Source organism: Colossoma macropomum, unplaced genomic scaffold, assembly GCF_904425465.1.
Source record: "Colossoma macropomum unplaced genomic scaffold, Colossoma_macropomum, whole genome shotgun sequence".
Lineage (NCBI taxonomy): Eukaryota > Metazoa > Chordata > Actinopteri > Characiformes > Serrasalmidae > Colossoma > Colossoma macropomum.
In genome coordinates this window covers 5,581,353-5,725,531 of record NW_023494793.1, presented here as the reverse complement: position 1 = coordinate 5,725,531, position 144,179 = coordinate 5,581,353, and the positions used below count along the sequence as shown (strand labels likewise).

Sequence of the window (144,179 nt, the reverse complement as noted above, 5' to 3'; positions counted from 1 at the left end):
TAGACTGCTAAACGAGGACAAGAACTTTTAGGCGCCCATCATTGTATATGGCAGTCATTTCACAAGCTTTTTCATTTTTTGACATATAATAAAGAGTGTTTTGTGATCGAGTGTATTTTTATTTTGGTTTTATATAACATAAAACTGTTTCAAAGCATAAACATTTTTCCATGCTGGATTTAATACTACTGAAAGCAGGTTTACCAAAATCTGAGACATTTGAAGCATATAAGACATTCAAGTAGCATGTTCTTTACCTTATTTTGCAGTTTCACAGCGAATCATTCAATATTCAGTTCTTCAGTTCAGGCCTAACACTGAATATTAATGGAGGCGCAGTTTAGCCTGATAGCTATCTTCTAGCCTAGTTGTGAAGAAAATAAGTTGTCAGACCCTCAGTTTAAACAAAACCAGGTTCTTACGTCATATATCATTACATTTGGTGGTCCATGTCGTAGCACAATAGTGTTTAGTAACTTGCCACATCAAATTCAGTTGTGTGGCGGTAGTTGTGTTATTTATTGAGTATTCTACAGTGGCTTCAAACAGTCAGATTTTAGGACTGGATCTATTTGCTTTCTAAAAATGTAGAAATTGGCAAAAAAGTAGTTCAGCCACAAGTGATATAGGTACAGTTTTGCATTCTTATAATAAAATAACAAATGCCACTAGTGAATAAGCTAACACAGCTAGTAACAGGTATGTATCGATGTATAGCAAACCAAACAGTGTCATCTAGTCTAATACATTTGTCTGTCTGTTTTTGTATTTGTTTTTGTATGGTTCACAGTTAGCAGCTCAGAATAAAGCTATCGTTGTTGTTATTTAGCTACTGGCGGTCAGCAGAACTACACAAGTGTGGTGAAAAACTTGCTGTTATCAGTTACTATGTGGTTTATGGCTGAATTATTGTATAACTCTGCACTGTTCTCCCTTTCTGAGGCAGAATAAGTGTGTGTGGAGGTAACCAATGTTTCCCTCCCTCAGGTGAGAGCGGCCTTCAAGCACAAGACCAAAGTCTGGTCTCTGACCAGCAGCTCAATCCGCAACATCAACGTCAAGCCTTTCAACTCAGACATTGTGAGTACTCACTGAGAAAAGCAATCATACCTTAGATATCTTTATACCCTTAATATGTAGTTTCTAGTTTCTACTGCTATAGAGGATTATCTTGACTAAGCATGTTAACATGGCTAACAGTGAATGGAGGCAATTAGTTTGTGTGAATCTGTTTGCTTAGTGCTAATTGGTGGCTATTCACTTTCATTCATTTTTATCAAGGTTGGCAAGAAGAACTAAGTAACGTGAGATATTTGCATAATGCTAATTAGTGGCAGTTCACTGTTAGCAAAATTTGCTGTTTTGGCTCAACTATACTTAAAAAATGTCAAGGTCAATGAAAAATCCAATATATAATAAATATGCCAGCTTGCTCATCGTCTTTTTTGGTTTTCTGTCTGACAGATGAACGGTAACAAAGGGGGCGTGAGCCCGACGAAGATGCACACATGGGACAAAAGCACCAACTCGGCCAATCGCATCGACCTGTCAGCAGTCTAAGAGGCGCGCGGTGAGCAGCCAACGGCTACTGATCAAAGGACCATAAACGGACACTAAAAGTAGAACTTCTGCTCAAACACACTGGCTGTTTCAGCCACAGTTTTTTCCACAGTGACTCAAAACCTTTATGAAGTTCTCGCAGGACTGGAGAAAGAGTGAGTGAAGAAAAGAAAAGACTGCAGGCTTTCACAGCTGCTAGCAGACTTACGCTCAGTGCTCTGATGTCACTCTCTCCCCCTTCACTCCATGAAGATAAACAGAGTTTTAGACAGTAATAAGTTGCAGATGAAAACACAAGACTCATTGTGTTGGATGAATGTGCTCTGTTCAGTGTTATAAACTATAAACGTTCTCCTTGTAATTCTAGTAACTGCTGGATTCCACTGCTGTCTGTTACTTGACACTAAACTGTGACACAAGATGCTGGGGAAGGAGGAGTATTCCGTTTGCTGCCACATACTCATGGGACCTGCTATTACTCTGAGTAGAAGGACTGAAAAATCTGGCCTGGCTTACGTGTGGACCGTGTACTAGTTTCCCTCTCAAAGGCACATGAACATGTAGCTGGCAGGACTTTAGTGGCTGCAGCAAGAGACATTCCTGAGGAAGCACACGGTTCCAGTATGTAGCATCCTGCATCAAACATACATTGTGTGTCAGTTCCTTCGTAAAGGGAAAGCCAATGACTTCATTTTTCCGCACTGTTATGAAGCTGTATTCTAACCTGTGTTGAGACGTGTTTTGTGCTACAGAATTGCCTTCATGTTGGTGTTACAAGAGTTTCATCAGATGTCCAGACTTAAATATTGTATGTTGTGATAGCTGTAAGGAGACAAGCATGTTTTTGGGGGGGTTAAAAACATTAGATCCGGATACTAAGCGACATACAAAGCGCAAAGTTTAGATATTTGTGGCCACTTATATTCAAAACGTCTCAAATATTTATGTTAAGTTAAATTTTTAAAGGCAAAGTTTAAAAAGTGTATTGCATTACACTTCTTAACTGCTTGTCTCGCTTAAAGCTAAAACAGTGCAATATTTGCAACTGTCAAACACTTAAGTTACAAAACTTAGTTTGAAGTGATTCTACACAGCCCTTACTTTAAATATATAACAGCAAAATTTACTAAGTTAAAGGCTGTACTTAAGTGCATTGCATTAACTGCTTCTCTCACTTCGAGCTAATACTTAAGTGTTTCATAGCACACGTTTTTTTGCCACAGTCACTTAAGTGATGAAACTTAGACTGACGTGATTTTATGCAGCTTGTTTAAAATAAGGGTTGTATAAGTGAAAATGTGGGGTTGATAATCAGTTAAGATGTTTTATGCAAGCAGCCACTGATGGTCATATCTTAATGAAAGCTTTATGATAAAAGTTTTATTCATTCTTCCAAAACTTCACAACCTGATTTTGAAATTGTGTCTTTTAATAGGACTATACAAAATCAGAACACCTGTATATCTTTCAAATGGCTGCCTGGGCTCGACCGTGATACCATCATGAAAATATTTATCTACTACAAATCAGACTTAGAATCATTTCATATATTTAGTCTGTATTATAGACAAATCAAGAAGCTAAAATGTACCGATCCCCAAAGTGGACTTTAGTTTCTCCAGAGTAGCAGTGAGCAGTTAAGTTTATATACAGTGTATAGTTTGAATACTGTGGGTAAGGAGTGAGCCCCTGTTATTAAACATGAATTCCACAGATTTCAAAAGTTCTGTATAATTAAATCGTTGAGATGTGAGTCATTCAGAGTGGTTTGGTGTGAAATATTCCTTTCTAGAGAAACTTACAGAGTCAGAACTGTTTACAGTGGTGGTGATAGGAACCAGACGTCTAAAGAGTTTATTAACAATGTCTCTAAAAGCTCTCACTCTCGCTGCCCAAGACATTGTTTTACAGTAGTTCAGAAATAAGACTTTGGATTCGAATGTATTTTCTTTTATAATATCATGGTGGAGAGGTACATGCTGTGTGTTGTAAGACACAGTAGTACCCAAAGATTACCATTTTCAATATTACATTTAAACTCAGAAAACTAGTGTACATTCGGTGGTGGTTTTGGATTGTAAATGAAATGGCTGTATTTGTGTTGTAGACATTGTGACCCCTGGTTCCCATCAGCACCACTGTAAAGAAATCTGAGTCTGCACGTTTCTCTGCAGTGAACCATTTCACACCAGACCACTCTGAATGACTTTTTTACATCTCAACCACTGTGCTATCTATGTTAAATTGCAAGGCTACTTTTACCAGGCTGACTAGCCAGGCCCAGGCAGTGTAGTCAAGATTAGTTAACCAAAGAAATAGCATGAATGTTTTCTTTTACAGTCCCTTAAAATTCTAGATATTAACCAGGTAAGTGTGAGGGTTCAAACTCCAAAGTATCAGATGATTATTTTGGGTCATAGGATGAGAGACAGTGCAGCTAAATTACACTGAAATGCCCAACACATTCTTGGTATTTAAGTTTAAGGTACAAATTCTAAAATACTGAGAAGAAGAACCAGGTAGTTATATAGTGTAAAAAGAGTGTACATGCAAGTACAGTCGGTATCTGGGCTTTAAAGAGAGCAGTGATCCTTACCCTGGTTTTACTGAGTCCTTGTCATTTACTTTAGAAAACTACCTGGGTCATTTTTGCGCCGTATAACTACCCACTACTTGGAGGTGTTTCTGATTCACTTTCCTGCTTAAACGTGTTACTTTACAGTGAAATTTAGTCTGAGAATGTTTACTGACCACCTTTATATTTTATATACACCTTTGTAGATTTTTTTTTCCAGTGTTTTTTTTATCAGTTTAATAGCTAGAGCCATTTCATTAGTCATTTCAGAGTCATTTAGACTGTCTTGGTACTTATCATCATTTTACTTAAAACAATTACTCAGCACTTTGGAGATACCCCACACATACTCAGGAAATGTCGAGAACCTTTATGTCATTTCAGTGTAAAATAGTTAAATTGTCTCAGAACTTACAATCATGCCACTCAAAATGATTATCTATGACTTTGTTGTTTGTACCACACACTTAATCAGTTAATATCTAGAACATAACTATAATATAGTTAAACAGTCTCGGAATTGAGCATCATCACACAAAACAATTATCTAGTACTTTGTTGTTTGTACCACACACTTAATCAGTTAATATCTAGAACATAACTATAATACAGTTAAACAGTCTCGGAATTTAGCATCATCACACAAAACAGTTATCTAGTACTTTGTTGTTTGTACCACACACTTAATCAGTTAATATCTAGAACATAACTATAGTATAGTTAAACAATCTCAGAATTTGGCATCAACACACAAAACAATTATCTAGTACTTTGGTGTTTGTACCACACACTTAATCAGTTAATGTCTAGAACGTTTTATAATATAGTTAAACAGTCTCGGAATTTAGCATCATCACACAAAACACTTATCTAGTACTTTGGTTTTTGTACCACACACTTAATCAGTTAATATCTAGAACATTTTATAATATAGTTAAACAGTCTCGGAATTTAGCGTCATCACACAAAACAGTTATCTAGTACTTTGTTGTTTGTACCACACACTTGATCAGTTAATATCTGGAACGTGTTTTGTAATATAGGTTTTGGAACTTACCATCATGTCACCCAAAATAATTACCTAATACGTTGGTGTTTATAACACACACTTACTAAGTTAATATCTAGAACATGTTTCAGTGTAATAAAGTTAAACGGTCATGGAATTTTCTGTCATCACACAAAACAATTGTCGAGTATTTTGGTGTTCATACCGCACAATTAGTTCATATCTAGAGCATGTTTGGCATTTCAGTGTAATTTAGTTGAACTGTCTTGGAACTTACAGTCATGTTACCTAAAATAATGATCTAGAACCTTGGAGTTTGTATCTCACACTTAACTCATTATTACCTAGAACTTAGTGAACTGTACAAGAAAGCGTTACTAGACTAGCCATTAAAATGACAGTGTTACAGTGGACATGGAAGCTACTCTGAAACATTCATGGTTTTCACAGCTTTAAAATCAGATCTGTGTGAATTTGGGCAAAACTGTACTGCAGACTTTCAGCTGCACAGCTTCAGCTTCTGTGCCAAATGTATCTTAAACAGGGGAGGATTACATGGAGGTCAGGGTTTCCCTTCTACATTAAAATATAATATTCCAGTAGTTGCCTTGTACCATAGTTATTTAATGTGTTAAATTATGTAATGTTGTGTTTTGCTGTCCTTTTTTAATTCCTGAAATCTTTCTTAAAAGGCACATTCACTCTTTTAGGTCCATCCACAGCTATGTGTAAGTGTGGAGTTTCTCAGCTGTAACAGAAACTGCTCAGAAACTCTTAAGCATTGTTATAGATCAAGATCATGTGATTAGGTTCTGTATAAATACAGCTGGTTTGAATGGTGTCGTAAGGGAACAATACAATAGCAGAGTAACAATGCTTTGGCTGAATTACAAGGGATTTAAAGGATAATACGTAGCTAGACTTCGGACTTGCATTCATTTAAAGCAAGAAGTGACGCCAAGGCGCACAAAGGCTTAAAGTATATTATGATGATGATGATGTCAACGTAAAGTGATGTACGGAGTGTGAAGACGATCATTGTGTTCGAGGCTTGTCTATGTAAAAACACCTGAGCTTTTCATAAGACTAATAATGTGAGTCAGATGCACTCTGTGAAGTGTTTCCTTTGTTCTTCTTTCTTACCACCAGTGCTGTTATTCTTCCATTTCCAACATTCTCTTCTGTCTTTGGTTTATTCTCTATGAAGAAAGTGATTCTCAGCTGTTCAGTGAAGGTCCACAAAAATAAAACCTATCTACTACGCTACTGTGAGATGATTGTCTGCGTATCGAAAAGGTCCATGTTTAACTCTTCTATGCCCATCGTTGCTGGTGTCCTCATTAGCAAATCAGCAGAATGCAAAAACTCTTATTTAGTGTTTGCATTGATATTTATTGGTATTATAAACAACATTTTATAAAACAGTGAAGAATCCTAACCTCACAAATGGCAAGTGACTCAGGTTCTATCCCAAAAATTCTATCGTAACAACTGTTGCCAGGTTAGACAAGCTTTACAAAACATTGGCAATATCCCATTAATCTTAATGAAAAACTGTAGCACACCTCAAAAGATGTTAAAATGTGTTCAAATGATATTTTTAGATGTGAAACGCCTCATGGACCCGGTTTGTAACTCACTCAGGTTTAGCAGGCTGAAGACTCTCCACAAGGGGGAGCCATTAGTACTCATAGATTTTAGCGCTTTGCATTAATGACACTGTGTCCTAGTTTATTCATGTGAAAGATCATTTGATTAAATGAGAGATCAGCTGTACTTTTTTCTGTTCCTGTAGTTCATTTGTTGTGAGCTTACGTTAGTACCAGCAGCAAATCTGCCAGAAATTCAATAAGCTTCAACAACAAAGTCCAGCTGGGTAGGCTAACACTTTACACTGGAAATTCATTGTGTTTTGAATCCAAATCCCATCCAAATGCATTAGGGTGAACGGGATTTTGTGTCATTGTTCTGTAAAGCTTTCATCCTAGCAATAGTAGCTATGAATATGTTTGTGAGTGGGGCTTGGATTGGTCAGTTACAATCCTAGACAATAAGGTGTATGGCGTCAAATCCAGCTCAAAATTTGTGAGGAAAACACACTCATGTGTGCGCATGCACAAAGACAACTATTTACGTGAGGAAAATTAGCCGGACACTCAACTGTTCCTGACGTATGATTGGTTACTACTGATTTCTGTAAAGCTGCTTTGAGACAATAGTAGTTGTGAAAAGCGCTATACAAATAAATGTTGTTATTTCTGGAACTGTGTTGTGATTGGCTGGCTGTCAGTGGTCATCAGAGCTTTTATTGCATATAAAAAACTGGGAACAGGACTTTCACTCTAGAAGACGACCTTCACAGTCCACCAGTAGAGCAGCGTTAGCCGAAACGCTGCCTGTAACTACTGAATTCTATCTTTGTGAATGTTCAGTAATCTCATGAATGCACGCGAGGGCGGTTTTCCTCACACGAGTAGTTCTCTTTGCGTGCATGAGGGGTTTTCTTCGCACGCAAGAGTAGATTTCCTCACGCGATAGCGGTTTTGCTCACTTTGAGCGGTTTTGCTCGCTTGCGAATTTTTTTTCAAATGACACGTTTTGTTGATTTTCTAAGTGAACATTAGTTACTCATCATCTACAGGGAACACACTTCTGCACATTTTAATACACAATCACTGTTTATTTGCTGAAATTAACATACTGGCGGGAAATAGGACATAAAATGTGGCCGGTGCAAAAGTTATGGAACTTTTTATATTTGGTGTTTAAGTCTTAAAACTCAGCAAATAAAAATAATTGTGCAGGAAAAGTTTGTTGCCTGTGGAGGATGTGCTAACCTATTTATTCAATTTTTAACAGCCTGGTTCAGTGGTGATGCATTGTTATGGTTCTCTGACAGCGATGATGTCGCTGCATCACTCTGTAAACTGCTCAATTAATCTAATTCGATGATCCACAAGGGTTCCCCAGGACTTGTCCAGGCAGGTTTTGGACTTGCCACACTGTTCGTCTTTTTCCAAATCCCACTTTAACTTCTGCTTGAGTCATTTCTGCTGACACATTTGCTTTCTGACTAGCCTGAGCTGCAGCTTCTGTCCCACATGCCTTGGCCTTGTTTCCCTGAGAGTGGAGCTGTAGGCTTGGTCCAGAGTGCCTTACTGGACTCTTCTGCGCAAATGACTGATGAATGAACATAGATACTAATCGAAAAGCAGAGGAGTCGGTGTTTGTGTTGGAAAAGAACGTCCTGTTCATAGATCCTGGCTGTGGGTTTGGACTTCGGAGACTGACGCCTGTCCTCCCAGCGGTAGCTGATGTCAGAGCAGGGGAGCTGGTCATATCTGCTCTTGCACGCTTCGGCTCGTACTCACACCATCTATTTTCCATCTTTTGGACACGACGCGCCTATGATTTGGGTGGAGGACGGTGTTGATCCTCGTCATGGGGCTTCCTCTTGGATTATCAAATTAGATTAATTGACTTAGAATTGGGCTGGTTTACAGAGTATGACATGTTGATGTCATCCTCAGACTTGGCAGTGTTTGTGTGTGTGTGTGTGTGTGTGTGTGTGTGTGTGTGTGTGTGTGTATCTGCAGCTGTAATGAACCCAAACAGACCTCGCTTCTATAGTCACAATCGCTCCATTGTGGATTACTGCATTACCATACATTAATGCGAAATTCTACCACTCAAGCATTTTAAAAGACACAGGTGAAACAAATGATAACGGGGCGGAGCTAAAGAGGAGACAAGTGACTAAGATGATCTCCCAGGCTGTTTGAAAGGCACACTGCGGTACTGCATACTGCATTAGTATATACTGTATAATGCGTGCTACTTGTCATAGCAGTACACAGTACAGTCTCCAGTACGGGACGCAAACCGTGTATTCGAGACTGAAGCTGCGTTTCAAAGTCTAGGCTGCATTTCTCGGCCGCTACGTCATAGCAGGCCGTTCCAAAGTGAAGGACCCTTCGTATACAGCCTAGAAAAGCAGCCTACTTTCTGAGTGATTTCAGGGACGTATCAGATGTATCATTGCAGGCCTTCGGTTATGCATAATTCTCTGCGAACGACGCGAAGGAAAATAAAACAGTACTATGAAAATGGTGGAAAACAAAGCCGTTGGGGCAGAGTTTGTTTTAAAATGTAAATTGTTCACATCCTGAAATTCATCTTCGTTACCTTATAAAGTGTAAAGTGGTTGATTAATTTAAGCATTCATCCATATATCATATTTTAATCAGAAGTATTTGCATGCACGTGGTTTATCGTACTACACAGGAACATCTCCGTTTACGTGAAGAAATGAAAAAGCATACAACTTAATCGGGCTCCATTTTCTCTCACCAGTTCCCTCACGAGTTTCGCGCCGCTCTGGTGACGTCACCACGCAGCCTCGTTATGATTTGGTCGATCATCAGAGCCATGATGTTATTCGCGATAACCGACCTCGAGTGTTCTATCGCTTTTATACATCAGTTAAATAAATAAAGTAATAAATTAATAAACTGGGCCGTGAACGCGGCCTTTAATATGTTTTAATGTTTGCAGTTCCTTCACTAAATTATAGTTCCTTAACAAGCAGCTCGTTGCTACGTCAGAGTAACGAGCTCCGCCCACTCGCTGCACAGCCGGCAGTTCGTTCTCCAGCTCCACACAGACCAACTGACAGTTTGGGAATTTAGTGTCGTCTCATCTTCAGAGTCTGACCAAATCGGCTGTCGGTCAAATGTGATCTTAAAAGTGTCCGTTTTCTGTTTGTGGCAAAGTAAGAAGTAAAAACGTTCAAATGGCTTGAGCGTCTCCTACAGCTGTCAAAGTCGTTGCTTAGCAACAGCGTCTCAGCGGAGTGATACAGGGCTTGTGAAAAAACGCTTCTTAACCAATCAGCTTGGGTGGCCGGAACTAACTGCTTAAGCAACAGAACACGAGAGAGAGTGTGGTATCGCGAAATAACATCACGGCTGTGATTTGGTCGCCGTAGATCATCACAGCCGTGATGTTATTCGTGATAACCGACCTGGAGTGTTCTATTGCTTTTATACAACAGTTAAATAAATAAAGTAAGAAATTAATAAACTGGGCCGTGAACGTGACATTAATGTTAGCAGTTCCTTCCGCTAAATTATAGTTCCTTAACAAGCAGCTTGTTGCTACGTCAGAGTAATGAACTCCGCTCACTGCTGCACAGCCGGCAGTTCGTTCTCCAGCTCCTTACACTAAACTCCCAAACTGTCACCACTGAGCAGCTTTTCAGTCGGCAGCTGTGACAGAAGAACAGCTAAACAACCTGGAATCAGCCAGAAATGAACCCAATACCATTCGCCAAACTAAACGGGCTGTAAGATGCTTTACAGACTGGCTGGAACAAGACAACATTAATATTGATCTGGAAAAAAGACAAAACTGAGCTAAACTTGATATTGCAGCTGTTTTATGGCTCGGTCTGATTTGGTCAGATTCTGAAGATCAGACTACACGTTTGGTGAATGGTACTGGGTTCATTTCTGGCAAATTTCCGGTAAATTTGGCCGGTGTGGTGCCCAATCTCACATCCCCGTCCTGATCTTGCTTCCCCTGGTTTCCGATGGCGGTTTTTGCAGTTTTTTTGTCTTTTTTTCTCCCCTTTATCTTTTTTCTTTTTTCCTTTTCTTTTTTAGTTATATTTGTAGACGTACAGTAGAACAAATACAACAATGTCAGTTAACAAACTGCATGAATATTAAATATAATAATGTAAATTGTTTCTGACCCTGGTTTGTCCTCACTGTGAGCGGCACAGTGACAGAGCACCGCACACCACACATTAAACAGATCTGAATCCATCAACATTACAGAGACCTTCATCTGACCACACGAGGGCGCTGCTGGCATAGTTAACACTCCATCATAACCATCATCAGAAGTTCAGTTTATAGTAAAAATGCTTTTGTCAGCTTTTCCTAACAGAAATGATATTTGAGTGTGTGATATTTCACTTCTTACTAGTAAAAACTAAAGGCCTTTTTTTGCTAATATAAATTAAATGTTTTAATAATTACATATTTTATACAATTAAATGCACAAAGTTTGGGCACCCCTGGTCACATTCTGCACATTTTAATGCACAACTGATTTTTTGCCATAAAATAAAACTATGTGAAAGTTATGTCACTTATATTTTCATTTTATTTTATATGTTATGTCAATATTTTGTGTTTTAGTGTGTTAAACCCAGAAAATAAACAGACATAGTGAACTAAAATGAGCAGTTCTCTGTTCTCTGTAGAGGATGTGTTCACTTACTTTCACTTAGAAAATCAACACAACATGCACTTTGACCAGAGGTGTTGAAAATTTGCATACAACTATATATGAGTATGTATAACCACAACAATGAGACGTGATCAGGCTGACCCAGGTGGGGGAGGGGGACAGTCTTGTATGCATCTGCAATATTTGTGTAGACATGATCTAAATGATGATTCGGCCTACGGGGAGGAGATCCAGCACCTGGCTGCCTGGTGTACCACCAACAACCTCTCCCTCAACACAGACAAAACCAAGGAGCTCATTGTGGACTACCGGAAAAACAAGCTGCACACTCTCTCCTGTCCGAATCAACAGTTCTGAGGTAGAGCGTGTCTCCAGCTTCAAGACTAGGAAGTACACATCTCCAAAGATCTTTCATGGACACTCAACACCTCACAACACCTTAAGAAGGCACAGCAGCGCCTCAACTTCCTGAGGAGAAGGAACATCTGTCTCCTCAGATTCTCACAAACGTCCACTGCTGCACCATCTAAAGCGTACTGACCAACTGTGTGACAGTGTGGCACAGCAGCTCCACTGTGGCCGACAGGAAGGTCCTCCAAAAAGTGGTGAGGACCGCTGAGCGCATCACTGCCACGCAGCTCCCTGCCATCAGAGACGTTCACCACCAGCGTCATCAAGGACTCCTCCCACCCCAGCCACACACTGTTTAACATCCTCCCATCCAGGAGGAGACACAGAAGCATTCGGACCAGAACCAGCCAGCTCAGGTCCAGCTTCTTTCCCTCCACGATCACCCTGCTGAACTCCTCACCACTCCACTAATACTCATACTTCTATGTTTATTATTATTATTTATTATCCCTTACATTTACATAAAACAGACTGTTCACTGTATATAGAGCACAACTGCTTACTCTAACAGTACGTAACATACCATATATATTGTACTTATAGTATTATGTGTATATATACATGTATAAATCATACATACATACATCATCTAAACCGCTTATCCTTCCGGGTCGCGGTGGGGTGCTGGAGCCTATCCCAGCTGTCATTGGGCAGAAGGCAGGATAAACCCTGGACAGGTCGCCAGTCCATCGCAGGGCAGACAGACAGACATACACATTCACACTCACACCTAGGGGCAATTTTAGCATGTCCAGTCGTCCTGACGGCATGTCTTTGGACTGTGGGAGGAAACCGGAGTACCTGGAGGAAACCCACGCAGACGCAGGGAGAACAGGCAAACTCCACACAGAAATGACCCTAGTCGCCCAGCCGGGAATCGAACCCAGGCCATTCTTGATGTGAGGCAACAGTGCTACCCACTGCACCACCGTGCTGCCCATGTATAAATCATTCATAGATATATTTATAATTGTGTATATATTGTTCAAATAGTTATATATTTCATAGACATGTCATATTTATTGCTTTATTGCACATTTGCACTGTCTGTTTTGCACAACAGTTTGTACAACTATTTGCACTTCTGGTAGATGCTAACTGCATTTCGTTGCCTTGTACTGAGCAATGACAATAAAGTTGAATCTATCTATCTATCTATCTATCTATCTATCTATCTATATGCAATTTATTATTGGAACATGTGAAAATGTCCACATGTTAAAAAAAAAATAATAATAATAATAATAGTAAAAAAAAAACATGAATTCATATTAGTGAGATCTGAAATTTAACATGAAACAGATTGTTTTATGTTTTTTATGTTAAATTTCATGTTTTTGTTGGTATTAATTATATTTTTATGCAATTGTTATTGAATGTTCATATTTTGCAGCTCTTAGTTCTCTCAGAGCACACAAGGAGGGCAAAAACATTTCAGTTCTGAGAGACTAACCCTGCCCTCATAGTGGAGCAGTGAAGTGGAATGTAAACAGACTTCACTCTCATTTTTATTTTCCATTCCGTGTGGCAGCCTGTTGAGTCCAGCTCCAATCACACACCCCTCCTCACGTCCCTTACACCCTTCATCAGGACAAATCCTTCACGCAGGCCGATAAACTTCTGCTTTTCTGAATTCTGAATCGTACTGTGCTCAGTGATCAGAGTCACGGCTAAGAAATTAGACCTGCTTAACTGTAAATTAAAGCAGTGATCTGAAACTAGAAGGAGCTGCATTGTTTAGGAAGGAAAGCTGTGCACTCCTTTACAGCGCTCTAGTCTGAATGGAGGTGTCTAATGGAATTCATTCTGTTTCTCTTTTTTTAGGGCCTTATCTCTTATCAGCCACACCGAGGCCTTTACAATCAGCTCTACAGTTTTTACTTTTGGCTCATGAAGTTCTCACAAAGTCTCACTGAAGTTCTCACTTCTGGTTTATACTGCATCACTGCAGCCCGAAAACTTCCTAAATACAGAATCACCTCCGGATGCATCATGTGAGAACTATATTTGTGCACTATTTACGTTGCAAATTGCAGAATAGTATAGATAAATTTTACTCTCCTTTAATAAAAATGAACCAAAACTGATGTATCAGAAAAAATAAAACAGTGTTTATAATCACATAAAGACTTTCCTATGGAGCATAAACATACTTCATTCCCTGTTTAGCCATAGAAAACAATTATAAGAGTCATTCTCATGGCACTAACACTGGGATTCTGAAAACAGAGTACTAAAACTCTTTTTTCTCTCTTTTTTATTTATGTAAACTATGATGCCTGGTTAAATAAGTAAAACTAAACCTGAAGGATTTCACACATTTTAACTCAGATGTGTAACATTTTCCAAATTAAGTGACCAAATTCTTATTTATTTAGTAATTCGAAGTTTTTTTTCTCATTAAAAAAGCTAAATTTCAGCATTTGATCCGTGTTTGATATTATACAGCGAGTGAATGCAGGTTTGTACTAGTCTGTAATGTTATGCAGATTGTATTATTCTGATTTGTTTGACACCTGCTGTTTATGAATAGCTTATAAGTATTTTATAAGTGAACTTATTATGAATAAATAATTAGAAATAATTTCTGAATGATAATAACAATAGATGAATTACTGTTTATATATTTATTTAGATTTATGCACTTATTTATACATCTTTGTATATACACAATATAAAATATTTGTCAAAAATATCCTAATAATAATTCATAAATAATGTAGTAAAAATAATAAATTAAATTAAATAAACAGATACAAAAATGTAATAATAATAAATGCGTTCATAGTTATTTATAGATGATTTATTAATAATTATTTATAAATAATTGAGCAATAATTTGTTAAACAAATCGATATTAATAGATAATACTAAACGTGTTAATCCTGATGCCGTGTGGAGAGGAGGAGCGATGTTGCCATGGTGATTAAACACGGCATGTGCGCATGCGCGGAGCAGGAGCAGCCGAGTGGGATCTTTGTTTAGAGTTTGGAGACGAAGCAAAACAGCGCGGCGCCTGTTCAGAGTCACTGACGTTACCTTCTTTAAACCTTTACGGACAGCGCTGAGGACTTTAAACGGCGATATATATAACAAAACCGCGGCAGTCTGGACCCAATACCCTTTTATACGTACTTTGAAACTTTAGCTTTGTGTTTTTATTGCACTTTGAGTCGAGGTGGGTGGTAAACACCAACGTTAGCCAGTTCCCTGCTGTTTTTACTCCTACTCGAGATAGCTGAAGCTTTATCAGTGAAGACGAGACTCCTCACTCGCTTCTCGTTCAGCTCCTAATTCTCTCGTTTGTGTAAGTTGGTTCAGCTGCTGGACTACTTTGCTGTCGTTCACTCCTCTCACTCTGGAGCTTTAGCATTTTGTTTTAGACCAAAGAAAACAGCCTGAGCAACCTGAAGTTGGCCCCGTTTGCTTTAGAGTTTAAGAAGCTTTCCTTCAGGATGGTTTGAGGCTGCTCTGCCCAGCTCCGCGTATGATGACTGAGGTGGTTTTCCTAGCAAGCCTTTTGGCTCGGTGATGATGAGTACAGCGGCTTGCTGTTGGGGTGAAAGGCAGCCCAGGCAGAGCCACAGAAGAGGAGGGCTTTACGACGAGACCTCAACGTCTTAGGATCTAACTTGGAGATTTTTAAACGTTTTCTGCTGATGGAGACCGTCGGAAAGTTTGAGTTTAACCGGAAAGACTTGATAGGACACGGTGCCTTCGCGGTGGTGTTCAAAGGAAGACACAAAGAGGTACAGAGTTGAATGTGGGGTACTTTATTTTTGCTATTTTTGCCAGCTTCTCGTTCGAATTGTCCCGTTCCACCTTAAATAGCGCAGCGGTTGCATTGTAACTGCTGCACTATTTAAGGTGGAACGGGGAAATTCGGGCAAGAAACTGACGAATACTAAGCTAAACGACCGTGGATGATCTAAGGTACCAGGTTGTTTCATCAGAATAATGTGTTGCAGTCGCTGAGAGACTGACATCACCCTTTCTCTTTCTTAATATGACATGAGGAAGCTAATTTTGTTTCCTGCTCGACAGAAACCTGATCTCGAGGTCGCGGTGAAGTGCATAAATAAGAAGAATTTGGCCAAGTCACAGTCGCTCTTGGGGAAAGAGATCAGAATATTAAAGGTAGGTCAGCTGTATTGCTGTGTTTGCGTGCTGACTGTCTTTAATGCTCAACAACATCCTTATGGTGCCCCTTTTTGTCATTACGCCAGGAGCTGAAACATGAGAACATCGTGGGTTTACTGGACTTTCAGGTACGTCCGCTTTAGCTCAGATGAGCATTATGCGAAATATTTCTCAGTCAAACCAGATGTGAGCCCGAGTTCAGCGCTATCACGCTGGATGGGAGTTTTGATAGTTCAAGAAACGTTGATCTGCCGAAGCCCTGCGCTCACATGGCGCATTGTTGATGTTTGGCTCGAATCGGCGCCTCTGATTGGCTCAATATTAGCCCCGCCCGATGACGTAGCAGCCCAGCTTCGGCAGAACTTGGGGACGTGGAGGTTTCTGCACATCCAGAAATCTGACATACCCCCTTAAAAGAGATGGTTCTTCAAGGGCTCTTTAGCAAAGACAGTGGTTCTACATAGAGCGGTGACATCTCTAAGAACCATTTACTACATCAAATGGTTGTCTGCATGGTGAAATGGTTCTTCTGATTGATGGAGAATGTGTTCTAGAACCTTTTTGAAAATGGTTCTGAATAGCACCAAAAAGTGTTCTTCTGTTGTACACAAGCTTCACATCGAAACACCAGCGGAATGCTTTTTGGTGCCGCAGAGAGCCAGTTTCAGAAAGGTCCCGTGTAGAACCACATTCTCCATCAAGAACCATTTCACCATGCAAAGAAACAAGTGTGCAGATGGTTCTCTCAGTGTTCCTGGTTCTATATGGAACCAGTGTCTTTACTAAACAACTTTTGACAAACCGTCTTTTCTAAGAGTATGTTTTTAAAATAGGAATATTTAGAAATGCGTCTTTGTTGCTTCCATATTCTTCCTAATGAAGTGAAAAGTTAATATAAAACGCAGTAAAATCATTACAACGTGGAATAAATAAAAATACTGTTCACTGAAACATTTAAATAATTTAATATTTCAAAGTAAACAGGTAATATAGTAACAAATATAACTGATATAACCGATATTTTGCATATTTGTGTGTTCACTCACCTATCAGACATATATATGTATGCTCCAGATATTAAGCACATATGTCCAATATTTGATACTTACATATATGCACACAACATATATGGACATGTATTTTGAAATATATGACCGGCCCTTTATGATATGCATGTATAGAGGTATATCAGATTTCTGTATGGGTGATTAGTGACCACTGTCTTAACCTTTTAAATGGCCAGGAACTGCAGCCAGGTTGCCAAGGCCCTGTAGTTACTGAATAATAAGCCTTAGTATGTCATAAGCCTGGGATTTTTAGGGGTTAGGTTAAATGAGTAATGGGTATATTTAAAGCTGTAAGTTTAAATTTAAAAGTTTCAGCTTAAATGTCTAAAATCTAGTCTAAAGGTCTAAAAATCGAGTTTAAAAATCAGATGTAAAAATGCATCTCACTCAAAATAAAGAGAAAACCTAAGACATAAGATGTTCACGCTGGTGACCACAGCTCAGGGTTATTAGTCATGTCTCAACATGCTGTATACTTCAGGATTTGCCTGTTGTTATATCAGCAGTAACTGCATCACAAGCAAGTACTTTCACTCTGACTATTTCAGTAGTTTTGGATTAGTCTGTCTGCTAGATCTGGTGTTAATAATTTGCACATTGCTGATTTCAGTGGTTGTTGTCCTGCGTCTTTGGTTACAACGAGCCATTGTAAGAGACCTTGATAGCTTGCCAGATGGGTAAGGTCTCACACCTGTGGCCTATTTGTGATTCATTTCCCCCACAGGCAGAAAACAGTTCTCAACTGACCGACTCTTATCATTTGCATGCAGGGCTTTGATGTTAACTAAGCTGGTGTGAATAGGGAACAGGAGGCACAGGCAAGCCGTTAATTTCGTGACAGATGGCAGACAGTGATACGTCTCAGGTGGCGTATCAAGTCCAACGGTTTAGCCCATAGAAGTATTACATTTTGCTATGCATTCAGTTAAGATCACATTATTATTGATGTGTAATTTTCTAATGACATAGTTACAACAATAAATTACCCTTACACTGATTTACATTCTGTATCGACACTATCGAGCCTGTGCTTGAAACTTTTTCAACTTTTCAATATCACAAAATGACAAAAACATGGCAAAGGCTTTAAGGATGTTTCCACAAGACCGACTACACATTAATAACTTTTCCTTCAAATCATGATAAAATACCTTCCCTTCCACTTACAAACACGATTGCACATTTAGAATCCACATTTTCAGCAGGATTTCTTCTTGTTTGTTTCAATGGGCTATAAGTGAGACATAAGGGGGAATTTTTCAAATTTTCTGCATAATTAAATGGATAAGAAGTAAACAAAGACATTCAGGTTGTTTTAAAGTGAAATGTGTCATTTTAGAGAAACTTGCTGACTCAGAAGTGTCTGCAGTAGTAGTAATGGGAAACAGACGTCCACCTCTAAAAGCTCCCTCACAGAATTTTATAACCTGAAATGGTTGTGAATACGCTGCCTGATGCCTGAGACATTGTTTTATGAAAGTTCTGAGACTGTTTTGGCCTAAAACATATAGTTTAAAAGCTTTTCATGGCAGAGAGGTACATGCAGGGCATTGTGAGGCAAAATAGTACCCAAAGGAAACATATGTTTTTCAGATTTACCACAATTTTGCCATCATCAACATTACATATAAAACTCAGCGTTTTGTGTAGGTGGTCTTGGACACCAAACCATGTGTGGAATTCCTATATAAAGTTAATTTACATCATACTTTTGCTATATCCAGTGGTAACCGGAATCTCTAAGGGTTAAGTGTTCACTTGCATCTGGCTGTTATCTACAGATCTAAGAGGGTGGCTAGATTCGCTTTGAGAGTGCTGGCTGCATCAGAGCCAAATTACATAACAAAGGGATAACTGGTTATAACCTTATTCATTGTCCTCAGAGTAAACTCACACAAATCACTGAGAGCGCTCCTTTCCCACTCCTGGCAAAGACTTTGGCCTTCCCCGAAATGCCTGAACATAATACGAGGTTTACGCCACTCTACCAGCAGGAACATGCTTTCTCAAATCGCCCTACATAATGCAGCCATTTCCAGTGGCATATACACACAAGACAGGTAGTTATTACTGTATTGGCTGTGGTAGTTATTACTGTGTTGGCTGTGTGCGGTGGTGTCTGGGCTGGTCAGAGGGAGTAAATTGATTCTCTCAGCAGACAGACGCCAAGCTGGACCTGCCTGACCGCAATGTTATACACACCAGGTGGCTGCTTGCAGGCTTGGACCACGCAGAACAAAAGCTAAAGTAAACCAAACAAGGCCTTAGTCAGCAGACACTGTTCCCTGCTGCCATCCATGCAAACCAAACTGTTTCTGGTTCCACTGGGAGACTTGGGTTGAGTCATTTATTGTACAGTCTGGTTTATTGAATAGCCTTTTACTTTATGGGCAAACTTGCATGAGTAGACACACTGGAAGGCACGCCTGTGCTTGCAGGTTAATGCCTTATTTGTTATGGTAGCTGTTCTCAGGGGTGATTTGAGTGTCATCTGTGCGAGTAGTGAAGTGTTCAGTGAAGTTATTTTTGCTGTGAGTGGTCTGAAGCCCCAGTAAGGGGATCTGCTTCCAAACAACAGTAACATCCCCTACTAAAATGTGCTATATGTACGTGCACCATGCTCTCTATTCATTATTAGAGCGAATACAAAGCTAATCCTAGCTGAAGCCAGCTGTTACAACTACCTTAGAGCTAACTGTTAGAGCTAGGCTTTGCTAGAGCCTACTGTTAGAACCATCACAGAGCTCATTCTAGGTGGAGGTAGCTGTTAGACTAACTCAGAGCTAATCTTAGCCACAGCTAACTGTTAGAACTAACATGTAATCCTAGTTAGAGGTACCAAGTCTGAGCTAATCATAGCTAGAGCGAAATGTTAGTGCTAACTTAGAGTTTATCCGGCTAGAACTGACTGTTAGGACTAACTCTGACTCAATCCTGGCTGTAACTAATTTTTAGAGCTAATATTTAATCCTAGCAAGAAGTAACTGTTATAACTAACTGTTATAACTAATCTGCCAACACTAATTTTTAGGGGTAACTCAGAGCTAGTCTTAGCTAGCACTGACTGTTAGAGCTAGCCCAGAGCTAATCCTAGCTGGTAGAACCAGAGCCGGTTTATGAGAAGGCCTGGCCACTTCCTATTTCCTCCATTATATCAAAAACAGGACTGCTAAACAGCAGAGGGCGCCCACGAGTGAGTCCTCAATGAATGGGAGTAAATGGCGCTCAACGGCTAAAACGAAAAGTTAAGAGTTTCTAATCACTCACCCAGAACGTTTCTTTAATTTTAAAAGTAGAAGGATGTATTTCACTAAACAAACAAAGAAATCTTACCTATATGTCCCTTTTGTCTACAGTAAACGGGTTTGGGCAGCAGAAGGCGGGCATTAGTGCTAGAGCGTGATGATTGATTGGCGAGCGGAGCAGCTCATTGACTGTTCGCGCTCACAGACGTCATGAACGTACATGAGGCGCCGTTTTAAACTCCTATAACTCGAGTTTAAAAGCTCTTAAAAATGTAACAGCAGTGTTAAAATGATTTGTGCTGTTCTGTGTTCACCCGTGTCTGCGTGGGTTTCCTCCGGGTACTCCGGTTTCTCCCACAGTCCAAAGACATGCAGTGTGTGTGTGTGTGTGTGTGTGTGTGTGTGTGTGTGTTCTGTGTTCAGCAAATGATTGCATTCTTTTACACTAAAAATGTTTAAGCATTTATAAACTATGATTTTGCTCAAATCAACCTGTTCATTTTGGACTCGCTCGGGAGCGCCCTCTAGCGTTTGAGAAAACCGGAAGACATTGCGGAGTGGTAATTCACCTCTCTACAAGTTCTCTGGTAGAACTAACTAATCTAACTAACTTCATCCTAGCCAGAGCAAAGTTTTAGGACAATGAACACTTAATCCAAGCTAGAACTAACAGTTAAAGCAAACTCAGACCTAGTCCTAGCTACAGCTAACTGAGTCCGAGCTAATCCTGGTCAGAGACGACTGGTAGAGCTAACTCCGAGCTAAACCTAATCAAAGACGACTGTAAAGTCAGTGTTGCTTTAGACGTTCTCGGTAATAATAATAACTGTAATATTTTTATTTATAGAGAACTTTTCATACCGGTGGCAGCTCAAAGTGTGCACACAGGTGATGAAGTACTTGAGGAAACTATTAGTAATAATTTAAAATTATATAAGGCAAAATAAGAAACACTGGTTAAAGTGAGCTCTGAGCTTGTCTGTGTAATAAAAGGAGGGGTTGAGTTCCACAGTTTAGCAGCATAATTGCTGCAAGAGGCCTCCCCACATTTCCTGTGTTTTACGGAAGGCATTTGCCAGTATCTGCATAGCAGGAAGGACATTTTCTACATGGCAGGAACATAATAGTCTAAATTACCTTAACATCATGATGCTTTTGGAAAGTCGGTCCTGGTTTGATAAAATATTCATTTATTTTCAACATCCAAAAATAACTCATATATCTACCCACTGTTTTGACTGGCCATGTTGTTAAATCTAACTGCCTCTACGCCCATGCAGAAGTGTGTCGTCTACCGTCAGCTGGGCAGTTTGGCGTGTCCTGTTCCTGCCGTGTCAGTGGAAACCAGCCTGGCCTGGCTGGACTTTTGCCAATGGCAGCAGCACAGCCCTGCTAAGCCCTGGCCTCTGTGACTCCTGTTGCATAATAACTGGGCCAAACCGCTGTGGTGGATTCACACAGTCGTCTTAACACTGAGACAGTGTTGGAAAATTGTCTGAAAAATAAGGCACTTCTAGGGGTGTAATCTCAAAGTCTAACAGCAGTTTGATTCAATTAGAAAACAGTTTTAACTTGTTGAATAGTACGGTGTGGTGTTGTCTATTATGTACATAATACTATTCATAGAAAGATCAGGTTTTAAAGCCAGTGCCAGTGCTTTGTGTTCACAGCCAGTGTTTGAGTGTCTGCTGAGTCACTGGCTGGGACTAAAGCTCCCTCTCTTGTGCCAAATATTGTACTATGAAAGCTACATGGCAAGAATAAGGATGTAAATTGTTTTTCTGCAGACATTATGTGCTAACACTGTGCTTCTCCATTTGTGTGGAGAGCGTAGAGGACATTGTTAACATCCTGTAATATTCTCGGTCTCTGCTTTCGTAAACAGGAAATTTCGGGATGTGTCTACCTCGTCATGGAAGTAAGTATTTTAAAACACAACATATTTCAGTGCTTTTAAACAAATCGCTCGACATTTAAACCAGTATACAAATAATGTTTCTTAAAGATAATCCTTCAGGCATCTCTGTAGAATATGCCTGAAGCCGTGTTCGGTCCACATCTAGCCCCAAATATATTCAGCACTCAAGTAACTGAAACCCTGCCGTCTCTTAGTGCTGTGGTGTTAAACTCATTCATCATGCCTGTGAGGTGAGCTGCCTCTCCATGTCATGTTTGTTTTTCTTCCTTTCACAGTACTGCAATGGTGGAGATCTAGCGGAGTACCTGCACTGTAAGTGAACCGGCCTCTATTAAATTACTGACCACAGCAGCTTCGGTCACTGTTTACTGCTGGCGCTTTGCATGAATAAACTGATGCTCTAACAAGGTGCCATTCACAAAAACCTATGAAGTGGACTGTGGGTGGTCATAAAGGGTTAAAATACTGATGTCACAGCCATGTTGAATTCAAAACAGGGTTTGTTTTGTAGCTTAGTTTTCATATATATGAACAATATATCGCTGTGGGTGGAAGAAAACCTCATATCTCCAAAATGGTAACTTTACTTTTTTTTGGTTGGTGGACTATTCTCAGTCCAGCAGTGACACTGAGGTGTTTAAAAACTCCAGCAGCACTGCTGTGTCTGATCCACTCAGACCAGCGCAACACACACTAACACACCACCGCCACGTCAGTGTTACTGCAGTGCTGAGAATGATCCACCACCCAGATAATACCTGCTCTGTGGTGGTCAAGAACAGGGTGAAAGAGGACTAAAAAAGTATCCAGAGAAACAGATGAACTACAGTCTGTAACTGTAGAACTACAAAGTGCTCCTAGATGATTAGGGGAGCTGATAAAACGAAGCAAGGTGTACTTACTGAAGTGGCAGGGTGGTGTAGATGTAAAGAATAATAGGAAGCAACAAAAAAAAAATAAATCAGTAGAGCTATAGACTGCATGAAGTTAATAATACATTTTATATCCATACTGCCTTGTATTTCAAGTGACAGTTAGGAAAATTCCTGTATTTCCTTATTTGATAATTACAGTATATTATTTATACCTCGCTAGCTTCTTGTTGTTGTGAAAAACCTTAAGTGTAGAATGTGAAAGCATTATTTCTTGTCTAACTTAAAGCATTTCAGATCCATTGTGCTGGAGTGCAGAAGCAAAACAGCAAAAACTTGTCATGTACATTTACTTGCAAACTGCGTTGCATGTTTACTGCCAATTTGGGGCTTTGTAACAGCATTGCAAACCAAAAGTACTGCTTCCAGTGATGCCTGGATCTGTCAAGGTCTAAGTTTATATTCTCAGTCATGAACTTGTTTATGTTTATCACTTTGGTCCCAACTGACCCTTCTGCAATAAAGCCCCATAGCTGACTGCAGTGACGCATAAAAGAAATACAATAAAGGCCGTTCAGCAAGTGACCTAAATGCATTGTTTATGTGGTTTAGGGCCAAAGTCTTAAACCTCTCCTCTCTGCAAACAGAAACCTGTTTGAACTCTTTGTGAACTTTCGTAAAACTTTCCTCATAAACGTGACATGAGTGCAATCACCCAACAAACAGCTCTCTCTCTCTCTCTCTCCCTCTCTCTCTCTCTCTCTCTCTCTTTCTCTCAGAAAACAAACCCAGGCCCTCTGAGAATAACCCCCCACTCACAAATGCCTTTCCAAAAATAGAGCTTCATAGAAAATGGTCTCATCTACACCTACATGCGTGTGCAAACATAAACACATATCTACACCAGGCTGATTATATTCACCGTATTAGCATTACCTCATTTATTTTAGGCCCCCCAGTCTCCCTCCCCCAGCCCTGACCTGCTTCAGCAGTCTTTAATAGAGTCTTCCAGAGAACTGTTTTTGCCCTTTGCTGCCCCCCCCCCTCTCTAGCCCCCCACCCTCTTGCTCTGTGGGCTGAGGTGGCCATGTGCCAGCCGGGCAAAGCACACCCTGACCTCATCCACCTGTCAATCTCTCCTTTCCTGTGGTGGAAAAAAACAGGGCTAAAAATATACCTTCATCACACCACCGGCTTTGGGAAGGGTGGAATTTGGGGAGGAAAGAGGACTAATAACGGCGTGTAGTTGTAGTGGTCTTCTCAAACAGACTCCATAGGGGCCTAAAAGTAGCACTTACTGCTTGTTTTTTTAAATTAAAAATATATGTGTTAACCTTTTGAAACTAATTTCCAAAGTATTTAAAAAAAAGTGGCCACACTTGGCATTGGTGACCTTTGGCTCACGTGCAGCTGCTTCGGAGCGTCCCGTTCTATTGGTCAGTGCTTTTCTAATCAAACGACTTAACATTTCTTGGTAATCTGGAGGAATACCCAGGTTTAAATGACTTTTAGTTTAATCTGAATTACACAGGAAACACTGTTCCACTAAACCATTATAGGGCCACTTTTAAAGTAAAGTCAGAGGCTTTTTTTGTCTATTCTGGGCTTTTTTCAGTCCTTTCTTAGTGATCAGCTATTCTATAGAGATTTACTGGAAGCTAAAGGCTTTTCTATACATTAGCCCAAATCTACTTAAATCACAACTCCCAAAGCTCAACTAGTAAAGATTTTCTACCTTTCCTTTGCCTAGAGGTCAAATATAATGACAAAGTGCCCATCATGTTACATCAGGGGTGTCCAGCTCTGGTCTTGAAAAGGCTGTTGTCCATCTCGGTGTGGTGATTTTCCTGCTCAAACACACCTGATTTAACTCAGCAGTTAGTTACAGGTTTTCTAAATTTGGTGGGGCAGAGAAATCAACAGACTATGCTGGACTCCAGCCCTCCAGGACCAAAGCTGAAACTCAAGATTAGAACTGGAAGCTAATGATTTACATTAATCATTCAATTAAATGGAAATTCCACAAATTCCCTCAAAATGTAAGTATAATTCAATTGCCAAGATGTAAGCGTAGTCATTCAGAGTGGTTTGATGTGAAATGGCAGTTTCACCAGCAAATACAAGATCCAGAACTGGATTTGGATTTGAGGTCCAGGTGTGAATCCTTAAGTATTAATCCAATGAGTCTTTACTGTATCTTATAGCGTCGTCTCATCGTAAGAGTGCGATGACAGGAAGCCATGAGGGTTTAGCCCATGCAGTACTGTGGTGCTGATTCGCTGCGTGTTTGTGAGTCTCTCACTGAAATTCTTCCTCTGCTGTGTCCACCCAGCTAAAGGCTCTCTGAGTGAGGACACTATCCGGAGCTTCCTGCAGCAGATAGCGGCAGCTATGAGTGTACTGAGGAGTAAAGGCATCGTCCACAGAGACCTGAAGCCCCAGAACATCCTCCTGGCCTACAGCGCGGGACGCAAGGCCAACCCCAACAACATCTGCGTCAAACTGGGTGAGAAATCTGATCGATTACATATGAAAAGTTCTATCATTCCGATATCGCCATCTTCTTTTTTGCGCTGATTAAATAAGAACTACATTGCGCTTGTATTAGGATAGCATTAGGGCAGCAGTACCGCAGATGGCCTGTTGGACTGTTTGTTTAAATGTTTATATAGTCCGTTACTGTGTGTTGTGCATGTGGAAATGGTTAAGTATGATAACAAAAAATGCCACATAACGTGTCCTGATTGGTCTAAACCGATAGACATTTTGTAAAGTTTTAGTTAACACTTCCTATTTGATTTTTTATTGCATGTATTTTTTATACTTTAGTACTTTAATACTGAATTTGATATAAGTGATAAATTCTCACGTTTTATCCAGATGATTTGATCAGCTTCACAAGTTCTTCAGATTTATTCCAAGGCAAACAAGGGGGATTTAAGGGGCCAAGCGGAATTTAAAGGGCCAGGGTCTTAAATTTTTCTTACAGTATCTTACATTTATTTTTCTCCCCATTGTCTGTGTGTGACATTTCTATGCATTTATGTACCAAAAACCACCATAAACATTTTCCATGACCATTTTTCAACCTCTCTTTATCCCTAAGTATTATATATATATATGTACATAGGCTGTATGGACAGAGACAGTTAATGCTAAGTTTTACAGTGATGCTTATGTTTTACACAACTATTTCTACTTTAAAAAAGTGAGGAAAATTCAGTTTTCTACAATTTGGGCTCTTTAACATATATGGACATGGGCTATGTTTTATATATGGACATGGGCTGTGTTTATTTTATTGAACTGCATTAAATTCAATTGCTTGTGCACTGTAGTTTGCATGCTTCGTGGTTTTTGTGCATGTTTCCTTCTAACCGCAGATGTGACGTAACTGTTGTGACTGCTGTAGATCCTGTTTGTTCTGCAAGTCCCCACTGTTGTATTAAGAACCTCAGTGTTGCATTCATCGTTCCAGCGTTCATTTGCGTCCTGCTGAGCTTGTATAAATGAGTTCATTCAGCCTTGGAGACTGTACCTTGTGTTCTGTGCGACTAACTGTCCGCCACTCTGCACTGTTTGTTCAGTGAGGGAAATGTCGGCCCTAAGAGCAGCTCACAGCTGTTCAGGACCCAACAGCTGAAGAGCACTCAGCTAATACACCACTTTCCTTCTCTCACTGTCTGACTCACTGTGTCAATACACAGAGATGGAAACAAAAAACAAGCTGCCAGAGTGGGTAGGCAGGATCAAGATGGTCCTGCCAATCTACTGATTCCTGGAACTTGTTTTGCTTGGTTTATTCAATTCAGTTTGATTCAGTTATGTTGCTGTCACACCTACCTTATTTGAAGTGGGCCTATTTGAAGCGGAAACTTTTTTAGTTTTAGATTTTTAGGTTTTTTTCTTAGTTTTTAGATGCAAAGCACCTCATGAACCTGGCTTGTAACTCACTCACTCACTCACTCACTCACTCACATTTAGCATGCTGAAATTCACCACAAGGGTCAGCATTAGAAATCATACAGTTTGGTAACAGTTTACTTGAACCTGGCTGCATAATGTTGACATAACAACGCCATAAACATGTCATGACAGATGCCCTGTGCTGTTATTAGTTGTCATGACAGATTGTGTCCATTACTGTAACAGTGTCATGTTACCTTTACTTTGTAATTGACAGGTATTACAATGTTTGATGTCTTGCCTTTAAATTAACACGTTGTATGCAAAAGTTTGAACACCCCCATTGAACAAGTCCTCTGCAGGGAACACACTAAGCCCCTTAAATCCCAGACTTATTATATACTAAAGCTTATTATTCATGCAAACTGACTAAGCTGCTCTTAGGTTATAGAAGTGTGTAATAGAACACACTGGGCTCTTGTCATTTAAGGGATTAAATATGACATTTTTCTCCATTATTAGTGTATAGTTTCAATTTATTTGCTTAGTAAAATGTCGTGTTATGTTCATTTTCTGCAATATGTTAAATTCAGTAAATGGAACAGTAAAGATGCATTGAAATGTGCAGAAGTTTGTTCTCTGAAGAGATTAACTTATTTTAAAAATGACTCAAACAATGTAATTTGGCCCGAGGCACCTAAAGTTTTACACATGACACCAAACGTTGCAGTATCTGTCATAAACATCACAGATAATGGTAACATAACCATTGGTGGCTATAGGCAAGGCGTCAGTCTCGTAACATGATGAGGTTACGTTACTGAACAAAATCTGTAATGACAGCTCATAGCAGCTTATGGCGTTTGTTATTATGTGTTTATGGTGTGGTTATGTCAATGTTATGTAGCAGGACTTGAGTGAAGTATTTCCAGTAGTGCTGCTGCAGTGCTTTGGAGCAATGCCACTGTGTCCTTGTTAAAGGTTTATTTACATTATTTGTTTACTCATGAAAGTAAATCAGACAACGAATTAATAAATGATTAGAATAATGTATGAAATAATAATGTCTCTCTATTTCTGTTCGTCCCTCTGTGTCTGTGTAGCTGATTTTGGCTTTGCGCGGTACCTGCAGGGTAACACCATGGCCGCCACGCTCTGTGGCTCCCCAATGTACATGGTGAGTCATCTCCAGTTTCCTGTGAGCTTATTTCCAAAACCTGCTGCTCTGACACACATTTCCGGCCTGACGCTCCCTTCTCGTTTGTGTGGAGTGAAGCCTGGTTAGGGTGCTAACAGTAACAGTTCCTCTTGTTGTTGGCAGGCTCCTGAAGTGATCATGTCACAGAACTACGATGCCAAAGCTGACCTGTGGAGCGTGGGCACCATCATTTTCCAGTGCTTGACCGGCAAAGCTCCATTTCAGGTAACACTGACCCAGAAAAACACATCAAGGTGTGACTAATGTGAAGCATTTGTCACCAATACCAGTTTTAAAAGAGTACTCCAGCATTTTTCAGCCTTTCTATCTGCCCCATCTGTATACTATCAATTAGCATGGACAGTAAATTCAGCTTGTTTCCCTGCTCTTAGAAAAGAACTGAAAATCCATTACACTAAAATGAATGGTGCTTTGAATTGACGTGATTAAAATGTGTCAAGTGGTTGCAAGCAAATAAAATATGTTACGTGAACAGATTCGTCAAAACAAGCAAACTTACAGAAAGCAGTTGTGTTGATGTAACATGTTTTCTAGGTGTCAAACGACTTGAAACAACAAAATAAATCAGTCACTTCAAATGAATCACAGTTATTGTCTGTGCTAATCAACAGTACAGTACAATGTGGCAGATAAAGGATAGACCGAGCTAACACTTCTGATGAATGATAATATTTGGATGATGTTTCAAATGGTCAAAAATGAAAACTCTAATCGTGTTTTACTGACTGTTATGATGCATTTTCATAAAATATGATAAACAGCAAATAAAGTCTTATTAAAGATATAAAACAAGCCAATTATAAATAGCCATATACTATAACTGAGGATGCATCGATATTGTAACGGTGGGCTGATGCTGTTATCTGATATTTTCCATGTACATCTCTGCCGATACACATTCATAAACATTTATAAAATGTAGAAACTGGCACTAGATCCACATGGAATAGTGTTACAGAGAAACATGTATTTCCATAGGGTTGCAAATATAGTAATATGAATAAAATGCAGACATTTTAGCTCAGTAGCCTGGCATCACCTAAACATTCGGCCCTTCCAGAGTACAATAAATACTCGACTATCATCAAATATCAGTTTTGAAATATGTCAAATCTAAACATCTGTCTGATGCTGACATTTTTTGAGCATGCATCTGCCGATACAGATATAATTCCGATATCATTGTGCATCCCTAACCGTAACCTTAAAGCCTAACCTTAAAAAAGGACATTAAGGCCCGTCTCATTTCTGGAAAAGGACGATAATACATTGAAACAACATTAAAGATAATACAACGGTTATCCTAATTTTTAGCATCTTGTTTTTTGTTTTTACTCACAACACGGTGTTCAGAGAAGTGATCCTCTGAAAAACCTCTGTTTGGAGGGCCATGTAGCCATAACACTTCGCCCCACCCCTCTATCTTAACAACTATCGGGACACCCTACCCCTAGGCGTAACCATGCAAAATGGAGGGGATAGGGCTCAGTGGTAGAGGCGAGGGGTGAAATGGGATTGGGCCAAACTCTTGAATGGTAAAACTGGTTGTTCAAATGAACAGCATTACATTCACTCTGTTTAAATGTTCACAGAGTAACTGGTGGTACAAGCCAAAAGTTAATAACTGACGTGTTGTATATTCTTAGTCTCATTTGACACAGAATTTAGTGGAGGAATTTATTTGTTTCTGAAGCTAGTGTAGATCAAAGGTTCACTAAATACATCGCTAAAGAACATTCTTGCCAAGATTTGTGGGTTTAAGTCAGGAGTAATCTTTGACCCGCTACACTGGAAAAAAGCCGTTTCTAAATTGTAATGTTGTTACGTAAGGGACCAGAGGAAGGTTTCCCACAGAAGGAAGAAAGTGGCTTTGGCCTGTGGACACAGGTCAGTCTGGAACACTGTCATTGCGAAACAGCAACAGCAGATCTGGCATACGGAGTTATTTACACAGCAGCGCCAGAGTGTGAAATGTGATTGTGACACTATTTCATAATCGTCTGATAAACACAGCCACATGTCGGTAGAATCACACACGCATATACAGTCTCCTGTGTCATGCAGACTGCTGCGCCCCCTCCCTTTCGGCACTCTGGGTATGGGGAATGGGGTGTAGGCCACAGTAAACTCTTACTCTATTTTCAGTCGGCCTGTATACGCTTCTATAAGTTCAGTGTTGTGGCGTCAGAGTTGAAGGGGAACAGTCATGTTTGGCTATTTTGTAGGGTCAGAAGATGCTGCATCAGGCCAGAGGTTTGAGAGGTTTTGCCGTCAAAGCCGCCTTAAATATAATAGCAAGGAAAACTGCACCAGTGACGTTTTTGGGCAAGTTTCAAAGCATAGAGGGGACTCATCTCCCAGAAATCACCACAGCGGCATGACTCTCCCATCCAGTCACTCTCATTTAGTCTCTCAACATAAACAGCCTATTCACCACCATCCACTAACGCACGTCCTTCACACAGTAAAGGCAGCCTCACTGAAAGAATTTGCCACAGCAGTAGCTTGAGTTTAATATACCGAACAAAGTGTTGCTTTGGATGTACTTGATTCGAATGTGTACATCGGTTTACACATTAATAAAATGTACTAGAACAACACAATTCTTCCCAATAGTAAGTAAAACGAACAACAGCAATTGATGTTGGTGTTTATTATCGTGCTTATCATGTTTATTGTCACATCACATTTACACAGGGTGCAAAGGTAGGTGAAAATCTTAGGTCCATAGCCCCCTTGTAGTACTTAAATATACAAAAATATATAATAAAAGAAGAAATACACACACAAACACACACTAGGCTCTAAATGTATACGCATATACACGTGTAATATCTGGAGTGTCCATGTTGTTGCTGTGCTTGTAGTACACAGCCTTGTTCTGTCTGAAGACGGGCAAGTAAAATATGATTTCGGCCGCTTGATGCGTGTGACATGGTGCTAAAACCACTAGTTTTAAGCCTGAGTTGGCAGACATAGCACCTTCAAAACTGAAAGGAGCAGCTACTGGACACACGTTAGAGATATATGAAGTTACAGTGAACTCATGATGCTATGAAATACATAAGTAATCCACAAAAATAACAATATAACAATAATATGTCATTTGAAAGTGTACCATTATGCACATATTGAAATTGAGAAACTCTAAAGTCTCTAATTTCTGAAGAGTAGGTCATTTTATATATTAAACTACTTCAGAACTGTCTGTCAACCAAAACTGTCCAGCCAACAGTGGTCCTGTGGTCAGAAGCTGACCACTGATGAAGGGCTAGAGGACAGAGAAACTCATAAAGGTAGAAGGTAGAAATGAAATAAGTTCTTTTGAGGATTATGCAATTCCAAAGCATATATCTATGCTGTTAAAAACAGCCAGTTTTAATAAAATAGACATTAATACATGCCATGTTTAAGTTTGTGTGTGCTACTGTGTGGTGGAAATGGTACTATTTTGCTGTGTTGAGGTCTTAAAAAAGCTAATTAAAACTCATTAATGGCTTATTTAGTTGCTGATTAGTTGGATCAGGGCGTGTTCTGAGCTGGGAAATCATTTGTGCAGAGTAGTGGGTACTCCACGACTGGCTTTGAGAACACCTAGATTAACATATAACTGGAAGCGGCTATGAATAAGCCTTAATTAAAACCACTGCTGAGTCACAGCGCATGATGTAACATCAGAGCAATGTTCATTTGAACTGACCAACGACTTCTGAGCACAGTGTGGTGCCAAGAAGCCGATGAGCAGCCAGAAAACAGTACAGACAATACAGGTGTCCCTGGTACTTGTGAAGGAACATATATAGAATTCCTGGCTTTTAATGTGTTCTCTGAAGTCTCTGATACCGAGGCACATGAAATCCTGTTTTTTTTTTTCTGCAGATCTACAATAGCATGGTTTGGCACATTTAGCCAAAGCTTTAACTATAAATGTCCACTGGGGTGCTCAGCAATGAGACTTAAGGTTTTAATTGACATATCCAGTCTCCACCCATTAATGCATTCTTTTAGGACTACTAAGCTTTGCAGAATGATGGCAAAAATCCCATTCAACCAAATGAGAAACAGTAGCACGTTTTGACAGTATGTAAATATGTAAAAATCAATCTTGAATGATACTTTTTTGCATACATGTGGAACACTTCTATTCGCTGGATTTTTTCCAAAAAATGTTTTAATGCTTCAAAAATGTGTGACTGTAGGTTGTAGAAATGGAAGTTGTTGGTAATATTTCATGACTTTTTTTTTCGTTCAACTTTAAGAGACAAAAATATAGAAATTGATCAAATCCGAGAGTATAGAGAATCTCCATTTGTACTATCAATGAAAAATATTGCAGACATGTTACTTTTATTTGATTTACATACTTATTTTATCATGTTTACCTTGTTATCTTTGTGAGTTTCCCATAACAACATTAAATACAGTTGCCATTTTTATTTACTATAGCTGCAACTGACAGAATCCCCCAGAATCCCCAGATAAAATTGTCAAATCATTAGTTAAACCTGCATTTCATACCTCTCTGAAGCCGATTGTTGAAGCTAAATATACTCAGAAGATTAGCATATCACTGCTGTTGGAACAAAACCTTGTATCTCCGAAATGGTGACTCTACAGGAAAAGGAAAAAACATACTGTACTTTTAATGTAAGTCAATGGAACCAGACTTTTTGCACAAGTAATTTTGGGCCATTCATCAAGAAATTTCCACACAATGTAAAGGGCAACAGGCATTTTCAAATTGTGTCAACTGAAAAACGAGGTTTTGTTCCGACAGCAGTGATATATTCATTTGACGCTAACAAAACAGGTGCATGTATTTTGTTCATAAAAAAAATCATAAAATTTGTTCATTTAAAAGTAACAGTTAAAATTAAATATTATTTTGAACATTTCAAAAGAAATAGAAGAAGCTTTTGACAGGCAGTGTGTTTTACAGAGACCACACATGTTAAACGGCTTCTTTTGGTTACAAGAAGTGTTAGCCCTTCTTGTATTTCTGTGTGGAAAATTTTCCTGTGGTGCATTTTCTTCCACTGCTGGGGGCCCGGTGGGCTTTAACCTGAGCAAACCCTCTCACATGCCTTTTCACATATCGTGGATGCTGAAACCAGCTAAAGACTATAGCTGCACGTTCTGATTAGCCACAACAACGCGAGCCACATTCCCCGCATCATCTTCAGTCTGGTTGGTCTGACAGCAGTAAACTCAATGGCAGTAGCTTCATACCTCCAGTGGACGTCTCTCCTGGCCACTGACCTTGAGTCAGCCAACCAGACCCACATTGCTTGGATGTTAACACGTCTGATATAAATAGCCACAGCGTGCCGTTTCAATGGGTTCATGTTTGTGGTTGTATTACAGATTTCATGGTGGCGTGTCTCCCGCAAACCCATTAGTCTTTTTCAGCCTTAGGATGTTGACCCCAGTTATTTACTGAAGAGCTGCACCTGATAGTTCTGTACTGCAGTGACAGGGCACAACGGCACATGTTAATGGTGAGATAAACAGGTCAGTGAGTTTAAGATGGTGCCCCCCGCCCTCACACTATCCTCTCTCTCTCTCTCTCTCTCTCTCTCTCTCTCTCTCTCTCTGCATTTCTCTGTCTAGGCCAGTAGCCCCCAGGAGTTGCGACAGTTCTATGAAAGAAACCGGAACCTCAGTCCGAAGTAAGTGGCTTTTAATGTGTTCTCCGAAGTTTCTGATACCGAGGCATATATGATCCTGTTTTTTTCCTCTGCAGAACCACAATAACATGGTCATATGCACGTTCAGCCAGAGCTTTAACAATTAATGTCCACTAGGGGTGCTACAGCAAACAGACTTCAGGTTTTCACTGACATATCCATCCTCCAAGCTTTGCAGAATGATGGCAAAATCCCATTCAGCTGAATAAAAAAATCTATGTTAAACTTTCAAACGCTGTTTATTTTACATACATGTGAAACGGCACACTAGCCACGTGTCCGTTCGCTGGCTTTTTTGCAAAGAAAAAACATTTAATGCTTTAAAAAGTGATGAAATGGCAGAACGGTCGAGTTTACTCTAATAAGAAATTTTACAGTATTGCACAGTTTCCAAATGCACTCCTCACAGAACTCAAGTTTACCTCATCCCTTCAGCTGAAAATGAAAGTGTGTTTTAAAACTCAAAATAATTACTTATGTTGAAATATCACATACTTTTTTCGACAAGCAACAAGTCAAAATCTCAAGAAAAGGCCATTATTTTGACCCAGTGAGTCGCAATTTGAACCTGAACCACAGAAGTATAAAAAAACCTCTTTTTCTCTTAACTGACAGAGAAAGCAGGCTTGAATATGAAAATCATGTGAGCCAGGTCTTCATAATGTGCTGGTTATGTGTTAATTACAAGTGTTAATTTGCATGGTAGCTCTTAGTAGATAACCAAAAATGATTTTGGGTGACAGACCTCCATTACTAGTTAGCTACATTAGCCTTGTACCTGCAGCATTAAACTAAATTAACTTTGCTGATGGACTACAGTTGGGGTAAAGGGGCAGTTCAGTGAATTCGATTTTTCAGTGAAACATCTCTTTAAACCCTCTGGGCTTTCCGCCTGTTGTGGACGTGATTGATTTAAGAGCACGCCACCGAGCGAATGTTACTCTCGTGCTTTCTTGCCACAGATGTTGGGAAAGTTCTTATTAGAGTGAACTTGACCTTTCTTCCATTTCACCACTTTCCCCGTACCCTACTGGTTCAAGCTAGTCATGTTTATTTGTGTCGGGTGCTTGCTGTTGATCTATTAATAGAGATTACGAGCTGTCAGATTGTGTTATAGTGCGCTATCCTTTTCCAAATTGCCCATTAGCTTAAACAGCATTTCTATGAATTCATCCTCATAATGTAGATAAAGATGTTTTGGGTTTTATGGAGCATCAATTAAGACAGTACTGTGCTAATACTAATAATATGCTAATAGAAAAACAGACCGTTTTTGGGCTCAGTGTTAAGTAGAAAGTCTAGGTAAGTGTAATTATGTTCACAAAACAAGCAAGAATCTAATCAAGCCCCTAAAAATAGCTTATTATGAAAGTCTTCTCAAATTCACCTATTTTTCACAAGTTTTTCTAACATAAATTTCTGTGAGGAGCATTAAAGTAATGAATCAACCCAAATTCCAAATGTAAAGGTTTGTGTGTAATATTTTTAAGCAACATGTCTCATTGTCTTAAACTGCTTTTCCCAGCATCCCACGTGAAACCTCCAGCCATCTGAGGCACCTGCTCCTGGGCCTGCTGCAGAGGAACCACAGAGACCGAATGGACTTTGGTCAGTGCGTGCTCTTGTATACACAGCTTGAACGGATTATCTATAAACAAAATAAATAAATACAAGCATAACCTCTGTTAGTTAAATACAGTTATTTTTGGTCTTTCCCAGATGAGTTTTTTCATCACCCCTTCCTGGAAGCCAGCACAGCCGTGAGAAAATGTGAGTTTTCTGTGTTTGCTTTGTCTCCCTCTATGTATTTATTTAAATACGGCTAATTTCAGGTTAATTCCAGTGTGTGCCAGTTTTCGCTTGCACTCTCTGTATTACTGCATATTGGGCTAAATACAGTCATATGCAAAAGTGTGAACACCCCTGCTCAAATTACAAATTATGGTTGGTTTTCTAAGTGTAAATAACTCAACACATCCTCTACAAAGGACACTCTTAAATAGTTAGTGCAGTTTTTATTTATTTGCTTATTGGGAGAAAATAATCTTTAAGGCACTATTCATCATTTTTTTTCCCAATATGTTTAATTTAGCAAATATAGAACATTTGTGTGTTAAAATGTGCAGAAGTGTGTTCTCTGTAGAGCATTTTCTCGTAAATAAATCATCGTTAAACGTATAATTTGTTCAGGGGCTCCCAAACTTTTGCATAGGACTGTATACACTATCTAAAAGTTTGTAGGCTCATCATTATTTCTTCTGAAATGAAGGGTATAAATAGGGTTTTGTTGTAGTAACAGCCTCTACTCTTGTGGGAAGGCTTTATACTAGATACTGGAACACTGCTGTGAGGAGTTGATTGCATTCAGATACCTGAGCATTAGTGAGGTCAGGTACTGATGTTGGATGATCAGTTCTAGACACTCCAGCTCATCCCAAAGATATTGGATGGAGCTCCATCACTCCAGAGAACACGGTTCCACTGCTCCACAGCCCAACACTAGTGGTTTCATACCCCTCTAGCTGACTGTTGTCTCATGTGCAGCTGCTCCAGAGCGTCCTTTTCAATTAGCAATGCTTTTCTATGGAGATTATGCAATGTTTGTGCGTGCAGTTGCATATCTATGTTAGCAGTGAGTGAACTTTAAAGTAGCTTCACTAATTAGGAGGGGTGTCCGGATACTTTTGGACATATACTGTATGTGTTGACCCGCTTTCTCTCAAGCTGTTGTCTTCTTCTCTCTCTCAGCCTCTCCAGTGCCCATGCCCTCCTACCCCAGCTCAGGATCTGGAAGCTCTAGCAGTGGCTCCTCAACCTCTCACCTCACCCCTACCCAGGTGACACAAATGCACACACACCAAAATTGCATATTTTAAATTTTGAATTATTCTTAAATGAAAAAAATGTAATCTTATAATATGTGTTCACTTTTTAAACAAAGTATTTATTTCCTGCTTGATAGTCGGACGCCGACACCCAAAAACCACACCCACTTCCCAAAGCCACGCCTCCTTCAGCTTCCCAGCTGAAAGACTCCTCCTCTTTGGAGACGGAGGATTTTGTGATGGTGCCAGCACAGTTCTCGAGTAAGCAGAATACACACACATAGGGGCATGATCTAGAGCCAAGAACCCAACCCATGGCTCTAGTCAGACCAGAGAATTTCTAGTGAGAATGAGTTCAAATGCTACAGGGCGTTTGAAGGGTGAACGGGTTCATATAGAGCTTTTGGTCAAAATCATAATTTGTAAATACTTAAAAAACAATTTTTATATAGAATAATACACTGATTTTCTCAACACAGATCACACACACACACATTTTCCAAGCCGCTTATCCTTCTGGGTTGCGGGGGGTGCTGGAGCCTATCCCAGCGGTCATTAGGCGGAAAGCAGGATACACCCTGGATAGGTCGCAAGTCCATCGCAGGCAACACAGATCAGCAGACAATATTTCAACACAGCTGTTGTATTTCAAAGCGCTTTTGAACTCCAGTTATTGGACTTTATAACGGCCCCTCATGTACATTCATGACATCAGTGAGTGCAAACCGCTTCACCTAGACAAGGAGCTGATCAGCTTTTCAACCAGTCAGCATTTGCTAGCACTAGCGCTAACATTCTGCTGCACAAAACCCGTTTGATATATAAAAACACAAAGATATGGGTACGTGTTTTTTTTATGGAACATGTCATTCTGCTGTCCAAAATTAAAAGAAGGTCCTGCACAAATGGAGAAAAACAAGTTTAATTCTTTGTTTTTGCCTACTTAGCTCCATTCACACCCATTCACTGAGGACCCGCTCACAGGCGCCCTCTAGTGTTTTGCAGTCTTGTTTTTGATATAAGGGGAGAAATAGGAAGTGGTCAGGCTTCCATTAAACTTGCACTGCTCAGACAGTGTTTCTGTTGCTGTACAGTCATGTTTGACTGCGCAGTTGTTTTATTCACATGACTTCCATTTTAATATTCTGATACAGTCAGTGATTTTCAAGATAGGTTCCACATTAGATCATTTCCTGTACTGTAACTTTTAGAGAAGGGCTTTTTAACCATTCTAATGTCATCATTTAAAATTTTTTTCTGCATTTTTGGAATTTAGCATGCATTACCTGCATTTTTACATTTCATTTCTATACTCTTTGCCTTATTCAGATGCTTTTCAAATATCTGAACAAGGTAAAGAAATACTATGATGAGTTTGGTTATCCATATGTTTCAGTAGTTGCATTCATCTCTAGTAACTTTGTGCGTCTGTGAGATTCAAAATGGTCTTATTCTTTCTAGGTGAGATAGGAGATCAAGGAGGACAAGCCAATCAGGAGAGCGAGATGCAGAGTGGGTGAGTGGAGCGTTTTTGTCTCTTTATACTAGCACTGATATGGGAACTGTGGGCCGATGGCAACTTCTAGTGTGTTTCATGTACATGTTTAGTGCTGATGCTGATGCGTAAACATTTATAAAATGCTGAAATTGGTACTCTACCTGGATTAGCATTAGAGAGGAATGGAATATTTTTTCTATAGGGTTATAAATGAAGTAAACTCAATAGAATGCAGTAGCTCAGCATCACTAAAGCATTCTGATATACATCATTAAATATCGGTGCAAGATATTGGCCAAATCTAGACATCTGTCAAATGCTAGTAATTTTTTTAACAAACACTAAATACGTTCCAGCCATTTTTGAGCCAAAATTGTAGTTTCTGACTGTCGTTTCTGAGAAGTATAAATGTAAACAAATTATTTTGCAGCTCATTTTGCTGCTCATCTCTACAAAATGACTAGAATGCTAAAGTATCATGTCTTCACAAAAGAACGCTGTGTCAGAGGCAGGCATGTTCTGTGTTTGTGTGCATGAACAGTCTGTGGAGAAATAAAATGTGTTCATGTTTGTGTGCATTGTCTGCATAATTCATGCCAGTGTCCCTGTGTGATATCACTCTGCTGTCTCACTGACCTGTTAACCTGCTTACCTTTGTTTTTATGAGCCTCAGGGTGTGCGTGTGCAGTCAACCTGACCCTCACCCGTGTCCTTACGACTGTTTAGTTGACTTGACCTTCTTTAATTGTTGGATAACATTTTGCACTAGGTTTGTTTTCTGCAGTTTCTCTGTAGCTGTGTGTTGACATTTGTCCATATGTGACTTTCTCAGGTGTTCTCTGCTGAGCCCTGCTGCCTGTGTGGGCAGGACGTCTCCACCCTCACCTTCGCTGCGCATGTCCCCAAGCCCTGCGAGGTAAGGGAGTGTGTTTGTGTGTGGGCTTGTTTTGCTACATTTTCAGGACAAAAAGGTCATGATGATCAACAACGTAGGGAAACCTGAGAAAAGCAGGGAGAACCTTATAAAAACACTTCACTCTTAAAACTAAGGTTCATCAAGGGCTCTTTAGTAAAAAAAAAAAATGGTTCTATATAGAACCATGAACACTCAGAGAACCCTTTGCATCGCTAAATGGTTCTTCAGATTGATGAAGAATGTGCTCTAGAAAGGGTTCTTCTATTGTAATGATTTTAAGCCTGTAACAATAAAAAAACACTTTTTGGTGCCATACAGAACTTTTATGAAAAACCATATAAAACACATTCTCCATTAGTCTGAAGAACCCTCTCATGATGCAAAGAACCCTTTCATCATGCAAATGGTTTTGTTGGAACTACATGTTTTGTTGATTTTTTGTTGATTTGTAATAGGTTCCCACATCCTCTACTGAGAACACGTTTTAATTTGCAGTTTAATACCACAAAAAAAAATGGTCTCCACAAAAGTTATGACACATTTTATATTTCACGTTTTAGTTTTTCCAATATGTTAAACTCTGCAAATAAGTAGAAATTAGAAAAGTTAAGTGTGTCCCGTAGAGGATGTGTCAGTGAAACATGTAATTTGACCCCAGTGTATAATGCATGTTGGACATTTTGCTGTTTTTACATATTGGTGTTTACATATATATGGAACATATGTATGAGCCCACATTCTGACAAGGTATGAAAACAAACCTGTGTGTTTGTGTGCACACGTATGTGTTCTCAGGGACAGCTGAAGGGGATTAAGTGTCAGAGAAAGTGAAAATGCTCTAGCTCAGTAGAGTTCATGGATCACTTTACTATTATTCACACATACTATGTACAACAAATTCCCAAACATTCTCCTTCCTTTCCTCTCTTTCTATTCTTCTCTCTCTCTCTAGACCTGTGGAGTGCTGTGGCAGTAGCTACAGTCAGTCTGTGCCTGTTCCAGTGCCTACACAAATCCACAACTACCAAAGAATGGAGCAGAACCTACAGGGGCCTTCCAGGTGGGTTTACTTTTTTAGGTGGTGGTTTGTCAAGAAATCTAATTTGCACAATTTTCCCCCTTACCCCAAACATCGATTGGCTAAGATATGTTCAGTGTCTGAAGTTCGCTTTCACAAGCTGTCCCCAACTGTGTTGAGGTGAAAAGTAATCTCAAATAAACTTGCTTATGTGGTTTCTGACACTGTAAAACATACTATTGTCTATTAAAATGTTCAAAAGTTTGTCACATAGTTAAAAACAGTATAATAGTAGTCATCTTGAAGGACAGATGACATTTTCTAATATGCGAAAATCACCTGCTGATGATTATCTGCTCCACTCTTTCAGAACCACAGTGCCCACCAATCACTGCTGCATGGGTGGCTTCCCAGGAAGTGGTCGGACAGGAGGTTCTCCTGAGTCTGGATATGGCATGTCTTATCGCAGGCTGTCCACAGGGGGGTCCAGACCATACCAACCCTCTCCACAAGGTAAAGACAGGAGTTTGTACTGACGTATAAATATCTCAGTGCCTTCAGAACCTTACCTACTGATGAGAGTGCAAAAGGCATTAGTGCCCGAAGGTAGAAGCTAAACTAGATAGAAGGTTACAGCACTGAAAGTAGCTTGATTTTTGTGTTATTCTTCAGTGGGCACTATACCTGAGACTCCCGATCAGCCGGAGCCACAGTGCAGCAGGACTGGGCAGCAAGGTGAGTGAGACTGACCTGCTTAGCAAAGTTACTAATCTTAAGATGAAGGCTTATCATTTAGTAACTACTATGAAGCTAATATGTAAATTATGTAGTTATTTAAGTGAGGAATTTAAGTGTGGGGCCACAAATGGATCCTTGCAGTTTAAGGGCGTACAAATGTGGCAGCTCTGATATTAAAAACTCTGTTGTGTCTTATTTGTCTTAGATGTTTTCCTCCACCAGCAGAATCGCATCTCTCCTCCCTTCTCTGACCTTGGTGCTATGGAAACGAACTTGGCCCCTAGATATACGGTTCACCGGCACAGTCCAGACAACATAGTACACAGGGTGAGTATTTAAGTGTACTGTACTACCCACAGCATGCAGAGGGTTAGGAAGACTGTTAGCAGGCTGTGGGTTAAAGTTGCGGCTCTTCTCCACAGCAGGGGTGCTCAATCCTGTTACTGGAGATCTGCCTCCCTGGAGAGTTCAGGTCCAACACACCTGGCTCTAAAATTCATTCGCCCTTGAATGCCTTCATTATCTGGATCAGATGTGTTAGATTAGGGTTGGAGCCTTATTGTGTATCAGTTTTCTACGTCTAGAAGGCCCTGGATGTAGAAAACTGATACACAATAAGGCGAGAGGCATGCAAATAGTAGAAATCTTATCCAGAGATTATGAAAAGCATTAAAAACTGCTAAAAGAGATTTATTTCTTTTTTTTTCTCCAAAATTAGCAGAATTTCTTTCTTCTAAAAGCATTCTAGATTGATGATACTGTCTGTAAATACAGAGAAAGACTGACAAAGAGCTTTACAAATAATCTGAAGCTTTAAAAATTGCAAAAGCAAGAAGTCTATTTCCTTCTGTTTTTTCATTCCTCTGAAAATCTACCAGATGTTCTATTGCGTGTTTAGTGACTTTCAACATCCCTTATTACTACTTTGTCTGACTTCTCTGTGTGTCTCAGTGGGAGCTGGGCAGACGGGCCAGCTGTCCTCAGACTCTCGGCCCTCTACTGGAGCCAGCACTAGGGCAACCACTGGGCGCGCCGCTGGGTCGCACCAGGACCATGCCCGACCTCCAGGAGCGCTGTTTACCACCCCACAATCTGCTGGAGAGGAGGAGAAGCTCTGTAAAAAGGTATGAGCAGCTCAACAGGACATGGTGGGTGTGGCTGTACAGATGCTTCATTGAGGCGTCAAACTCCAGGCATGTTAATCAGTTATAAGTCTTAAGATGATTTCAGTAATTACAACACGAGAGGAATTAAAGTGTTGGTCCAAACACGGACTCTTACATACTGTGTTCACATTTCATGTTAAAAAGCTCACTTTATCTGTGTCACTGTGACTGAACTCATAGTTGCTTTGGTGAGGACTGAACATTCAAATTCATTCCACTAACCCCTTAAAGTTGTTCTCATAACTACATAACTTACACATTTACTGAATAGGTGGTAGTAATAAATAATATTGATGAGCCTGGAGTTCAAGGGGTTAAATAAGTTGCATGAGAGTCTATTTGTCTGTTTGATTTGCTAATGGGTTGCAGCAGTTATAATATTTATGTTTATGTGTTTGTTTGGCAGGTCCATGAGCGCAGGCCGGTTGTCAGACATGCTGCTGAAGGCTGTGTTTGGAGCTCAGCTGGACAGAGGGAGCTGTGACGGGCTGAATACCGAGAGGCCCATGGACACCACAGGTAGAATATTAATAACAACCACACTGATACATACCCTAATCACCTTATATGGAACATATTCAACCTCACAAACACAGCATAGGCAAAAATACATGGACACCTTGTATATAAACTCACTGACCAGGGCTGAGATCCCTGAAAGCATCTTAACCCATAGATCATTGTTACATGGTAGAGTGAGCATCACGGTAAACACTCTCTCTACCAGGAACTTAATGCTGTGAAGCTGTTGGGAAACCAGGTCTCCTATTTCTAAATATTTCTTTGTTTGCTCCCTCTGCTCTTTGCTCATGCAGCGCCCCCTGGTGGTATGGGTTGTTTTGAGAAAGGCTCTGCTCCAGTGCTCTTCACTTTAGGCTCTCCTCCTCACGGACACACTCGTCCTCTGAACGCTAAACACAGACGCTGCTCAGGTGAGAGGACTTCAGTTGTGCTTATGTAATCCTAAATGGATTATACTACCATTCAAAAGTTCAGAGTCACTGATCCAAATTTGGGATCAGTGTTTTCATAAATATAAAACCGATTTGGTTACAGATAAATGTATAAAATAATTCAGATATGCTAGTCCTATGCAGCTGCACAGGTCTCAGATAATCAGCAAATCTTAGAAAGCTATAAAAGAAATCCAGAAATAAAAAAGAAAGTTCACTTGTGTTTAGAATTATCAGAGTTGTAGATGATTTTTAAATGATTTTACATGTTGGCATTGTATTTTTATATATATATATATATATATATATATATATATATATATATATATATATATATATATATATATATATATGTGTATATGCTAATATGCTTCAAGTTTATGGACAGTCGTGTGTATTTATATCATATATATCTTATGCTAACTTGCCATAAATTATCGCTTGTTTAAGTGGGTTCCTCCAGTCCTGACAGTCCTGTTTGGACCTGCGGTCACTTCCACAAGACTTGCCACTCACCAGACAACCAGCACTATGGTTATGTAGACGCCATGGCAGCTAATCTACCTGGGGACGTGGCCTTCATACCTCCTGAGCTTCCGGAGGAGACGCTGATGGAGGTAACTGTAATTTATTTATTATATAAACATCTTCAGAGACATTGAAAATAGTTTACATTTGAGGAATACAGACATTACATCATACATACCTAAATACTGTTACAACGTCAGGAGGTATAGTTTGCAGACAGTAATATTAAGTATATTGCTTTAGCAGCTTTGCTGTTCAAAGACCATGACAGTGTTAAGGGACACTATCAAAACATTGACACAAATACAATTCAGTAATAACACAAGCTCAGAAACAATGGGATGTTTTTTGACAAAGAACCATAACTTAAGTGCGCTTTACATAAAGTTCTCAGATTGAGTGAAATGCAGTTTGCCATCTCAAAATCTGAGGAGCAACTCTGAAAAGTGACGTCATCTGTCTCTTGTCCAATAACAGCAGGGTCACACGGACATGCTGGCCCAACTGCGCTTCACTCTGGCCTTCGCCCACTGTGTGATGGAGGTGGCTGCAGCAAAGGACAGCGGGGTTGAGCGGAATGAGGCTCCAGACGCTTCCTTCCTAGAGCAGAGTCTGGTGGCCGATCAGATTAGCCAGCTCAGCCGAGAGTGGAGGTGAGAGATCAGCATACATAGAGCTGAAGTCACATGTATACACACACAGCTGGGCACATAACGTCCACACACAGCTGGACAAGAAACTGGCTTCCACTCTCTTTTTGATATCAAAGTGTGGCTGCTGCGATTATTTTTTTTTTTGTTGCTTATTTTCCTGCATGATTTAGTATTTTTTAATTTTATTTTAATCCTCTGTGAAGCTCTTTGAATTGCATTATATGTATAAAAGATATTATAAAAGTAAAGCCATTATTATTATGATCACAAAAAAGCACAGAGGACAGCAAACTTTTACGAGTTTAATATTCTAGTTGTTAAATAAAAAGAAGCCAAAAGTAAAACCATTGCCAAACCAATTGCCAGACCAAAACACAAGAGACACACATGTGATGGCTGATATTTATTTCTTTCACTTCAGGGATAAACAGCCAAACACAACAGAAACAAAACAAACAGTGCCAAACCAATTAACTCTTAACATTTAAAAGGTCATGCCCACCATTCAGTCGCTCATTAGGGCATGAGTGACAGGTTAAGCTATTCACTTTACCCACATAGGCCTATACACTCATACATGTGATATATTTGTGATCCTAAAAGAGCTTTTTGGTGTGTTTAGTTCTGCAGAGCAGTTGGTCTTGTATATGAAGTGCGCGGAGCTGCTGTCCACTGCCTTACACACAGCGATGGAAGCGATAAAGCAGGAGAAGCTCTATCCCTCAGCATCTGTTAAACAGGGTAAGACCCACTAAACACAAACACCATCAACCAGAGACAGCTGTTAAACTTCCAAGCAGGACAAACTAAAACTAATTATCATAGTAATGAAAATGATGCTTCATCAGGTGGCCCAGTTAACAAACTCTGTTCGTTGTAGCAGACTAAAGGCCTAATTTACAGCATTTAGCATATCGTCACTGTCCGAAGAAAACCATTTTTGTCAATTTTTATTTTTCTACATCATTTTAACACACCAGCCATACTTTATGTTGTATGAAAATTTGTGATGAATGGACCAATACAGATACTCCAAAATCAGTTGGAATAAAATCTCTTTACATTAACTTACATTAAAGAATTAGATATATATATTTTTTTTATGCTGTTTAGCTCATTAAAACTTTGCCAGGCACAGATTGTGATACTGTTTAACATGCAGTAAATGCTGTGATGTTGTTGCTCCAGCTTTTTTAATAGTTTGTTATATCTGTCAGTTATGCTGTTTTTAAAGCTGATTAATGATTTATGATGTGTGTGTGTGTGTGTGTGTGTGTGTGTGTGTGTGTGTGTGTGTAGTTGTGCGTAAGCTGAACGAGCTGTATAAGGAGTGTGTGACATCCTGCCGCTCTCTCACTGCGAGACTCCAGCTTTTCTTCAGCACCAAGCAGAAGCTGATGGACCGATTCAACAACATCACTGCTGAGAAAATCATCTACTCACACACCGTCCAGATGGTACACGTTTTTACCACCTTTTAGACTTTAAAGAGCTCATATTATGGAAAACCAAATATCCCTCACTTTTTTTAAATAAAGGAGTTTGAAGTGATATATAAACAATGTTAAAGTGGAAAGTATGCTATAAAAACAACCCTTTTTAAGTTAATTGCTTCTGTGATGTCACAAGAACCAACCAATTAGCATATACCCACCTATTCAGCCTACAGAAGTTTAATCCCCCCATTCATGTTGAAGTGCTTTTTGAATGAGGCACAATTCAAGACCAGATTCCAATCAGATCAGAGCTTATTTGCTTATATCATTCATAAGTACAAAAAAAAAATCATTCCCATCTTAACGTCTCTTAATGTAACTTAATAAGTAACGTAACTACATACATTTGTGTGTCCACTGAGCCTCACTGTCCTCCTCATGTGTTCTCAGGTGCAGGCTGCTGCTCTGGATGAAATGTTCCACCATGGCGAGGCCTCAGCTCAGCGCTATCAGAAAGCCTTACTGCTGATGGAGGGCCTGTCTCTAATCATTACAGAGAGTGCAGACCTCAACAACATTAACAAATGTGAGTATTTCGTTATCGTCAAAAAGTTTGGAATCACTCATCTTATTAATAATTGCTGTAATTTTAACATCAGTAGTAAAGTATACTGTGTAGATTAGACTGTTATAAACCAGACACTGAGTACTGCATTTTAGATCTTTTGCTCAAGTAGTTTGGAAAGAATGAGAAGTTATCAAATCATATGTAGTTATCATGTCAATAACATACTACAGCTGTCTGTTTAGTCATTTCTTGTAAAGTTGTCTGGGTGTTCTGTGTTATTCATTTTAATATAATCTTCACATCCTCATTCATTCTCAGTATTATGAAGCTTTGTTTAATATTTCCTCATTTTACTGAAATAATACCAGAATCATTTTATAGAATGTATCAAATTAGTTTTATATTGTTGAAAACAGTGATTCCAAGCTTTGTACTTCTCACTGACTTTAAACTCGGGTTTGCGTCTTATAAATTGCACACTTATATGCTTGTAGTATATGCCAGTGGTGTGGACTCGAGTCATATGACTTGGACTCGAGTCACGAATTTGACGACTTTAGACTGGATTCGAGAAAATCAAGAAAGACTCGTGACTTTGACCTTCAACACCAGCGACTCGGACTCTGTCTCAGACTTGCACCCAGTGTTCCCAAAATTTATCTTCAAATATAAAGTTTTTTTTTTTTAAGTTCATAAAAGTTCAGTAGTACTTCTAAAATTCTTTTCATGAGTAGTTGCACTGCTCTTTGTGTTTACAGTATGTCTTATTAATTAAATGAATAGACAGCCATACACTGATAATGTGCTGTCATTGAAAGGCTACAGTACTGTTACCATTATTCAGTGTTGAAATGGCCTTAAATTAGCTGATGAATGCATATGTCTTGTTCAGGACATGAAGAACTACTGACTTGGGATTTGACTTGAGACTCACCTTCACTGACTCGAGACTTGAATCAAGACTTGACTATCTTGACTTGGGACTTGACTCGGGACTTGAGTCTGAACACTTGCAACTTAGTGACTTGTTCCCACCTCTGGTATATGCTTATTGATCGTGTACTTGTACACTAATGGAGGCATAAATCTAACCCCCCATTGTACATGTGTGTGTGTGTGTGTCTGTGTGTGTCTGTGTGTTTTTGTGTGTAGGTAAACAGTGTATCGAGCGCCGTCTCTTCTCCCTGCAGCCAGGACTCTGTGCGTGATCACCGCAAGACTTCATTCTCTTCTGTATTAGATACCGCTTGCGCCTTGCCTTATGTGGATCTAAGAAAAGAGAAAGCAGGGATGAAGCAGATGCTCTGCTAGCTGGCAGATTCACTCACATGCTAAAGGGGCCTCACACTAATGCCAAAGCAAGTGAGACTTCAACAAGTCATTACAGGTGGCGAGAAGTAGGAAAACCTGCTTTAAGGACTCATAGTGATTCAACACACTATGTACAGTGTAGACCTAGTATTGTCTGAACTGTTTGGTTCGACCCAAAGAATCCAATCAGCCTCTATTTTGACAAACGAACATGCTAACGTGATGCGAACTCAGCATATTTTACCATTATCTGTGAATGTAGATTCTCACCTTGAAAAAACAAAGTAAATTACACTGAATGGAGCTGAAGATCAGCACTATTGGAAAACCACATGGTAGCGTGCTAAGGTCATGCTAAAGATATTCATTGAATTCAAAGTCATGATTTCTTTGTCTTTCTCATCATGTTGCATACGGACTACTTCCTTTTTAGCTTCTAAAGCGTGTCTTTGCATGATGCTGGAGGGAATAATAGCGACCTATGAGGACTCAAAGGGAATGTGTAGCTATTTAAACTGCTATTTTGGTTGATTTCTGAATGGTTAGACGGGTCATGTTGTGTCAGTGTTACACAGAACAAGTTGTAGCCTACACTTTTAATAATGTTGATGTCCAAAGCCAAGCATCTCCATTATTACATCGTGTCAAAATTTCATGATAAACGCACCAACAGATACGGTCCGGGAATTACAAATCTCATTACATTAACTTACATTAAAGGCAAAGGATGTTTTTACCCTCTCTGTAATTTACCATTTTGGAGATATGTTTTTTTGGACAGCGACAGTAAGTAATAGACCAAGCAAAAGCACATTTTCATAGACCTGTTGTGTGCTTTGTTAAATGGAAACAATACTTGATGCTTATTGTTGGAATTTTAAGTACTTTAACATTTTAACTACTGTACCATTATTATGTGTATTTACAATTAAGCACTTTATAACTGAGTATTCTCGCTGAAGGCCTACATGAATCCGCTGTAGAAGAGTTGTCCCTGCTCTGTAGCGGCTAACTTCTGTACAATGAGTTCACCTTCCCCCCATTTAATTTATTGTATTGTTTGCAAGATATTTCAGTGCAAGTTATTTTAGCTAATCTGTTATGTGCTGCTTTTGCTTTCCCATTGACTGAGTGTTCGGTAATGTCATGGAGCAAGTCTTCAAATGTACATGTGTTTTTGTGTTTGTTTGTTTGTTTTTTCTTCTTGTTTGCTTTTTGTTTACACCTGTGTTAGTAGTGGCCTTATTTATGCACAACAAATGCACATGAAACTTTATAAACTGTGGGAGATTATAGAAAATATGGAAATACTTTTTGTATATGTGATGTTGCAGTAATGGTTGTGTTGATGGTTGTCTTTTGTCCATTACCAAAAAACTCAAAATCAAACCAAGGTTTGTAAAGCTTGTAGGTGTGTGTGTGAGTGCCTGTGTATGCTCAAAATAAAGTTTGGTCTCATTTTTACCTGGCCTTTAAGTATAATTTACTGTTAATATAGAAATCTGCTTTGGGAATTACGTGATTTTTTTCTAAAAAAAAAAAAGTCTTTTAAAGATGGACTCTGCTGCAAAAATACTGGGATATTGTTTTACAGCAGTTTTGAGAAGATCTTAGTGGCAGAGAGGTATGTGCAGTGCATTAGAAGACAAAATAGATCCTAAAGAAACTTTTTTTTTTCAGATTTGTCACTATTTTAATATCATCAGCATTACACATAAAAACTCAGAAAAACACCTGTAGGTTCACTGGTCATTATAGATAGCATAAAAAAATATAGGCATTGTGTATGACCCCTTGGTTCCTATCACCACTACTGTAAAGAAATTCTGGTTGGTAAGTTACTGACAATGAATTATTTCACCCAACAGTTTTATGCAGATTTTTTAATTGATAGAGCTCCTCTTTCATTACAGAACTTACAAAATGTCTAGTTTTTATCAGTATAAGTACATAATATCAGTAATAGTTTAGAGTTTTAGTAACTCTTAGCTCACGTTGTAAAGCTCAATATCTCTAATAATGAAACAAAACCAAAATAATTCATATATATATATTAGGGGTGCGGGAAAAACTCGATTCTTAGATGCATCGCGATGCGCACGTGAACGATTCTGAATCGATTCATTCAACGTCAAAAATCGATTTTCTAAATATTTAATTTATAACGTAATGTTGACGGAACGCAAAAGGCTGAACTGGAAGTGCGGAAGTGCAGCGCCCGGACAGTCTGTGGCGGCACATAACAAAAACACTGCTGGATGAGCGAGAAATCCGACCGGCTCTGCATTAAAGCCAGGTTAGATCAGGAGTCACAACACAAATGATAAGAAGAGACATTTTGCCTTTCAACGAAGTCAAACCACCTTGGGAGCCACAACATTTAATGCCCAGTATGTCTCAGTATGTGTTAATGTCCTAGTATGGGCTAAAAAGATAAACGAGAGCGCAGATTTACTTCGCTCTGCAAATGTTCGTCTTAATCTGTTTTTTCGTTCGCTACTGGTGAGGCCAGACCTCGGGGCTATGTGACCTGCTGTCTGTTCTCAGTCTTTGAGAACCAGGGCTTTCGCGCTATGCTGCACACTTTGGAGCCGAGATTCAGCGTCCAGTCTCGAAAATACCCCCCCACTCTCTACAACGAGACCAAAAGGGTGGCTGTAACGTGCTGCGTGGACACCCATTGCCACTGGATCTTATTTCAGGGCAACAGCGCATTTTATCGCAGATGAGTGGCAGCAGCGTCTCTGAATGAGAGCCTTCTAGTTCACTTGCCACATCACTTCGATTTGATTTATTAAAAAAAGATATTTTAGATAATTAAAGCATTTACTTTAATTAAATGCATTTACATTATAGATCATTACAAATACTTTGCTTTAAAACTACCAAGTCCTCAGACAGTGGGAAGATAGAAATCATGTATAGAGAAAAAAGATGCATCGAGATGCATCGATAATCGTTTTATAATCGCATCACAGCCCTCTGAATCGTAATCGAATCGAATCGTGAGGTGCCTAAAGATTCCCACCCCTAATATAAATATATATTATATATATATATACATATATGTAGTTTATTTACACTTATTAATCTTTAAAAATAATCATGACTAGTTTAGAAAGGTATTTTGAATGGAATTTAGATTTATTTTATATTTTATATATTTTTATATTTAGATTTATTTTATAGTTAATTATTTTTAATGTTATCTATTGTTTTCTTTATTGTAAAAACACATTAAAAAATGATTTGTATTACTGACAGAAAGAGCCGTTTATTTGCAGGTTGTGCCTTTAACGTAATATTCGTAAAAGACTTTTATATGTTTTATGTTTTGTACGTCTCGGCCATTTCTGTATCTTATTGGTTGAGAGCCTCAATTCCGCGCACGTTGATTGCTTTGTTTTCCTGTCAATCAAACGCAAGATCCCGCCCTCGCCGACTGAGCTCATCCGGGTAACAGGACGAGAAGAATGAGAAAAAAATAGTTAGCATGAAGCTAACGGCTCGGTGTCCGGAGGGCGGTTATTAGAGTTCCAGTCCGGTTATTTGGGATTGTAGGGTTTAGTTCTTATTTCTTTGTGTTAGACGTTAAAAACGATCATTTCAGTAGATGTTAGCCGCCCCACGCTTTCGCTGGATGTAAGTACGGCCGAATATTGGGTGTTTACTACGCGAGGCTTCCTGTTCGCCAGCTTCTTGTTCGAACTCACCCGGTCCACCTTAAACGGTGCGGCAGTTACATTGTGGCGCACTGGGCACCACAGTGTAACTAGTGCACCATTTAAGGTGGAACGGGGAAAATCGAACATGAAGCTGTCTTCAGCTTCGTGTTTACTACGGAGTGTTTTCATGCAGCGATATGCGGTGTGTTACGGTGAATAACGACGGTTTAGAGCAGGACTTCAAGACTAAAAAACTAACGTTAATGGTTTTGTTCTTTTGGGTAAAGACTTTTTGTAGCCAAAACGAGCGGAACACCGTGATTTTAATGTTTTTATGCCAGCTAGCGGGCTATTCCCATACACATAGGCCTCCTGTTAGCTTGCTGGCTAACGCTGAAGTCCGGGCCCTTGCAGGCGGAGTGGCGGCGCTGCGCTCCGGGGAGGAGGGACCGAGTCCGGCTCGGTGTGGAGCTTCAGCCGCTCGAACACACCTACTAAACCTGGTTCAGCTTAGACATAACTTGATTTTTGGCTAATGATGGGGCTCAGGTGCCACACGAGTTGAGCTGTGCATAAGACATTAAGAGGCAGGAGCTTACAAACGCGGATGACAGATCGATTTAATGTCTTCAAAGTCTTATAGCTACGTAACCACCAATGTTTAAATTGGCAATGATATATAAATTAAATATACAATTATGGTATTCTAAGGTCTGTAGCATTTGCATTGAATGTAAAACATTTATTTGAGCTGCTGTGACCAGTAATATTACTTAAACATGTTCGTTTTTTGTCTTACAGTTGAGGGATTTCGTTTTAAAGTGCTTTGTAGACCACTTTCAAGGTTTTTTTTTTGTCATACATATTGTTGGGAGTTGGTTTTACATATACAAGAGGTATAAATGCTGTGTTATGGTTAATCCCACCATTATTAGACCAGTAAAAATGGGTTCTAGTATATGTCAGCTGTAATTCTTTTCCAGAATGTGTTATATCCACAGTTGTATACAATTTTATATCTGTTTAAATGGAACTCTTCAATTGTGCCTTTTCTTTCCCTTTGCTTTCAAGCGTGCTGCTGTAACCACGGTAACAGTGCCACGCAATGCACCATGGAGGAGGCCCACCAAATGTTCAGCGCAATGTTCAGAGATCCAAATCCTTCACAGGTTCTGAGGCTGAGGATCAACAGCAGCAGCAACAGCAGCCAATCGCAGTCACTCAGCAACAGCCAGCACCTGCCAGTCATCCCCAGTCACCGGTGACGTCCTTCGCCCCAGCAGCGAGCCCCTCAGCCCCACAGTCTCCGAACTATCAGATCATCATGAGCCGAAGTCCTGTCACCGGACAGAACATGAACATCACGTTACAGAACGTGGGGACTATGGTTCCTGGGAACCAACAGATCACACTAACCCCACTGCCGCTACAGAATCCAGCATCCCCTAGCTTCCAACACCAGGCCCCGCAATGGAGGTTTGAACACGGATCTTCTTCGTACATCCAAGTGACGTCACCTCTGCCCCAGCCATTGCAGCCCCAGAGTCCGACCCAGCACAGCCCGGTTTCCCTGCAGGCCGTCTCCAGGCCAGGCGCTCCAGGCACTGCTCTGGGCGTCTGTGGGCAAAGCCCTACACGCTTTGTCGAGGCTGGTATCATGGTCCGGCAAATTAACCTCAGCAGCCCGCCAGGAAGTGGGCATTTTGTTTACCAAGAGAACCCAGGCTTGACTCAGCTGGCTCCAACCACATCCGGAGCAGTGCAGCTGGCTTCGCCTGGGACGCAAGCGGCCGTCAGAGAGAGACGCCTCTCTCAGCCGCATTCTCAAACCGGTGGCACCATCCATCACCTCGGCCCACAAAGCCCAGTGGCGACTGGACCTGCTTTGCCAACGTTGGGCAGCCCTGGTCACATTACCACCTCTAATCTGCCTCCTCAAATCAGCAGCATCATCCAGGGCCAGCTGCGGCCCATGATTTTTGACAAGACCACCCAAAGTGTGGTAGCAGGTGTTGCCACATCCGCGACAGCCTCTTTCGGTGTTCCTTCGGCTGTCCCTCCGTCCAGTCCATCTCGGAACAGCTCTTCTCAGGCGCTCCCAAATCCTCCTCTCACCCCTACGGGTGTCTGCTCGGTGAAGAAGCTCCAGCCAAAGAAGCTGGAGGAGATAGCGCCCCCCAACCCTGAAGTAGCTCGCCTGAGGAAGCAGTGCCTGGAGCACCACGAGAAGAAGATGGAGGGCCTGAAAGAAGTCTTCAGGGAGTATCTGATTGAGCTTTTCTTCTTGCAGCACCTGCAAGGCAACATGATGGACTACATTGCCTTCAAGAAGAAGCCGTGTGTGCCCCTCTTCACCTACCTGAGGCAAAATGACCTGGACATTGAGGATGAGGAGGAAGAAGAAGAGCAGTCAGAGGTGATCAATGATGAGGTAAAATCACAAATCCTGCAGTCAGAATGTTTTGCTTGAAAGGATGTTAGTGAAAAATCTTCCCTGTAAAGCTGTTACCATTGATTAAATTAGTAATCAAGTAATCTGACAGCTGTTGTGATGATCAGGGTTTCTAAAAAAGGCCATACAGTAAAAAAACGAACTTAACAGTGACAAACTATGTAGCCATTCCAGTTTCACACTGTCTAGCAAAAATGCATATAAATGGTTGTGTGGTCAGGGTCTTAATGTTTATTTATTGTTTTTCAATCAAAAAGATGTATTTAGATGTGAATATTGGCAAGACAATGGCAGACAAAAATCACTGAGATATTTTCATTCAGCTACGTTAAGGGGAATTTCATTGTTTTGTTTTTTCTGTATAACCAAATGTTTAAGATTTAACCTAAGTCATTCAGAGTGGTTTGATGTGAAATGTCCCATTCTAGAGAAACATTGAGAGTGAATCGTTCACAGTGGTGGTGATAGGAACCAGATGTCTGAAGAATTTGGTACCTCTAAAAGCTGACTCACAGAAAGTTATCACAAGAAAATGTAGCAAATATGCAGCCTGATACCCAAATTTAGTATGGGGAGGTACACGCAGGGTGATACAAAATAGTGCCCGAAGAATTTTTTTTCCAGATTTTCCACTATTTTAGCACCATCAACACTGCGTATAAAAACTCAGGAGACACATGTTGGTTCACTGGTGGTTTTGAATAGTAAATGAAATGGCTATATTTGTGCTGTAGACATTGTGACCCCTGGTTCCTATCACCACCACTGTAAAGAAATGAGTCTCTCTACAGTGAACCATTTTACATCAAACCACTCTGAATGACTTTTGCATCTCAACTACTGAATTATACAGAAATGCCAAAAAATACAGCGGAGCTCCCGTTTAAGAGCATTGTTGTTATTGTTGTATGACCGTTACGTCTGTCTCTATGACAACCTCTCAGGTGAAGGTAGTGACTGGAAAGGATGGCCAGACAGTGACTCCTGTTGCCATAGCCACCCAACTCCCACCCAACGTGTCAGCAGCGTTTTCGACTCAACAGCAGTTCCAGGTGGGCCACCAGAGAGACGCTTCTCTGAAAACATCAGTCTGGGGGCTCTTTCACACGCTTCTTTTCATTTGGCTTATTGGAGTGATGGTACCCTGTCAGTTATGATGACAACAGTCATAGTCATACAGTCTCTGATCCAGTTTGAATTGTGACTACAGTTTATATTTTCTGTGTGATTTTTGTTTTGTGCGACATTATGGGGTCCTGTTTTCCTCCCATTTGTTATAAACTCTGTGCAATGTTCACAGGTTCATCCTGGGGCTGCAGGTGGCAGCATCTCCAATCCAGTGGACATGGAGGCCTTCAAAAGGCAACAGGCCTTGGCTCAAGCAGGTAGAACAGCGTTAACACAGGACAATTTTCTTTTCTTTTTTTCCTTTTTTTCTTCTCCTTTTTCCCTTTTTTTCTGTCCTTCATTTTCTTTTCCTCCTTGAATTTGCTTCTGCTTAATCAATATTCCGGCATCTTTTCCCAGCTCTGTGTGTTTGAAGCCTGAATTCCACAAAACGGGGAGCCATAGCTTCCTAATGTCTGACTGCTGGTGTGCGATCGTCGTTGCCGTGTGCCCAGTGTCTTCAGTTTTGTTCAGTTTTTTTTTCTTTCCATTTTTGTTTTTTCTTTTCTTTTGGTTTATTTTCTTACTTTTTTTGCGTGTTGAGGGAATTGTGTGTTTTGCATCCCAGATCAGGCTAAGAGGTCCCGGATCGAAGTGGGTCGCCATGGGATGATATTCCAGCATCCTGTTGTAGCTCCTTTAGGATCTCCCGGCGTTCCCCTCCAGCAGCTTATGCCGACAGCGCAAGGTAGGAGCGCCGCTGCGTCTCGGGCTAGTTCCACACTTGTGTCCGTTGTTTAGATGCTGCTGGAGGTCAGAGTTCACCCCCAAAGTGCCCCAGAGATGACTCACATTTGTCCCAAGTCTCGACCCACTCACTGTGATCTACACACTTCAAGTTCAGACTTAAGATCTCTCAAGATCTTTCCTTAAACCCAAGTGGGGCAGCTGGGCAGAAGATACAGCAGAAGATGGAAGCAGACCTAGTCTCTGAAAGGGAAGAAACCACGTCACGTGTTTTGTTTATGTTTTTCCTTTATGATTTGCTCATTAGTTCTATGGAGCAATTTCTTCATTCGTTTCTGTTCTTCTTAGCCATACTGGAATTTTACGGTTCCATCGATGGCTCATTGGACGATGAGCCTCGGCACGGTCTCTCCATGGGGACACCCCATATCACCTAGTTGTTGTTTTTTGTTATTTTTGGTTCTTTGATTTTGAATTTTATAGTTCACATTCCTTTCCCTGACCCATCGGGTTTCACCCCTTTTCCCAATCTCATTGCGTTGTCAACCTGGATTCTCAGTGCACTTTCAGTCTTGGTTCCCATCACCTAGAAAGTCCTTTTTGTTTCTCTTCTTCCATCTTCGTCGTCATCTTTTCCGTTCGTGAAGTCATTCTTGGTTTCTACAACTTTCCGTCACGACTTGGCCTCTATGCTTCAGTCCAGATAGCGCAGGCCCCAAAGTGGCTTGCTAACAAGGAGCTTAAAAGGGACCGTTAAAGGTGAACACTGCACTGTAAGGTCAGATCTGATAAGTGTATCAGCAGAGTGGATTGAATTGGTGTATTCAGTGCAGATGGTAGCTGATGGAGATGCGTCTTTAAGTGTGCACTGTAAGCTCCGCACTGTCCTGCTTTCTGCCTAACCTGCTCCCTGTCTTTCTTCTGCTATTATCCCCTGCTTTGCTCTGTTGTGTGTCGTAGTATAAGTTGTGTAAATGCAAATGTAATAGGCATAACACCTGCTTCATGCATGCTCATCATGTTTTCTTTTTTTGTCTGTGCTTAGATGTAATATTTCCCTCTTTTGTCTTTTGCAGTTCTAAGTTTTTTTTTTTCCCTCCTAGTATTTATTGTTTATTTATATTTTTTCCTAGAATTTGGTACTGCATGATACTAATTTTGTTATTCATGGTAGAAGTATCAACGTAATAATAGTTTTTATTTTCTTCACATGTAACAAAGTTATTTTCATTCATTTGACTGTGAGATCTGCTATGATTTCATATGTAGTCATTGTGACATAGATAGTATTTTATTTTAATACCACTCTTTTTCCAACACTGAGTATCTCATTGTTGGTAATTCATAACATCACGCCCATTAAAAGTTAATTGAAATCAACTAGGCTGCTTTGTATAGAGTCGAAAGCTTTTTACATGGATTTTGTAAAATAAAGCAGGAGAGTATTTTTTTTTATTTTTTTTAAGAGCTTTGAAAATTCTCAGAAAACTTTTAGAAGTTCCTTCAACAAACCTACGTATTTTTATAGTAATGTTACAACAAGATTGCTGTATTTTTCAATGCCTCATCTTTTTCTTCGGCAATTCTTCTCTACATTTCTCCTCTGCACCCATCACTTCTTTACTTCACTCCCATCTGTACTTCATCATTGTTGCCTCATCTGTCCTTCTTCCTTTTTCCTTTTCATTCTTGCTGTCTTATCCCTCCATTCTCTTGCCTCTCTCTGGCGCTTTCTCTCTCTCCACCTCTCCCCCTTATTTCTCTCTCTCTCTCAGGTGGCATGCCCCCCACCCCTCAGTCAGTCCAGATTGGTGGGCAGAAACAGAACCAGCAGCAGTACGACCCGTCCAAAGGCCCTCCAGTCCAGAACGCTGCTAGCCTCCACACACCGCCACCGCAGTTGCCCGGCCGGCTGCCCCAGGCTGGTCTCCCCATGGCTGGTTTGCCCCTCACTCTGTCCCAGACTCAGCCCATGGTGCTGGAGCAGCAGGCCCAGGCAGCTGGGCTCCAGGCTCAGGTGAAGCTGCAGGGTGTTCAGGGGGCAGGGGCAGTGCTCGCTGCAGTCAATCCACACACACAACTGCAGGCACAACTCCAGCAGCAGATGCACCTCCAGATGCAGCAGCAGCAACAACAGCAGCAGCCGGTCATGCAGCAAGGACAGGCGGTGAGGAGGCTGGGGGGAGATGCATTCTTGTTTCCACAGGACATTGTTAGTAATGCGTCAAATTTATTTGCTTGGTGAGAAGAGCATTACGTGTTTTGAAGGAATTTATCAAGACACCTGCTGAATGAACTAAAGGTTTTTTGTCATAATTTTTTTTTTTATCGTAAATTAGCAAAGAGCTACGACTTATTTGGCTTTTGTAATTAAATCTTATTTTTCTCTTTTCCCTCAGACTGTCACGCTTGTCCGTCCTGGAGTGGAGGTGTCTCAGCCAGTCCAGCGCCTGATGTCCAATTCTTTGTCCACCTCAGTCATGTCCCCGAGTCCACTCGCCTCCCCTTCTTCCCTCCCCTCGCCCCACCCTTCAGCTCCTGTGCGGACTTCTAGCGCTGGGCCCAGCCTCTCCCCCGCTACACAGTCAAAACTGGCTGGCTCCAACGGCTCCACAGGGCTGAAACTGTCTGGGCTGAGTCAGGGCTCAGCCAGCCAGAACATGCAGGAAAGCTCCCAGGACAAGCAGGCTGAGCAGGCCAAACTGGTGAGGAGTGCAAATTCTTCAGTTGAATGTTCAGTTTATGTATATTACATAACATATATTCTCTATATTACACATTTATCATACACAGATTCCATTAGAGCTGTTTCTTGAGTTCTGCAGAGACACTTGGATCTGCTGCAGTTTCATTATGGCACAGGGTTGTTACAGTACAAGGATTTTGACTTTGGTACATGTGCACTCGTGTTATTGTCTTAATGTTTCTGCACCAGAAAAGCAGGTCGATGTTTCGTAATACTGAACCCCTGTGTAATGAAAGTAAAATTGAGAAGAACTGACTTGAATTTGGTAGGCTGTGTCGAGTAGCGGAACGAGAACTTTCTTTCCTATCGGCTTTCTTTGATTTAGCCTGATCTGGTAGCCATGTGGATCTGTATGATAGTCAGCTCTGCCAATATATTTAGTGAGGCCATGGGCTCCGGATCAGACAAAAATCGAGGGAAAGAGATAGGAAAAGGAACTATTCAAGTGAAGCCCAAGTGTAATAGCATATTACCCCTCATTACATTACTGCATCACTGTTGCTGCAGGTTTATGCTTCAGATATTCCACTTTAATGAGAGATAGCAGTAATGTTGCAGTGTTCGTTTGAGTAGCTTTTGAGTTAAGATCTGACACAAGAGGCCTGACATTATTTTGATAATGCGTCAGATTTAAGCATTGCTGTCCTCTGTATTACCTAGATCTTCTACTTCAAAAACTCCTATGTCAGGAGTTATGTCAGATTTTTTAATACAGTCTTAGAAATAGAGATGCAGTTTTCTGGGGAGATGCCATAGCAAAGCCACATTTGGTTCCATTTTTTTTTTGGCAATAGATTGTATTTGTAAATAGAAGAACCCTTTTAGTATAGTGTAGTAATATGTAGCAGTGTAATTTGTATATTGTTCTGTATTTAGTATTGAATCTATCACACTCTGCTGTAGGAGAGCCAGGTGCACCAGCGCATTGCGGAGCTGAGGAAGGAGGGCCAGTGGTCAGCAAGCCGGCTGCCCAAGCTCCAGGAAGCCAGCAGGCCCAAGTCCCAGTGGGACTACCTTCTGGAGGAGATGCAGTGGATGGCTGCCGATTTTGCCCAGGAGAGGCGCTGGAAGATGGCTGCTGCCAAGAAGGTGATCACTTAAACACTAAATTTGAAGGATTTTTATAGAGGTGCTGGAAAATGTGTGTGTATATTACCCTGTGCAAGAATACAGCTGCTTAAACATATAGATGAGAGCTAACAATGGTGAGATACAGATTGAGAGTTGTAGCTGACGGATTCTTTGGTGTGTTTTGTAGCTGGTGCGCACTTGTGCCCGTTACCATGATGAGGTGAAGAAAACCATGGAGAGGGAGAAGAACGAGGAGGAGCTTAGGTTAAGGAACATCGCCAGTGCCATTGCTCGAGAGGTGGATTACTTTTGGTCCAACATCCAACAGGTAAAACAAGTGGTAAACTGGACATGTGCTCATAACTATTATTTTTTTTTAACAATTTAACAAGGCGTGCCGCCTCGTGTATTGTCCATATTTGCTTATAATTAATGAAATTTTGGTACTTTTATAGTTAAGAACGATTCTTTTTTTCAACAGCGATGTTATATGTGCTAATTCTTCTGCATTGAGCGTATTTTCCCAGTCCCATGAGGCCATTTGATTTTCTAAAGAAATATTCTGGAGACATTATATGACTTTTACCTGTTCCCTGTTTCTGTCTGGCCACCAGGTTGTGGAAATTAAACTGCGGTTTGAGATCTCTGACAAAAGACAAAAAGCTCTCGGCCTCCAAAGATTAGGGAATAAAGGTGAAGTTTCTCAAAGCGGTTTCTGATCTTAGAGTCCTTTTTAAATTTGTAAATATCAGCAGCAGTTATTTTGACCATAACTGATTGTTGGATTGTGTTAATCCAGGACAGAACAGTAAAACTGCACAGTCTTCAGGAGAGAATCCAGAGAAGGAAAGCAAAGCGGTAAAAGACTCTTGTTTCTGTCCATGTGTGGAAAATACTTAAGTAACAGTACTTAATTTCTGTGCTTAAAACTATTAATTTGGAAGATTTGTACTTGTAAGTTGAAGATTTATATAAAATCTAAAATATATTACTGAAATTGAACACTTGTACTCTTAATTATCATACTTTTTAGTCGTTACGTTTTCATTTAGACCTTCAAAGTACTTGTTACAAAGCTCAGAAGGCTGCATGTGTAGTGATGTGGTTGTAACAGCATCACAGTATGTATGCAAAGCATATCGCTGCTGTCGGAAGAAAACGTCATATTTCCATTTTTGTTGTTTTTCAGTTTTTGACATAATCTTAAAATGCCTGTTGCTCTTTGCATTATTTGTAAATTTTATGATAAATGGACCAAAAGAAATCACCCAGTCTGGTTCCATTGACTTACATTAAAAGGTTTTCTCCTTTCTCCTGTAAAGTAACTGTTTTGGAGATACGAGGTTTTCTTCTGACAACAGCGATATGCTAGTGTATTTGCAATTTATAAACATTTAAGAGCATGTTGAAAAGGGTAAAAACAAGCCATTTAAGTTCTCACCTTCTGAAAAGTTTTTGACTTGTCAAATTTGTTCTGTTTTAACAGGGGTCCGGCAGCACCACTCGAAAGAGGAAGACGAGCACGCCACTGTCAGATGAAGAAGGTTTGTGCTGTGGAAGTGTGTACTTATGGTATGCTTTTTTGTGTGTCTGTGTAAAATAACTTCTGCATGCTGTGCTTTTGTAGTTGAAGATGAGGAGAGTACCATAGAAGAGCAGGAAGCTATGGAAGTAGCTGCTGACCAAAAAGCAGAGCTTGCAGAGCTCACCAAGGAAGGTCAGTCTCATGCATGGATGCAAAGAGGTTCTTCCTTTGTGTTTTAGGGTGAAGTGCTTACAGCATTTTGCATACAGTAAAAGCTTTCAGCAGCCAAATGCATTTCAGTCTTTTGCATTTTTGTGTGCATTTTAGACTCCATGTTCTATACATTTGTGTGATTTTTCCACCTTGTTAATTTTTGCTTAACTTGATGTTCTGTGACTCACTTATAGCTGAGGTGCCATTGGAAGCGCTGGTAAAGAAGTATGCTGGTGCCTACGCTGAAGGGTTTGAGTGGCCCCAGCCTGCCTGCCAGAGTGAGGATGAGGAGAAAGACGAAGTTGAAGGTACTTTTTCTTATTTTTACTTTTCTTTTCCTGCACGTTGGAACATCACCATTCAGGATGCTCACAGCACATGGTATAATATTGCAATAATAATATAAGTATTGCAAAAACATATATTACATAACATATTGTGCAGCCCTACTGTGGAGCAAGTACATATTTCAGGTTGTGAACCAAGAATCTAATTTGTTTAACTCTACCTGCCTTGTTAGATATGGATAGTTCTCCACTGGATAGTCCCCACGAGGCGGTTCTGATTGATTCCCTCTTGAGTGACGAGCAGTACCGTGGAAACGAACGGACCAGCAGCTCCTCTGGAACCGACGGCAAGCCCTTAAAGGATATAGCAGAAGTCTCCAGGGCAACAGACCTCATCCTGCCTAAAGGCAGTGCAAAGACTAATCCAACTGTGAGTCATTTTGCACTTGCATGCTTACGCTTAAATCCAGTAATAAAGACATGAGCATGAGTAATCAAATTTAAATCATAATTAAATATATCATTTTTTTTCTTACAAACACTGCACTGATTGAAGTTTTTAGAATCTGTGCTTGTTCCAGTGACCTATGAGAAACAACCAATAGTAAATTACAGAGTGCTGGCGATTTCTGAGGCTTAAGAAAGCAATTTGTTATCATGGTTGGTTTCCTGATTCTTTGGTGACTTTACTATTATTTTATTTTAATTTTCTTTTCTTGTTCTTCTGTCCCACTAGACACGACTCCCTGTGCCCTCTCTCCTTCATGGCTCTCTGAGGGACTACCAGGTAGTTGGTGTGGAATGGCTGGCCAACCTGCACCGCAAACACCTCAATGGCATCCTAGCGGATGAGACCGGCCTGGGCAAGACTGTCCAGACTGTGGCTTACCTTGCACGCCTTGCCTGCCATGAAGGTTTGTTCTAATTTGATGTTTTACAGTGCTCAATACCAGTCTATACAGAGTGGTAGATCTCTGGTGCTAGGAAGTGGCACCAGTACTGTTAGAAATTGGTGTAATGTAAATATTCCAGTTGATTAGGTTATTGAACCTTTTCTTTTTTATTTTTTTTTCTTCTGCTGAAGTCTAAAGAACAGAATCACTGACGTACTGTGGTTTATACTTGGTTATTTTAGGTATTTGGGGGCCTCATCTGGTGGTGGTGAGGACCTGCAAACTGCTGAACTGGGAAATGGAGTTCAAACGCTGGTGTCCCGGCCTCAAAATCCTCCTATATCTGGGCAGCAAGAGAGAACGCAGATACAAGCGGAAAGTACGTGCTTTGGCTAAATCACTGCTCCAGAAATCGTCAATCTGACGTCATTACTAATCTGAAAAGGCTCTTCACATATTCATATAGCTTCACCCCCTGCTCTTCTCTTTCTAATCTCCCATTTTGTCTGTTTTTGTCCCTCTTTGTTTGGTTGTCTTCTTTGCAGTGGTGGGGTGAGCCCAACAGTTTCCACGTGTGCATAACAGCATATAAAGTGCTGCTAAAGGACCAGACTCACTTCCTGAAGAGACGATGGAAGCATCTGGTGTTAGATGAGGTGCAGCTGATCAAAAACATGACTGAAAAACACTGGGAAACCATCTTCAACATCAAGAGGTCTTCCTCTTTCTATCTCTCTTTCTATCTGTTGTTCTCTGTTTCTGTATTGTTTGATTGCAGCAAATGGCTAAGATCAGTTTGTCCATTGAATGAACGCTGTTTATTTTCATTGGCCAACAGTCAGCAGAGGATCTTGCTGATCAGCAACCCTCTGCAGAACACTCTGAGAGAGCTGTGGACTATGATTCATTTCCTCCTGCCTGGAATCACACGCGCGTACCATGACTTCCCCGTCAAACCCGGCACGGACCAGAACCAGGACTACTGTCACAAGCTGGTCATCAGATTACATAGGGTAGGCATGCACACAGAGACAAAGAGAGAGAGAGCTCCGTTATATGTGATAAAGCTGCTGAAGTGAGTGATGTGCGGTGAGGAGTACTGGAATGGTTTAAATTTCATAATCGGGTCAAATTTCAGCGTCATTGGCTGCCTTATGACCGTGTGAGGAGGGTAGCGATGTGACATGTCAGAAATTTTGATTGCTTGTCTTGCAGTTTGAGCAGATCTAACCAACTGATTGACACACAAACACAATCACAACTAGTGGTGGTGCTATGGCAAAAATATATTGCAATGTTTCAGGAAATTTTTTAATGATACATGATGTTGCTGACATCCTATGTAGGGACTGACAAAAAGGCATTACTATCAAAAGTACTATCTAAAACTTTGAGTAGAAATGTTGTTTTTTTTTGTTTTTTTTTAAATACTTTACTTACTACGCTGCTCAAAATACAGTCAAACAGGACCAAATATGCTCCTTTCATAATAAAACATGTAGCTCATCAGTGTTCTTTAAGTACTGACGATATCAAGGCATACTCAAGGCAACCTGTACTAGCCAATCAGAGGCTGAGTAAGAACTGCAGGTGTTTACAAACTGTACTTATTTATAGTAAAAGCCTAAAGCATCTGGGAAGTGTTATGTACGACTGAGGCAGTCGGTGTTGTGTTTTTTTGGTTTTTTTTGTTTTTTTTGTTTTTTTTTGTTTTTTTTCTCCCAACAGTTAAATGCCATTCATTCTAACTTGATATGTTTTATAGTGACAGATTGCAGCTTTTACCAAAGTGAAATATTTAAAAGATAGAACTATAAAAAAAACATCAGGACTTATGAGGTAATTAGGTTAAATAGAGTCATCAAAGCTGCTGCAGCTCAGTTTCTCAACATTTTTGTTCAGCACTAGAATACAAAGAATGTGAATACTATAACAGAGAGGTTAGTGAAGATTTTCAATGCAGGAAAGAGATTACGGGACTGTTTCCAATTTTCTCCCTTTCTCTGTGTCTCCTGTTGTCCAGATGATTCAGCCCTTCATTCTGCGCCGCTCTAAAAGAGACGTGGAGAAACAGTTGCCTAAGAAGTATGAGCACATCCTGAAGTGCCGTCTTTCTGCCAGACAGAAGAGCATGTATGAGGACATCCTCACACAGCCAAGGTTTGTTGAGGCACAGATTTTATTATAGTTTTTTGTTCCCCAAGCATTTCATCTTATCTGAACACCATAATGAGTGTTTACAGCAGGTATTTCTTCATATTTGCTCAGTAATATGCTGAAATAACTGTCGCATACAGCAGCTTGTTCCCAGTCCCAGTCCAGTGTGCGGCACACATGTTTCCTCCAATACAGGAACGACCAGCCAGATTGTTCATTGTGTGCTGCAAGCTTGTTGGCCATTTACAGATGTTCCTGATGAATGTTCTGTAATTCTGACAAATGAAAGCATTCATATGATCCAGCAAACACAATAATTCAGATGTGTCAACCATTTAGAGGGCCTTTTTCGTGGACAGAGATTTTATCTAGTCTTGGACTAAACTTTGATGCCAGTAGCAATCACTACTGAAAACTTTTAGTCGGTTTTCAAAGTATAGCAAGGCGTATCACAGTTGCAATATGTAGTAGTAACACCGCGATGTGGTATTTGTTTAAGTCCTTCATCCCTGGTTGTGAGCCAGGTGAATACTAAAATGTGCAGTGCAGGAATTCTGCAGGATCAGGATTGAGAAACAGTAACTCAGCTGAAGAAGTACTGGACTATACCTATATAAGCTAAATCTATGTATTTGCTGCTACTACATGACCTGACTTGAAATTTTTGACCTCCTTGTAGCTCTCAGGAGGCCCTGAAGACCGGACATTTCGTGAGCGTTCTGCAGGTCCTTATGCAGCTGCAAAGGATCTGCAACCACCCAGACCTGATCCAGACCAGAGATACAGCCAGTTCCTATACCTGCCAACCCCTGCAGTACAATACACCATCCCTGCTGCTCACAGCCCTGCAACAGGACCAGTGGAAGGTTTGTGTCTCTGTGCACATGTCAGTTAGGGCCAGACCAAAAAGAAATTGTCTTCGTTATCAGTTTTAAGTCAAGTCTTACAGTTGCAGTTAAACAAAACAGCACTTCATTGACTGATATGATTCACTTGTCAGATTTTTTTCGTTCTATTTAACACCACTACTGTACTGTATGCATAAAACAAGGGTTCTGCAGGATCAGTGAAGTGAAGGAACATTCATCGATGTCATCACTGCCGTGTTGGAATTATGGCCAACCAGTAATTTAGTACCCTTCCCCCCCCAGCACATGCACTGACACTTGTGTAGTCAAAGTGTGGGAATTTCCTTTTCTTTAAACTTAAACAGATAAATAGTGTAGTGGATTGCACCAACAGTTCACACTGGAGTTTCCCTCTGGGTAAAAACAGCACTTCTGTACATTCACCCACTGTTGTGAATGGCTAGGGGTGGCGAGGGGTCGCAGTACCTCAAGACATTTTCACAATGCATTATATACATCACCAGTAGTGCCACATTTAAAATAAACTGCCAAAAGTACAATAATTACAATGATTTTTTTCAGCGTTTTACATACTGTGCTGCACTAAATCCAGTTTTACTTTGTAAATGCTTACTAAATGTAATAATACTTTATTTGTAATGAAACACACTTCAGGTCAGTGTGCATTAAGTGCTGATGATATACATGATATGCTCAGAAAGGCATACTTTGACAATTTATGTTGTTAATGATTTAAACATGATATTGCACATACCTACTCTACAGTCATGACTATGTAAAATTAGACCGTGAACAGTCTTGAGTGTCTTAAAACTCACTGCGCTTCATATGTATAGTATAGTATGGACTTGTTTTAAAATGCAAGTGAATTAATACAATCTATTATCTGTAATATAGGTTTCGGCCACGGTCAGGATATTGATTATGCTGTCGTTCCAGAAATTCCATATTGGTGCATTTCTAGTAAATAACACACTCACAATGTTGAAATTTCAAATAAACAGAGTTTCTGAAATGTCCAGTTTTGTCTGATTGCTGTTCAAAATAGCATCATGTTCCTGAATGTGGTTTTATGACATTTAAGGAGACAATACTAGTGCATCATATGTGGGAATTTCGCAGATTATCTAGATGATAATCCTTTAAAAAACTCAATGTTTGCTAGTTTTAATGAATTAGTAGTATATTGGTTTAGCATTAGTTGCACGTATGTGCATGAAATGATCTCTGGTCTCTGGTCTCCACTGTATTTGTCATTTCATTTGTTGTTGTTAAGATCTGTGAATTTAGAATAATCAAATTTAGTCCAGTATATTTCAAAATAAAGAATTTAAGGAAATGTATATATGTATGTATGCATGTATGTATGTATGTATGTATGTATGTATGTATTTATTTTTCTAAATCCCTTCCAGACTGTGGACTTATCTCTGTTTGACCTGATTAATAACGAGGGCAGACTGACCCGCTATGAGACCAAGGAGGTTCTGCCCAAACTCAGACTGACCCAGCAGCTCATTGAGGAAATCCACAGCGCTCCTGATCCTCCACCAAGACCCAAACCCTGCAAGATCAAACCCATGAGGTACTAAACATGAGGAAACGCAACCCAATGCCTTTTCCATTGCTGAGTTTTTGTACTCTGGACCTTATTTACCAATAACAAAGACGTCCATGAGTTCAGTTAAATGAAGTAGGGCTGCAACAATTAATCATCAGAGTTAGTCATTGATGACGATTATGAAGAAAAAAAAGTTGATGCACCATTTACAAAAGTGTTCTGTCATTCTCTCCAGTGCTTATATGATACATGCTGGCGTTAGAGGAGAACACAGTACGCTACAGGTAGCGTAGCGTGCAGCAGGGCTTCTTTTGTTTCATTGCACCATAAAAGATGACGTATCTCTGAAACCAGTGCTGTATGTGTAAAACAAGGGATCAGTGAAGTGAAGGGACACTTTATAATTAGTTGAGTGCTTAACTTTATCTGTATAAGCTGTACCTGTGTAAGTTGAATCTCTGTCATAAATGACCTTTAACTTGTATTTTAAGCGCACGGTGTTCATCGAAATCATCACTGCCTCTCTCTCTTTCTGTATATTTGTATATACAGAATACAAATTGGTTTGGCTTTAGCCAGGCTGGTCTTTTAGCTAAATAAGCCCCCAAAAACTGCACCAAACCTATTAGCAGCAAAAAGAAGCCCAGTTGTTTGTGTGGGTGTGTTTGTAGCATAAGCCTCCCTCCTTCCAGTACATGTTCTTTTCAAAACTGCAGTTTTATTTTGCCATTTGGTGAAGCAGTATTGACATTTTATTTATATAAATATAAATATGCAGTTCTGGAAATACATTTTAATTTAAATAAAGCTGCTCGTAAAGCATCTAAATCCTTCTGTAAATCAAATCTAGTACACTGAATGGCAAATTAAAATCACAGTGTTGAATTTGAATTTTGCCATTTTACATATTACATATGCATTTTAATTTTGATACTGATATGCTTCTATATTCTATGTCCTTGAAAGAAACCAAAAAACAATTATGGACGTTGACATGATGTTTTATTCATTGTTTCAGGCTGTTCCAGCCAGTGCAGTATGGTACTAAACCAGAGGGGCGTCTTTTGCCCCTGACGAGCAGTACTCAAGCCCAGCGCTCTACTGCTGCTACCACAACTGCCCCCACCACCACGACTGCACCTACTGCTGCAGTTCAGAGCAACCAGCCCAGGGGCAAATCACCTGTCACTACCACTTCATCTACTCCAAGTAAGATATGTTCTTTATGTATGAACATGGCTTGCCCACTTTATTAGCGATTGTACTGTAGTTTTATTTTAATAAGCTTAAAACAAATGTTTGCATTTGCAAAGTGTGGAGTGAAAATGGGACAATGGTCCATATTCCCCCAAGTAAAAGTTCTAATTCTTGTTTGTGAAAAATGTACTAATAATTGCTGTTACATGAACAAGAGGCAGGTATGTAAGTTTATACACCGATCAGGCATAACATTATGATTTTAACATTATCCTTGTTTCTGCGCTCATTGTCCATTTTATCAGCTCCACTTACTACATAGGTGCACTTTGTATTTCAACAATTACAGACTGTAGTCCATCAGTTTCTCTGCATTCTCAGCACTGCAGTAACACTAATGTGGTGGTGGTGGTGTGTTAGTGTGTGTTGTGCTGGTCTGAGTGGATCAGACACAGCAGTGCTGCTGGAGTTTTTAAACACTGTGTCCACTCACTGTCCACTCTATTAGACACTCCTACCTTGTCAGTCCACCTTGTAGATGTAAAGTCAGAGACGATAGCTCATCTGCTGCTGCACAGTTTGTGTTGGTCATCCTCTAGTCCTTCATCAGTGGTCACAGGACGCTGTTGGCTGGATATTTTAAACATAGAGGTGTTTAAAAACTCCAGCAGCACTGCTGTGTCTGATCCACTCGCACCAGCGCAACACACACTAACACACCACCACCACGTCAGTGTTACTGCAGTGCTAAGAATGATCCAACACCCAAATAGTACCTGCTCTGAGAGGGTCCATGGGGGTCCTGACCACTAAAGAACAGGGTAAAAGGGGGCTAACAAAGTATGCAGAGAAACAGATGGACTACAGTCTGTAACTGTAGAACTACAAAGTGCACCTATATAGTAAGTGGAGCTGATAAAATGGGCAGTGAGCATAGAAACAAGGCCATAATGTTATGCCTGATCGGTGTATGTGGTAATGTTAAATAGCCAGTCATACAGAGCTCAGTATGGGATGACTTCTGTATTGTTGTATTCCGAAGTTAACAGAAAAACTGCAGTAGTATGTTTGCTTTTATTGCATGTAAATGACCTTTTATCTGGTTGCCTTTTGGTGTGTATCATGCATGCTTCATTATTTGTAGTGTTGTATTTTTGCAGGATTTCCCAAGACACATGCTGTATGTTACTTCTCTGGTTACAGTGCTTTATTTCACATTTATGTATGATATGCTTGGATTGACTTTTGCCACCAAGACAAATCATGTGAACTAAATTGTACAATGTTAATTTCTTTGTTAACCACGAAAGCTTGAAAACAACTTCATAAAACCCTGATTTTCCCCCATAAATCAACAAGTTTTTTCTTTTGAATTGTTTGCTTAACTGCATTATTTTCATTTAAATTAATACAGGTACCCCAACAGTACCTTTTGCACATGATTAAAACAAAGGACATCCAAATGTTTTGCTGTGGACCATGGGCATACTACATTAATTATTTTTTTTAAACTTATAGTCTGCTGTCCTTTGCAGCCAGTGAATCAACCAGTTCTGCTTCCTTCTCCCTAGCCCAAACAGCTACCAGCTCACCAGGACTCCCCGTTGCAGCCGTTCCCTCTGCCCCCACCTCTACCAGTCTTGCTTTGGCTGTGGCAGGGGTGGGTGCTGTACCCCCCAGGTCTGGTGTTGCTGCCCAGCCTGCAGCTACCCACCCCCTGCAGCCCAGCCTACTCTCTCAGAGGCTGGTCCTCAGCCCCCAGGCCCAGGCTCGCTTGCCTAGTAAGTGGCCCCCTCCCCTTCTACACCGACCGTCCCTCACAAACCAGTCCTGTCACGTGCCCAAGCACAGCTTCGGAAGACTGAAATAAAAAAACCCTGAAATGTGAGACTACTGAAGGGATTCTGGTGATGCAGAACTAAATTAGTCATTTTGCATTAACTAAACAGGTGGCTAATATAAGTAATTGGCACTTAGGGGAGTTTTTTTGCAGTTTGTTTCATTGGGTTGTGTTTTTTGTTGTAGCACTGATTTGATAGTTGCCCTTCCTGGCACGTTGCACAGAAACAACGTTCTGGTTTGTTTGAATGTCAGTTAAATGCAGTACTTTCTCTGGTACCAGGATTACACTACCATGCCATAGGTTTAGAGCTTCAGGTTAAATTTGCATTGCTAATATTTTTCCCCAGTTCAGTCACAGGCAACACAATTTGCAGATTTTTTGGTGGGGTTTTACTCCGCTAGTAGTTGGTTAGGTTACAGGTGCTTAGTTAGTCGAGTGCTCGTGGCCCCTCCCTGATACATATCAGATCAGCTGCCAGGGTTGTTATTTCAAAGTACAGATAAACCACCTCAACAGGATCCCAGCTTTAGTCTCTCATGTCTTTGACGTCAACTGCATGGTATTCCTCTCTGGCCTGTTCTCAGCTCCCGTTTTCTTGTTCATTTAACCACGTATTTTTATTCCTTTAAGTTTTCCCTTTTTCTCCCTCAGCGCCAGTTTACACACTAATCCTTTTCTTTGTCCAGCTCAGCTCAAGGAACCTGCCCCAAGTAGCTTTGCTCCTTATTGTTTCACTTGTATTTGATCAAATTTTCTTCCAGTTTTGCGGGGTGGGGAGGTGGAAAGGGTTTTGTGCACCAAGCATGTGAGCATGACTCCCTACACAGTACACGTTGTTTGTTTGTCTTTCCCAGCTCTTTAAATTTCACTTTCTTGACTGTTTTTTAATTATGCAGACATCTTTTGATGAAACAGCTTTTTTTTGCATTTTTAACTGACTGTGTGTTTCTTTCAGGCTTGTTTTACCCTCCTATATCTCCTAAGAGTTTGGCGGTTACCAAACCGTGCCCTGTTCCAATCATTGATTCTGTATCCCCACCACTTTGTCCTCTATGTTCGCGTATAATATTACTGTTTGTAAATTCGGAGCACTGTCTGGATAGCCATGTAGAAATGCATAGGATAATAATCTGCCAGGATAGCTATAGAGGAAATGCTCAAAAAGCATGGTCTTTTCATTATGGTACAAATAAAACAAAGATGGTGCAAAGCAATGATGCACATATTAGCTGATTATTTTAACTGACAGCTGACCGTCTTTTGTTGGCGATTCATTGATTACCAGTGACCCTACTCGTCCCATCAAATGTCTTAGTCTGTTGTCTGTATGTTGTAGGTATCCAGTACTGATGATCTGCCACCATAGAGAGTTTAGTTCCAGAACACCTAGCTCTAATATTCAGCATTTTCCCTAAGGCTTTAATTCATTGGGTCAGGTGTGTAAGTTTAGGGTTGGATTTATGGGTGGTATATCACCAATACTAGATGGTTTAGATATCTTCCACACTGCAACATTCTACGAGAGGATCTCAGTGAGTTCATCAAGGTTAGCTTTACTCTGGAGGTGCACGTAGTGCGTGTACACCTGTACCATGAAAAATCCCTGTGAATCTTAACATTTTGTGAGTTTGTTATGAACTGAACTTGAAAAGTACAGTTCTTTTCTTAATTACTCATACCTTGTTTGGTGAAGCATTGACTTTACTCTCAAACAGTTTGGTAACTGCTACTCTGGGATTTTGGGTAGGGATTAAGAAGTTCCTTCTCAACTTGGGCACTTCCTTTTTAACCCACCCTGAATATGCATGCTCTTATTGCTTCTTCACTTCACAACTAATGTCTCTTGTGTTTTTGTCTTGAACAAAGTTGTAGTTCTTCTCTAATCTCCAGTCTGATTTTCCTCCTGTGCTGAAGGTGGAGACGTGGTAAAGGTGGCTCAGTTGGCGTCTATAACTGGAGCACAGAATCGGATTGCACAGCCCGAGACGCCGGTCACGCTGCAGTTCCAGGGCAATAAATTCACACTGTCCCCCAGCCAGCTGCGTCAGCTCACCACTGGACAGCCTCTCCAGCTGCAAGGTACTTTAAGTGAATGCAGTCCATTCTGATAGATAGAGGCAAACCTGCTGTTCAGATCTTGAAAACATAAATATTCACTTTAAAACATAGATATCGCTGCTGTCGGAAGAAAACCTTGTATTTCCAAAATGGTAACTTTACAGAAGAAGTAACAAACATACTTTATGTTTAATGTAAGTCAATGGAACCAGATTTTTTTTTACATATAATTTTGGGCCGTTTCTTTTAGTTCATTCATCATTAAATTTACACGCAAAATAAAGGACAACAGGCCTGTTTCAAATTGTGTCAAAATCTGCAAAACGACAAAAATGGAGATATAAGGTTTTCTTCCGATTGCCCAGATTGTTATTCCTATTAGTTTTCCACTAAAAATTGTGTGAGACTAATTGTAATTTGAGAGAGCTTAATATTTAGGCCTAAATTTAGACGTGTGCTCATCCCTAGTTCATGCCTGGATTTCTCATGTTTTTACAAGCTCATCTTGTAACACTTGTTTTCACCTAATCAGTTACTTGACAGATTAAATCAGGTTTGCGTGAACAGAGGAACACATAGGTATACAGTGGGATAATGTGCATTTATAACATTTTCTCTTCTGTTTTCACTGCCCTTCGTCCTGTAGGCAATATTCTCCAGATCGTGTCGGCCCCGGGGCAGCCCATCCTCAGACAGCAGGGGTCCATGGTGATGCAGGCCGTGCCTCAGGCTGTGCCTGTTCAAAACTCCACAGGCGCTCAGGGTGTTGTTCCTCCTGTAACGTCCACACCACCGCAGGGTGAGTATGTTCATTGTGTTCAGAGTTCTTGTTTGTTTAGGTTAAAAGCAATGGATTGAATGCATTGAATAAATTCATAAACGATCATCAGATTTTGAGATTTCCTTCTTTGCAATTGACTAGTATGCTTTTTTATGTCTATGTAAATCAGCTGGTGTGAGTTCTGGTGCGGCAGTAACAACCTCCGCTGCCACTGATGCAGGCACCAACACCAAGCCGTCAACTAATGCCACATCACAAGTGAGTAAAACGTAGCTTTTTTTTTTTTTCCTTCTGAAATCATTTTTTAAGGAACGAGACTGTATTTTGCCTCATGGCTTTAAATGGTCTGCATTTTTGGTCTTGTAGGAGTACTCCACTCTTTTTCAACCTACTGTCTGTCTGTGGCATCTACATCATAAGATCTATTGCCATGGACAATAATATCAATAAAATTTCTTTGAAGATAGTATCAGCGTGTTTCCTTGATGGTCAAAAGAAAAGAAAAATCACCAGTTGAAAATGGCAATTACATTAGAAGCTTCTAAGTATGGAGACAGCCTCACTCCTCTGCCTGCTGAGCAGTCTGTTGAATGTTTTGTTTAGAGAATTTGTTGAAGGCTGTATATTGATATGACTGAACTGAGAGCTGTTGTGTTTCTCCTCAGGAGTCAAATGAGAAGAGGAGTCGACAGCTGAAGGAGCGTTTGGCTCATCTGCTGAGCATTAATGAGCGGCGTGTTAGTCGCTCTGTGCTGTATGGGATGGACCTACTCGAGGCCTGCTCTGTGACTGAAGGACACTCCGCTGCTTCTCTCTTCGCTCCTAAACACTCACGCTGGCTCTGGACGGGCAGGGATGCCTGCCTGAAAGCCCAGCAGGACGATGTTTCCACTGTGGAGCCACTCCGCTCGGCTCTATTGTCCCACAGAGACAGGCTGCAGGCCGGGGACAGCCTGATGAAGAGGTGTGCTCTCTTTTCCTGCCTTTGCCTGATCAAGTATATGTCAATGTCATTTGTAATCAAGAAAATTTGCATAACTTTTAATGAGGTTGAATAGTTTTGCAAGGCACTACATATAGTCAACTTTTAGTGCTACCTTCTTTGCACCTAATATGCTAAAAGCTCAGGGATTTTTTTAAAGCAGTTATTTAAGTTAGACACATATATGATTAGGTTTAATCTATTTCTTTTACTTGCAGGTTGTCTTGTGTACTTCCTGCTGCTGTAGCCCCGACCCCTCAGCTTTATGCATCCAATCCTCCACCATCTTACAGCCTGAGACAGAAGTCATTCGTGCGTCAGCTGCGGAAAGCGTCCGCCCCTTATAATCTGGAGGTCCACAGTCTGGCCTGCCCTTCGCTGTTCGAGCTCCCTGATAAACACATGCTGGAGATGGACTCGGGTTGGTTTTGTTTTACATTACATAACCTCTAATGGGCCAAAGAATGTTAGGAATCCGAAGTGCATCGGGTCTGTTCTTCTGTAATGTGTAATTGGGCTGTTGTTTCATTAATTTAGCTTTTTCGCTCAGTGTTTGCTCTTCTTCCTGGGTACAGATTTAACCTAAAATGAAAGTCATATATGCAGTCGTGTGCAAGGGTTTGGGTGGTCAAATTAAATGTTTTGTTGATATTCTGAAATACGTTAACACATCCTAAACAGAGAACACATTTTTGAAGATTTAAATGCACATTTATGTGCTAATTTTAGCATATTGGGAGGGAAAAAAAGTTAAGGCATATTTTTTTCTCTTTTTTCCCCCCAATATGTAAAACTTTAAAAAGGAAATATGCAAGAAATAGAAATTGTGCCCCAAAATTTGCAGAAAAATGTCATATAGTTTGTAAATGTGAAATATAGAAAATCAACAAAACTGTTTGACCGAGGTTATTCAAAATTTTAAATGAGACTACATAAATTTTGCAGTAATTGTAGTGGAAATCATATTAGAAATATTTAGTTAACTGTGTGGTAGAATTCATGTTATTTATATCTGTGCAAGAAAATCTATAGACTATTAAATCCTCAGGGAACATTAATCTGAGTTCTCTTTCAAGCACTCGTTTCGGTATCTCAGTATAGGACGTGTCCCTTGCATTGTCCTCAGAAGCTGTAGTTCTTTACACCAGCTGTGACTGCCTGGCAAATGTGATGCATGCATGTTGGAGGAGGGTTCCACTCATGCCTGATAATCCACGGCACAACGTTGTGAAATCAGTCTAAACCTCTTCTTGCTCTCAGAAGTAAGCCCTCCTTCGATGCGGTGACCGCAGCTAACAGACTAGCTGAACTCTTCCCAGAGCTAACCACTCAGTCACCGAACACTAGCTGCTCAGTCATCACCTCATCGAATTGGAGGAGTTTTGGCTAGCCTGTCTCCAAACATTAGCCACCGACAGCTACCTACAGTCCTGTGCTCTGCTTTGAAAGCAACATGTCGACAGCGAGTCACTCCCTCACCATGGAGGTAGCTGGGGCAACCAGCTTGATGTTGCTTCCCGGACACCAGCCTCGTGCCTTTGCATTGTGTGGCCACAGATGGCTCTGACTCGGGGGAAGAGTTTGTTGCTCTCATCTCCGAAGAGAAAGAGGAGGAGGACAACAAGTCATTCAAGGCTAGGAGTTTGGTCCAGAGAGCTGTCAGTCAAGCTGATTATTAGCCACACCCACACAGTTCTCAAACAGATCTGATCATACAACACTCAAATATCAGACAAACATTTTCAATATTGTGCTCTGTGTTTCCTGGGAGTTTAATTGAATCACCAATAAGTTTGTTTCTCCTTGTCATTTGAACTGAAGAAGACTTCTTCTACATTTGACAGTGACAGTTAAGTGTGTTGTTGGTGTTTATGTGTCTGTAGGTAAAGCTGGAGGCATTGTCTATCTTACTGCACAAGCTGAAGGCGGAAAACAGGAGAGTGCTCATATTCACTCAGATGGCCAGCATGCTGGATATTCTGGAGGCATTTCTAGATCATCGCCATCTTACCTATGTGCGCCTAGATGAGAGTCTGTCCCTCGAGGAAAGACAGGTATTCAGAAGTTTTTCAAAAAGAAATAATATAGTTAAATTTTCTTGTTATCGTGCATATACCCTGGTGTGTCCTATAGAAAAGTTTTCTATGGCTCTCAAGTTGTAATAAGTGCAACATGGAGTGTATTTTTATATCATGTACATTGGTGCTCTAAAGCAAGATATGGTGCAAGAGTATCTGCCCAGGGCACAGTACTTTCAGAAATTATTTACAATTAACTGGCACACCAGTTCATTTTTATTTAATTTATTTGTTTATTCCTTTTGGAGAATTGATTTCTTTGACATGGTTAAAATTTTTAAAAGATTTATCTGTGTAACATTTCTAAGTCACTACAATAATCAGGTCCAACAAGCTTTATGACAAGGAAAAGGAGAACAGTAAGCGTTCCTCTATGAAAATAAAATTATTTAGTGTGATGATGTCATTATCTTACAAAATAAAAAAATATTGTATTGCATTTTGTGCAAAATTTGTGGATTTAGATTTTTTTTTTCTGCCTCTCTCTTGCTTTTCACCTGACGTTGCTTTGCGCTTATTTCCCTATCCAACTCCTGGCCCTTCTGAGGCTGTGTAGGTGTCTGGGCTTTATCTTTGGGGGTAAAACACTGAGCTCTCTTCCCTCCCTACTGGATACAATTCCAGACAGGGCCTTAAGAGATGCTAACACACAAGACTGCTTATAGGGTTGTTGTGTTCTTTCTGCTACAGCTCAGCATGTCTTCTTTTGCCTTACTGAAACTTCTTTATGCATGCATGTAGACTCTGTTTTGGTGCATCATCTTAACCTCCTGGCTTTTCTGCACATAACATTTTCCTGTTTTTATTCACACAATTGGGCGTTTTGCTACAGTTTCTAAGTCTGTCTGTGGTGAGTATAAGAATTCAGATGATGCTGCCTGGTACACTGTGTGTGAGCTCAGCTAATACTTTCTCCCTCTTAACTCTCGCCCCGTCAGGATCAGGTGAAGCGGTTTAACCGTAACAAGCGCTTCTTCTGCTCCATCCTGACAAATCGCTGCTGCTCTGCTGTGGGTCACGTGTTTGATGCGGACACCATTGTGTTCTACGACACTGATCTAAACCCCAGCATGGATGCCCGCACACAGGAGTGGTGTGACAAGATTGGCCGCTCCAAGGACATTCACATCTACAGGTGTGTAAATAGCACAGGAGCCTGTATATTTAAACTAGTTTTTAATCTTTGGGTTATGCTATTTAAGTTTTAGAGATTTGGAGACCTCTCTGGTGGAAATGTGTAATAGCATGCATCATGTAGATCATCATTTTCTAGCAATTTTATTATTGTGAGTGCGTTGAAAAAAAGTGTTAAAGGAGAATACAGTCATAACTTGGTGAAGGATCTGTCTTCTGGAGATGCAAATGAATCATCTTTTATAATATTATCTTCATTAGTATAGTGTTGATTTTGCATTTGAGCGTGTGCATGTGACGCTAATACATAAAGACACATGATGTGGTACGAAAAGCTCAACCCGACCCCTCTGACTTATAAATGATGATTTTCTGGCTTTACAGGGCGATTCATCGTAGCGTGAGCCCACACACCGTATTTCAGCCTGCAAGTTTTTCTCCCGACTCAGAAATGCTACTTCATTAAATCTTTAATGTTTGTTGATTGATGTTCCCTAGGTTGGAGAGTGGGAACTCCATTGAGGAGAAGTTGCTGAAGAACGGCACTAAGGACCTGATCAGAGAGGTTGCAGCACAGGGCACGGATTACACCCTCGCATTCCTCACTCAGGTACCTGACCACAACATCTAGACATTAGACATAACATGCTTATCTCTGACTATATCAAGAAGTCTCAGTAATTCACTAATCACATTAATGCATTCATCATTCTCTTATCAAAATTTTAAGTACTATGCACTTTAACCAAATCTGCTTTAAAGCCAACCCAAGCATCACTCTAAATTAAAGAATAACTACACCCTAAGACCCTTTTTTCATTAACAGCTGAAATGCACTGCTCTGTAATAATAAAATATACCAGCCTTGCTTAAAATGTGAACACATCTTTCCAAACTGCAAAAACATCATTTTTATCGTGGTGAGTTCCCCCGCTGGTTCGACTCTGCTATAGGCGCGGATAACGTGTCTTGGTACCAAAGTGCCATGAAACGTCACGGTATGCAAATCGGTCAACCAGCGTTACCGCCCCCTGCTGGCGCCCTACTCGTGCTCCGCTCATAAATATAAAAGCATAAGAGCCTAGAGCAAGGAAATAACCACACTCACTCGTTGAGCTCAATACCCCCAGCACCACCTCACAAGGCTGCGATATGCCAGATATCTGTACCAACTGTAAATAACCCAGTTTATCTAATCTTAGTTTGTAATAAAGATGTTGGACAGATTAAGTGAGATTCTCTGAGAGTCTCTATAAAGCTGCCCGTCTAGCATCCAATTCACGTTTCCCTTTACAACTCGGACCCTCAGGCACACGCACTCGCTGAATAGACATCAATGGCAGGCACCACTGGAACTCCGGAAAGCGAAACGGTTCAGGAAAGGTTAACGTTAAACGGCCATTGTTACCAACTGTGTCAGCCTTTCGTCCGTGCAGCCTTTCTCAAACTTTTTTCTCGTTTTCTGTAGTTTCAGTGATGCTTGCCGTTGATTTTTGTTCAGTGAGTGCACTCTGAGGGTTCGGGTTTATACAGGGGAACATGAATTTGAGTGGGAACTGAATCGGATGCAACACCGGTAAGTGGCATGAACATCTTGCAGAACATAAGGATTTAGGGCCACTGCAGCAAACCCTGGCTGAGCAGTGATGCAGTCTGCAACTTTCATGTCAAACTGAATGAAACTTAAAGACAGTGTTCAAAGAAATCCACTTTATTCTTTTGGTGCATCTAAGAAATCAGGACTCGGGTTATATAGAATGTGGACCTCCTGAACAGATATTTAGAAGCTAGCTGTCACGGTTTTAGGGAATGTTTTACCGTTCTGACGTCTCTCCCACTCGCCGCTAATCACTTTCTGGCACTACGTTAACTCTTTGGCGACTTGAGTCAGTGGCTCATACTGTTAAGGCTCAAGACGCACTGCCTGATCAGAAACACCTTCGCTTGTCGAAGACAGGGCTTTACACAAATGTGCGTCATTGGTTTGAAAAGAAAAATCATAGATGTTGAAAAGGGCTGCGTTTGAGGAACTACAACCGTTTGTGTTGGGGGCTACCTGTTCTTTGTAGTGTGCAAGTGGTTCAATTTTATAACGTCAAATGTACCTTTTTCTAATTCCTTTGATTAACAGTTCCCCTTTTCGTTTTTATAGCGCACCATTCAGGACCTGTTTGAGGTGGAGGCAGGCTCTGGGGAGAAGGTGGAGGAGTTTGTGGTTCTGCATCAGGATCCGTCTCCAGCAGAATCGATCCCTCCTCATGTGGCCAGACCATACATACAGGCCCTGAACACCATCACCCTGCAGACACTTCACTCCGAGGACGAGCAGCAGGAGGACGAGAGAGCGGAAGAGGGCAGAGAAGAAGTGATGGTGAAAGGAGAAGAGCAGTTGGAGGATGAGGGCGAGGCAACAGAGGAGGCCTCCCAGCTAGAGGAGCTCACAGCAGTCATGGAGCAGGTGACCAGGAGCAACCTGAATTGATTAGGAGTGCACTGATAATGAGTGTTTATGGCTGATTCCATTTCCCTTGCAGCCGAAACAGCTGAGGGCTGATTGTTAGCCATTTTTGTTCCTTTGAAAGCAACAGTTTGCTCACAGAAGCTGCACACGACATGCTGACATTATTTACATCATTAAAAACTAACCGAGATCTTGTAAAATGAAATGAATCTTGTTGGCTGCAAAGAATGGATGATTGGCTCCTTCTGATCATGCTTTTGTAGTATTGATGGGATCATTTGACTTAGTTGTTCGTTTCCTTAATACATCTCTTTATTTGTTCTCTGTAGCTGACTCCTATAGAGCGTTACGCCCTGCACTACCTGGAGTACCTGCACGTCAGTGAAGATGAAACGATTGCCAAGGTAGGAGAGAAGTTTAGGTCAAAAACTATTTTGGAAAAGGTTTTGGGTTTATAATTATTATTATTATTATTATTTTGTGTATTATGCAGTACATATAGCAGCAGTTATCAGTTATAAGTTGCCAATTTATGTCTTCTTCATAAGATTTTGGCTTGAACCTGTTTTTTGTCCCTGCCTGTCTGCCTGTAGGAGCGTACAGAAGCTGCTAAGAAAAGCTGGGAGCTGCATCTGCAGCAGAAACTGAAGGTTGAGGAGGAGGAGCGGATGGTTCTAGAAGAAGAGGAAGATCTCTTTACGTACACTAGAGAGGATGCTTACAACATGGTACATATATTCTCTCAGTATTATAACTATTTGCAAATGAGTCTGATGTTGGAACATCAATACCATAAATAAGGTTTTAGTTATTGTTGTTTGTGTCTCATTTGCTGCTGTTGTTACTGTTACTGTTATACCTGATAGAAAAAAGTACTGTAAATTGCAGTGTTTTCTGTGTTCATGCCTTGTAGGAATACATATTTGAGAATGAGGATGGTCAGACAGAAATTATGCCGGTAAGACCAAAGAAAATGTCTTATTTGATGTTGAAAACAAGACATGACTGAAGTATATGTCAAAGCTTTTCAGGGGTTTAGATGAGTTATTTCAGGGTTACATTCATTTGATGGACATAATACTTTTGTCTCTGTAATGTAGCTCTGGACCCCACCAACCCCACCTCAGGATGATAACGATATCTATATTGACTCTGTGATCTGCCTGATGTATGACTCCGCTCCCATGCCTGAGTCCAAACTGCCCCCAGTCTACATCCGCAAGGAGCACAAGAGGCCCAAGATGGATCCTTCTGGTAAGAAATAGGAGGGAAATTGCAGTTCATTGGTCAGCCACAACTAGGTGTTTTCTTCATCCCAGGTGATGCCTGCTGTTGTCTTGCTCTTGAGCGAAGAACAGGTTACTTTCTCTGTAGTTGACAGTTATTTTGGCCATTATTTTCGAACTAATCGAGCACGTAAGAGAGAGTAAAGGCTGCATGATGTGGGAAACAATACTTGCAATTATAGTACTTCATTGTAAGGTTGTGATGTGCCTTCCAATATATTAAAATGCATTGTTTTGCATTTATTTTGTACAAAATAATTTGTTTGGTTAATAAATACTTAAATGAAACGTATTAATTAAAACAGCCACTAAAAGACTTGGAACTGTGATCAATCACTTAATAAATATGTATTTGTCATCTGTGCTGTACGGAAAATGACCAGTATTGCGCTAATGATTAGTAATCAATATAATTTGCGGCCCTAGTGTGATTATCCACACGCTGTTTAGGTTTAGTTTAACGTGGCATTTCTTTGCTCTCCCCCAGCCGTGGGCCGTAAGAAGAAGAAGGGTCATGGTGAGGCAGTCATACCACCTCGGTCACTCTTTGATAAGGCCAGCATGGTAAAGGTCCGGCGAGAAGGGAAAGACCAGAAGAAGAACTTCTCCCTGAAACAACAGGCTCCCTTTGCCAAGCCACTGCCCTCACTGGCCAAACCTGCCATGGAGGCTGGACAGGACAACCCAGAGTGGCTCATTAGTGAGGACTGGGCTCTACTGCAGGTACTGGGCAACACGATTCCACACATATGCACCCACACACACACTGTCACTTTTTTACTGTTTCTTGCGGTTTCCTCTAGTAGAAGTGTCCAGTGGAGGTTTTATCACCTCTCAAGCATCAGTTGTGTAATCCAGTATATTTTAGGGGGATTATTCAGTGGTTAAATTCAGCCCTGAAACACAAAGCACCCCGAAGCAACTTTTTACTGCGCTACTTGGCATTTAGTGTGGAATCATGGTTTACTATGAATCATTAATTTCATAGTACACCTATAAAAAATTTATTTCCCCAATGTCATTACCTAGGGGTAGCACATACGAAGAGAAATGCAAAGGCCCTAAGACTGAACCTTGTAGGACTCCACATTTTTTTGATGAATGATTTCCAGTGAAACCATGAACTGTATATTAACTAAATGTGAATTAAACCGTTCTAAAACTGTGCCTGAGAGGCTGACCCAATATTGACAGTATCAAAAGCTGCACTAAGATTCAGTGAGACTAGCAAAGAAGGATTTTGTGCATCAGTGCTGAGCCTGTGGTCATTCATAACTCGAACCAATGATCTCTCAGTACTATGGTTAGAATGAAAGCCTGATTGAAACTTCTCATATAAATTGTTTGATGTTAGATATGCATTTAATTGTTTGAAAACTACTTTTTCTAAGACTTTACTTACTTTAAAAATGGAAGGTTGGAAATTAGTCTAAAATTATTTAGTATGGAAGGATCCATGCTACTCTCTATTAGCAGAGGCTTCACCAAGGCAGTTTTAAAAGCGCCTGTTTACAGTAGTTAAAATATAATTTTGAACATAATCAAAAACCATCTTATGGAGAGAAGTAGTAACAGATCACATGTGGACGAACTTAGTTTATAACAGTTGTGAGCTCCTGATAATTGCTAATAGAGAGAGATGTCGTTACTGGTGTGTTATGAGGAAGGTTATAGGAGCTTTTTCCAGCTGGCTGAGCTGTGCTCTGTCCTATCAAGGCTATTTTATTTTAAAAATGAATTGCAAACTTTTAGAAGATAAGTTACCTTGAGACCCACTAGCAGAAAAGTTAAGTTAATTACTTGGTCTGTGGTGGAAAAAAGGTGTTACCTTTTGCGTTTATTAATTACGTTGGAGAGGTTTGACTGTGTGGATTTTTTTTTATAGCAGTATTGTAGGTGGAGATCTGCCATTTGAGAATATCATATTATACATGCAGCTTAGTTTTCCTTCATAAGTGCTCTGATTTATGACAGTTTCTCCTGTTTCGGAGGTAAAGTTTATACAGTGCCACAGCTACATGCCTTAATGCATTTACAAAACATGCAAACAAAACATATTTTCATGTTATTTGCCAGGCTGTGAAGCAGCTGCTTGAGCTCCCTCTGAACCTGACCATTGTGTCTCCGGCTCACACTCCAAACTGGGACCTGGTGAGTGACGTGGTGAGCTCCTGCAGCCGGATCTATCGCTCGCCCAAGCAGTGCCGCAGCCGCTATGAAAACGTCATTATCCCCCGCGAGGAGGGCAAGGTAATAGGTTTTATATATGTCACTGTCGGAATAAAATCTTTTATCTACAAAATGGTAACTTTACAACAGAAGGAACATTTTTTTTTAACAGAAAAATGTTTTGTTATGGAAGTAAATTTGAACTCATTGCTCCTGAGTGGCGCAACCGTCTAAGCGTTGGCCCTATCATCAGGAGATCGCGAGTTCGATCCCTGGTGATGCTACAGCCATCCGTAGCCAGGAGTCCGAGAGAGCACAACTGGCCTTACTCTCTCTGGGTGGGTGGGATGGCTGCGTGATGCTAGTGAGCGCAGGCGTCTGTTAGCTGACGTAACAGATCTGGCGGTTGGCGCTTTCCTCCAAGCGCGTTCGGCTGTCCAGTGACGTTGCGTGAGGAGCAGCTCGAAAAGAAGCGGTGGCGCTTCACAGGTCTCGGAGGAAGCCTGTGTTAGCCTTCACCTTCCTAGCGTTGATAGCGTCGTGTGTGATTGGGGGAGTCCTAACTAGCGGGTGGAATTGGAGACGACTAAATTGGGGAGAAAATCGGGTAAAAATTGAAAAAAAAAAACAAAAGAAAAATTTGATACTCATGAAGATCATCACTAGCAAGAGGAGCCCTCCGAAGTATTTTTGGACCATTTCTGTTGGTCTGTTCATGGTGAAATTTTAACACGATGCAAAGAGTAACTGGAATTTTCAAGTCATGCAAAAAAGTAAAAAAAAAAATGACAAAAGAGGAGATTCATTATTTTTAGATTATTACACCGTTTGATATTACAAGCTGACCTTTGCATCGTTTAAGTATTTGATGATGAGTGGACGAATAGCAATAGTCCAAAATGACTTGGAATGAAATTTTGTGACTTCAATAACCATAAAGAACATTTTTCCGTTAAGTTACTGTTTTGGAGGTGCAAGGTTTTTTTACCACAGAGATGGCATATTGCATTAATTCTGTTCTGATCTTAATGTGTTCTCACGCAGTTGATGTATGAAGCTAATCCCAAGAAGAAGACCAAGAGCATCTATAAGGTAAGCTGATATGCACCTCAAAAATGTGCTATTGTAAATATCCACCATCATCCAGACATAAGCTTTTCTTCTGATTGCTGTAGCTGTTTGCAGTTTGCTCCTCAGTGACCTCTGTTTCCCATTGCAGTCGAAGAACAGTCGTCCTCTGCGCACGTGTCAGATCTACACTCAGGATGACAATGCCACTCAGATACAGCTTTACAACAACCGCTTTGAGCTCATGAAGATCATCGCCAGCAAGAGGAGCCCTCCTATCAAACCCCTGTAAGAGCTTAGAAATATTTCTGTTTATCCAGAATAAAACTGCTTAGGATGTTATTTGAAGGCATTTACTGATGAATAAGTTGGCGGGTTAGTTAAAGTGATGGGAACGCAAATACAGAGTTCAGATCAAGATTTCAGACCTGTATAAAGCTCTTCTACAGCCTCAGTGGGGCACAGTCCTGTCCATAGCCCCAAAATAAACTCAGCAACTTGTTGTCAGACACATTTCTGAAGTGCTACAAATGCTTGCTTTCTGTTTTCATAACTGTTCTCCTTTCCTTCCTCAGGCTGGGTATGAATCCATTCCAGAAGAACCCAAAGCATGCTTCAGTGTTAGCTGAAAGGTCAGCTTCCCCCAGTAGTGGACAATATGTGCTTGTTGATCAGAATATTGTGGTGTGGTTTTGTTGGTCTAACTGGGTGGTCTCTGTTTTTTCCACATAGTGGGATCAGCTACGATAAGCCGCTGCCTCCCATCCAGGTAGCATCTCAAAGAGCTGAGAGAATCGCTAAAGAGAAGAAGGTGGGTGTCCTGAGATTCATTCTTAAATACCTGTTTGTGTCACAACATGGCAGAAATGAGGGTTTACAACACCAAAGTCAAAAATCCAGTAAGCTCTGTTTGGGGCTCTCTTTCTCTCTCAGGCTCTAGCAGATCAGCAGAGGGCACAGCAGTTAGCTCAACAGCAGCAGCAGGCAGCTGGAGCTGCCCAAGGCCAAGTAGCTGCCACCCAGCCTCAAGCCCAGCCACAGGCTGCTGCCACTGGACCACAAGCAGCTGGAGTCCCCCAGGCCAACCAGCAAGGAGCTGCTGCAGTCCCCAACACTGCTGTACTGGTCAGACTTTACTAACACTGCATGTCTTATTTTTGATAAACTGTATTTAATGCACAACAAAAGTATAGAGTCTCCATCACATCAGCACTTTCTCTCCGTCCACAACCCCAGAACCCCCCCCCACCCTTCAGCAGTGTTGTGGTTTGTCCACTGATCTCTCGTCTTCTTCCTACATAAATCGGGGGGTGTTCTTTGAACAGTATTCAAAAACAAGCTTAAATTACAGTGTTTATTGAAGGATTCACTGCAGAGCTGCATGTCTGTCAAGAACTTGAAATGTCAAGAGCTTTTTTTTCTTGTTCTTTTTTTCTTCTGCCTTGTCTCTCAGCTATCTCTCTCTTTCCTTTCACTTAGAGAGGTGGAATGGGTGGACAGAGGGGGTGATCTGGGTGCATGGGGAGGGACTGTTATATCTGTATGACTATGAATGAATGGTGTACTGTGTGGCATTAATAATGAAACGAAAAAGAAAAGTTAATGACCCAGTAAAGTGGTTGTGGTGTTGTGGCCAACGAAAACTGGTCAGGGTAAATACATGCATACATATACAGTGTAAATACAATATAAACAAAAGAGCTTCAGATGTCCATGTTTAGGCTATTGCAGTAAAACTTGAATATACCCCTTTGTGAGCTTAGCATTGACATAAAAAATTGCATTGTGCTAGCAATAGTGATATATAATAATTGATGCGTTCAACATTGCTATGTAACGTGTGCAGCAAACAAGCATAATCTTATGACACTGACTTGTTCAGAGAGATGAGTAAGCAAGTTATGTTGAGTTATGTATGTTGAGAACATATTCAGGAACTGATTAGGTTCAGCTCAGACAGAATTGGAGCCTGCTACAGTGGCTCTTTTTTAAGGGAACCTTCAATTCAGTGCAGCGACTGTGTCAGTAATTTCAACGCAGATTATTGGAATAATCTGTTCTACTTATTTGTATTCTTTAGGCTTGGTAGGTCTGCTGTATGACATTTTGAAGTTTTCTGTGTTTGTCATATGTCGTTTGAACATGTTTAAGAGGTTATGCTCACAAATTGAGTGGAGTAATGCAACTGTGATTTTGTAGTATTCAAACAAATGAGAACTTTTTTTTTTTTTCCCTTCCTTCAGGCTGGAGCTATCAAGACAGCTGCTGCTGCTGGAACAGGCATTCAGACAGGTACCCTCTCGTGTCACATAAACATTATCCCACTGTGGGTTCCCTCAGGCTTATAACTTCTCAGAAGCAGAAGTAGAGGGTTGTTTTCTTCTGTAATGCAGTGCTGATGGTGTTGTCCCTTTCCTCCGTCTGTCTCAGCAGCTACAGTGGGGGGTAATGTGATCGTAAACACGGTGGCTGGAGTTCCTCCAGGCCAATTTCAGGGCAACAAACGACTAGCTTCTCCTGCCATCCCTGGAGCTGTGGCAGTAAGTCCTGCTCAGTGTCAAAACAAACATTCAGTAACCTGGCTTATGTGCTTTAGTGTCAAACTTTGAAGAAAAACTGTGTATATTTTGTAAATTATGAAAACAGTTTAAAACTAGGATCAGAATGCTTCTTAGTGTACCTTAAATGCATACAGTTTTCAGCGGTAACCTGCTTAGTCAGGCAAAATGCAGTATAAAATGTGGACTAAGCCTAACCTAGCATTTAATGGTGTTAAAATTCATCTGTCTATTATGATGCATCGATTATTATCCACTCACATTTATATAACCCTGTAAAGCTGACATAAAATGGTTATTTCTGCTGTTTCTTCCTCTCTTCTCTGTTAATCATGTGATTTCAAAGCCAAACATTTGTAGTTATTCATGCAGAGTTTGTTTCATAGTATAATTGTGAACAAGAAAACACATGAATAGGAAAGCAAATCACACGTCAGCAGCATTTTATCCTTACTCTGATTAAACAAAACAATAATAAATTCTTACAGATGCAAACAGTGGCTGAATGAGCTTTCACACGTATTGCCTCATTGCTCATTTCACGCTCATCTTTTGTACACTGATAAAAACAGTAGCACACAGAACGCACCAACTGTGTACACTCACACATTTCATTCTGGCCAACATGGATGTGCATGTGCTCTCCCTTTCAAACAAGTTTAAAGGGCTCGGTCCAGTAGGGTTAAGAATTTTGTAATCGACTATAATAACATTCACTGTAATGTGTGCAAATGTTTTGGCCGAAATTTAATTCTCATGGTATTTCCAAATGTGAAAATACTTTGCATATTATTTTGTTACATCCGACAAGCATGTAAATAGCTCTTTAAGTCATGTGAATTCAGCATATTTCTGAATCATGCCTGAATCCATTTTTTAAGATTCAATAAATCAGTTAATCATCATAACATAAAGTAGAATCGAATCATTGTGAAGCCAGAGTTTTACATCATGTAAAAGCAGTTAATGACGTCAGACACTCTGCTGTATTGACTGTGATGGCATGTTTGTTCATTTCTTTCGTTTGTGCATTTCCAGGCTGCAGGTACTACTACAGCGCAGGTGGTTCACACCCAGCAGAGGGCCGTCCCTGCTGCCCCCGCCCCCACTGAAGTTGTCACCATAGCCACTCCGGGCATTCGAGCTGTTACCCCAGTGACTGCCTCAGCTGTGGTGTCCACCAGTCTGTCTGCGGGCCAGTCACAGACGCGCTCGCTGGCAGCTCCAGGTACAGCACGATGCATGTCTTTTCTCTCAAAGAAAGAAAAGAACCACATTAACAACAAATATTCCAGCAAAGCAGTACTTTTTGATTGCCAGTGTTCAACAGGTGTCTCACAATGGGCATTTCCTAGCTATTTGCCAGATTGTTCTACTGAGTGTCATAAAATGGATTGGCTGAGCTGTGTTGTAAAACATTTATATACACGTATTACTGCATACATCAGTTGAATTCTGTATTGCTGCGCCAACTTACTGCAAAAGAAATGTTATGTTGCTTGACAACTGTAGTCTATTTTTAAGGAGCTACATTGCTTGGTGGAAGAATTGTGCAGTAAATATGATTAAAATGTTATATTGGCAGTTTTATAAAAGCAGTAAACCATTGTGCATTACAATGATTCTACCGCAATTAAGTGGATTTTAAGGCCTTTGCTTTGTGCCGTCCTGAGCAATACAATGCATATCCTTGTGGCCCATTGCTTTATGGGTTTAGTGGTTTAGACATTCGCTGTCAAAACTAACTGCCCGTTCTTGTCCTGTCATTTCCCTCTTGCTCTCCTTCGCTACCTCCATCACAGCGGGGATACAGAAGCTTTCACCTGCGCAGCTGCAAATATTGAGGCAGCAGCAGCAGCTCCAGCAGATCCAGCAGCAACAGCAGCAACAGGCTGGTTCTCCTCAGATCAAAGCAGGAAACAAACCACAGCCGGTACGCACACGCTCTGCTTTATTACGAACACGTATCTGACCGATTTGCTGGCGCTGCTTCACTTGCTGGCTGTCTGGAAACCACGTAGTTCTTGTTTTTGTCAATAGAGGTCTGATGCTACCAGAGAAATGCTGAGGAGTATCACAGTATACCAGTATAGACAATATATTACCAAGCTCTAAGGAGGTTAAACTAACAGCGCTTAGCATTAGTCATCATGTTAGGCTTCATTTCCAAGTCAGGCCAAGGAAGCCAAGGTTAGATTTAAGTTGAGAAATTAGTTAAAGTGAGATTAAAAGTGAGAATAATTCATTTCAGTTGTCTTTGTTTTATTGTTGTGATTTTGCGCGTGAAGCAGCCTTTTGTCTTAGCAAGGTGCTTTTCAAATAGAAATGGATTTGGAGATTTTAATTCCAAAATACTGCACATACATTTGTAACAAGAGGAGGTTTGAAAAGAAACAGCTTATAAATAATCATAATATAGCATTAATATTTGTGGCATGTGTGAATCTCACTCCCAACAATATATATCAGGAACAAAAACGTGCTTAGAAAGTGGTATTTCATACTCTTTGGAATGAAACCCTTCATTTATTTATTTTAGTTCATTTTTGTTCATGTATATATTTATTTATTTTATTTTGTTTATGTATATATTTATTAATTTATTATTGTGATTAAAATTCTTTACAAATATAGTAATACAAGTGTCTATGTGCATGTGTGTAGGACTTGCTGAAAATGAGTAAGCAGAAGCTGCAGATGACTCCGCAGCAGCAGGTTGCGGCGGCAGTCGCTGCAGCTCAGGGTCAGCAGGCCACAGTTACCCAGACGCCTCAGCAGGTTCAGGCTGCCCCGGCGCCGCAGCCCAGCCCGCAGCTCACTGCAGTGGCTGCACCCAGAGCTACAACCACCGTCCTCACCGCGACCCCCGGCCCCAACCTGCAGGTGACCAGACTGGTGAGCTTACACGCACATATACACACATTCCAGCTTTGATTTTGTGAGTTTTATACATACATACAGTCATATGCAAAAAATTTGAGTGTCCCTGCCAAATGACATGTAAACTCAGCAAATAAGTAGAACTTGTGTACTAACATTTGCAGGAAAATGCCATAATTAGGTTTGGTCTAGAGGATGTGTTAACATATTGTTGCTTGGAAAACGGTGAATGTATTTGACTGTACACGCGTACAAGCCCACTGTGTGAATCTTTAAACTGATCATTTAAAGTCGATCAAGTAAGGGATATTTTAACTATATGCAACTTGAAAGCTTCAATTCTGTAGCTCAGCACAGTTTGAGGCAAGTGTTTGTTGGTTTAGTGTGCAGGTCGACTACATTTGGGATATGGGGGGGCGGGAAACGTTAATTTAGACTATTAAGTCCAGGACATTTTCAGATCAGTACTCTGAAATTTCTAATTGCTCCACTGCAGATTTGATCTCTGCAGAGCTGAGCTCTGAGTCCCAGATTTCTAGATGACTGTATCACCTGGAGAAACAGAGCATTGTGTTTTTTGGGTCTTTTTTTTTGAGCCATCCCATTAGAGCAGAGCATGTTTTGAAGACGCACTTATTTTATATGATATGATGATTTTACCTTTTGAGGCTTACAAGTAGGCGAACTGCTATTGTATTAAATGCACGTTGTATTTGGCCAAGCTTGCACTGGCGGGTAGACACTAGGGGAGTACATTTTGACTAATTTTCATAGTCAAATGTTCTTAAGAGTTAATTAACAGATATATAGTTAAGTACAGTGAAGTTGAAATAAAGAGACTTTTGGCTGATATCAACGTAACAGTTTTCTCAGTGCAGTTAAACTTTCCTCCTGATGGTGGCACACTTGATTGTGTTGCTTTTACCAAAATAATAGTGTCCCCGTGAGCATGTAATGTTTTTTGTTTGTTTCCATTTTATGTATGTTTTATATACAGTATAGTAAATTGTAAATAGGTTAATTTTTGTTTGTTGTCTACCTTAGCGTTTATAAACTTTTTTCCTAGTCAAAATTAATGAAACCTTAATTTGTGGCTTAATTCTTTAATTAATGAGGCCACTAAATGTTGAACTACTCCTGTAAAACTGTGTGCACAACATTTGAAAGCAAATCTTTCTGTTCTCTTTGTCTTGTTCTGCTCTATAAGGCACGAGTTCCGGTTACATCTGCTCTCCAGACACAGCCAGGTCAGCCTGCTCAGGTCACACTGACCAAACCTCCTCCGGTGGTGTCCGTGCCAGCTGTGGTTTCCTCCACAGGGGTCACCACACTACCCGTCACTGTGGCCGGCATCAGCGTGGCCATCGGACAGGCCCAGAAAGCAGGTATCGAGCTAGTAATGAGTGAGAGATGCATTTGTAATGTGTAAGAATGAATTAGCATTAGTGCTGCCTGATATGAGCCAAGTACTAGTTTTGCAGTATGTTTAAAAAAATTGTGAATCAGTATTGTGACATGGTTAAAGATTGGCCTGCATTATTTTTACTGTAATAATTTACTCTTTTGTGATTTAATGAGAAACTCATCTGGAGCTGTGATTGGTTAGAGGGCTCATTTGCATATCGTGGACTAATATCACAATATTGGCTTCTGCAGTACTGATATTGCAGAGGCCAGTATCGTGATAACAGTTAGCAAATCAATTATTGAGCAGCTCTTATTAGTACACTGTCATTGTTGTGAAAAACCCTCTGAAGTGGTGTAAGGAAGAAACATTAACGTGTTTATAACTTAAAAATAGTACATGAAAGGTCTGCTTTTCAAAATTTGCATTGGTTCTCTCTGCAATCAAATGTACACAATGTCACACAAGGTGAGTTGCAGACTTTTCTTGGCAGCGAGGATATAATTACCACGAATAACCCTGAATGTTTATCTGCCTCTCTCTCTGCATGTTCAGGTGCTCCTGTTGTGGCACACCCGTTACAGGTGCATCAGTTGCTGAGGCAGAAGCAGGCAGCAGCTCAGGTGGCCGCAGTGCAGCAGAAAGCAGCACAGCCTCAACAAACACAGGCTGCAGTGCAGCAGAAGGTAGCATGCACTTTTAAACACACTAAGTTTGCATATAACATATATATAATAGTTGCACATTAGTGAACACATTTAAATCAGACGTCTTTCTTCAGTTTTGGTGCAAAGTTTCTATTTTATTATTGAGTTTAAAGTGTTAAAAAAAACATTTTTTGCACAGTCCGCATTTTATGTCTTATTTTTCCCCCAGTAGGTTAAATTCAGCAAATAATTGTGCATTAAAATGTGCCGAAATGTGTTCTCTGTAGCAGATTTGTTGACTTATTTTCACTTACTTTCAGACAACATTTTCACAACGAAATGTGTCATTTGCCTGTGGCTCCCTGATTTTGCATATGATTGCATTGTACATCTTTTATAGAAACCACCAACAAAGATCAGAGCAAAGCAGCTGGGTGCATCCTGTCAGAGTAAAGTGGCTAGAGAGGGGGATGAGCTTAGGTTGGGGGCACACACAGGCTTTTTCTTAAATAACGTTTTCTCTAAATGTATAAATTCAGGAAAAACATGACGCAGTATGCATAGAAAAGAGGTCTGTTCAAGATCTTTTATTTATCAAACCAAACAGTATACTTTAAAATTAGAGCTGTGTAAGACATCTGTCTGTTAACACACAAAATATTGGAAATCAAATTAAATTTTGACCCAATTGCATTCAACTTAAAAATATATATTGTTTAACCCCTAAACCCCTATTGTTTTATACCATTTTCCTACTTTTTCTTCCCCATTCTTACTTTCTTTGTCTCGTTCTCTCTCTTTCTCTCTCTTGTAAAGTTGGCCACTCAGCAGGCTGCTCAGTCAGCAGGTCAGGTCCAGCAGAAGGTGACGTATGCAACCACTCAGCTGCAGCCAGGCATAAAGACCCAGTTCTTCACCACCTCCATTGCCACCCAGAAACCTGCCACCACACAGCAGATACAGGTACACAGATGCACTGTCTTGACTGGTCTCTGTTAACTACGATACATCAGCCAATGGTAGAGTAGCATATGTACAGGCATTCAGATCAGTAGAGTGTATGTTTAGTTTCCAGCTACAGTTCCTGCCCCAGTAGTGATCCTCTCCTCTACTTGTAGGTTGCTAAATTCCCTCAGATAGTGCAGCAACAGATAGTGTCCCCACCCCAGCAGGTAAGAGCGGACATGTTCTGTGCTGTTTTTCTTTTTGTGTGTGGTGTTTTATGGGATGCAGTAAAAAAATATTTCCTCTGTAAAATATTTATTTTAGAAATAAAATTAGTCCAGTCTTATCCACAAACAGGGCCAGGAATGATCTTGTAAAAGACATAAATACTTGGGGACAACTTTACACTGTTGGTGATGGTTTGCACCACTAACAAACTTACGCCCCCTCTAAAATCAGCTCCTGAAATCCTCTAGTGCATGCTCTTTTAACGTTTGGAGTACAGTCAGTAACACAAGCGAAACACTATTGCTAGCTAATGTGTCTAATGTGTACTTGTAAGAAGTAATGTTTATTTGTATTGCATGTGCATGCAACACACATCTGCAGGCCTAAAGGAGTAGTTGAGCGAAAAATCAAATTAACATGATTTATCACTTACCCCAGAGGCAGTCGATCAGCCAACACATGTTTGAGATCTGAGGTCTGCTTCTTTAGGTTTTAGCAGAAGATTTTATGCTAGCATTGCTAACAGACCCTTGAGTTGGATTGTCACCAAACTCATTTCTGTAAATACACGCCAAAAAAACGCTCTCAGCTCACTCAGGACGCATCCAGATCTTCATTTCGTGCGTACACATTGATGTGGTTTACAACACTGTATAGCTAACGTTAATCTATAAAAACAAAAATAAACTTGCTCGCAAAGGTGAACGTTCGGGCAGCCATTGTGAGTATTGTTTGGCGCAAGATGACCGAAGTCGAAGCTACGTGAATTCCTAAACACATAAATGGTTTATATGGTAATTTGGCAGAGTTTAACTGTTGTCCTTTCAATATCAAAACAATGTTCGATTACGCTTTTGACAACCACATTTTCAGTCATATATATTCCAACTTCAGTACACACATTATGGAACGCGTCAGCTGGTGGCTGGGCACACCAGTGACTCGCTGGACATATTTTTTGCGGCTGCTCGTACGACAGGAATTGAGTTTACTTGATGAAAATACCAGGTGATGCCAGCAGAGATTGAGCGTTACTGCTGTGGGAAGAGGGAACGGTTGATGCCAGCGCTTTAACAAACTCGTACTGAAGGTCAAAAATATGTTTATTTCTCCAGTCAAACTGCGTAAAGCACATTTGTCAAGCATGTTATGGCATGAGAGTAGCTAAGTGAGCAGAAAACAGAGGAAAAGTAAACAAAGCTTACCTTAAATTCGCTTCAATTGGTAGAAGTTTACTTCGAACAGCTGCAGATTTAAGAATATCCTATTTGTGACTTTCCTTTTAATCATGATACGAGAAAGGATCACTGTTCTGGATGAGGCTGAAGCTGGGTTCTTCTTATTCTTGTGCGTCAGCTAAAATTTCACCTTAAATACTGCTGCAGTTACTGGCACCTGTACAGGCAAAAGGATGAAAACTGCTGCACCATTTAAGGTGCAACAGAAAATTTGAGTAAGAAGCTGGTGAAGAACAACTTCAGCGTTGCGATGATACTTTTATTGAACAGCACTGTTGCTAATTTGTGGTCCATTGCCAAAAGCCACCGTTTCCATGTTTTTGCGTAATTAGGGAATCAGTGGTACCAGCCTGTGTACCAGACTATATTTAGATTTCGATCTGTTCTGTTCATTATGAATAGAAAATCCTTTATATTAATATCACTTACCATTGCCAAAAAAGTTATACTCATGGATCACTGCAAATTGGAAAGACTTTTAAAAATATTAAATTTTAAAAATAATACAAAACAATTAAAGGAAACCTGGTCATAATTTTTATAATATACTGGGAGCTGATTTTCTCTCCAAACTCAACAAAAAGTTAAAACCCTTACATAGAATTTGAAAACTACCCACGTTATAATTACAGCGTTAAAAAAAAGGAAGGGGGGGTTACTACCTTGTTTATTGTTCTGTTAAATGTTTGTTTGTCTGTCATGTCTTGTCCAGTTTGTCCATTGTTGAGTATTATTATTATTATTATTATTATTATTATTAATTTATTTATTTATTTCTCTTCTGCTTTGTCTGTCAGTTATTTCTGTCTTTTCTTTCACTCAAAGTCTGGGACAGGTGGGCGGGGGGTATGGTGTTTGGAAGGGTGTTGGGTGGTTGTGGTATCACATCACCTCATATTTGTATGATCATTAATAAATGAGTTGTGACATTTAATAGTGAAATGAAAAAAACAAATTTAATGTCCCCTGAAAAAGGGGGGTGGTGGTGTGGCCAAGGAAGACTGGCCTGGGAAAATAAAAAAAAGAAAAAGGAACGCAGCCCCTTGTTTTGTAGCTTTAACGTTAGTCAGGGTGCAGCTTGCTTCTAGCTAACTGTCTTACAGTTATGAAGCTTTAGCTATGCTAAAAACCACAACGTGACATCTGTGTAGTGACGGAGGAGTTCTACAAAGCGGCGCATAATGCGGCTGATAAGGTACCTCCAGTTCTAGCTTAGGTGGTTAAACAAGGTCCATCTGTGCCGTTTCACTAAATTGTTTAACATATTTACATAGATTTTTGGTCGATTTTGGAAGCAAAGTTACAAATTTGGTATGAGTTTGGTGACGGTCCACCTTCGCTGTCTGTTAGCAATGTTAGCCTAGCATCTCCCGCTGTAAACTAGAGAAGCAGACATCAACCATGTCTTGGCTAATCGAATCCATCTGGGATAAGTGATGAACCAGGTTAATTGATTTTTCGCCAAACTATTCCTTTATTTGGAGTTTTTTTATTCAGCCATGCTAACTTACACTACATTCATGGACTAACATCGATTTTGGTGTTTGCCAGAGCATCACCACCTACTTTGGGTTCCACAAGGCATTGGATTGGTTTAGAAATTTCAAACTCAAGCTAATAAGTGGACATTCCCACCCAAATTTAGCCCAGACTTTCTCATGGTTGTCCCCAGACATTCTCCTTACAGGATCATTTCTGGCTCCGCAATACCAATTCGCACAGGGACACTCTGTATCTGCAGGTACTCATTCGCAACTTGCAGAAGCTCACTGGGTTCTAATCAGTTGGTCTCAGTTTTCAAAGAACTGATCATGTGTGCTCCTGTTTTGTTGCTATGAAAACCTGCAGTCCCTCCAGACTAACTTTTCCATTGGTCGCACTAACTTTCTCAGTTGTTCGCACCAGCACATAATTTGGTCCAATTTTTTTGGTACAGGTGTTGATCCTTACATACTGATGAATAGTTGTCTTCATTTACATACCCCATGACAGTGACTCGGGACTTGATATTTGTGAAACATTTTAATCTTATCATTGTTCTCTGCCACAAGCAGTGGTTGACAAAACAGATGATCTTCTGTTACATAATTTAAAAAGCAAACATGACAAATATGTTATCAAATAAACAGGTTTTTGCTTCTTACATTAACTAACCCCCCACAATTCACCTCAGAGGGGCCAGCTTTTATCATTGGCTCTTGTCAGCCACTGTTGTTGAAACAGACAAAAAAACTGCCAAGAGTGGACGCAGTAGTTGCCCATTTACTTCACTGTCTTGGAAATATTATGCGATTATTAACCTGCCGTTATAGAGATTGTCCACATTTGGAGCATTGGCTTCCCCGATTATTCAGATAACTTACACAAGAACGTATTTCTACCTGCTCGCGTTATATAGTTTCTGAAGTAACCACAGTGCTTCATTCAGATGGTTGTAAATATTCCAATATATTTAAAAATCTAATTAAAGCTGGAGTAGATTGCTTTGTGTTTATTTATTTATTTATGTTTAGTAATGTCATGTTCTGCTGAGCACTTGTCAGCCATTGTGTGTGTGATAAATCATGGCTTAGAATGGAGAAGGAGCCACAACAAATGGCTTTTAACATTTTAATGGGCATTTACTTCATCTGAATGTGAATTTTAATTTTATTGTCTCATTGCTGGAGTGTAAGATTCTATTACTTGTTAGCTGAGCCTTGCAGCTCCATTGTAAAACAAAAGAAACAAACTTCAGACAGCAAACGTCTTTTTCCCATCGGCTGTATTCACAGTAAGGGGAAAATGTGTGATTATGTTTTCTTGTTTCAGTTCTTTATTTACTATCATTTATAAAACATCGCTCTGTGTATAGATCCAAGTGCAGAATCAGACGGTGGCTCTGACCCAGGCGGCCGCAGCAGTAGCCGGAGCGTCCACTCAGGCACAGGTTCAGGTGATACCTGCAGCCTCCGGCTCCGCCGCACAGGTCGTCCAACAGAAACTGCTCCAGCAGCAGCAGGTCGTCACAGCGGCTGTTACGCCCGCTGCCGCCGCATCCCCCCAGGTTCAGACCCCGGCCCCTCACAGCCCGGCCCAGCCGCCACAGCAGCAGAGCGTCACGACGGCCCCTGCGGGCGAGGCAGCGCCACAGCAGCCTGGCACACCCCAGCCACAGCAGGGCAAAGGAAACGCACGCACAGGAGCAGCCATGCGCTCAAAAACTCCCGCCAAGCCCAGCGGAGGCAGCTAAACACACTCGCACGTCATTGCTGTCATATCAAAACCCTCGTTCCGTTTTTATTTTTCTTGTACCATTTAAAAACTCCAGCTGCCCTTACGTTGTGTAACATTTCAATATGAATGGACCGACAGAAATGGTCCAGAATTAGTTGGCATAAAACGTTGTTACATTAATGTATCATTACTGTCCAAAAAAACTTGCATCTTCATTTTTTCGATTTTTATTTTTCTACATCGTTTGAAAACACTGTGGAAGTTTCATTAAGTACGGACCAATAGAAATGATCCCAGATAAGTTCTAAATCTCTTTACATTAACTTTGTTCAAAAGTTAAATTCTTTTTGCATTTTCCTGGAGATGCAAGTGTCTGGGTTTTTGGACAGTAACTATACGTTAATGTTAAGAACATTATTCTCTCTTCCCTGCAAAATGACCGTTTGTTACCATTTTTTAGGTGACGAGGTTTTGCTACGACAGTGACGATATGCAGGTACATGAACAAGTACCTGGACTGCACTCACCACTTCATCATACTTTCGTGAAGCTCCACTGACTGACATGAGGACAAACTGTATGTTCGTTCATTCAGTGGCCGCTCAGTTATGCTGTTGATGGGCAGCATAACGTTTGCTTTCACACGAAATGTCACACCAACGCCGACCAGTCTCATCGTACCTGTTGGTTCTCTCTCTCTCCCTCTCTCTCCCTCTCTCTCTCTGTATAACTGGTAACTGATCAGTCCTTGTCATAACGTATCATTAAGCTATAGACTCTCCTCATTGGCTCAGAGAGAGGCTGTGTGGAGACTGGTCAGTATTGTCAGTGGTGGTGGCAGTTTTTTTTAAACTTGTGTGCCCAGAAACTCATTAGTGTGGCTGTTCTGCTTTACCGGACTCTATTATCATGCTGTAAAATGCTTGCTTTTTTCTACTGCACCTTTATTGTTTATACAGCTGTGAATGTTAGCGCACTCCGACACCCTTGGAGAGTATGAGTTATGAAAAATCCAGGAATATCCACGTCTGTGCCGCAGGTTGGATCCTCTACAGCACGTCTGGCAGGATGACTGGTATAACACAATTTCCAGGCAATCCACCACCTGTTGGTAATGTGTTGCTAAATGTGCGTTTTCTGCTATTCTGGCTTTTTTTAAACATATGTGTATTTGTGTAAGTGAGTATCCATCTGAACTGTGTACTTCTTTGTTTAGTTATGGCCACGTAAGTGTGAGAACATCCCAGTACGGATGTAGAATTAGCAACTAGCCATCGCTATATGTAAACATTGAGGTTTGGGAAGATTTTAATAGACACCCACAAAACCACAGTGATTAGAACCCCCCACATCCTGCATTATTATCAGGATGCTATTAAAGCACTACTGAGACTCAAGCAGGTTAGAAAGCAAAGCCATCGGTGTTCAAAAAATGAATAGAAGTGAGTTGTTTGAGGTTTTTTGGCTGTTTTTAGTGAATGATAGCGATGTCTTTAATGTGCTGTGTTGTGTTAAATCTGAGATTGTTACTCTAATTGAGTCAGAGGTCAGTAGTAGCTCGTTATTTAAACTGTCACTGTGGGGGTTTCATCATCAAGCTGCTTGTGAAAATGCAGAATTAAAAGAAAAGGCAGTGTAAATGATCCAAATCAGTCTTCTCTAAACCCCAAAGTTATGTGCATTTTGTTGTTAGTCTCCATTACCTGGGCAGATAAAGGCTAAACAGGTCTTATGTCTGAATTTTCAGTGGCTAATCAACAGTAACAGTATACCGAGCACGGCTTTATCTGTGTTAATAAAACTGTCTTTTTAATTTCTTCCCTGTTCAGCAGCAGATTGAAAACAATGCATTTCCCTTTGAGTTTCTTTTTTATTATAATTATTTTCTGTGTGTATCAGCTACACTGTAAACTTGTACTGATGTATCTATAATGTCGGGGTTACCACCATTTTGTCTTTTAATCAACATTGAGGAACAAAAGTGTAAATAACAAGGGAAGACAACATTTGTAATTGTAAAGTAGTTGTGTTTTCATTGGACTTTTTCAGCTTATCTCTATAAAGTGTTCTGTTTTTATACAAACAACGAGATGTTTGCTGTTTCTTCTCCAAGAAGAATTCACCTCGCCAGTATTTGGCTTGGAGATATTAAGACCATGTCGTATGGCTATTGAAAACAAGCCTTGGGTTACATTGGACACTGGCCATTCTGCCTGGATCTATAATACTCAGTCCTGTGTGAGAGTGAACGCATAATTGCTGACCACAGCAAATGTGCTGCTAGGATGCTGAAAATGCTTACAGCCAGAAGACACTGAAGCACTGCATTACAACAGTCCAGCCCTGAAACATGTCCTTGATTTCCCTCTGATACAAATACACAAATGTTTTCTCATATATATATATATATATATATATGAAAATACCCTATATCCTTACATGATGCACAGTTACTGTTAATTTGCTGACTTTAACATATGCACAACTTGGTCTTTTTATTTTTTCAGATGATAAAAACTTGCCAAAACACTAACTGCTCTTCCCTTTCATAGAATTTCCAGTCTAAATGGCCATTTAGTAGAAGTTACTCATCAGGAAACCTGACACAAAAGCCTGCACAGCTACGTATAACGTCAGATAAATCGCTAATTAATTTCAGCTTAGCTGCCTTGCGAATTTCTTTTTCATATGTATCTAAAATTACTAAAGGAGATGTTTCTGAGGAGATTAGATCCAAGATAATCCACATGTCTGAGAAGGAGAAAGTCAAAAGAAAAAAAGTTCAACAACAGAATTTTCTAAAACAGGAGTTTTAGAAGCTACAGAGAAAATGGGGCTCCTAACAACCACCTGGAAGACCTGGTAGACACCAAATCTGTCCCCATCAGATAAACAGCACTTAAAGCTTTCATCTCTGAGAGAGAGGAGAAAATCAAGCTGCTTCAGATCTGAAAACATCCACAGGTGTTTCTGTCCATCCTTCCACTGTGAGAAGACGACTCAGCGCTGTGGGTCTGAAAGGATGTGTAGCTGTTCAAGAAGAACCTCACTGAGAAAAGGAGACGGACACATCAAACAAAGAAGCTGAACAATGGACTGACCACCCCAGAGTCCAGACCTCAACACCACTGAAAGTGGTCATTATTTGGATAGTGAGAAGCAAAAAACAAAACTTTTAAGACTGAACTGTGTGGCCGCAGATTCCTTTGAGAAACTGAAAGTGAGTCTTCTGAAAAGAATGAAAGCTGCAATGAAAGCTAAGCCTGAACACAATGAGTGCTGAGAAAATGCATATTTAGTTGTTGATGCTTCAGTGTAATTTTTTTTTGTTTTTGTTTTATCCTGATGCTGAAAAACTGTAAAACTTGTACTTAAAGGCCACTTTTGACATGAAAGAAATGAAAAGGTGGTCTTTAACTTTTGCATGTAAAAGTAATAAGTACTTCCAAAGTCCAAACCCTGTTTCACTGTACAAAGAGCCATTTTTGGTCCTGTTGCGTTTCCCTGTTCCTCTCTGCTTTTACTACAAAGTCATTTAAAGACATTTAAGTGCTGCAAAAACAAGAGCACCTCTGTTCCTCCCACAGTGCCAGTCTGCCCTGCTCTGCTTGCATCGTGTTCTGTCCTCAAGGTTGTAACAGACAGCATTAAGTCTTTAATCCACTCTTTCTCCCCCGCTGGTGGCTCTGAATCCCAGGCTGCTTTCATTTATCTGCAGTGGAGGAAAAGTGCAGAGTCAGAAATAATGAGTGCGGCTGAAAAGATGAGCCACAGTGTCGTTTCCTTTCATGCACACACATTTCTGTGCCTATAGGTTTAATTTGACTGGCACATTTGTCTTGTCCTGGCAATAGGGGGCGCCACAGTCTTTCGTTTTTAATTGAGGCCTAAACTGAACTGAGCTGTACCCAGCAGACACACCATGGTTTCTCCAGAGGCAGCTCTGTGGTGTCTGTCTGGGACTAAGCCGTGAATTCTCCAGTGCGTTTCTGCCAGACTCGCTCTGGACTGAGAAACTTGTCTGAGGATGGAGAAAATGACACACATTTGGTGCTGGAGTGTGAAGTTTCAGCGTCTGTGTGAGTGAACTGCTGAATCCTGACCGTCTCAGATGAATCTCTGCTGTCTGTTTTGCTACAGCAAATCAATTTGGGGCCATTAAAGGAACAACTAGGCTACAAAGTACAAATGTACAGTTTCCATACGTGCTGATCCGCCTGTATGGATCAGATGTTTGGTTTCTTGGTAACACTTTAGTTTGATGGTCTGTATGTGGACTGTAGACGTTTTAACAGATGCTCAATATGTCTTTAACTAAATTCAACTAAATATCTATTAAATACAACTGAATTTGAAGTTGAATGTGATAGTCTATTAAATCTAACCCTAAACCTTATCTTGAACACAGAACCTTCACCTACTTCTAAACCTAGGCTGATGGTCCTTCTAAGGGTTCTTCAGTAAAGACAGTGGTTCTATATTGAACCATGAACACTCAAAGAATTTGCTTGCTTAAATGGTTCTTCAGATTGATGGAGAATGTGTTGTAGATATTCTGTATAGCACCGAAAAGAGTTCCTGTATTGTTACAAGGTTGACATCATAACAATAGCAGAACGCTTTTTGGTGCAATATAGAACCATTTTCAAAAACGTTCTAAACAGAGCCATATACAACACATTCTCCGTCAGTCTGAAGAACGCTTTAAGCACGCAAATGGTTCTTTGAGTGTTCATGGTTCTACATAGAACCGTTGTCTTTACTAAAGAACCCTTGAAGATCTTGTTGTCATTGATAATCAACTGAGTATCCACCACAAAGTTGAAAATGTAAGTAGCTGTAGATCATCTACAGTGGAAAAGTGTGATTTCTTTAGCTGTACACTGAAGCAGGAATATTTAAGCAATATTATGTTATTTGTGATTTCTTGCTCTAGGGTGCCCCCTACAGTCAGAGAATGTATTTCACTTTGACAACACTGAGTGCGTTTACAGGCACCTAATAATCCGATAACTGCAGAAAATCAGATTTTATCAGTAATCCAATCAAAATGTTTACATGCTCTTGAGTAATCAGATAATGGGGAAATTCCGGGTCTATAAGAGTCAGACAGCAATCGGATTTCTGATGTGCAACCAGCCAATAAACTCACAGAAGACGTGATGTAAACGTAACGTAAAATTTCATGCTGTAGCTTTTTAAAACATTTGCATCACTTTACCTGAAAATATGAACGTACATCATCTAGAAGATGAACATTATTTAAAGCCTTTATTTCGTGTTTGGTTTCAGCGCAGCTCTAGTGTTTTGCTGCGTTTCCGGTACAGCAGTCTAGTTTTGCACATGCGCAGACTGAGAAATCCGAAAGAAATCAGAGTAAGAGTTCACATGCCCTGAGAAAGCTGATTACTGCTCTCTTTATCAGACTCTTAATCAGATTTCTAGATCGGAGTGTGCTGTTTACATGAACAATTGAATAATCAGATAACTGCAGAAATCCGATTATGATCGGATTATTGAGTTCATGTAAACACACTCAGTCATAAATACAGATCGTGCTGGAAGCCCCCAGAGTCGGTTGATGAGGAGCCTGGCCTCTTCCTATTTCCCCTGTTATATCAAAAACATGACTGCAAAACGCCAGAGGCCATCCGCGAGTGAGTCATCAGTGAATGGAGCTGAACAGCTAAAAACTACAAGTTTATAGATAGTATAGAATAGTTTCTGATCACTTACCCACTTTTTTTACAGCAGGTTTTGGGCAGTAGGGTGCTAGCATTACTGCTACTGAGTGCTGATTGGTTGGCGAGCATAGCAGCTCACTGGCTGTTCGTGCTCACAGATGTCATGGACGTACATGAGGCGCCGTTTTGAACTCCTATAACTTGAGTTTAAAACATTCAAAAATATAACAGCAGTGTTTAAATGTTGCTGTTCAGGAAATTAATATTTTATTTTACGTTAAAAATGTTTTTTATAAACTATGATTTTGCTCAAATGCTTCATCTTAACCAATTCACTCGTTCGGGAGCGCCCTCTAACGTTTGAGAAACCCGGAAGACATTACAGAGCATTAATTCTCCTCTCTACAAGTTCTCTGGTGAGCCCCTCTAATTTTTTTTTTTAGCTCTTGCCAACGAGTAAAAGCCACTCTAAGATTTCCTCTAGCTCAGTCTTTCCCACTTTTTTCCTTCATTGCTTCCTCCCAGAATGTCGTCTTCTGTCTTTTGGCAGCCTCTGCTATGGTGTCCATGCTTGGAATACCGAACTAGCTCCTTCTTATAGCTAGCTGAGCAGTGATGTGTGAGGTGGTGCTGTAAAGTGCAGCTCTCGTGAGAGGTTTTGTGCCGCTCCTCCAAAGTTACATAGTGCTATAGCAGGTGATCCGGCCCAGAATGACAACAACAGAGACACCATTCTCTCCAAGTCAGTGTACCTTCAAAATGAATTTGAAGCTGTTATTTTGAGGGAAAATGGTTACTGGCAGCTGCTTTAAGAGAGCTGTAAAAATACTGTGTTCATACAAAACTGCCTGAAAAAGCTCACTCTGATGTGCAGTTGAGAACAGTGTGGCAGCCTGAATGTACAGTTTTCCCTTCTCTCTCTCTCTCTCTCTCTCTCTCTCTCTGTGTTTGATGTCTTGACTGGTGGTGCTGAGCAGCCTCCCTGGTGTGGCTGTATCACAGAGAGAAAGCCTGTCGGATCCTGTTTGTTTTCTCCTCTCTCTGGCTGTCATGAGGCCTTTGAACGCTGCACCCTTCCTTCGACAGAGAGAGAGAGAAACTGTGTCAACTGTGAGCAAAGGTGTTCTTTTCTTTGCACACTGTTTCTATTCTTCTCTCCTTTATTCCTCTGAAAGATGCAGCTGTGGCAGTGGTTTTTTTTTTTTTGGTTTTTTTTTGTTTTTGTTTTTTTTTGTTTTTTTTTTGCAGGAGACCGTTTCGCTGTGCTTTTTCTGTCTCTTCAGATGTTCTGCCACACTGGGCATTTTATCTGGCTTTGTCAGCGAAGTGTCCAGCGCACAGTATCAGGTAACAGGATCTGAGTGTAAAATTTCTCAGCAGCACAACTACAACCCTAAATTGATACTTCAAATGTATAATACAATGTGCAAAAATGACCCCATATAGCAAACATATATCGGTCCACTGGCTTATAAGGTCGGCACCAGGCCTGGGCGTCAGGACGATGTAATCGGGTATCATCGATGATGGACAAGTGGTGATGTGTAAAAGGTGATAATCACTGTTCGAGAGAGAATTGGAGAGGACTAATTTACCATTTAACAGCTTAAAAAATATGATGGGAAACTAGGGGTTCACGTTTAAGAAGTGTGTGGGCTCACCAGTAGTCAGTTTCACACACACAGAGAGACAGGTTTGTTAAGAAACTGTCTGTGTTATTTCTGTCTGCTGTGCTGTAGCTTTACAGCACTGATTCTCTTAATTTACTTTATGTGAATGGAATTGAAATGAATGCCGCGTGCTTTGGATCAACAGCTCACCTCAAAGTGATTGGCTGCCTTATAAAACAAGCTAAAACGACTGAATGTTAGCGTAGAGCAGCTAAGTTAACTCTAACCTGGAGAGAAAGTTCCTCTGATCATTATCTACGGCCGGTGCGCAGTATTTTCTGTACAGATTGTGTCCTGAAGGTTAGCTGAATTATGTAAATGCATTTGTAACAATGGAAAACAAATGGTTTTTAACATGGAAAGCGTGTGGATGTGGCTTTGGAAACCACTTGTAGTTGGATGTTTCTCCAGCAGGGAGCGCTATTAGCTCAAGTCTGGTGGCAGAAGAAGCTCATGAACACACTTCAAGTAAAGTCAGCTTTAGTGTCAGTACTACAATATGTACAGAACATACAGAGTATTGAAATTACGGTACTCTCAGACCCCATGGTGTAGCGATAACATTAAACAGACAGTAAACAGGAAATGTGTGAATTAAATAGACACTAAATAAACACTGAACAACTTCCTCGGTTGGGGGGGTGGGGGGTGTCGTGGGGTGCAATATTATCGATATCGATTGATTTTCTTCACTAGACAATGTGCTAATTATTTTTAGATATTGCCCAGGCCTGACTGTATGCCACTGCCGGTCTGACCACTCAGATTAGTGTCCTGTATACAAGGTCGAACTAGATTTTAATGTCCTCAAACAGACTTTTATTTTGGAAAATAAATTAAGGTTGCTGAATGAATGACTGGGCCTAATATTAAATGATGCTGACACTGTGCTGAGTTGGTTACAGCAATGAAGAATGAAAGAAATGAAGGGAAAATAAGTAAATTGGACCATCAGTGGAAAATGAGAGCGGAAAAGTGGCATTTTGTCCAACGCTTTGCTTAACCACTTGTGGGCTGCCCAGAAAACGCAAAGCTTAAAGTCAGTGAGCTGCCACTGTGGACCAACAGTGGGCCCACTATCCTCTATCTGGATAAACGTACAATTTCCTCCCCCTGCCCCCAAATGCAGTCAGACAGCCAAGGCAAGTTTGATTCCTTAGCTTTGCGCTGGAGCTACTAGCTAATATAGCCCTGTGCTCAGTGCACTGCCTTAGTCTTAACCCATTTGCCTGAAAGTAATCTTTAACAGACTTGCTTGTGTGGTTCTGCACTGTCGTCTATAAACATGGAAAAATGTACACACCAAATTCAGGCTTCAAGATGGCTGCTGCTGATGTTTTAACTGCAAAGTACTTCTGTCCACTTGTAGGCAGAAGATGTGCCAGAAACCACATAAGCAAGTCTGTTTGTGGTAAATTAAACACATAAAGTGATTTTAGACAGAGGTGTTAAGATTTAGGCTGTTCAGTTTGCGCAGAGCTAAATGTTATCCTGTTAGCAACACTAGCCTTGTTGCTAGTGTTTAACTTGTTAGCAACACTAGCCTTGTCATTCCAGCGTAAACTAAAGAAGCAAACGTCACACACACCGCACACGTCTGGACTGATTTATTCAAAGGAAAAATGTTTGAATTAGATTTTTTTTGCCAAGTGTTTGCTGAAAGATCCAGCTAAGACCAGCTTTTGCTGGTGGTTTCAGAAGGTCAAGCTGGTCCTTGATGGCCTGAGTGGTTGCCGCCTAGCTGTAGTAGACAAGTAGACAAAACATAGCAGCATAGGGTATGTTTTTGTTTGGGTTTGGTGGTTTAGCTGGTCTGCCAATGTGACCAACTTGCTGGTCATCCTGCCAAATGGGTCAGCTAAACTAGCTTGAGTTGGTCAGGCTGTTTTTTTTTGTTTTTTTTCTGCAGGGATTCTTTTAATCAGTCCCTGTTCCTTTGCTCAGCTTTTAAGATGTAAAATAATTTCAAATAGGTTTGCTTAAGTGGTTTCTGTACACTGGGTTACATACTGTTACCTATAAAAGCAGAGGAAGGGATGAGCTTCCTGGTCCTGGTGGGTTCATTGCCCTCCACTGATAACACATTAGCTTGCAATTCTGTTTTTAGGTTCAGGACCATTGTAAGATTAAGATTAGCTCTTTTTAATACCATTAAATTTTTTTATGTATTGCATACATTGCATCATAGACTGAATCCCTACAGATGTACTTCAGTGTAAAGTCTAATTAGCCTTTCAGAGGCCTTGCAATAGTTGTCATGGAAACCTTTAGGCAGATATACATTAGGCTGCAAGTGGCAGATGCTGATTTCTGTGTTGGCTCAACGTCGTCAGTGTGAAGAGGTTGCCATGGTTTTCAAACCAGCCAGCTTCTTTTTCAAGCATCGCAGATGGACTAGCACTGTCCTTTAGAGAGGGTCAGAACATCATTAGTATGGGTGGTGGTGAAAGGCTATACTGGAGGCAGCTATACCTACTGTAGCGGCTCCCCACCTTGTCTGAGGTCATCCAGAAAATCGCATAGCACTTGAGGGACACAGTCAGCCTAAATTCCTCTCATTCTGAACTAAGATTAAACAAAGATATTGGCACAAAATTCAGATTTATATAATTATCACTTTATCCCTTATATAGTTGATAAGCCAAGACATGTTTGCCGTCTGATGTTTGCTTCTTTAGTCTTACCAGAGAACTTGTAGAGAGAATTAACACTCTGGAGGGCGCTCTCGAGCAATTTTAATATAAAAGAATACATTAATTTCCTGAACACAGAGCAGCATAAACATTGTAACACCACTGTTATGTTTTTGAGCGCTTTTAAACTTGAGGTATAGGAGTTTAAAACGGCGCTTCACGTTCGTTCATGACGTCTGTGAGCGCGAACAGCCAACGAGCTCCTCCGCTTGCCAACCAATAAGCACTCAGTAGCAGTAATGCTAGCATCCTGCTGCCCAAAACCCGTTTGCTGTAGAAAAAAATTAATTATACAGGTGAGCACAGGTGAGTTTTCTTTGCTTTTTTACTGAAATACATTCTTCTACTTACTAAAATTAAAGGACAGTTCTGGGTGACTGATTAGAAACTATTTTCACTTTTTGTTTTTAGCTGTTTAGCTCCATTCACCCCCACTCGCTGTTTTGCAGTCGTGTTTTTGATATAACGGGGGAAATAGGAAGAGGCCAGGCTCCTCCTAAACCAGCTCTGGTCTTACACTGGAGCTATGAAGCCAATGTAGCTAACAAGTAATGGAAGCTACTACCCCATAAACAGATCAGCCACACATTCCCAGCAAAAAATATATATATATATATATGCAGAACGTTCTCCTAATGTTCTATTTCCACAACGTGAATTTGTCCAGTTTTCTTAACGTTCCCAGAATGTTTTCCTTAACTTATGAGAACGTTATGAACAAGTCACCTCAACCTCATTTGCAAGGACATTTTAGCGTTAAGGAACGCTGTACTGGAACTTGCCATTATATTAAACTTAAAATATTATATTAAGCAGAAAACGTCAAACACAATCAATGGATGCACGTCTTTTAGCATTGCACCTTATCATCCAAACAAATTTTAAACAGTTGATTAATATTTCCTAATATTGGCCTAATATATGTTGACAACATGCGGCTCTTTTACTGCCCTGCTGTGGCTCCACAGCAGAATTAGATTTGTAGGTAATAATAAAATAATCCTCCTTTACAGTAAAATAAAGCTCTGCTGATCGTTCAACACAGTTTAACAATAAACGGTCTTAAATGCTGGAGTTAATGTAGAACTGCTAATTCACCCTTTAACCCTAAAGGTTGGCCTGCAGACGGATGGTCACCATAGCAACGGAGACACTCTCGCCTAGCTAGTTGCTAACAAACAGCCAAAGAGAGATTTAGAACGAACATCGATAATTTGGAGATGAACTGACTTATCTGCATTTATAATCACTCCAGCTGGTTTCCTGATACGTTTAATCTGCAACGAGAAACTGTCAAACAGTAAAATGTCGTGAAGCTGAAGTCGCTTCTCATTTAATTTTTCCCGTTCCACCTTAAATGGTGCAGTATTTACATTCTGGCGCTTTAAGTAGCATTTAAGGTGGAACGGGAAGCTGGCGAATAAGAGGCTTCATCCTCTAAAAAAAATCAAGCGTTAGGAGACGTTTTACAAGAAACCGTTTTCTGCTGGAGACGCGAGAAAAGCGGCTAAGCTAAAGCTTAAAGCAGCGCAAAGTAAGTCTGCGTTTCGTTTATATTATATTTGTTAGCCTGTAGCACATTAGCACATACTGAGACGTATTCGCAGCCAGTATGTTAAAATGGACATTAAATGCTGTGGCTACCAGGGTGGTTTGATTTTTGCTGAAAGGACAAAATGGCTCATCTTAACATTTGGGTTGTCGACCTCTGGTCTAAAGAATAGCCTTTCATATAAGGTTACATTTATTTAATGTTGCCCCCAGACAGTTTCAGACTGACATTGTGAGAACTTTTGTGAAGGTCATGTATCGTTCCATTGACGTTCCTCTGAGTAGTTTGCTCCTAACATTGGGAGAACATTTACATAACGTTAGACAGAGATGTAGAAGCCTTCCCTGGTAGATGGGTTAAAACCACCTCCTTGTATCTACACTCATTGTCCATTTTATCATGGCCACTTATCATACAGGAGCACCATGTAGTTCTACAGTTACAGACTGTAGTCCATCTGTTTCTCTGCATACTTTGTTAGCCCCCTTTTACCCTGTTCTTCAATGCCCAGGACCCCCACAGGACCACCACACTACAGATATTATTTGGGTGGTGGGTCATTCTCAGCACTGCAGTAACACTGACGCGGTGGTGGTGGTGTGTTAGTGTGTGCTGCGCTGGTACGAGTGGATCAGACACAGCAGTGCTGCTGTGAATCTGACCTGAATAGTCAGATTATGAACACTTTAAATGTTTTTATAAAAATGTTTACACCTTTTTAAGTCTTAGTTGCTGTTGTATCCCATTATGCTGTGCTTACAACTTAATTTTGCTGTCATTACAGAAAATTGTATTAATGCTTGTTGAATAATATAATGTTAATATTTAGTTAGTTGACTTCACATAAAATGATCAATCCAGGGTTTTAATGTGGAAAATTAGTGTTAAATATTGTGAAACCCGGAAATAATTAACAGTGTGATGATCAGCGTAACAGCTTAATTTACTGCTGACCAGCATATTAACCTCTGGTCAGCCTTTCTGCTGGAGATGCACCTGCACCTGCTTTCAGGGTCCAGCTCCCACCCAGATCAACCCAAATTGATCAGGTCCAGCTAATTCAGCAGTTTAGGGGATCTCTGTTACTGGATCATGTGTGGCATGTTAGAGCTGGAACTAATATGTGGTACAGCAGACCGCCAGGAGAAACGGTGGGCCGTTGTGTTTTATTCATTTGAATGGACTTTCTAGCTGCTAGATGAAGCTGCTAGAGTGCCCATGGCATTTAAGCAGTGATAAGAGAAATATAGAAACCCAGACACTTAGAATTACAGCAACATTGCATTATTAACTTGCCCCTTTATTTATTTAGCGGGTGGTGCGTCCTCAGCCAGTTTCCCTTCACTAAAAGGGTTTCTTGGTATGAAAGTGTATTAAAGAAATGCCACTTCCACCACGCTTGACATCACTGTGGTTTGTCCCTTTGTGGAAACGGAGTCTGTTCTGATTAACTCGTGCGCTTGGTTAATTTGTGCAGAGTCAGCGATTACGTAATGCAGTGTTAGTCAGAGAAAGTTTAGCCTTGAGGAGCTTCATCCATGAGAACATATAGTTATAATTGTCGGCCCATTTGCAGTCCTGCATACCTACGTATGAGTCACTAGCAGCACCAGCCACAGAACCGCAGGCGTTAGTGGGGAAAAATCCCTGCTCAGTGCCGACATCTCACCATACAGATGACATCTTCATGCAGTATGTCTTCATTTCAATTAAATTTGAATGAGTTTTGCGATTAATGGTTTGCTAACTAAATGCACTCAGAAGGCACTTACCATCTGGACCTCTTGGGCATGTGAATGGGAGCCTGGGAGCCCTGGCCACTAGGGGCCCATGATCAGCAGAGATTTATAATAGGTTGGCTAATACGTTTGATTGCTAGGTCACTGGGTAACACTTTCCTTGAACTCTGCTACACAACATTGACATAGCCACACCATAAACGTATCATGGCAGATGTCTGAGTCGTCATGACAGGTTTTGTTCCTTTGCATAACAGTGTGATGTTACTATTAAAGTCATCATGACAGCAAAAATGAACATGTTAAATAAAGTTGCTGAAATGTGCGCAGTCAAGTTCACAGTTTATAATCGACACAGACATCAGTGTTATTAGCCTAATTTTGCATTTACTTTTACTCTGGACAGCTTAACCTGCTTGCAATGTTAGCGAAAAGCAGCCGAGGGTAGCTCCAGCTCAGTGCTCACTTTTCACAGATGTGCTCTCAGTTTAAGTGATTAAGATTAAGTGACCTTTATTAGTCCCACAACGGGGAAATTTCACCCTCACGTTTAACCCGTCCGTGCAGTGAAACACCACATACACACTAGTGAACACACACACTAGGGAGCAGTGAGCACACTTGCCTGGAGCGGTGGGCAGCCCTATCCACAGTGCCCAGGGAGCAGTTGGGGGTTAGGTACTTGGGCACTTCAGTCACGTACTGTGGGCTCCACTATTTGAGGGATGGGCCAGGGTTGGGCCAGGGTTGGGCCAGGGTTGGGCCAGGGTGGGGCCGGGTTGGGCCGGGTTGGGCCGGGTTGGGCCAGGGTGGGGCCAGGGTGGGGCCGGGTTGGGCCAGGGTGGGGCCAGGGTGGGGCCAGGGTGGGGCCAGGGTGGGGCCAGGGTGGGGCCAGGGTGGGGCCAGGGTGGGGGTGGGGGTATCTTAGGACATTCCAAAAAAAAAATTGTCTATTAAACGTTTTCATCTCGTTCAACGTTACATCAACATTACATTACACCCTTCGCCCTCAGACCGTACGAGCCTGTTCTGACGTTTTGGTTGGTGTTTATAATAATTGTTTATATTCTTCATCATGTTCTCAGCTCATCCTCAGCTTCATTCCACGTATGGAGCTAGTCGGTCGCCTTGGGGTTGATCGACGGATATAATAACGTCTTTAATGTGGCCGTTCTTCTAGATCTCAGCGAGACTCAACTCAGCATTTTCCTGGGAATGGAAATAGTTTCTGTTGATAAGGTGCTGATAACCTCTTTAAACAAGACACTGTGACTTACTTCTGTTACAGACAAATTGAAGTAGGCGCAGCAGCACTAAACACCAAAACCAAGCTGATTTTATTTAAAAACCCAAAAAATGAAGGCTCTGTGGAGCTTCAATAGAGTTGCAATTCTGAAACAGATAGCAATTAGATAGCATAGTGGGTAATGTTAGAGTCTAGTATGCTGGAAAGTAAAGCTAGTGTTTTAGGGAGCTTAGGGAAGGAAAAACGTCTTAATGAGTGGTTGCAAAATACTGTAAATTAAATGAAGTTTAATGCATGTTCATGTTGAGCCCCTGTCCCCCCATGTGTTTGTACACAGGCCTGCTCAGGATATCACTGCTGTTGGAACAAAACCTCACATCTCCATATTTGATGTTTTTCAGTTTTTGACATAATTTGAAAATGCCTGTTGCCCTTTACATTGTGTGTAAATTTCACAATGAATGAGCCAAAAGAAACGGCCCAAAAAGTCTGGTTCCATTGACTTACATTAAAAGTATAGTATGTTTTTCCTTCTCACGTAAGGTCATCATTATGGAGATACAAGGTATTGTATTAATCTGTCCCTGGGCACGCTTGCTACCCATATAGAAATGTTAAAGTTAGTTCACAGTCATGCTTTCATGATATCAGTGCTGACTCTTTATACACATGGAAAGCATTTTGATCCCACATTGTTGGCAGCCATCAAAGAAGAAGGGCTCCACCACCTCCTAGACCCAGTTTAACCCCAGCGCATGAGGCATGCACAAACTACAGAGTCAGAAACTGCAGCCCACACAGAACAGAGGAAAGAAACACAGTGTTCCTCTTCTTCCAGGGAAGCGGTGAGTGCGTCAGACTGCAGGCTCCAGCTCCGGCGCTCTTTCTCTTCTCCTTTTCTTCTATAAAGACCAGATGAGCCCACATCACAGAGCCTGCTGCTCTTTATCTGCTGTCTCCTTTCCTCTCTCTGCGTAGTACCAGTTTGCTCTGCGTGTAAACAGGCTTCAAATATTTACAACTCCGAACCTGAACAGATAAAGGAACGGGGGATTTCATAATATGTCTCGGCCCACTTTTTGCTCAGAGTTTCCAGTTTACTCTGGTGCGAGTCGACTGTGTCGTTGGTGTGGGCGTGTTGTGAATGGTCAGCGAGGTCAATGAGGTCGATCCCTAGTTCTCTCAGTGGTGTGATAGCGTTTCAGCCAGGGGTTGACCTAGAAACTGGAACTCTTCCTAAGTTTGCTAAGGTTAGCTGATGTAGGTTTTGTTGCGACTGTCAATAACTAGGCTCCGGAATTGCTTAGTTGACTAGCTAGTGTTGATCCAGTATGAAACTACAGTGTGTAGTTTTTACAGTCTGACAGTAATAATTGTGGAGTGATTTTAATCCAGTATGAATCTGCAGTGTGTGTAGTTTTACAGTCTGACAGTAATAATTGTGGAGCGATTTTAATCCAGTATGAATCTGCAGTGTGTGTAGTTTTACAGTCTGACAGTAATAATTGTGGAGCGATTTTAATCCAGTATGAATCTGCAGTGTGTGTAGTTTTTACAGTCTGACAGTAATAATTGTGGAGCGATTTTAATCCAGTATGAATCTGCAGTGTGTGTAGTTTTTACATCAAGCATTCACTGATGTGTTTGAAACATATTATTAGGTGCATTACAGTTGCAGTATGTAGCAACACTCGCATGATATACCAATATATTATGTCCATGATATTTTGTCCATATGGTGCAGCCCGGAAAGATGCTATTCCAGTCCACTTTAACCCTTGTGTGTGGCCTGTTATACAGCTCCCTGTTTTCTACTTGTTCTTTCATCTTTTGGCTCCTCTCCTCCAAAGCTGTTGGCGTCGGATCCTGTTGGCCGACTCTCGACACTGGAAACTATTTGTAGCGCTCTTATTATTTATTTACTCAGAAAAAAGAGCCAGCAAGCTGAGGCACTTGACCCAAACCGCACCGTGTTACTGCTCCCCTCCTTCACACACATCAGTGGTCATCAGCGTTCGAAGATCAGGCCTGTCTGCAGATTTCCCCAGAACATGAGAGGCTTTCCTGGAGGGTAGCTGCATTTGTGGTTCACTGTTGTTTTTGAATGCAAAAAAATGCAGTGACCCTACTGCAGAAAATAATATCTTGGCAAATATAGGCAATATATTTAATCTAATTTGCTAGCTTTACAAAATATAACTTGGAATCTGCCAGTGCAGTAAGATAATTTCAGTTGATAAGATCAATTTATTTAAGTAAAATGGCTTCAGTGATCTTAAAATAGCATGAAAAATGTAAGATGTTTTCACTTGCCAAGATATTTTTGCAGTATCTGTGTGTGTGTGTGTGTGGGTGGGTGGGTGTGTGTGGTTGTGTGGGAGAGGGCAGCTGGAAAAGGACTGAACTGCATTACAAAACAGACAAACTTAGCTAATAGTTAACATGATAGGGCCATTGATGAAAATAGCACCATTTCTGTTTGGTTTGAGATAAGAGTTAGATTTAGAAAGTAATACTACATACAGATTCTAGCACATATAGTAAGTAGAGGACACATTATTATAACACACAGGTACTTACAGAAATGTGGTACATATAGGACGTATTATTGTAATGTGTATATACTGACATATACAATACTGTGCAAAAGTCACATTGTTTAAAACCTTTTATCTCAGCAGTAATTGTGTGTTTTGCTGGTGAAAAACAATAAGTAATTAGAATAGATGCAAATCAACATGAATTCAGTAAAAGTTACAAGAATTCATTATTTTGAAAAAGTAGTTGATATCTTGTGAGCTAGTTTGAAGAACAGAGTTTGGTTCCAGATTTCTCCCGGACGCCTCCAGATGTCACACGGCTTTGTTAAAGTTCATCATCAGCACACTCGATCTAACGTAATGAAGCACTGATTAGCCAAACCAAGTATGATAACACTCACACACACACACACACACACACACAAACACACAAACACATACACACATACATAGATTTTCATTTTTGTCATTTTTCAGTTTTTGACATCATTTGAAAATACCTGTTGGCCTTTCTGTTGTGTGTACATTTCATGATGAATGGACCAAAAGAAATGGACCAAAATATTCGGACAAAATGTCTGGTTCCGTTGACTTGTTTTTTCCTTCTCCTGTAAAGTTACCAAGTTGGAGATACAAGGTTTTGTTCCGACAGCAACTATATATATATATATACACACACATACACAGTAATTTTACATACAGTTACCTAGATGTATAATAAGATGAGACATATTATTATTAGTACACATACACGTTTTATAACACATCTGTAAGAAACCATATCCTGACATTATGTAAAAAACAAATGTGTGTGTGAGAGAGGGAGAGAGAGAGTGAGTGAGTGAGGTATCTGGGAGAGTTGTTTGGCAGCAGACACCATTAGGCAGCCCCCCTGCCCCCCTCTGTCCACGCAGAGCCTCTCTGACGCACATGCTCATGTACACACACACACACATTTGCCAAATGGAGGTGAAAGGTCAGGAGGCCCTCGTGATCCTCCCCTCCCTCTGTGTGTCATAATAGCAGGCTCTTTTTAAACACGCTGTGTGTGTGTGTGTGTGTGTGTGTGTGTGTGTGTGTGTGTGTGTGTGTTTGTGCCGGTAGGATGTTATTTATTGGTCATGCTTCAAATCTCTTGGAGCCTCTTTGCTCTCTGTGTTGGCCTCATTGATCTTATTCTGGTACAACCCTGCCTGCTGTCCAGTGTGTGTGTGTGTTTGTGTGTGTGTGTGTGTGTGTGTGTGTGTGTGTGTGTTTGCGGTAAAGAGTGTATTCATTTTGTCTGGCTATTTTATAATTTGATTCCTCGGGCAGCCTGAGGCTTCCACTCCTCCTGAGTCAGAACGGCCTGACTGCAGTCCCACACAGTCTGACTGATCATAAGCAAAGCACTTGTGGAGGTTTTGTTTACTACCAAAATATATAGAAAACAGAGCAGCACAAACCTGGTTTAAAGGAAAACTACAGTGTTTCTCAACATAATATCTATCTGCCAGATCATAAACTCCATTCTGGTACGTTTCTTTGAATTTGATAGAGAATAGAAAACTTTTTTAGTCGCACTGAGCAGGTGCTGAAGCAATGCCAGTTGGCTTCTACTATGAGTGTGTTTACATGCACCTAATAATCTGATAGCTGCAGAAGATGAGATTTTTTCAGTAATCCGATCAACGCATTTACACACACTTAGATAATCAGATAATGGGGAAACTCTGGGTCTACTCTGGGTAGACAGTAATCGGATTTCTGCTTTTTAACCAGGCAATAAACTCACAGAAGAAGGCGTGACGTAAACAAAATGTAAAACTCAAACTTCATGCCGCGTTTTTTTTTTAAACATCGCGCCACTGTACCTGAAAATATGACCATACTTCATCTAGAAGATGAAGAAAATTGAAATCCTTTATTTCGTCTAGTATGTAGTCACTCTAGAAGTGTTTTGCTGTGTCTCGTGACAACACTGCTTACTTATGTCCGGTACCGCAGTCTGTTTTCACACATGCGTGGCTGAGAAATCCGAAAGAAATCAGAGTAAGATTTCATATTTCTTAATCGGATTTTTAGACCTTACTCTGATCTAAGAAATCAGATTATGATGTTTACATGACCATTTGAATAATCAGGTAACTGCAGAAATCTGATTATGATCAGATTATCGAATGCAGGTAAACGAGCTCTCTGTGTTTCAAGTCAGGTTTTTTGTGCTTTTCTAAGTGTAAAAATTAATATCTGTGGTAATCAGACATATGCAACAGATGCAGCACATAGAGATTAGATTGACAAATGTTTGAGTGTTCCTTTAATTTAGCTTCAAGTGTAGAGCAGTAAGAGGGTCCATTACCTATATTTTTTGAGGAATTATGTTAAGGCTTTGATAAAGAGTATGTCTATAAATAACCCAACAGTTTAAGAACAGCCGCTGACTTTTGTAAACTAAAGTTTATTTTGAAATGGTCTGATGGAAGATGTGCCCATGCCATGGGCATTAATACACCCCATATTGGTGCCCAGGGCACGGGCACATCTGTGAAGGCACCATTAACACTGGCCGATATATATTCACCGAGCTCTTTATGAAGGGCAGCACTTTGTACGTCCACTCATTGTCCATTTTATCAGCTCCACTTACAGAAGCACTTTGTAGTTCTACAATGACAGACTGTAGTCCATCTGTTTGTTAGCTTGCTTTTACCCTGTTCTACAATGGTCTGGTCCACCACAGGACCACCACAGAGGTATTGTTTAGGTGGTGGATCATTCTCAGCACTGCAGTAACATTGATGTGGTGGTGGTGTGTTGGTGTGTGTTGTGCCGGTACGAGTGGATCAGACACAGCAGTGCTGCTGGAGTTTTTAAACACTGTGTCCACTCACTGTCCACTCTATTAGACACTCCTACCTTGTCAGTCCACCTTGTAGATGTAAAATCAGAGGCGATAGCTCATCTGCTGCTGTGCAGTTTGTGTTGGTCATCATCTAGTCCTTCATCAGTGGTCACAGGATGCCTTTGGCTGGATATTTTTGGTTGGTGGACTATTCTCAGTCCAGCAGCGACACTGAAGTGTTTAAAAACTCCAGCAGCACTGCTGTGTCTGATCCACTCGCACCAGCGCAGCACACACTCCACCACCCACGTAATTTCCTGTTCTGTGGGGGTCCTGACCATTGAAAAACAAAGTAACAAAGGGGCTACTACAGTCTCAACAACAAAGTGCTCCTGTATGATAAGTAGAGCTGATAAAATGGATAAAGAGTGCAGAATCAAGGAGGTGTTCCTAATAAAGTGCTCAGTGAGTGTATATACATACTGGATAAACACATGCTGCCTTCTAGACAACGTCTTCTTCGGAGACATCCTTGCTTACTTCAACGTATAACAGTAGAAGGGCAGAATATCCACTTTTAGAGCTGGATGAGTTGGTTTCTTCAGTCCTCAAATCATTATTAGTGTTGATAAATGGCAAAATGATGCAAATTAAATGTGGAATGAGCGTATAGTCACAAAAAAATAAACATTTATAATGTAAAACATCAAATATTGTATTTTTGTAATGTTTTCTATTTAAAACCTCAGTAGTCAACCTCCTATAGCACCTGTTGTAAGTGTTAAACTAATTAAACTAAGCTGCTGACATGCTTAATCCACACACACACACACACACACACACACACACACACACACACACACACAGCTCTGCGTGACTGAGTTTTATTGCTGTGTGTGTATCCATAGACATAAATAACTCAGTGAGTCAAAGCATCCCAAGGCGGCACCAGTGCTGAGATTCACTCACGCAGTCATATACATGTTTTCTCTCACAGTCTGTGTGTGTGTGTGTGTGTGTGTGTGTGTGTGTGTGTGTGTTTGTGTGTGTGTGTGTGTGTGTGTGTGTGTGTGTGTGTGCACTGCAAGGAAATGCATCTGACTGCATGTGTCATTGTGTAACACTAAAACCAAAGCTCACTGATAACCCAGTTACTGTTTGAGCCAGAGTTACTGATCGACTCAGGAGAGTTCACTGACAGGGCTGTAGTATCAATTACACTAAACACACACACGCGCACTCACACACGCACACACACACACACACACACACACACACGCACACACACACACGCACACGCGCGCACACACGCACACACACACACACACACACACAGCAATGTTTTTATATAGCAAAAAAAAGGTTGCTTTGAATTTAATTGGCTCAAATGTGTACATTGGTTCCACATGAGTGATATTACATCAGTATAAATACTGTCATGAATTTTAATTACTTTTGGCAAAAACTGTGTTGATGTAATATTTTATTCATGTGGAACCGACATATACGTTTGAATCAAGAGAAGCATCGTGAGTGTATTTATATGTAATAATAATGCGGTTCATATGTATTTTATACATCATCGCTGTCCAGAGAAAAATAAGTATCTCCTGAAAGGTAACTTTACGGGAGAAAGTAAAAACAATCTTTGCTTTCAATGTAAGTTAAATGTAATGTAAAAAGATTTTATTCAAAGCAATTTTGGAGCATTTCGATTGGTCCAGTCACCATGACATTTTCATACAATGACGATATGTAAGTGTTCATATGTAATTATCTGCTACTGGATCGTGCTGCCATGGGAGCGCGGGGGGGCATGGCCATGCAGAGCGGCCATGTGAGGAGTCTCTTGGGAAGCACCGCATTCCTGGTATGAGAGACATTTATTGTAAATAAGTTGTTGTTCCTCAGTCTAAGATGTGCATGTATTGTTTGTGCTATTCTGTGCTGGGCTGTGGAGTGGTTAGTTCCTACTGTCGAGAGGAAGTGTGTGGGTAGAAGTGACCTGTTTGCTGCCTCAACTGTTTCAGCAGCTCTTAGAGGCATTTCTTCCTTGCTGCCTGTTCAATAAAAGAACATTCACCTTTAAAGTGTGATGCTTCCTGCTTCATCTTCGCTGATGCCACACTGGTGTCAAAGGTGGGACAGTGCGCCCCAGCGGACTGGACAGAAATGGTGCTTCCACGAACTCGGAGGCAGACAGCTGAGAAGTCCGGGCATGGCTGAGGACTGCAGAAGAAATAGAAGCAGAGCAGCGACGACAAGCGGTGAGGATGGGAGGCAAAGACAGAGGAAGAGGAAGCAGTGCAGTGAGGTTGGCCAGAAGATGGCAGCTCGCAAGGATCTGCTAGTGAAGCAGTGTGGCAGCCTGGCAGCATTTACTGTTTACCTCCAGTGACACTTCCAGCAGGCCCTTGCTGACGTTGGCGACACAGTGGGTGGCAGAGGAAGCGGAGAACAGCCAAAGGAGCCGGCCCCAGTATTATGAGAATTGATGCCACAGGCTGGGAAGAGTTCCGCCATGGTGCTCAGAGCGAGAGGACGTGGCTGCGAGAGTCGAGTGGGACTATGCATGGCTGAGGAGTGCATGCCCTGCGGCGTGTGTGTTTACCAGGATGGTGGACATTCCGAAACCCCTGCTGTGAAGATACTGTGGCGTGTGGGGGGCGTGTTGGGGGTCTGTATCTCGGCTGTTTTAGCAGCACTGAGCAGCAGTTCTTCCTTGCTGCCTGTTCAATAAAACTGCCTTTGCCTTCAAAGTGCAATGTTTTCCGCGTCTTATGCTACACCACTATCTATCTATATCTATATATATATATATATATATACATGTGTGTGAGTGTGTGTGTATATACACATATACACACATACATACATATATATATATATATATATATATATATGTGTGTGTAGTATATCGATGTTGTCGAAACAAAACCTTGTATCTTCTTTTTTGTTGTTTTTCAGTTTTTGACATAATTTTAAAATGGCTGTTGCCCTTTACATTGTTTGTAAATTTCATGATGAATAGACCGAAAGAAATGGCTCAGAATTACTTGGACAAAAGTCTGGTTCTATTGGCTTAAATTAAAAGTGAAGTATGTTTTTTCCTTCTCCTGTAAATATATATATATATATATATATATATATATATATATATATATATATGTGTGTGTGTGTGTGTGTGTGTGTGTGTGTGTGTGTGTGTGTGTGTGTATTTCTGTCCTGTAAATGCACAGAAACAAACACCCATGCACACACTGTGTACATTTTTTTGCACACACGAGCATCAGGAACATCAGTATTTACTACGCCTCACAAATATTAGGCTAATAACCCGCAAACGCACACAGACTCAGTGTTTACTACGGTGGAGTGGAGAGGTCTCGGGGTGGGCAGCTCCCTGAGCAAACACCCCCCACCCCTCCTCTCCTCCCCCAGTCAACTCCTCACACTGAGCTTTCCAAACAGGCCGGCCGTTATCTCCCACCACTCCTCCTCCAAACTCGCCTGCGTTATTTCAAAGCTCCAAACAGCAGCATTACAGGACGCTTGAAGGGTTATTGTGGGCCAGTGGTGTTGCTGCCAGTTGCTACAGTTACAGAGGTTAATATAGGTTACTAAATGGTTGTCAAGGCAACTATATGTTGCTAAGGGCTCTAGGGTTTTCCATCCTGAAGATGGAGAAGGATGGACTGGGTTTCATTATAAATGGAGCACCTACACACACCGCTAACTGAATTTATCACCTACTGCTCTCTGGTACACACAGAGTGCAGGACGATTCAGCGCCTGATTTAGAGCGACAGCCAAAAACTACTGTTACGCTTTCCCACTCAACACTTTCCTACTGAAGTTTGCTTCAGTACTTTTAGCTGTGCACTGGAGTTACATGGCTTAACTAAAACTAAACTAACTAAAAAGTAATAGAAGTTTTTTACAGTCGTATGCAAAAGTTTGGGTGGCCCGTTCAGATGACATGATTTGTTGGTTTTTAAGGCACAATTATTACTTTTTTAATGAATTTAATGTACAATAAAATGTTGCTTGTGAAGAAATTTTACACTTATTACTTTACATTTTCTTTTTTCTAATATTTTAAATTTAGCAAATAAGTATTGCATATTGCACTGCCACTTATTTATACACCCATGCATATACAAATATTAACATGTTATCATTTACAGCGTACAGTCGGTTCATTCACTGACATGCGCCACTGCGATGTCATAATATTTATGCAGTTTTACTTACTTATTTTCATACTGCACATTATATTTTATGGTTGTTTTGGTATATTTTATTATATATCTTTCTTTGTCTTCTTCTATTTATGCATCTGTTTAATAGCATACGGCAATACTTTTGCTCTTTACTGTACTTTGTGCTGCTTTAATAGATGACTTTTCCTCTGGATTTATTTATAAAGTGCTTCCATTTAGCATTTAACATAGTTTGGTGTTTTGTGTTTTTGTGTAGCTACAGCACCCAGACTAGCTTTGTAGTTTCTTTAGTAGATTCTTTGTGTTTTTTTAGTTTATTTTTATTCCAGTATTAGTTATAATATATATTATAGTCGTCATGCTACAGCAACCAGACTAGCTTTGTAGTTTCTTTACTCACAGCTTATAATCCTTGTATATAGTCATGCTATAGTAATGAAAGAGCACCAGGCCTAAGGGTCATTGTCTATGAAGAGTAAAAGTAATTTTCACAATCTTTATTGATTTTGGTTTCATTTTCATATTTGATGCAGGTTTATTGATGTAGATTTTTTTTATTTTAATATTAATTACTATTTTCAATGTTATTTTGTGTTTTTGTTGAATTTTTAGTGTTAGCATTTATATTACAGGACCCGAACTGATAGCCAGTGTCGTCATTTAGCAGCTAGCATTAGTAGTGAACGAGCATTAGGCTTTAACTCTTTCACTCACTCATTTTCATGTTTTGTTTCAGCATTTTTTTAGTTTTCATTCAATTCTTAATACAAATTTCACTATTTCAATTCACTGTAGGAACACTGAACTGTCTGTTGATGCTCCTGCTGATATGATGGGGATAGTCTATCTGAGACCCTCACAGCCGTACCCCCCCAACCCCCTGTGTCTGAGCCTCTGTTTAGTTAAGGCTATCAGTGCTGCAGTACCCCAAGGCCAGCGCACCATCATTAATCAGACGCTCGGCCATTAGGGTCAGAAAGTGGACCGAGGGAGAGGGAGAGAGGGAATCAGGCTAATGCTGCTTTAAATCTATCTCTCAGTCACTCCAAAAGCTCAGAGTTTACGAACACACATTAGCAGATATGTAGTAGCTAATAGCTCGAGTAAAGTTTTCATGCAATTTGAAATTTCCTCAGTATTTTTACATGATCATACTTCCGCTCAAGTGTACTTAAGAGGAAAGGAATCTGCTTTTTACTCAGCAAATTCAACCTTTAATGTATTTTTCGAGTTATGCAGTATTTTGTAGCGCAGCAAAAAACCCTTAGACTCATCTGTTTTTCAAAATGAATGATTTTATATTATTTTCATGTTTAAGTTCATCAGCGTTCTCTTATTGCAATACCCAGTATGCATTACACAAATATATAATACGAGCATTGGGCCTGACCACTGATTTACAGTCCAGTAAACACAAATAAGCTAGCAAGCTAGCTTCTGTAACTCTTACCTCAGTCACTCAACCAAATTATAAGGAAAGCAGTGATTCTTGCTTTATTCAGCACAAAATGGGCAAGTTGTGTTACTCCTCTGTCTCTGAGAGAACAATATTAAGTCTGCGAATTCTTTTCAAGCATAAATTTCCTCTATATAGATTGTCTATGACTGTGCTTGTACGTGATTTGTACACATTGTGCGAATCTGAGCGCTGTAGCATGAGTGCGGGAAGAACCGTAAACCCTGCGAACTCTGTCAAAGCATCTAATTATGCTACGCTAATATGAAACTGATGGATAATGATTGCCATACTGATGGCAACATGACCTAAACAGACCAGCTCTGTAAGCTTTACATGTTGTTCATAAAGATATTAGTTTGAGTGGCTGTTTTTGAACAGTTTCTGCTGGTTAGTTTCTCTGTTTATTAACAGAATTAGCCATTTATAATTCTAATCAGCACAACTGTCTGTATCTTATTCAGAAAGACAGATGTAGACAGCGAATTGTAAATATGTTTACTGTGATTGGCTGTTTATTCCTGAATGAAGTACTGAAAGTGCTTTTGGGTTTAGAGAGTAACATAGAAGTAAAGTAAAAAATAGTGAGATTACTTAGTCCAGGAATAATAAGTAGGGATGCACAGTGACGTCTGATTCATATCAGTGTTTGGCAAATAATTTAATAAAAAAACATTTGACCATCTCTACCTCTCTACCTCTACCCCTATTTCCAGTTATGAAGTTTTCACCTCCACCCCATCTCTTCCCTGTTCCTCAGTCCTATGTCAGTCACACCATCTGTTTGGCCTTCTAGCCTCCAAGCAGAAGTGGCCCAGAACTCCAGCCCAGGTTCTCAGAGTTCTCTCTCCTCCCCTCAGTCACAGTCTCCCCTCATACTGCCAACATATGTTGAAGGCACGGTCCAAAACTGATATTTGATGACGACTTTGTGAGAGCAGAATTTTTAGATGACGCTCAGCTACAGAGCTGCACTATTCATTTTACTGCATTTGTAACCCGATACAAATAAATGTTAATGTTTTGGCCACAAGATCATTACATATACATAAAAATATCATTTATTTCTGAATGAATAAATGATATTCATATTATATATATATATATGTATATAATTTCAGAATTCCCATATCAGTGCATCCCTCATAAAAACCTGAGTAATCCCATCACAGTGTGTGAGAAGTAATTAATAATTTGTATAATTTGTAGTGGACTCTTTTTTTTATGCCTGTATGATGTTATACTGAATCAGCGGCATTAGGAGAACTGAGGTTTAATGGACAAACAGTGTCAGCCGGAGACAGCCTCGTCTGTGTGTGCGTGCTGTCTGAAAGAGCCTCATTAATCCACTGTGTCATTATGAGGGTTGAATGGGGCCTGACGGTGATTAATAGTGAGAGAGCAGCTACTGGAGGAAAGGTCACATTCACTGTGTTAATCACCACTGACCTCCAGCCTGAGTGTGTGTGTGCGTGTCTGAGTCTGTGTGTGTCTCACTGCTGACCTATAACCCTACTGAGGAAATGCAGGAGAATAGCTGCATTATGCACACTACACTGACCAGCATTCATTAGTGAGAGAGAGAGAGAGAGAGAGAGAGAGAGAGAGAGAGAGATAAGATAAAGAAGAAAGTCTGATCAGTCTTCTGTGTGTTTCACAATAATTACAGTGCGTAAGCCAGAGACCATTTAGTTATTTATTTTTCAGGAGGTGTTTCTGAGGAGATTAGATATGAGAGAATGCATTTGCATAAGGAAGGAGAAAGTCAAAGGAAAACATTCCTAAATTGGAATTCCAATAATAGTTAAATGCTACAGAGAAAATGGGACTCCCAACAACCACCTGGAAAACCTGGTAGATTTCTTTGAAAAACTGCAAGTGAGTCTCCTGAAAAGAATGGAAGCTGTAATAAAGGTACAGAGCGGACACACTAAAGACTGAACACTATGATATTATGTTCAGGCTTCTGTTTAATTTAAATAAATGAAGAGTGGTCTCAGGTTTTCACGCAGTACTGAATTAGACAGACGGTCATTCAGAATAAAAGTGGTAAGGTGGCCTTCTGCCAGAAATCCCTTCCTAAAGACCCGAGGGTTCTGGAAGATTTTGGCACATTTAAGAAAAAGGTGAAGACCTACTTGATAAGATTAGCCTTTAATGAACATTTTACAATGTTTCCATTTTATTCTTTTTATTTTACTGCTTGTACCCCCTCACACCACCTTCTGTAGCTGACAGAATTCTGTCTAAATCTCACTGAGCCGACAAAATTCTGTCTGAATCTGACTGAGCCGACAAAATTCTGTCTGAATCTAACTGAGCTGACAAAATTCTGTCTGAATCTAAATGAGCTGACAAAATTCTGTCTGAATCTAAATGAGCTGACAAAATTCTGTCTGAATCTAAATGAGCCGACAAAATTCTGTCTGAATCTAACTGAGCCGACAAAATTCTGTCTGAATCTAAATGAGCCGACAAAATTCTGTCTGAATCTAAATGAGCCGACAAAATTCTGTCTGAATCTGACTGAGCCGACAAAATTCTGTCTGAATCTAAATGAGCCGACAAAATTCTGTCTGAATCTGACCGAGCCAACAAAATTCTGTCTGAATCTAACTGAGCCAACAAAATTCTGTCTGAATCTGACCGAGCCAACAAAATTCTGTCTGAATCTAACTGAGCCAACAAAATTCTGTCTGAATCTAAATGAGCCAACAAAATTCTGTCTGAATCTGACTGAGCTGACAAAATTCTGACTGAGCTGACAAAATTGTGTCTGAATCTGACTGAGCTGACAAAATTCTGTTTAAGCTTCTGTTTACTTTAAATAATGAAGAGTGGTCTCTGATTTTCACACAGTACTATATCAGACAGTAATTTTAAAAACTCTTGAAAATGGGCTGTAAAGCCAATGGGCTGTAAAGCCAATGACTCAAAACGTATTTAAAACGAAAAGCAATGGGCAGAATGCTGAATTCCATCAAAGAACCCTCAGATAAAAGTGGTAAGGTGGCCTTCTCCCATTACGGCCCTAATCTTTGGAACTCCCTGATGACCTGAAGGGTCTGGAAGATTTTGGCACATTTATAAGAAAGGTGAAGACCCACTTGTTTAGATCAGCTTTTAATTAACATTTTTTTCATTTTACCACATGCACTTTTACTAAGTTTCCATTTTATTCTTTTTGTTTTACTAATTTTACTGTTTGCATTGCAATTTTAATTTATTTCTGTGTTTTTGTAAAGCACTTGGAAACTTTGTTTGAAAAAGTGCTATATAAATAAAGCTTTTTATGATTATAAATTAGTGCCTATAAAATTATAACCATCAGACTGTAACAGTACAGCTGTTAGGATGATGTATGCTGAGAAAATGTCTTACCAAAGCTCCTCTTACAAACTTTTATTCAGACTTCAAACACTGAAGAACTGGAAAAAGAGCCCATCTGGTTACTTTCGCTTTCCTTTATGTTGTCTGGTATCCATGGCAATCAGGCGTAGTCTGTGAAAACTCCACTCACACTACGAACAAATTTCTCCCTCTGGAGAACTAGTCTTACTGTTGAAAGAGTCAATCATATAGATTTACAGCGTGATTTACAAATACCATTGACTGATTCATTAAAGTGTTTCACTTAAAAATATGCTGATGGAATTCAGCAGCTGCCTGATGCTTCTGTTATAAGTGTGTTTAATGTCAATGCATTTTCATTTCTAAGAAAAGAACAGCATGTTGAAATTATCAACACTGTAATGCAGATGCATCAGACGATCAGATGATCCCTTAAAAGCAGTGCTTACGAGATCAGATGCTTTCCCTGTTTACTGTACACTCTTACTTTTAACATCTCACACAAACACAAACACACAAGCACATGGGAGACGAGCAGCGATGGTGAGATAGATATTCCTTAGAGTGATTTCTAAAGAGGAGATTATTTTTCTGTGATTCATGAAATTCACCTCAGGGCAAAAACACTGCTTGTGTATCAGATTTCTCTCTCTCTCTCTCTCTCTCTCTGTCTCTCTCTCTCTCTCTCTCTCTCCCTCCCCCTCTTTCCCTCTCTCCTTGGCGGATGTGAGTCAGAGTGAGTGTAGAGGACAAACTGAGCCCACACTATAGCCTGGGGCATTAAAGCATAAAGCCAGAAATCACTTCACCACCAGATCACTCACACCGCTGTACTCACCCACACTATTTTCTATAGCTGACAAAATTGTGTCAGAATCCATTTGTCGCAGACATAATTCTGTCTGAATCTGACTAGCAGACAAAATTCTGTCCGAATCTGACTAGAAGACAAACTTCTGTCTGAATCTGACTAGCAGACAAACTTCTGTCTGAATCTGACTAGCAGACAAAATTCTGTCTGAATCTGACTAGAAGACAAAATTCTGTCTGAATCTGACTAGCAGACAAAAATTCTGCCTGAATCCAAATCAAATCACGTTTATTGTCACATCACATTTACACAGATGCGACTGTAGCTGACAAAATTCTGTCTGAATCCAACAAACTTCTGTCTGAATCTGACTATAGCTGACAAAATTCTGTCTGAATCTGACTATAGCTGACAAAAGTCTGTCTGAATCCGATTGTAGCTGAAAAAATTCTGTCTGAATCCGATTGTAGCTGACAAAATTTTGTCTGAATCTGACTGTAGCTGACAAAATTCTGTCTGAATCCGATTGTAGCTGACAAAATTTTGTCTGAGTCTGACTATAGCTGACAAAATTTTGTCTGAATCTGACTGTAGCTGACAAAATTCTGTCTGAATCTGACTATAGCTGACAAAATTCTGTCAGAATCCGATTGTAGCTGACAAAATTCTGTCTGAATCCGATTGTAGCTGACAAAATTTTGTCTGAGTCTGACTGTAGCTGACAAAATTTTGTCTGGATCTGACTGTAGCTGACAAAATTCTGTCTGAATCCCATTGTAGCTGACAAAATTCTGTCAGAATCCGATTGTAGCTGACAAAATTTTGTCTGAATCTGACTGTAGCTGACAAAATTCTGTCTGAATCCGATTTTAGCTGACAAAATTCTGTCTGAATCCAACAAACTTCTGTCTGAATCTGACTTTAGCTGACAAAATTCTATCTGAATCCAACAAACTTCTATCTCGACATTCCTGAATCAAACTTCTGTCTGAATCTGACTGTAACTAAAAAAATTCTGTCTGAATCCAACAAACTTCTCCCAGAATGTAAATGAAACTTCACGTTCATAAACATAGTTCCTTTTAGCAACAATGACAGCCATTATGGGATCCCCGATGAACAGAACACAAAAACAAATATCTTAATTATTATCTATCCAAAAAGTTTAAATTCCACCATGTATTCATCAGTCGGTGCCATCAAACAATATTCCAAACATTTTTAGATTTAAATTTTACACAGGCTAGTGTTGATTTATAAGCTGATTCTCAGACTGGCCTTGTGGGCTTTGGCAGATCTCAGTAGAGATTAAATACAAGGTAATATAAAAGTCTACGGTACTAAAAATGTCGAAGAATAAAGCAGAAAAACTAAAGTGGGGTAAGAGCTGGGTAAAATATCCTTTATAGGTAAGGGAAGAGCTATGAGAAATAAGTGTGAAATCTGAACGGAAGCTCATTAAATATTACAAAATATATATATAAATATACATATATGAATAACCAGAGAAACTGTATCCTAACGCATTGTTAGTAATCAGATTCAGAAGAAATATTTCTGGCTCTCAGAGGTGTTACAGTGTACTACTTAATATTCATCCAAATGATTGTAGACACCTGCTCATCCAGTGTTTCTTATCTGTTATATGAGTGAACGAAATCTGTGCATGAATTTATTACGACTGTGCTTCTCACACTGACCCAGAATTAGCATACACACCCCACCCACACACTGACACATACACACTCACACAAACACACATTCACACACTTGATCCATATTTATGCAGCACCCACACTACATATTAACACAGCTGAGCGGCAAGCGTTTCTGTCTCTCCGGTACTGTTCATTCTCCTCACTCTGCAACTCACTGTCCACTTTTTTAACAACACTGTCCTTTTACGTCCATTAACTGGCCACTTTATAAGAAACACTGACGTTGTATGACCATTCACTGGACACTTTATTAGAAGCACCAAAGCTATACTTCCACTCACCGACCACTTTATTAGAAACACTGACCTTGTATGTCCACTCACTGGCCACTGTATTAGAAGCACTGACCTTGTAGGTCCACTCACTGGTCACTGTATTAGAAGCACTGACCTTGTATGTCCACTCACTGGCCACTGTATTAGAAGCACTGACCTTGTATGTCCAGTCACTGATCACTTTATTAGCAACACTGAACTTGTGTGTCCTCTCACTGGCCACTTTATTAGAAACACTAACCCTGGACTTCAATTCTCTGGCCACTTTAATTAGAAGCGCTGATCTTTTATATCCACCCACTGGCCACTTTGTAAGAAACACTGACGTCGTATGTCCACTCGATGGGCACTTCATTAGAAACACTGATCTTGTACATCCACTCCTTGGCCACTTTATCAGAAACATCAATACCGTAGAATAAGACTAACCTTTTAAGTTATGGATGGTTTGATATTCGTTTTTAATAGTTATTATTACATAAACACCTTAAAATCATTAATAAGCACTTATAACACATTAATAAATGGGCAAACGTAATCTGATGAATAGCTGAAGCAGGTATAATGCTGTCTGAGAAGACAAAGTAAGATCAATAACCAGCAGGATCTGAGGGTTACTGTATCGATGAATATGTGCTCACTGTTAAACAAAAAACTGCTGTTGTCTTTTTTATTTATATGCTATAGCTGCGTATTAACGATTTTAAGGTGTTGTGGTCCACCACCCAAACTTGTCCAGCCAAGAGCAGCTCTGTGGTGTCAAACTGACCGTAAATGAAGGACTAGAGGACGGCTAATGCGAACTGTACATCAGCAGATGAACTACAGTCTGTAACTGTACACCAGCAAGGTGGAGCTACAAGAGAGGGGTTTCTGATTAAGTGGCCAGTGAATACAAACCCTCGTCCAGTGAGAGATAATCATACGTAACACTGGTCCACTTCATCTCTGAAAAGGCTGCACAGGCAGATATTCGCTGAAAGAGTTCTGCTGCTTTGATATTTTAAGTGTCCTCGAGATAAAACTGTAACAGTGAAACACACTGAAAAGCACCCACTGCTGGACTGTTTGATAGAATATCAGCTCAGAGCTTATTGTTATGAGCCCGTATCTCTGTCTAGCAACAGCAGAATGTATAAATAACTCTCTCTGTCTCTCCCTCTTTCTTTCTCTCTCTTCCTCTCTAATGTATACTGACTCATACAACACTCACAGTGAAAGAGCAAGACAAACAGCAATAACCGCTCCTCAGAGAGAGAGAAAGATTCAAATCATTATGCTGCAGCACACTGCATTCATTCACATGATTTTCTCTCATTCCTCTCTCTCTCTCTCTCTCTTTCTCTCTCTGTCTCTCACTCTCAGTGGTGATCAGTGACTATTAGAGCTAGGCCTTAAGTTGGGGCTATAATGTCAAAAACCTGGGCAAAAAAATGACAGAGCGAAATGAGATTCTCTTGTTGGTAACATTAAGCTATTTACATAAAACAGTGAGCACGTTTAATTGCGCTTAACAATCTGATAACTGCAGAAAATCAGATTTTGTCAGTAATCTAATCAAAGCGTTTACATGGCCTTGAGTAAACAGATAATCTGAAACTCCAGGTCTGCATGAGTCAGTCAGTAATCGGAGTTCTGCTTTGCAACCAGCCAATAAACTCACAGAAGAAGACGTGACGTAAACGTAAAACATGAAGTTCGTGCTGCAGCTTTTACTTAAACACTGCGCCTCTTTACCTGAAAATATGAACATACATCATCTAGAAGATGAAGAATAGTTAAATCCTTCATTTCATCAAGCATGTATTTGGTTTCAGCTTTGCTCCAAAAGTGTTTTGCTGTGTCTCATGGCAACACTGCTCGCTTATTTCCGGTATTGCAGTCTGTTTTTGCTCATGATCATGAGTAAGAATTCACATGCAATGAGAAATCTGATTACTGAGCTAAGATCCAGCTCTATCAGATTTCTTAATCGGATTTCTAGACCTCATTTTGATCTAAGGAATCAGAGTGTGCTGTTTACGTGTTCATTTGAATAATCAGATAACAGCAGAAATCCGATTATGACTGGATTATTGTATGTAGATGCATATGATTGTAACATATTCTTTACCATACAGAAGGCCTAAAGTCACAGTACTTCTCACAAAGTGAGATGAGAAAACAATACATGACTCCTTTCACTTCCTAATTATGCTGGTAGTTTATTTAACTCGTTGTGCTGCATCCATAACAACTGGGAGCTCAGAATTTTCCAGCTCGGAATCTCCTGCCTCCCACTTAAAAGCGTTCGTGACAACTTCAGGTGTTTGAGGACAGAAAAGAAATACTCACAGTAAGCTAGTGCTCGATTGGCTACTGTGTGCCTTTAAAAAGCTCTTGAAAGCTTTTACAGTTGAACTAAAGAGCTGTTTAGTTAGTGGTTCTTTTATTTTAAAAAGTGGATGAAGGCCATGGCGGTTCACCATTAACAGTTATAGTGCCTAAAAAACCTGACACAGAAGAGCTTAACATCCTAATTATCCCTGTATTCACCCTGTGTTCATCAGCATTACACACAAATAGCACAACATACACAAACAGGAACTCTGAAGTCTGTTCAGAGCACTTAAAACTTGTTACTACTTCCTGTTCTGTTAGCGCTGCCATGTTGAAATGATTAGCAAGAATAGCACATTAGCAAGTCCTCGAGAGACTTTCCGAGTGGGAATTACCACTTCAAGGGACGTTCAAATAGAGTTTTCCTGCTTGGAAGTCTGAAAACTTCCCAGTTCGCGCTTGGTCATAAACTCAGCAGAGGGCCTTCAGTGCAGCTCCTGAAGACCTGACCAATGAGAGAGCTCGCTTGGCTGTATCCACTGAGACTACAAGAAAAAAAAATTCTGATTTGATCATTTTCTGTTGGCTATTTCAAGAATCGTTTATTTTGGGCTAAAACTTAACAATGAAATGAGAGAATTACTATTCTAGTTGCTAAATACAACAAGCATGATAATTATATTAAATAAAAAAATGAAAATAAACAAAACATTACCTGCAAGTATTTTACAGAACTTATTAGATCTTCTCTGAAGGCGTAGAAAGCCTTGAGGGGATCCCCACTCTCTCTCCATTTTCTCTCTCTCTATCTCTTTCTCCTTTTCTCCATTTATTTTTTTCACATTTTTTTCTCTCTTTCTGTCTTTTTCTGTCCGTCTCTCTCCCTCTTATGCTCTCTCTCCCCTCCCCCTCCAAAGCCGCCCACTCATCCGTCTGTAGTGCTCCAGGCTGCTGTGATGGAGACCCCTCTGAAAGCCTTTTAAGGTGTTCTATTTTTTCCTCCTCTCGCTCTTCCTCTCCACATTTTTTCATCTCTCTGCCACCTCACCGCTCTCCGGATAAGCCGGCTCCTTTCAGATCGCTCCGGTGTAATTACACACAGCGTGAGCAGAGCCGCTGAGGGCCGGGAGGGGGTGGGGAGGGGGGCAGTTCCGGCAGAAATAATGGGCCTCAGCAGCTGAAGCCTCATTTGGGCGAAGGGCTAATGGCAGGTACCTGAGTTAGAAGCCAAGGAAAGCACTTAGTCATTAACACAACAAGCCTCTCTGTTTCACTCATAACGTTTCATAATCCCCCTCTCTGTGGAGCCTCAGCACGTCAGTCTGAAGTCTCCACAACAAGGAGATACAGTTACCTGCAGATTTCACTCTTACTTTCTCCTGGCCGGCTCTAAATGGCATAGACTGTTGTGATATAAATTACTATATGGTAGTGTAGAATAGTGTAGTAAAGTATACAATACATATGGTATAGTATAGTACAGTACAGTATAGTATAGCTTAGTATAGTACAGTATGTTCAAGCTTGTGGTGTAGTATATTATGATATAGTATGGCATGATATAATGTAGTGTAGAGATGTAGTGATATAGTATTCCTATAGTATAGTTTAGTACAGTACAGTATTATATACTATAGTTTGTTAAAGTGCACAAAGTGTGGTACAGTATGATATAGTATGGCATGGTATAGTGTAGTGTAGAGATGTAGTGATATAGTATTCCTATAGTATAGTTTAGTACAGTACAGTATTATCTGGTATAGTTTGTTAAAGTGCGCAAAATCTGGTATAATATGATATAGTATGGCATGGTATAGTGTAGTGTTGTAGTGATATAGTATTTGTATAGTATAGTATTCCTATAGTGGAGTATATAGTATTTACATACTATATAGGGTATATGTTACAGTATGTAGAGTGTACTATAGTATATATGGTGCACTGTAGAATGGTATTGTATCATATACTACTGTATATTATGGTGTGGTATAGTATGGTATAGTACATTACAGTACAGTACATTGCAGAATGGTATGTTACTGTAATGTATGTTACCTTAAAATATGATTCTTACTTTCTCCTGGCCAGCTCCACAGGGTATGATCTGTTGTGATATAAATTGCAATATTTCAGTATGGTATTGTATAATTACGATATAGTATGTTACAGCGTGCAAAGTGTGGTGTAGTGTATTATGATATGGAATTGCATGGTATAGTGTGGTGTGGTGATATTATGAGTATTCGTATATAGAAGAGTATATAGTATATAGAGTATACTTTGCAGTATATAGAGTGTACTATATAGTAATTACAGTATATAGTATATACGGTGCACTGTAGAATGGTATGACATAGTATTGCATCATATGCTATAGTCTATTATAATATAGTATTATATGGTAAGGTATAGTACAGTGTAGTATGGTATGTTACTGTAATGTGCGCCACCTGAAAATATTCTTACTTGTGATATAAATTACTGTTTTTAGTATGGTATTGTATAGTAAAGTACACAGTATCTATGGTGTAGTACAGCATAGTATTGTATAGTATAGTGTGTTAATACTGTGTGTAGTGTGTGCAAAGTCTGGTGTATTGTGATATAGTATGGTGTGATGTAGTGATATGTATTTGTATATAGTAGGGTATATAGTATATGGAGTATATTATGTGGTATATAGAGTGTACTATATAGTATTTATAGTGTATATGGTGCACTATAAAATATTATTGCATCATGTCCTATACTATAGTATAATATGGCATGCATATGTATAGTACAGTATATAGTATATAGAATGATATTGTATAGTGTGGAATAGCATAGTACATTTAATGTCCATCCTTCCACTGTGAGAAGACGACTCAGCGCTGTGGGTCTGAAGGATTTGTAGCTGATAAGAAGAACCTCACTGAGAAAAGGAGACGGACCTCCACACCACTGAATGTGTTTGACTTCAGAAAATGATCAACCAGCTTCTCAGGCTGAACTTTGTAGGTGTGGGAAAATATCCCTGCAGATTTCTCTGAAAAACTGAAAGTGAGTCTTCTGAAAAGAGTAGAAGCTGTACTGAAGGTAAAGAGTGGACACAGTAAATATTGAAAACTCCGACATTAAAAAAATGTGCTTAATAGTTGTTTTGTCCAAGTTAAATAAATGAAAGGTGGTCTCTGACATTTACACAGCACTGTATAAATAGAGATGTTGTACATAGATATAGAATGTACCCCCTACGCTGTATAAAGAGCAACGCTGCCAAGCAGGAAAGAGCATTTTCCACATTAACTGCTCACACAGCACAGAGAAAAGAGAGCACGGGGGCGTGTGGGTATGACCTGTGACCCCTGAGAGCAACACCTTTTTAGTCTGCGTTTCTTTTATCAATGAGAAGATGCATGTCTGCACATCTGTGCATTAGAGAGAGAGAGAGAGAGAGAGAGAGAGATGGAGAAATCCAATCTGAGAGTGGGGGAGAGGTAATGGATGGTCCTGCTGTGTGTAGGGACACAATCAGAATAAATCAGGCTAAAGGCTCGACCCAGCCTCCCACAGCACGGCCATTTCATTACCTTTATTTATGACCGTCCACACCAGCCCAACCTCTCTCGCCCTCTCTCTCTCCCTCCCACTCTCTAATGCACCCTACAACCTCTCTCTCTCTCTCTCTCTCTCTCTCTCTCTCTCTCTCTCTGTCTGTCTTCTTGTTATCTCTCTCTCCTTTTTCTTTTTTCCCTTTTAATCCCTCTCTCTCCACCCTCACACCCTCTAATGCACTCTACAACCTCTCACTCGCCCCCTCTCTCACTCTCTGTCTCACTCTTTCCCTCCCTCTCTCTCTCATCTCTTTCTGACTTTTTTCTCATTCTCCTTATCAGTCTCATTCCTTTCTCTTCCGTTCCTCCTCTTTCTCACTCCCTTTCTCTCACATTTTTATCTCTTCCTCTTTCTCTCTCTCTCCCTTTCTCTTTCCTTTCCGTCTTTCTTTCTCTCTATCTCTGTCTCTCTCACTGTTTCTCCTCTATTTCTTTATTCCTCTCTTTTTATCTAGTCTTTGTCGTTCTTACTCTTTTCTTTCTCTCCCCTTTTCTGTATCTTTCTCAATCTCCATCTTTCCCTTTCTCACTCCTTTTTTCTCTTCCTTTCTTTCAGTCTCCCTCTCTCTTTCCTTTCTTGATCTCTCTGTTTCTCTTTCTTTCTCCCTCTTTTTCTCTCTCACTCTTTCTTTATCTCTCTCTCTCTCTCTCTCTCTCACTTTGTTTCCTTCTTTTCCTTTAGTCTCTCTCTCCCTTTCTTGCTCTCTATTTTTTCCTCTTTCCATCTTTCATTCTCCCTCTTTCTCTTGTGTCCATGTGTCTTTCTCATTCCTTTTGTCTCCCTCTCTCTTTTCAGTATTTCCTTTTTTCCCTTATTTTCTTTCTCTGTCTTTCAGTCTCTTTCTTCTCTCTCTTTCACTAGTCTCCCCCTCTTTTTCTCTCTCACTCTCTCTCTCCCTCTCTCACCCCCCTTCTGTCTCCATCTCTCTCGCTCTCTCTCTCTCTCTCTCTCTCTCATTCCTCCTGCTGAAGTATCTCCGTATTAAACTGCAGTGTGTTCTTATCTGAGGTGGCTCTGCTCTGTATTTTGCTTGGCAGAGTTCAGCTCTTCTTAACTGCACTTTGGAGCGGCGCTCGGTTCCTCCGAGTCGTTTTCGCGCCGGACCCCGGTGAGACCCTCCATCTGTAACCACAGCACTATTCAGGATACCTTAAACAAATCGCAGCCCGGCCATCTACAATAACGTACACACCCGTCAGCTCTATTTATGAAAAACAGGGATCTCCATCCATCTTCAGACATTAAAGCGGTGTCCTGGTTTCCCCCGCTTCCCCGCTGGACGCTGTCTCCTCATCCCCCCAGAGTTATGGCGTGTGTGTGAGCGCTTTAATGTGTTTCCTCTGATGGATATCCTTTTCCTAATCTAAAGAGTGCTCAATCCTCTCCCTCTCTCTCTCTCTCACTCTCTCTCTCTCTCTCCCTTCAGATGCTCCCTTCTTATGTCCCCAGGCAAGTTCCTGTAAGGGAAAACAAACTCGACTGATGTCCTCCCTTCAACTGTGAACTGGGACGCTGCCTTTAAGCCTTTATGAATATCAAACAGCTGTGGGGCTGAGAGAGTGTAGTTTGCCGCTCTGGCTGATTGTGCTCTGTCCTGAAATTCATTTTCATAGACCATTTTTGTAGATACATAACTGTGAATGTTTGTGTGTAGATAACAGTGTCGTACAGTGTCAGAGAGCACATAAGCTAGTCTGTTTGAGATTACTTAACAACCTGATGCAATTTCAGGCAAGTAGTGTGATTTAGTTGTGCCATTTGCTGCATGTCAGCTACATTAGCCTTGTAGCTCCAGTGCAAAGTGAAGAAGCAAACTTAAGACACTGAACATGTCTGGTTGACTACATTCGAGGAGGTTTACTGTGAGCCAGCATATAAACTAATGAACATAAGCACAAGAACACTCAAACTATATTACATTCAAGTGTGTATCTGTAGTAATCTAGGGAGCCCCGCTGGTGACGTCCTGTATAAATAAAATAATGCATGGCTGCAACTTAGTAAGTCATGGGAACAAGATAATTAAGTCGTGGCCATGACTTAGTAAAGCGTAGAAATAAAATCTTAGTGCGTAGCCACGACTTAGTAAGACATGATCTCGTTCCCATGTCTTACTAAGTGGTGGCCATGACTTAATTATCTCATTCCTACGCCTTACTAAGTCACGGCCACGCATTAGGATCTCGTTTCCACATGTTAATAAGGCATGGCCACGCATTATTATTTTTATTTATGTGGGATGTCACCAGCAGGGCTCCGTAATTTAGTTTACATAAATTACAACAAATAAATATATATTCTTTTTTCTAACAATAATTTTGGTAACAGGGTTGAATGGTCAAGCTTTACCAATGCAGTCAAATCAATGTTCTGTGTGTAAATAGAGAAAATAGAATGAGAATATTTACTTTTCTGACAGTCATTTTGCAGAAAACTACAAGATGATGTAACTTCCCTTTATATCATGATCAAAGGAATGTCCCATATTTTACGAGGGGGACGCAGGTTTGGGTGCCAGGGCTGCATAAAATGTGGGACACAGGTTAAAATGGCTTTTACTGTTAAATTAAATAAATTCATAGGGAAAAATAATAACTTAAATATTAAATTGCTTTAACCAAATAATACTGTAATTATGATGTTATGATATATTTCATAGAGTAGTTCAATATCAGTGGGACACCCCAAAACTACCATAGGAAAGGTGGATACAGACATTTAATGTGTTTTTGTGGTGCTAAATGCTAATTGTGATCGTTTTTTTTTTACATATTTACAGAAATAAAAAAACAGCAACAGCCACTTTATTGCTTTTAAAAAGTGGGACATATATTCAACTCTAGTCATGGAAAGTGCAGAAAGCAGAGTAAACATAAAACTACCATGATTTAATAACACTAAATAAAGCACTGTTACAGGGAGAAATGTGTTTAAGTAATGAGAGTACTTGTAGCGTCAAAGCAGGCTTGTTTTACAGTCCTTTGAGGACACAAGTGGAACAACTGCAGCGCTGGCTGGGTGCCATGTTGGGTTTTCATATACTAGGCATACACACTCGCACACAAACCAACAGATGGTCTGATGTGGAAAGCCATGACCGAGAGGCAGGGCTGCCAAATTTTGTCATCGTACTTCAATTGCATCTAAGTGAAGGGATCAGTGTGTGTGGTTTCTCTTTCTGTGTGTGTGTGCAAGGCTGGATTACCCAGCACGCAAGCCGAGTGCACCAGGCCTCTCAGTGGTTCTTTGTCATGTTCTTATGGAGATTTTACTTTTGAGTTTGGTTCCTCTCAGTGGTTCTTCCTCCTGGTATTTATACTCTCTTCCTCTGTGACGCTCTTTAGGGGGCTGCACCCACATTTCTGGAAAGTTACTGTTTCCTCTTTATGGTTAAAAAGGGTCTGGACAGTAACAGGGGTGCAAAGTCAAACTATTAAATGATATACCATGATAAAGTATAGCATAGTATAGTATCATATGACACAGTACAGTTTAGTATGGTATGGCATAGTGGTAGGGTACACCATACTATACCTTATTATATTATATTATATTATACCACACTATACCACAGCAAACCTTTACTGTAGTATGTAGTATTACTGTAGTACTGTACTATCATAACACACTATACCCTACTATACCACTAAGTACCATACTATACCCTACCATACGCCTCAGTACCATACTATACTATACTATACCTATCATAATGTACTATACCCTACCATATGACTCAGTACCATACTATACTATACCTATCATAATGTACTATACCCTACCATATGACTCAGTACCATACTATACTATACTATACCTATCATAATGTACTATACCCTACTATACCCTGACTCTATACCTTGCCATAGCACACTATACTTTTCACTTGCCATATGCTAATATACACTACTACCATACAACCATATGCTGCTGTTATATTATAGCTTGCCATACCATACTACGGTATACTATATTACAGTGTACACTACCATACCATACTGTACTCTATCATACAATACCCTACCATACTAGACTATACTAGGCTGTAGTATACCACACCATACTATGCTATACTTTGTCATACCATACCAGAATACACCTTACCATACCAAACTCTGTAATACTGTATTAGACCTGACCAAACTATTCCTGCCTTTCCATTCTGTGCTATACTATACTGTCATATTTTAATATACATATATATCATTTTATAGTGGAGATTAAATGAACTGTAACATATGTTACAAATGTACAGGAAAGTCCCTGCACTCTTCAGAATCATCATGCCAATTTCCCATCATACATTTTTTTCATGGGATTTCTTGGCATGCAGCATTTTAGGGAAACAAAGGAAATGGAGAAAAGCCTTTCTGTAGAACTTCGTCCCCCTTTGGCCCTCAGTTCTGGCAGATGGAAAGTGTGCATCTGTGAAGAAACTAATCCATACAGTAAGACAGCAGGGTTTTCTGATGTGGAGGAGCTGACTCGGTGGTCTGCAGAAGTCTCTCTCAGCGTGTGCGGAAGACTGAAAGAAGAGCAGGAATTGGAGGGAAAGAGTGAGCTGGATGAACTTCAGAAACAGGCAGACAGCGGAATATGGGCTGGAATCTCAAATATGCAGGAACTCAAAGGGGCCATCTGTGTGTGCCTGCCAAAATGAGACAGGGTGTGTGTGTGAGTGTGTGTGAAAGAGAGAATGAGAGATAAAGGTGGAGTGTAAGCTAGCACAACTAATTCCACTAGATGCTAAGATATCATGTATATAGTTTTATGTTTGTGTAAAATGCCGTTTCTTTATTTTTTGAGTTATACTGCACAACTTTATATATTTTCAAGCACGCTGTGTCCCACAATGTCCTGACATCCAGCTATAGCCTACTGCTGACAACAGTGCAGTCATCATGCCTGCCTATTCCAAAGCAGCCTTCAAATAAAACCAAGCAACAATGCATCCTTCTGGGACAGGCACAATAATACATCAGTAAAGAGTTAAAATCAGACAGCTGGTAATGTAAGTTGCACAGGACCGTCGAGGAAAAACAACACCAGTGAACTTGAGCACCTAAACCGTCAAGTGTCCTAAGCTAAAACATACTGCCACAGCTGGGCGTGTTTGGGTGGAAGGGTGAGGGGTTGGATACCGGTTGAGAGGGCCGCTTAGGAAGCATTATGACCCAGAGACATTGCCGTAATGAGGTTACCATAACCATTAACTAGCCAACATCATGATAGCTATGTGTGCTTCATTGTGAGTTATTTGAAAAGTGCCCCCATTACAATAATCAGAAAGAAAAATTAAATTTTAAACACAACACACCATTGCTGACCCCAAATTTGGTTGCATAGTTACTACAACAACTGATGGCATACCATGATGGGTATTGGCTAATTAGATATCTGAGGTCAACTTTACTACTTATCTAGCTCACTAAATAGCTAAGTAATATGCTACAGGTTAGCACAGTTCCTACAGTCTACACAAACAGTCATTCTAATGCTGGATTTACATGTTAGCATTGAAAAAAATTGTTGTTCCATGCCTTATCACTGAATTGGTGTTGAATGGCAACAGTCAGAAACTGGGCGGTGTAGCTATGGCTTAGCTTCCGTAGCATGTGCTACAAAATAATACTAACTGCTAAGTTCCTGTGAGCCTGCTCAGCTGATTATGGTATTTTCAGTGCCACCTTTTTTTTTTAACTACTGCTGTCCATCTTCATGTGATTCACGTATGAATGATCTCTGTAGAACTCCACCCTTTATGTCAAACAGTTCCAGGTTCATGCTGCCACAAGACTCTCACAATTCAAGGTGACAGTATCGACTGTAATTCCAGGTGTTGTCTAGATAAGTTTCCTACTGCTCTGGATTGTTAGCTAGCTAGCATGTTCTCAGGTACATTTAGTACTGAGAATAAATGAGAGCATGTGCTCTACAAAAACTGCCCTCTCAGCCTTGACTAAGAAGCCCCAGGCAGCAATTTAGCCAAACTGTCATCGGTTATGATTCTTCTTGACCTCTCTGCAGCCTTTTACACAGTCTACCACAAGAACTGTCTGTCTGCCTTCACCAACTTTGGCAACACTGCCTTTGCATGGAAGTGGTCTGAGTCCTATCTGGAGGGGCGCTCTTACGAGGTCATATGGAGAGAATCCACTTCTTCTCCATGCAGGCTTCCCACCGGTGTCCCACAAGGCTCAGTGCTGGGTCCTCTACTCTTTTCTCTTTACCCTCGCTCTCTTGGTGATGTAATATCCTCTCCTGGCTTCTCCCACCACTGCTATGCAGATGGCACCCGACTAATCCTTTCCCTCCCACCTTCTGACATTCTCAGCATGTTTGGCTGACATCTCTTCATGGATGGCAGCCCACCTGATGCTGAATTCCAGCAATACTGAGCAGTTATTCATCCCAGGAACGACAGGTCTCCACCATGATCTTACAGTCTCTTTTTCAAGAACCTCTTGGTCATTCTGTCCAAAGATGTATGATGCAAGATGCAGGATGACCAGTTATTAATTTAAATTCATATGCAAATCTGACTCAGTCATGACAGCACTGCATGAAAAACTGATATGCTACTGTAATGAATATAACCATGTGGGCTTGAAAATACTTTGGAAAACCCTAATCAGTAACAGTTTGTTGCTGTATCTACAAATGCAAGTTAAGACTGTACCACACAAAGTGGATGCAGATATCAACAACATCCAGAAACACCGCCGACTTCTCTGGGCTAAAGCTCATCTGAGATAGACTGATGCAAAGTGAAAACATGTGCTGTGGTCTGATGAGTCCACCTTTCAGATTGTTTTTGGAAATATGGGATTTGGGTTTTTCCAGGCCAAAGAGGAAAAGGACCATCTTAACTGTTACCAATGTAAAGTTGAAAAGTCAGCATCTGTAATGGTTTGGCGGTGCGTTATGTGAGGTCACCACTTATGCTGAGGTGTACGTTTTGGAGCAAGATGTGCTGCCATCCAGACAACGTCTTTTTCAGGGACATTCATGCTTGTTTCAGCAAGACAATGTCAAGCCACTTTCTGTATGTGATACAACAGCATGGTTTTGTAGTAAGAGAGTGCAGGTGCTAGACTGGCCTGCCTGAAAATGTTTGGCACAGTATATATACCACAAAGGAGAGCTTGGAATGTTGAGCAGCTCCATCCAGCAAGAATAGGAAAAAATAACTCACAACTAGAACAATTGGTGTCCTGATTTTCCAAATGATAACGGAACGGTGTTAATAGGAACACTGGTAAACAATGGTAAACATGCTCCTGTGCCAACTTCTTTGAAGCATGGTACAGGGATCAAATATAGAAACGTTAAGTTAATTAGTTAAAACATTAAATATCTTGCCTTTGTACTGTTTCCAATTGAATACAGGCAAAAAAAAATTGCAAATCACTGCATTCTTGGCATTTTACCTACTGTGACAACTGGGTCTATAGTTTTATTCAACTGAAATACTCACTCTGAATGAACCATTGCTTCAATCCAAGTGTTTTTTTTCTGAGTTAAATAAAAATAGTTCAATTGCTTGTCACCACATTTTAAGAATGAACTGACAAACCACGTTTTAGTATATATATCAGGCCACAGCAACCCAAAGTGTTAGCAACTCTCCCGATCACCCACAAGTTTAAGAACTGAGCGCAGTGGGCCCTGAGGCTGAACCTGTTCTATGTAGAGAAGGTGGTGATGAAACACACGAGTGTGCTGATTTATCTCCATCATTGCTCAACACACACTCACACACACTCTGCTACACTTACCACACATTCCCCACACTGCTAGTGTGAGTGTGTGAGAGAGAGAGAGATGAGTGAGATCTGATATTACTTTAGACAGTCTGACTCTTGACTTTCTGTTTTTTTCCTTCATTTCCTCAGACATTTCTAAGAGGCTGTCACCTGATTTCCATACACATTCTCACATTCTTTCACTCTCTCGTGCTCCCTAGCTCTCTTTTAATGTAGAAACCACATAATTTTACTGTCACTATATATAGCCCACACACACACTTGTCTGTATGAGCTTTCTGCTGTGCTTCTGTTTCCCCCCTTTCATATTCATTACATAATCTCCAGCTGTGACTTATTTTCCAGGGCTGTTGATCTTTCTGACTGGTGGCATGGTTTTCACACTCAGCTAGCACAGACTGAACTCAGTTTAATTGCTATTTATTTACTTCAAACTTGTCAAAGGTTCACTTCAGTTGGTGTTAATGCATCTCAAACCTTTGAAAAATAGTTATTATTTTGTTCCAGTTGCTATTTATTTACTTCAATCCTGTCCAAAATAGCCATTAAATTCATTTTATTTGCTGTCAGTTTACTTCAGACCTGTGGAAACTAGCTTTTATTTCACTTTGTTTGCTCTTTATTCCCTTCACACCTATCAAAACTAGCTATTTATATATTTTATTTGCTTTTTTGTACTTTAAGCTCATCAAAAATAGCTGATAATTCATTTTATTTAAAAACAGCCATTCGTTCACTATTAATTTGCCTCAATTGCTATTAATTCACTTCAAACCTTTCATTTTTGCGCGAATGTCCTGCTGAGACTAAAGACTTAATTGCGATGAAATTTGTTTGTTTTTTTGTTTATGCTTGTTTGTTTTCCTTTGTGAAATGTACCCTTTTAAATGAATGTATGGTGCAGTTTCCTCCCATAGGCCTCCATGAAAGAGATGAAAGTAAAGCAGTGATGCAATTTTAACCAACAATCGTACGATTACATCCATTTTTTGCTAAAACCTCATAAAGAGCGGAGATTATGCATGCTAGTGCTATGTGGTCATGTTCGTCCCTGACCAGAGCTGAGTGCAGTTGGTGAGTGCTGCCTCATAACAGGTCATTAAGACAAATCTAAGTAGGAAAAGCCTTAATTTTTATTTGAAAACAACTTCATTATATCATTTTACAAGAACTGTTAACTGGCTGGCTACGTTACAACTGCGAACGTCATCTTAGCGCTGCATGCGTCAGTCTATTTAAAACATGTTTGTCATTGTGTATCTGTTTCTCGATCATGCAGGTTTCTTTTGGCTGTGCCCTCGTCCTTTTTCCCAGCTCTTTTCAGAACAGCCAGGCATTATGGGGAGCGATTTTAGCGAAAATGAGATTTTCAATCAATACTATTTTGAGCCAGGGACAGCCAGCCCACGATTTCAGCTTAATTACAGCTCACAGTGATGATTATGGAAGGAGACAGCAGTGACCGATCTGCGCTAAACAGGATGAATGTTGAAGGGAAGCACTGAAATGAGGAGCTTTCTGAATGTGTGGGTTAGAACGTAGATGAATGTCTCTATAGAACTGATGTATGAGATGAAGGCTAATGACCCCTTTTATCATTTTTTACAAATGCTCTTCTGGGCGATACGGAGAAAATTCAATACCACAGAATTCTCTAAATATACATTTTCTAAATAATATTTTCTATCTAATATGGAAGTGCAGTATTTCAGTGTATATTCATTAAGGAATGTACTGCTACTCTATGCTAAAAGCTTGTTTTGTTCTATGT

At 40.4% G+C, this 144,179-nt stretch overlaps 4 protein-coding genes and 1 non-coding gene across 10 annotated transcripts in view; 4 read left to right on the top strand and 1 right to left on the bottom strand.

Moving 5' to 3' along the window:
- Window positions 1-3,376, top strand: part of adgrd1 (adhesion G protein-coupled receptor D1) — a 90,738-nt gene extending 87,362 nt beyond the window's left edge. For all 3 annotated transcript variants that reach the window (XM_036578286.1, XM_036578285.1, XM_036578284.1), the window contains 2 exons: window positions 988-1,080; window positions 1,465-3,376. In XM_036578286.1, coding sequence (XP_036434179.1) covers window positions 988-1,080; window positions 1,465-1,560 — 189 coding nt within the window. In that variant the 3' untranslated portion in view covers window positions 1,561-3,376. The remainder of the gene's footprint in view (window positions 1-987; window positions 1,081-1,464) is intronic.
- Window positions 3,377-14,783: 11,407 nt separating this feature from the next.
- Window positions 14,784-48,941, top strand: ulk1a (unc-51 like autophagy activating kinase 1a). The gene is made up of 28 exons (XM_036578283.1): window positions 14,784-15,562; window positions 15,858-15,950; window positions 16,040-16,081; window positions 22,151-22,183; window positions 22,459-22,495; window positions 25,388-25,561; window positions 28,065-28,138; window positions 28,283-28,384; window positions 33,791-33,849; window positions 35,393-35,475; window positions 35,587-35,637; window positions 36,616-36,704; window positions 36,830-36,953; window positions 38,154-38,208; window positions 39,023-39,106; window positions 40,059-40,166; window positions 40,495-40,637; window positions 40,797-40,859; window positions 41,068-41,189; window positions 41,814-41,986; window positions 42,435-42,547; window positions 42,844-42,960; window positions 43,432-43,598; window positions 43,987-44,162; window positions 44,785-44,903; window positions 45,462-45,619; window positions 46,049-46,184; window positions 47,319-48,941. Exons 1-28 carry the CDS (start codon window positions 15,473-15,475, stop codon window positions 47,372-47,374), a joined length of 2,841 nt encoding a protein of 946 aa, XP_036434176.1. The 5' UTR covers window positions 14,784-15,472; the 3' UTR covers window positions 47,375-48,941.
- Window positions 48,942-50,950: 2,009 nt separating this feature from the next.
- ep400 (E1A binding protein p400) lies at window positions 50,951-98,607 on the top strand. 4 transcript variants are annotated; one of them, XM_036578279.1, is made up of 53 exons: window positions 50,951-51,119; window positions 52,214-53,573; window positions 54,539-54,646; window positions 54,895-54,979; window positions 57,224-57,615; window positions 57,848-58,153; window positions 59,098-59,283; window positions 59,453-59,593; window positions 59,880-59,958; window positions 60,065-60,123; window positions 60,752-60,809; window positions 60,893-60,982; window positions 61,198-61,311; window positions 61,524-61,720; window positions 62,027-62,204; window positions 62,426-62,562; window positions 62,729-62,898; window positions 63,022-63,196; window positions 64,207-64,343; window positions 65,020-65,206; window positions 66,625-66,794; window positions 67,789-67,979; window positions 69,539-69,748; window positions 71,725-71,889; window positions 72,515-72,667; window positions 72,819-72,907; window positions 73,315-73,613; window positions 73,850-74,054; window positions 75,518-75,685; window positions 76,648-76,844; window positions 77,342-77,453; window positions 78,996-79,301; window positions 79,634-79,708; window positions 79,898-80,032; window positions 80,218-80,262; window positions 80,405-80,558; window positions 81,078-81,313; window positions 82,667-82,840; window positions 83,804-83,851; window positions 83,979-84,115; window positions 84,403-84,459; window positions 84,560-84,638; window positions 84,761-84,952; window positions 86,071-86,119; window positions 86,258-86,367; window positions 87,424-87,613; window positions 88,188-88,318; window positions 89,050-89,268; window positions 90,473-90,650; window positions 91,226-91,356; window positions 92,134-92,280; window positions 92,436-92,489; window positions 96,583-98,607. In XM_036578279.1, the coding sequence occupies exons 2-53, from the start codon at window positions 52,248-52,250 to the stop codon at window positions 96,958-96,960; spliced, it is 9,309 nt and encodes a 3,102-aa protein (XP_036434172.1). In that variant the 5' UTR covers window positions 50,951-51,119; window positions 52,214-52,247; the 3' UTR covers window positions 96,961-98,607. The 4 variants fall into 4 exon arrangements, with proteins under 4 accessions (XP_036434172.1, XP_036434171.1, XP_036434175.1 ...); XM_036578278.1 differs by having other exon boundaries at window positions 89,050-89,280; XM_036578282.1 differs by lacking the exon at window positions 69,539-69,748 and having other exon boundaries at window positions 89,050-89,280.
- On the top strand, window positions 76,227-76,359 carry LOC118814141. Its single transcript, XR_005007702.1, has one exon. It is a non-coding gene; the product is annotated as a small nucleolar RNA SNORA49 (small nucleolar RNA).
- Window positions 98,608-110,996: 12,389 nt separating the features above from the next.
- Window positions 110,997-119,492, bottom strand: LOC118814026 (chitin-binding lectin 1-like). Its single transcript, XM_036579697.1, has 3 exons — window positions 119,282-119,492; window positions 118,970-119,121; window positions 110,997-111,205 (listed from the first exon to the last, which is right to left on the bottom strand). Exons 1-3 carry the CDS (start codon window positions 119,479-119,481, stop codon window positions 110,997-110,999), a joined length of 561 nt encoding a protein of 186 aa, XP_036435590.1. The 5' UTR covers window positions 119,482-119,492.
- Window positions 119,493-144,179: the final 24,687 nt, after the last annotated feature.

Coding starts and splice junctions, on each gene's coding strand:
- ulk1a (XM_036578283.1), top strand. CDS start 15,473: ATGGAGACCGTCGGAAAGTTTGAGTTTAACCGGAAAGACTTGATAGGA. Junction 33,850..35,392: donor AACCGGAACCTCAGTCCGAA/GTAAGTGGCTTT, acceptor TGCTTTTCCCAG/CATCCCACGTGAAACCTCCA. Junction 40,638..40,796: donor ATACCAACCCTCTCCACAAG/GTAAAGACAGGA, acceptor GTTATTCTTCAG/TGGGCACTATACCTGAGACT.
- ep400 (XM_036578278.1), top strand. CDS start 52,248: ATGCACCATGGAGGAGGCCCACCAAATGTTCAGCGCAATGTTCAGAGA. Junction 64,344..65,019: donor GACATCCTCACACAGCCAAG/GTTTGTTGAGGC, acceptor ACCTCCTTGTAG/CTCTCAGGAGGCCCTGAAGA. Junction 75,686..76,647: donor TGTCCCTCGAGGAAAGACAG/GTATTCAGAAGT, acceptor TCGCCCCGTCAG/GATCAGGTGAAGCGGTTTAA.
- LOC118814026 (XM_036579697.1), bottom strand. CDS start 119,481: ATGCACTCCTCAGCCATGCATAGTCCCACTCGACTCTCGCAGCCACGT. Junction 119,122..119,281: donor TGCTGGAAGTGTCACTGGAG/GTAAACAGTAAA, acceptor TTTCTTCTGCAG/TCCTCAGCCATGCCCGGACT. Junction 111,206..118,969: donor ATCACACTTTAAAGGTGAAT/GTTCTTTTATTG, acceptor GAATGTCCTAAG/ATACCCCCACCCCCACCCTG.